The 104,959-nt window shown below is 33.1% G+C and overlaps 1 protein-coding gene across 2 annotated transcripts; it reads left to right on the forward strand.

Moving 5' to 3' along the window:
• The first annotated feature begins 8,679 nt into the window (after positions 1–8,679).
• LOC114331845 (uncharacterized) lies at positions 8,680–74,527 on the forward strand. Of its 2 annotated transcripts, none has more exons than XM_050648347.1 (3): positions 8,680–9,108; positions 42,595–42,825; positions 73,560–74,527. In XM_050648347.1, the coding sequence occupies exons 1-3, from the start codon at positions 8,722–8,724 to the stop codon at positions 74,481–74,483; spliced, it is 1,542 nt and encodes a 513-aa protein (XP_050504304.1). In that variant the 5' UTR covers positions 8,680–8,721; the 3' UTR covers positions 74,484–74,527. The 2 variants fall into 2 exon arrangements, with proteins under 2 accessions (XP_050504304.1, XP_028137322.1); XM_028281521.2 differs by lacking the exon at positions 8,680–9,108 and adding an exon at positions 24,281–24,684 and having other exon boundaries at positions 73,560–74,501.
• Positions 74,528–104,959: the final 30,432 nt, after the last annotated feature.

Genomic DNA, 104,959 nt, shown 5'->3' on the forward strand with positions numbered 1-104,959 from the left:
AAATATCGAATTTTTCCTTAATTTTTTGACATTTTGATTATTTAAACAATGTTCCGGACCTTTTTGAGAGGGAGGATATCTCAAATATTATTATTGATTTATTTTCAAGCAATTTCTGCAAAAAAATTTGAGTCGCCTGTCAACGTCCATCTCAAAACAGATGCGCCCTGGACTATATACTTTGGAGCTTTGATTACTTCGAAGCGGCTTAACCGATTTTAATCACTAAACATGAGTTTGAAACGTATTCACAAGTAGAATCTGATGCATTCAAGGTCAAGTATGATAACTGAAGGTACTACAGGAATTATTGAGCTTGAAAACCCGTTCTTCCCATAGGAAATAGATTTGATCACATTTATGAAGCCTATATAACTTAAAAATTCGAATTTTCCCAGATATGAGGTATACACCGTTAGACGCGTCTAGAGTCCTCCTACAAACGCTCAGTTATTGGCACAATTCGTAGGTTGAAATTTTGAGTAATTATCGAAAAACCAAAATTTTCAAAGTTTCGTTTTTCAGTTTTTTGGCTATACTGAGCCGTGTGTATATCTGATCCCAACCGCTTAGGCACCATTTGAAAGCTTAACTCAACGCTATTGATTTAGTGTATTTGCTGTTTTCCTGCTTCTCCTAGAACCTAAGATATATACCCCCAAAAAGTATCCCGTTTTGTACCTACAAAGTCCTATAGCTGGCTTATGGGTGGTCAAGAGTCACAAACTACACCGTTTCTAAATCGGCCCTGACCCCCTTTTAGTCTAGAGCCGAAAAATCATCTTCATAAGTAATATGGAGTTTGGCATGTGAAAGGTGTCTATTGTATATTGATAATTATGACCCCTTTCAGGCTGACATCTCAGTGGATACAGGAAGTAGCAATAAGTGATAAAAGGGGAAAGTTAGTGTAGTGATTAAAGGATTTCACCTCCTATTTTGTTAAATCTCCATCGATTTGCATGAAAAGTGATAACTAGTTAGAGCATACCTCAAGAAATAAAACTGATTTGGTGCCAACTTGCACTTTTACCCTGGGGGTGGATACCACCCCTTCTCGGGGGTGAAAACTATTTTATTATAAATAACCCCACAAATCGATAGAGGGACAAATTTTAAGTGAAATTTGTTATATCATGTTATAGACCTTGTAAATTGGCATCTGTAAAAATATTAGTACATTTGGACGTTGAGAGGTGACTCAATTTTTTTGCGGAAATTGCTTGAAAATAAATCAAATAATAATATTTGAGTTATCCTCCCTCTCAAAAAGGTCCGAAACATTGTTTAAATAATCAAAATGTCAAAAAATTAAGGAAAAATTCGATTTTTTTCTTGGTTTTTTGATTATAACTTTAAAAGTATTTATTTTAGAGAAAAGTTGTACTGTCATAAAAGTTGCGTAATTAAATTTCCTACAATATAGAATTGGTTAAAAATTTAAAAAATAGTCACCCTTGTTGCAAAATAGCAATAATTCTGAAAAAAAAACATACAAAAACAAGTATTCGCATTTTACGTTTTTCAACCATTTATGCTACACTTAGGACCTTCATATTTCACCCTAAAGACTTTATGATACAGTAAAACAATGTTATAAATTTCATTAAGATCGGTTCAATATATTTTGCAAAATAAATTTTGCAATCCAGCTTTCGTAAAAAAAAAATCATTTTTTCAAAATGTTACAGGACTGAAAATAAAGCAGATAGCAAGTTGAAAGTTTTTTTGCATATAGAAGTGTACTGTACCTTTTATTTGAAATTTTGCAAAATTAAAATCGATTAACATCACGGCGTCAGGAATTTTTTTAAATAAACATTAATTATTGGTGCTACGCGCAGGACAGAGGATAGTTTGCTCTGATTGGGCATTCCAATGACCTTTGATAATAATTGATACATTTTAATTTTTATTACATTTCGATAAAAATAAATAAATTTGTTTATTGCCAAATAAAAACACTTACTCTATCCTTTGAAATAACACTTTTATTAGCAAAAACTTTCTTGGTTCATATATTTTAACTTAAATAATAAAAGTTTATTATTTTTAAACATATGCAATTGTTTAAACAATATTTCACAAGCAATAATAAAATTAGTTTGATTTTTGTGGAATTAAAATATTAAAACACAACAAAATATAGAGTAAGAAAATAATATATTAGATAAAGATTGGAAGAAATTTTGGTGGAAATCAACTTGTGTGAATCGAACACCGCTGTCCTGCGCGTAGCACCAAAAATTATTGTTTATTTCAAAAATTTTCTGACGCCGTGGTAATTAATCGATTTTAATTTTTAAAATTGCAAATGAAAGGTACAGTACAGTTCTATAAGCAAAAAAAAATCAACTTGCTATCTGCTTTATTTTCAGTCCTGTAACATTTTGAAAAAATGAATTTTTTTTGCGAAAGCTGGATTGCAAAATTTATTTTGCAAAATCTAATAAACCGATCTTAATCAAATTTACCGTATTGTTTTACTGTATCATAAAGTTTTTCTGAGTGAAATATAAAGGTCCTAAGTGTAGCATAAATGGTTGAAAAACGTAAAATGCGAATACTTGTTTTTGTATGTTTTTTTCGCAATTATTGCTATTTTGCAACTAGGGTGACTATTTTTAAAATTTTTAACTAATCCTATATTGTAGGAAATTTAATTACTCAACTTTTAAATCACTACAACTTTTCTCAAAAATGAATAGTTTTAATGTTATAATCAAAACACCAATAAAAAAAATCGAATTTTTCCTTAATATTGTATAATTTCCTCTATAATGTATAAAATTAATTACGCAACTTTTATGTCAGTACAAATTTTCTCGGAAATGAATACTTTTAAAGTTATAATCAAAAAACGAAGAAAAAAATCGAATTTTTCCTTAAATTTTTGACATTTTGATTATTTAAACAATGTTCCGGACCTTTTTCAGAGAGAGAATAACTCAAATATTATTATTTAATTTATTTTCAAGCAATTTCTGCAAAAAAATTTGAGTCACCTCTCAACGTCCATCTCAAAACAGATGCGCCCTGGACTATTATTAAAATAAATCAATATTTTTTGAGTTATTATGTTATTAAAGATAAAAGATTTGTCTGTTTAAGAGCACATGCGTAACGTTACGGATGATAAAAAGAACATATTAATTAATTTTATGTTACTAAAATATTATTTTTATATTATTTCGATTTATAAATTTAGCAAAAGTGTATTCGAATATGTAAAATGTACCCATTATTGGACACCCCTAGTTTCTGAACATATTCAGTTTATATTGATAGAAAAAATTCAATTAAATATCGAAAGAATATAAAAATATTATTTTATTAACATACAACTAATTAATATGTTCTTTTTATCATCCGTAACTTCACGCATGGGCTCTTAAATAGACAAGTCTTTGATCTTTAATAACTCAAAAAGTATTGATTTATTTTAATAAAATGATATAGCAAATTTTACTTAGAATTCGTCCCTCTATCGATTTGTGGGGTTATTTTTAATAAATTAGTTTTCAACCCCAGGAAGGGGTGGTATACACCACCAGGGTAAAAGTGCGAGGTGGCACCAAATCAGTTATGTTTCTTGAGATATGCTCTAACTAGTCACCAATTTTCATGCAAATCGATAGAGGTTTAACAAAATAAGAGGTGAAAACCTTTAATGACTGCACTAACTTTCCCCTTTCATCCCTTATTGCTACTTCTTGTATCCACTGAGGTGTCAACCTGAAAGGGGTTATAATTGTCAATATTCAATGAACATATTTCACAGGAAAAACTCCATATTACTTATGACGATGATTTTTCGGCTCTAGCTCTCCGTCTATTTTGAAACACAGAAAAAAAAATTAAATCGGTGAAACTTTTCTACAAACATACACACATACACACATACATACAAACATACATACAAACATCTTCCCCTTTTTGAAATTGAAAAAAATTTCTTAGCTCGGTAACTTTTGAATGGTATAACCGATTTTCAAAATTAAACAGGCGCTGGAAAGGTAATGATCAGTACTATCAGAAGCCGCAAAGGGCTAACTTAAATTTTCGAAATTTTTGTGAGTTTTGGGGACGAGAACGAAAAACAGACCCTAAATGGAAAGGGCTGTAAAATCCAGACCCTTGAACCAAAATGGATGGTTGACATATGGATGGGCGAGTCTATTTATATACTTTAGGATGGGATTTGGTCCAATTTTAAATTCAGTCAGATTTAGAAAATCGAAAATTTCGTGTATATATAGTGCCGCATGTATGGGGGTTGTGCGCCACTGGCGAGAACTGCCGTTCTCTGGAATATCTACTAATAAAGTAAACCTAGCATACCAAAATTACTTCATCCACATAGCCAGAAGAACGGGAACCATGAAACTATTGTTAGTAGGAAAAAAGAAGACAGAAGACCAAGAGGAAGATCTCTAACAGGATGAGCAGACCAAATAAAGACTCTGATGGAAAATCCCTACATGAAGCCCTCCATCTGGCGCGGTAACAAATCCCATGGTGACAGCAAGCTAAGGGTGAAGGAATGAGGAGAACGAGACAGAGAGAGAAAGGGGGCAGAGAGAGAAAGATAGAAAGAGAGATTTAACAATAAATAAATAAATTTTTGTGTGAGATTCTGACAGAAATCTATCTTTGATTAATTATCATTGTAGCTAAAATAGCCCAATTGCCATATCATCGTCATAATAAGTGGCGAGACAATCCGTTGTGGACCTTGGTCTGCTCGCAAAGAAGTTGCCACTTCTGTCGATTCCTGACAACTTTCCTCCATCTTCTGACCCTTAGAAATTTTAGGTCTTCTTCATCATCAGTAAATCTTCTTCGTTCGTGGTCGTCCTCTACTTTTTATGTCTTCTGGTTTTGAAAATGTTAATCTCTTCGTGTATTCATGATCTGACATCCTAGCAATGTGACCAACCCATCTAAGTCTCTGCACTTTAACGAATGTCACAATATCTGGATCGGTGTATAAGTGATGTACAGTATGCTGCAAAATAAACAGTACTGAAATGAATATTGAAATGTTTATGATTATTTATCCACTAAGCACCAAAATTAACGCACCACCTTAAAAATGGGACATTTTTGATGGCTTGTATTTCCTAAACGTGTTGTCCGATTTTAGTGATTTTTTTAATATGTTATAGCTTTATTCTTCAAGAATATCGATGTAATAATATTGTTGCTAAACAGATAAGTGTTATTGTATACCGGGTATAACAATGATAGTGTGTTTTCTCCTCAAAGTTTGGAACACCCTGTGGAATATTCTGGCGTATATAAAATAGTGAAATTAAAACTCAACTGTAGCCTTATGCTTTCTTATCATTATGCTTTTTGATTCATTAGCTTATGTTGGACAATAAAAAGTTAGGTACTTTAACAACTAGCAACGTTCTTCATCAATACAAGGTGTTTCTAAATAAGTGCGATAAACTTTAAGGGGTAATTCTGCATAAAAAATAATGACCATATGACCCGATAAAACAGATGTTAAAGATGCCCTCTGGCCAGTGGCGGATCTACGGGGAGGGAAAATGAGAAAATGTCCACCCTAACAAGGTCCAAAATTAAAGAAAAAAATTGTTCAAACATAAAAATATATTAGATCACATGAAACCGAAACCACAGAAAGACAAATTCAGCCCAATAAACAAGCTAGTTAGGAAAATTAAGGGAACTTAATACCGTTATCATTTACTTATGTCTTTTATGTAATCTCAGTTTATCTTTTTATGTCTTTTGGTTGGTTTTTCATTGGAAGTTCCCCCCTTAAGCAAATTTCCATTCCCAAGGGAAATTTCTAGATCCGCCACTGCCTCTGGCACGAAAAAAATCTTTAATTTTAGTCCTTAATTCCGAAATGGCAAACGGTGACTCCTTCAGCATTCTCCATGTGTACGCATCTAGTGGCATTAGTTCTGGTGAGTGGAAGTTCCAAAAATGATCACACAGGATTCGAAGAGACTCTCTGGCAGTGTGACAGCTTATCTTGTCCTGCTGAAACCACTGTTGATTTTAAGCTTGGACCATTTTCGTGACCGTTTCCGTATGGCCGAAAATAGTACTTCACTATAAAAAATTTTTCTGCAAAACTGACAACCATCCTGGAATATCTAACATTAACATAATATTGACAAACGTTATAACAATGTTAAGAAACCACTCAATACGTTTCGGCACATTACACATACAAATTTGAGGCATACGAATTTCAGTACTGTTTATTTTGCCGCATACCGTAGTTTAAAGTTGTATCTTCGACGCCATAGCTCATTTTCATTTCTTCTTCTTCTTCTTCAGATGCAAATCCACTAATGGGTGTTAGCCATCACATTTTCCATTAACTCTCTGTTTCTTGCAATGTTTATCAGAGATTGTATGTCGTTAATCCCTGTCCATTGCCTTATATTTCGGAGCCAGGACATTTTCTTGCGTCTTATTCCTCTCTTGCCTTTAATTTTACCCTAGATTATAAGTTGAAGAAACTGGTATTTTTCGTTTCGCATGATGTGACCCAAATACTTACCTTTTCCGTTTTTCTTTTCTTGATGTTTTCGAAAAGTTGGCGCTCTTGGTTGAATCTTTTAAGGGCACCTACAATTGTGACTTTCGCCGTCTATGGTATCTTTAGGATACGGCGATAAAGCCACATTTCGAAGGCAATATGTTTATATCCCTCGTTTTGAGTGTCCAGCCCTCTATGCCATATAGTAGCACCGACCACACGTTTCATTACACGTTTAGTAAACCTTAGTCTCAGTGTAAGATCGAACTCTGAACAGGTCAGTACCTTCCTGAATTTTACGAAAGCTCAATTTTCATTTAGGTCCCCAAAAATCTTTCTAAGAATTTTTCTCTCAAAAATACCAAGAAGTCTTTCATTATTTTGAGATAAGGCCCAAGTTTCAGCCCCATATATCAAAACCGATCTTATTAAGTTCTTCTATATACCGAGCTTTACTGCACATTGTATATTTTTATTTTTAAATGTTTGTGGAGACCGTGAACGTGAACAGTTCTGTGTGCTATTGCTATGCATCTTTTTATTTCGAGGCTTATCGTGATTGTATCGTTTACTAGCGATCCAAGATATGTGAATTCATGACTTACCCAAAGAATGGTTGTTAATTTGAATTTTCTATTGGATATTTCGGGAGTTTTTAGAAACCAACATATATTGGGTTTTTTCCTCGTTTACCAAATTCACTTGCCGCGTCCGTAAGCCTTGTAAAACACTGCACCATGTCTCTCATACTTCTGCCACTATAACTATATGGTCAGCGAATGCGATAATTTGCCTCGGTCAGTGAAAAATTTGTTCCATTCTTAATAGTTAATTTTCTGATTGCCTTTTCCAAGGCAATATTAAAGAGGAGGCACGTCAGCGTGTCCCCCCGTCTTAGACCATTATTAATGTCAAAGAACGTAGAGTTTTCTCCTTCAATTCTAACGCACGAGCTTAAAGTTCTAAAGCTAAAAAAAATTTATATATACAGGGTGGAAGAATTGAAAAAGAAACAACATATTATTACATAGAAAACAGTAAAAACACAAATTCTGGTAAATCGATTCTTCCGGTTCAAGACTTCGATATTATTCAACAAAAAAAGAACCTATATACCAAATTTGGTTGAAATCTGACATCTCGTTCAAAAGTTATCGTGTTATTAGTCACATATGTATAGTCGCCATTTTGAATGCCCGCCATTTTTGTAAAAGGAACAAAAACTGAGATGGCCTCGTATCTCAATTTGAACCTCTATATGTGTAGTATATGTGGTCCAAATTATATGCTTCTACAATTAAATGCACAATAATTCTTATAATTATTGCACGAATCTGCCGCATATAGGTACACGTGAAGATACGTTTTGCACTTAATAAATTGTAATTAACATAACTAAAAAGTTAAAAGTATTTCCAACAAAATATTTTTACGCTCTTTTTAATGGCCGTATTAACTATTTGAAAATTAGTAAATACAGGGTGACATAATTGAAAAAAAAAAACAACATATTTTTACATAAAAACCAGGAATAACACAACTTCTGGTAAACCGATTCTTCTGGTTCAAAACCCCGATTTTATAAATTAAAAAAAGAACCTATATACCAAATTTGGTTGAAATCTGAAGTCTCGTTCAAAAGTTATCGTGCTATTAGTCACATATGTATAGTCGCCATTTTGAATCCCCGCCATTTTTGTTAAAGGCAAAATCTGAGATGGCCTCCTATCTAATTTTGAACCTTTATATGTGTAGTATATGTGGTCCAAATTATATGTTTCTATCATTAAATGCACAATTCTTATAATATTTGCACGAAGCTGCCGCACTATATAAAATATTTTATTTTGTAGGAGAACTTGTGTTATATTACCACCAAAAAGGAAAAAATATGGTTAAACAATAATTAATGGTTTATGAGATATTTAATTTGTTTATTAAATGTTACTATCATTTTATTGCAAAAGTGCGGTTTTTGTTTGATTTACATGTATTGTAATTGTATGTGATTGAACTATTATTGGAGAGACAATAATGATATTAAAATTAAAATGATAAATATTTTAGCAGATTAACATTAATTTAATACCTACTTAATCTCAAAATATTGATATAAATACCTTACAGGATTTAAATGTTTCCTATTTTGTACCATTCCTATATTGTGCCTAAAGTGTTTTTGAAATTTTAAAATGGAGAAGTTTAAAGAAGTAGAAAAAATGGAGAAACTTAAAGAAATAGAAAAAATGGAAAGTGGCGAATATGCTCAACCCTTGCTAGGTTCACCAACAGCATTTGATGATGATCTCAAGTCTGATAGTTGTATGGAATTTGTGGATATATTCCTGAGCAACACTTTGATTTGCATTCCAGTAGTTCTATATTGGAGCAGCGCCTGGGACCTTTTTGAGCTTTACGAAAGATATTTCCCAGTATATCCAACTTTCTGTATGGGAATTTTCATCCATCTGGTTTTCGCGTTGTGTCAAAAATTGTTTCATGAACTTCTCGTAGAAACCACATCAAAAAATGTGTTTACCCAATGTTTTAATTGGGTGTGCCACAAAATATACTTCCAGGTGAGTGTAAATACATACTTTATACAGGGTGTGCAATTAAGTCGGCATCATATTTTATTTAATGTGCTATACAGGCCGTGTAGGCCTAGGTTTTTACAATTTTATAACTATAATTTTACAATTTTTAACATATAGTGGAGTCACTGAAGGTTGATATGAGCTATTACCTCCGATTTCGTTGAACCTCCATAGAATTACATGAAAATTGGTGAGTGGTTAGATGATATCTCAATTAACAAAGGTGACATGGTGCCAACTTGCGCTTTTACCTGGGGGTGGATGCCACCCCTTCTCGGGGGTGAAAATTATTTTATTAAAAATTACCTCATAATTCGATAGAGGGACAAATTTCAAGCAAAATTTGTTATATAAAGTTATTAAAATAAATCAAAACTTTTTGAGTTTTTAAAGACCAAAGATTTTAATTTTTCTTGAGAAAAATGAATGTTTTTAACCAATTTTCCATCAATAACTCAAAAAGTGTAAGTTTTTAGAAAAAAGATATTATTATCAAAATTGAAGCCAATAAAAAATTAAATAAACCCCTTACTAGCAAAACCTTTTAATTTTAACTAAAAGTGAGTTATAGGTAATTGAATATATATTTTTTTCGGCGAGTAAAAAACTCTAAGTATTCAAGCTGAAATAACGGGAAATTGATGCATTTTATAACATAAACTTATTAAACATTTGTCAAAGTACTTAAAAATATCTATCAAACGAGCCCCGGACATGTTGATAGCGTTAAAATTTATGCTCCAAATTTTGTTCAAAATTTATCTTTTAAAATTTTTTCCAAAAAATGTTATTGTTTTCTGTTTTAATAACTCCGTTCGTGTTTACGATATCAGGTTTATCTAAAAACTGTTTGAAAGTTAATTCCAAGTGCTTTTAAAGCACGTTGAACGTAATCTTTTAAACCCCTTACTTTTTTTAAAAATAAAAGGTAAAATGACCCCGGTTGCATGGTTCCCACAGCAAAATTTAAGATTTAAACGTTTCTATCTCGGTTATTTTTTACCCTATAGAAGTAGTAAAACAGGTAAAATATTTGGCACAGAGAAAATTAAAATTTGGTTATATGTAATTTTTTACGTATATTGAGTATTTTTGGAGTTATTATCAAAAGAATATGAGAATTAAATAATTTTAAAAGGTATGATTTTTTTAAATCATACCTTTTTTTCAAAAATATGCATTCTAAACTGGTCAAAATTATGGAAAACATTACTTATGCTAATATAAAGAAGTACTTGTAAGGATTACTATAAATTTTAATTTTTGTGGGAATGTCGTATGTTTTATTTTTCACTTTTTCCTATAAAATTCGAAACGGTTCTTTTATTTTCATTATAACTTGCTTAATTTTGACGCTATTACCTTGTTCTGAAGCTCATTTGATAGGTATTATGAGGTACTTTGACAAATGTTTAACAGGAATATTTTATACATTGCATAGTTTTCCCGTTATTTAAGCTTGAATACTTAGATTTGAGTACTCGTCGAAAAAAATACACATTCAATTGCCAATAACTCACTTTGAACTAACATCAGTTTAGTTCTTTATATGAGGAATGTATTAAATGTTATATTATCTTCAATTTCAGTAATAACAACTTTTTTGTAAAAGCTTATAGTTTTTGATTTATACGAGAAAAACCGATTTAAAACATGCATTTTTTTACGAAAAATTAAAATTTTTGGTCTTTAATAACTCAAAAAGTGTTGATTTATTTTAATAACTTTATATAACAAATTTTGCTTATAATTTGTCCCTCTATCGACTTATGGTATTATTTTTAATAAAATAATTTTCACCCCCGAGAAGGGGTGGCATCCACCCCCAGGGTAAAAGCGCAAGTTAGTATCATGTCACCTTTGTTCCTTGAGGTATCCTCTAATTACTCGCCAATTTTCATGAAAATCGATGGAGGTTCAACGAAATCGAAGGTGAAAACCTTCAGTGACTGCACTAATAATGCACATTAGTCCGTTCGCTGACGATAACATATATTGCAAAACCTATAAATTTTCAAAAACCTCTTAAAGATTGACATGCAATTTGGCATTCACATAGCTAATAAGTCAAGGAAAAAAAGTGATATAGTACCGATGTGTGCTTTTGCTAAGGGGGTGAGTTTCACTTCTTCTCGGGGATGAAAAAATACTTTCAAAATAATAATAAACGTCCAGAAATTAATAAACTGACTAATTCTAAGCAACTTTTGCTCTGTGGCATTTTCCCACTAAGTTAATACTTTTCGAGTTATTTACGAGTAAATATGTTTATTTTTCAACAAAAAACACGTTCTTAGACGGGTTTGTGCAAATAACTCTAAAAAATAGGTATTTTATCGAAAAAAATTTAGCCCATAAAAAAGTGAAAAAAATGGTGTATATATGAGATCCCTAGACCCAGTAAATGAAGTGTTGTAGCTAATGAAAAATAGGTTCATACTCTTCAAATTCCAAATCGTATATTTCAACGTGAAATAACCAAAAAGGAAGCACTTTTTGGGGAAAACTCATTAAATCTTTTTTAGAGTGTTTAAAAAAGCTATACTTTTGTTTTTAAAAAAGTTTCTAACATTAACAGAAAGGAAGTTGTGCTTAAAATAAAGTTAGTCCCTTTTTTTGGTAAAAAAGTCGTAAAGATCACCCCTAATTAGCATCCCAAATGAAATTAATCGTTACTACTTTACAAGTTTGTTTTACTCGAGTATTTACTGATTATATGATCTGTAAGTTTCATCGGTTTAAAGTGCTTATTTTTGAAGGGGCTGTAGTTGAAAGGGCTTGAACTAGTCAAATATTCACGAGTGTATGCAAATTATGAACAGCCATATCTTAGCCAATTTTTGCCTTACAGAAAAACAAAAAATCCAAAATATTCAGAATAACAAAATCTACACTTTTTTACTATTTGTGATTTTGGTATCACTAATACATTTGAATTAAAAAAAAAAAACTATTTTTTAAAATTGAAATATTAAAAAAAATATTTTAAAACCATATTTTTTAAAAAATAAGACCTCTGAACCGATGAAACTTAGACATAATATAAATAATACATAATTAAAATAACTTGTGAAACGGTAGCGATTAATTTGTTTTAAGATGCTTATTGGGGAGTGATTTTCCCGAGTTTTTTTGGCCAAAAAATAAGCGACCAACTTTATTTTCTTATACTTCTGATGCTAGAAGCTTATTAAAAAACAAAAATAAATATTTTTTAAACACTTTTAAAAATTTGAACTTTCCTCAAAAAAATGCATCGTTTTTTGATATTTCACGTTGAAATATTCGCTTTGAAATTTGACGGATATGAACCTATTTTTCATTAGCTACAACTTTGTTTCTACTGGGTCTAGAGAGTTCATACATATACCATTTTTTTCACTTTTTTGAAGCTATATTTTGCTAACAATGTTTTTTTCGATAAAATACTTTTACGTTTTGAGTTATTTGCGAAAAAACATCTCAAAACGTGGGCTTTTTGGTAAAATATGAACATATTCATTCGCAAATAACTCGAAAAGTATGTATCAACTTGGTAAAAAAAAACGCAATAAAACAGAAGTTGCTTAGAATTAGTCAGTTTATCCATTTCCGGACTTATTTCGAACGTATATTTTTCCACCCCCGAGAAGGGGTAAAACTCACTCCCAGGGCAAAAGCACAGATCGGTACAATATCACTTTTCTTCTTTAGCAGCTTGTTTCCTATGTGTACCTATGCGAAATTTCATTTCAATCTAAGCGGGTTCTTTAAAATTTGGACCAAAACCGTGATTCAATGTACTACATGCTAGTATATACTAATGTCTTATACATAATTTTATTCAATATCTATAGTCCGTCCGCTATAACTTTTCCAATGCGGTACGATTCATTTTCAATCAAATTAAATCAAAACAGAAAGTGAAACGTACGCCGATGTGTGTAGTATAGAGTATAGAGTATACAAAATGTATATACACATCGACGTTCGTTTCAATTTATGTTTTGACTTAATTTGATTGAAAATGAATCGTACCGCATGGGAAAAGTTATAGCAGACGGACTATTATATATAATAATTGCTATATTTATGGTTCTCCACTGTATACTATTTTTCGCCTTCTCTTTCTAGTCTGTAATTCCCATAGATCCTATATCTTCCTAAAACTTTTCGTGCCATCTTTTTCTTGGTCTACCTCGTATCGAAGGCCCAACTGGTCTTCTCGGTAGTACCTTATTTGGCAAATCCTGCCCTATACATTCTATCGACATAACCTTTACACTTGATTATTTGTGCCTTTGTGTATCTTGTTATATTTGGTTCCTTGTAAAGCATCCTTAATTCTTGATTGGTTCGTCTTTGTCAACCGCCTTCCGGATTATTTCCCCCGAAAATAGCTCTCAGCACCTTCCGTCCCCACCTCTCTATCATTTCATCTTCTGTTTTATTTAGCACCCAGGTCTCACATCCATGGATGACTGTTGCTCTTATTACGGATTTGTATATTCTGGTTTTCGCCTTTCTCGAATAACCTTTGACTTTAATAATTTTCTGAAACTGCCGACCTTTCGGTTACCTTTTGCTATCCTGTGCTTTAGTTCATTTTGCTCGTGTCTTTTTTCGACTATTATGACACCTAGAGATGTACAAACAGTGCTTTATAACTCATACTCTTTTCTATCGAATGCTGGTAACTTTATAATATCTTCAAGTTCCCTTTCTGTGTTTCTTAGCACCATGTATTTCGTTTTTTCTTCATTTATGTCTCGGCCGATATTTTTTTCTCTCTCACTTATCTTCTCATGAATCTATTTAATTGGTTATTCGTATTTACTAGCAGCGCATGGTCGTCAGCATAGGCCAAGTTGTTACGGTAGAGTAGATTGTTTTTTGCGTTTCTATTTTGCTGTTCCTTACAATTATTATTTCCAAAATCAGATTAAATAACATTGTCGGCATCATACGGGAAACCTTTAATTTTTAGTTTTATGAAAAAAAGTTATTCTTTATAAAAAGTTCTGCATGATCTGAAATCTAAGATACAAATACAATCATCAAATATTAAATTTTTTCAGCCATAATACGAGGTGTATTAAAAAATATGTACATGTACATACAATTTTTGGGCTGGTCTTTATTGTTGATGTTCATCAGAAATGTATCCAATGCTTCTGGCCCGTGAGACAAAAATATTGATATTGATAATGATGAGAGCAATTGAGGAGAGTAATAAATCCAGAATAAATAGCATAAGAAAGAATATTTTGAACAATAGAGAACGAACTATATGCTGAAAAGAGAAGGGACGCAAGAAAACATGCAAAATTTAGAACAGAGTGTACCAGAAAGAAAAATTAAATAATATTAAAGAAGATGTTATAAATAACAAAGTTAGGAATTTCTACCAAGAAATAAAAAGGGAACGAAATAAAAAACTAAGTTTTCAATCTAATAGCACATAAAACAACTTCCAAAAATGTTACTCTACATCCTATCAGATTGAAAACAATGGGAACCTTCTCTGGTAATAACTCCGAGGCTTATACAATTTGCAAGCCATAATGGATGCTGAGACTAAGGAAGATGAGGAAATTTTACAATTAATAATTTACGTCCCATCCGCTCAGCGCGGTAAAGTTCCAACGAGAATGGTTCCCTTCCTACTCCAATCAGAGTAAACATGTAAATCAAAAATGTGCCTCCTGTTGAGAGACTAATAAATTTCGAAACCGGTAGAGGTGCTTGCTGCACTCTCTGATTGAACTGGAATAATGATGCGGCTGTAGTTTCGTGTTGCAACGAAATTGAAAATGGTTATTCATTTTTGAAGAACGAAATCAGTGTAAAACCCCACCCAAATATTATAAAGGTAAGGAAGTATATTTAGTAGGAAGAATAGATGAAAAGCTGGGCAGATGGGCAAGCTATTTTAAAAGTGTATGACACTTGTGTATATAAACACCAATGAAAAAAAATACCTTCAATTAGAGCAGCCACTAGAAGAAACAATATACCGGAATAACAATGCTAGGATACCAACAAGAGGCGAAATAATATAATAAATAGTTATCAAAATAATAAAGCACCCGGTGCATCATAGCAGAGTTCCTAAAGGAAGGTGGTTAAAGCCTACAGAAAGGAATCAAAGAGTTGATACGTGAAGTATGGACCAAAGAGCAAATACCAAAACAGTGGAGAGAAGCCCTGTTATGTCCAATATTCAAAAAAGGAAATGTAAATTTACGGAATGTAAAATCTACAGATGTATAGCAGTACAAGACAGAGCATATAAATTTCTAGCTATCTATATATCGATCAGAAACAGAATTAATGCCAAAATTGAAGATAACATTGTAACATATAGATTTTCACTTCGGAAAAAATCAAACAAGATAGAACTTTTTGTAATTTTATTAAGAATTGTTTAATAAACAACATATCAAAAAGTCTACTCCAGAAGTGGGTGCTTCATTTTTTATTAAACAAATGAACTACGAAATTTGATGTTTTTTTAAATAACTCCGAAAATATAAAGTTTAGAACAAAACTGACTTGACCATTGAAAAATTCAGAAAATTTTACAAAAAAAAACCTTATATTAAGAACTTATTAAAATTAAATCTGTATCTTCTATAATTTTTTATTTATAACGCTAAAGTCACCCTTCTCACAAACATTGGCGCACGGTAAACTAGCGTACGGCGAAGTGCACGGTTGAGTTATTTTAATGTAATTCTTTAACTAATGGATCAAATGAAATTTTACAAATTGAACCTAAAAGAAGAATAATTAAGCTTCTTATGGTTATAATAAAAAGAAATGAAATGTATGGGCATAAGTACGGTGGGGGCGGAAATTGAGCCTTACATGAATTTCGTTTAAAAATTATTTAAAAATGTGTACTAAAAAACTAATACAATTTTTCTTATAAAACCCTCAATTTTGCACAACTTACCTTTCAAGCATCGTAATAAATGATGTTTCCTTTAAAAAAAATCTCAAAAATTTAATTCAATTGTATGACGTCTTAAAAATGTAATTTTTGAAATCTTCGTAGTTTTATAGAATTACCACCAATTTAAGACGGTATTACTCAAGTTTGACCAGATCTATTACAGTTATATAAGTGCTTTTTTAAAGCTTGTGATGTAATCTTTAAAATTCACTAAATTATTTTACTTTAGAAATGAAATAGACTATTCCTTTTTGAGAAAATTAAGAAAGATAACAAAAATGTAATACAAACACTGAAAATTACCAGCTAAAGAAATTTTTATATGAAGTGATCAAAACCTTTTTCTGTAAAACTCACCTAAAATATTTTTAATAATAAACTTCAACAATAATAAATGTTCAGCAAAAAAAAATTTTTTAGCTCTTATACAGTGTGTCTGCGTAACTTGGAACCTATTGATAACCTTTCTATTATCAGTTTTAAGAAAAAAAGTTATTCTTTATAAAATACTCTGCATCGTATATAATCTAAGATTCAATCATCAAATATCAAATTTAATGAATTTTATACGAGGTATGTCAAAAAATATGAATTTCACTCAAGAGTAAAGTATCGTTAAATTTCACAATATCGAAAATTGTTATTAAGAAAAGTTGTTTGGGATTAAAAAATTGTTTTAGTGTTCAATTACATCCTTCCAATTAAAATATTGTGAATAATAAACGCACTTAGCCCTTAAGAAAAATTTATATTTTTTACATACCTCGTATAAAATTAAAAAAGTTTAATATCTGATGGTTGTATCTTAGATTTTAGACCAGGGAGAGCATTTTATTTAAAATAACTTTTTTTCGTACAAGTGGTAATAAAATAGTTATCATAATTGTAATAAAATGATGATGAATATCCGTAATTTAAGAAAAAATTGAAAAAAAATTTTCGATAGGAATAATCTAATTGTATATTTAAACATAGTTTTTAATTTCAAACAACTTTTCATAATAGCATTTTTTGATATTCTGAAATATAAAGGTACTTTACTCTTTAACGAAATTCATATTTTTGACATAACTCGTATAAAATTGATAAAATTTGATATCTGATGGTCGAGTTTTAGATTTTTGACTATCCAGAGAATTTTATGAAGAATATCTTTGTTTTTAGTAAAATTGATAATAAAAAAGTTTTCCATGTGGTTCCTAGCTACGCAGACATACTGTATAAGAGCTTCTGTATAAGAATTTTCAAAATGCAATGCCATATTCGGATTCAGTATAATCAAAAACAAAATAGAAACATATTTGTAGTAAAGAAAAGAGAGACGTTCTCACAAACAATTTATTTTACAACTGACGACCGGTTTCGCTGTCTACAATATTCACAGCATCTTCAGGTCACGGTAAAAGTAAAATTAAATGCTACAAATAACAAAAAACCAGAGTTAGTTAAGTGGTCTGGTTGAAATCAAAGGGTAAAGATCAAGCCAATATTAAAGTATATATATTTATGCATAAATATATATACTTTAATATTAGCTTGTTCTTTACCCTTTGATTTCAACCAGACCACTTAACTAACTCTGGTTTTTTGTTATTTGTAGCATTTAATTTTACTTTTACCGTGACCTGAAGATGCTGTGAATATTTTATGCATAAATATATATACTTTAATATTGGCTTGATCTTTACCCTTTGATTTCAACCAGACCACTTAACTTACTCTGGTTTTTTGTTATTTGTAGCATTTAATTTTACTTTTACCGTGACCTGAAGATGCTGTGAATATTGTAGACAGCGAAACCGGTCGTCAGTTGTAAAATAAATTGTTTGTGAGAACGTCTCTCTTTTCTTTACTACAATAGTATGGACTCACACATGCAACCCATTCATTATTAGAAACATATTTGATTAAAGTAAAATGATGAATTTAACGATATTTTTAAAAATTTTTATACAAAACAATTGTTATTGTTTAAACAATTAATAAACAATTAGCGGCCAAATCCGCGAGTAGAACTTTTTACTTTAACATGTATATAAACTAACAAAAAAGTTTTAGAAAAATATGAGCTTGTTTGAATTTTTCCGAAACAATGCATGTTTTCGTTCTAATTGCACTCCCCTATTGGTGAATACCAAGCTGGTTTTAGGGCAAACAGATTTCTTAAAATATTCGAGAGAAAAGAAAGAGTAGGGGCTGGAAGTAAATGAAGAGAGGACATTTAGAAGTTTTTGAAAGTATCTGTCCCAGGTAAGGAATACACCTTTGAGATAGTTGGACAGTTCGATTTTGGGAGTAACGTTAACAAATAGAAATGAAGAGACTCAAGAAATAAAAAAAAATGGCTAAATGTAGTAAAAGTGCCTGAAGTCCAAATAAGATGCTAAAATTATAGACGATATGGAGGGGAGGAAAAAGAAGAATATATACAACCGTTATCGGACCAACAACGGTGCTTTATGTTGGCGGCACTTAGATCTTAAAACTGAAACTAGTTAAATGGGACAGAAAGATACTCAGAAGAATATATGGAGGTATAAAAGATATGCATTTCTGGAGAAGAAGAACAAATAATGAAATAATGCAAATGTATGGACAATGAGAGATTTCAAATATTGCGAAAGTTCAAAGTAGACTAATATGGTTTAGGAACTTAGAAGGATGTAGGAAAAAAGAGTCCCCAAAGAATTAATAAATACTGAAGCTGGCACAAAAAGAAAAGAGGGGGTGACCTCGAAGAAAATGGATCGAATCTGTAAATGATGACATTAACATTTATCTTCTTCGCGTGCCACATCAGAATTATCCGACGTTGGCGATCACCATTACGAAAGCTCCTCGATCTTAGAGCCTATTTTTCTTCAAATCAGGCCCGCGGCACTACACAATTTTCGGGCCCCTAAATATGATTTAATAACAATAATAACTTTTTTAAATGAATTAATTATTTAATAGAAATATAGTTCCACTAGAAATTTAAATTTTTATTAACAATAAATAAAATTTGTATTTAAACAATTAAAAATTGTTTAAATACAGTGTCTCGCATTTAAGATGAAGACAGCTCTATATTTCAGCTATCAAAATAAATACAGGATTTGAAGTTTTGCACAGTCAGACAGGTTGATTTTTCACATTTTTTTAAATACTCAGCAGAAATTTAAATTTTAAACACAGCCTACTGCGACTCCTCAAACAGGGTAAATTTTGGATATGTTGCTTCGCGTTAGAGATATAAAAAAAATTATTTGAAAAAGTTGTTCCAAATAGTACATTCTTTCACGGTTTTTGCTCTAAATTTTAAAGAACCATTCGGATTGAAATGAAATTTGGCATACGCATAGCTCACATCTCCAAGAAAAAAAGTGATATTGTGCCGATGTGTGCTTTTGTCCTGGGGGTGATTTTCACCCCCACTTGGGGGTGAAAAAATATATGTCCAAAATAACTCCGGAAATGGATAAACAGACTAATTTTAAGTAACTTTTGTTCTATAGAGCTTTTTCGCCAAGTCAACACGTTTTAAGTTATTTGCGTGTGAATATGTTCATTTTCAACAAAATAACTACATTTTTAGACGGTTTTTCGCAAATAACTCAAAAAGTAAGTATTTTCTGGAAAAAAAATTCTCAGAAAAAATATATCCTGTAAAATAGTAAAAAAAATGGTGTACGCGTTAGGTCTCTGGATCTCGCAGAACCAGAGTTATAGCCAATGAAAAATAGATTCAGATTCACCAAATTTCAAATAGAATATTTCGAAGTGAAACATCCAAAAAATTAAGCACTCTTTGGGGAAAACCCATTATAACTTTTTAAAAGTGTTTAAAAAATGATTTATTTCTGTTTTTATAAAAAGTTTCTAGCATTAAATTTAAGCAAGTTACGCTCAAAATACAGTTGGTCACTTTTGTTTTGGCAAAAAAAAATCGGGAAGACCACCCACTAATTAGCAACTTAAATGAAATTAATCGTTACCGCTCCACAAATTATTTGATTTATGTTGTGTTTATATGATCTGTAAGTTTCATCGATGCAAAGTGCTTATTTTTGAAAAAATTTGGTTTTAAAGTGAAATTTAAAAAAAAAATTATTTTGAAAAATATACTTTTTTCAAAATAACTTAAAAATTGTTAGAGGTACCAAAAATCTCGAAAAACAAAAAAGTCAGCATTGCTTTTCTGAATATCATGTATTTTTGTTTTTCTGTTAGACAAAAATTGATTAAGATTTGGTGTTTCTAAATTTGCATACATTCGTGATCAGTGACTCGTTCAACCCATTGTAACTACAGCCCTTTCAAAAATAAGGACTTTGAACCGATGAAACTTACAGACTAGTGATGTAACGAATGTCATTTTTTAACATTCGCGAATACGAATGCGAATGCGAATATCTGCTACCGACATTTGCGGATGCGGATGCGAATGCGAATATTCAGTTTTTATTAAATTTGTTTCTATTTTTGTAATGTTTCCTACATTTGTAATGAAAAGTTAATTGATATTTAGTGTAAATCATTCTGAATCTTAAGCGTTATTACATAATACCAAATAATCAAAAAAAGTGAAGGCTGATAATGTGATTATACAAGGCTGAGTTCTATCTATCTATTGCCCTTCATTTGTCCAAAGTTGAACGTAGGTCTCCCCCTTATTTTTCCACTTTTCTCGGTTCAGTGCTAATGCTGTCTGGTCCTGTGTATCTTTTTAGGTTATCCGACCATCTCGTTTGTAGTCTGCCTCTTCCTCTTTTGTAGTCCTAAGGTATTCAGTGAGTTATCGCTTCATTCCATCTTCCGTCTCTTTGTCTGCTGTTGTGTCCTGCATATTTCCATTTGAGAGTATCTGCATGTTTGAGGTTAAGTTACCTTTTCTTAATAAAAAAAGATGAGAAGTGAATATTTTTTGATTTTATTAACCTAATATTATCTTAAAATTATTTTTTTTCTGGTTTTCATATTCGCAAAACATTCGCACAAATTTTGCGAATGCGGATGCGAATGCGAATATGCAAAAACATGCGAATATTCGCGAATGCGAATGTGAATACGAATATTCGTTACATCACTATTACAGACCATATAAACAATACATACACGAGTCAAGAAACTTGTGAAGTCGTAACGATTAAGTTCATTTGAGATACTAATTAGGGGGTGATTTTCCTGATTTTTTTACCAAAGAAAAAGGGACTAACGTTATTTTGAGCGTAATTTGTTTACTTTCGATGCTAGAAATTTTTTTTATAAAACAAGAATGAAGATTTTTTAAACACTTTAAATAAGTTATCATGAGTTTTCCCCGAAATTTGCTTCATTTTTGGTTATTTCACGTTAAAGTATTCCATTTGGAATTTGACGAATATGAACCTATTTTTAATTAGCTATAACTCTGCTTCTATAGGTATAGAGACCTAATGTATACACCACTTTTTTTTAATATTTTACAGGCTATATTGTTGCTAAGAATGTTTTTTCGACAAAATACTTACTATTTGAGTTATTTGCGAAAAACCGTCTAAAAGCGTGGTTATTTTGTTGAAAAAATTAACATATTCACTGGCAAATAACTCGAAAAGTATTGACTCTATGAAAAAACTCTATAGAAAAAAAGTTACTTAAAATTAGTCAGTTTATCCATTTCCGGACTTACTTTGGACGAATATTTTTTCACCCCCAAGAGGGGGTGAAAACAACCCCCGGGACAAAAGTTCATATCGGCACAATATCACTTTTTTTCTTTGACTTGATAGCTATGTGTTTGCCAAATTTCATGTCAATCCAAGCGGTTCTTTAAAATTTAGAGGTTTTGCAATAATTTACCGTTAAAGAATGTACTAAAATATTATCTTACCCCACCCCCACATACCAAATTGTATGACAAAATTCGCTTTTAGTTTTTTCAGTATTTGTAGTCAGGACCCTAAAATTCATCCCAGCTGTCCCGAGATGCATCTCGGGCCAGCCAATTAAAAGTTTTAGCTGACTGCAAATAATGAAAAAACTAAAAGTACGAATTTTGTCATGAAATTTGGTACGTGGGGTTAGAATAATATTTGTAACAACTGTTTCAAATAATTGTTTCCGATGTCTCTAACGCGACGCAAAATATCGAAAATTTACCCTGTTTGAGGAGTCGGAGTAGGCTGCGTTTAAAATTTAAATTTCAGCTGAGTATCTTAAAAAATGTGAACATTCAACCTGTCTAACTATGCAAAACTTCAAATCCTGTATTTATTTTGATAACCAAAATATAGAGCTGTCTTCATCTTAAATGCGTCACACTGTAGGTATAAGGTTTGCTCTAGCATCAGTTTCAAACGGTTTGAAACCATCAGCGAATAGCGGACCAGCGCGAGTAGAGGGGATAGCACTGGTGACTGTATTATGATCTCTCACTGACCAACTGTTTGCTGACGGTTTCTGACTAGTTTGACTGTTTGCTACAACAAACCTATTATGTTATTTCCTTTTGTAAATAATTTTGTTGTCGAACCATAAAATAATGATATGTAGATATTATTTGTTGAAGAACTTTTCTCCAATGTTCCTTTTCTTCTAAATAACTTTTTTCCAATAATGTCACAATTTGTCCTGCTGTAGGTAGGTACTACTTCTCCTGACTAACGTACCAATCGATGAAATATGTTCAAGAGATCGCTCATGCTGAATAATTGTCCTATTGATATTTTCCAGTCATTATACCCATCGAAAGTTAGAAGAACAATAATTTTCGTGGAAATCAGTTTACAAACGTAACAATAAACACGGCTACATTTAGGACTGTACTGTACACTAACCACTCGCGAAGAATTTTTCCCCATTAGCTTTTTCCCTATTCATTTTACGAAAAATCGCATTTTCCAAATGTCTGGTTTTATTATTATCCAGTTGTGTAACACATTCACTAATTTTATCAATATATTGATTCGGTCGAATATTTATAAAATATTGGTGAAATTCCAGATTTAAATGTTTTGGCCAATCCCCTATATCGCTAGGAAAAGAGTTGACATTGTCGTTTTCTATAGGACATAGGAGATGACGGAGATGTACTTGTGACAGGTGAAGTCGCATGAAAAACACGGGAATCATCATTTATTATTTCCTGTTCGTAAAATGAAAGAATTTTGAAAATTTATTTTGTTATTGCAATAAAAAACTCTTTTTCGTGATCTTTCCGGGCCCTATTAAAATGCGGGTCTGAGGCAGGTGCCTCACGGGTCTAGTGGTAAAATAGGCCCTGCTCGATCTTCTGCCACATGGAATACTTGTCCGACATTTGATATACGAGTCTATTCACGAATGGTTTTTAAAGGAGAAACTTGTTTTCTTCCTACAGTTTTACGACCCTCTGTTTTTTCTTGAAGCATCAGTTGTACTATCGATTTCGCCTCACTGTACATTCCACCAAATAAGACAGTTTCCTGTGTTTAAGTCTTTAGCAATTCTCTATCTTTGTTGACCATCCTTTGTACTTCCTCATTCGTTTTTCTTGCTGTCCAATGTATCTTCAGCATCAGGCTATGAATTCACCCTTCCAATTCTTTAATTCGGTTCATAGTTGACACTTTTAGTGTCCACACTTCCGCCCCATACAAAAAGGCAGACCAAACAGAGCACTTAACCATTCTTTGTCTTAGTTCTGAGATGATTATTGCAAAATTTAAAAAAAAAATCTAAACTCAGAAGATTATTGCAAAGAAATGACTTCATTTTTATAAAAGTAGTTTTAGTCATTGCTATTTTGAATTTTGTTTCTATGTCTGGATCTAGTTGTTCCATTATAACAATTCCCAAGTATGTCATTTTGGAAACTTTTTCAACTTGGACTCCATTTAATTGAAGCTCTGGATATGGATTTGAGTTACGACTAAAGACAAAAAATTTGATTTGGTTTGAGTTTATTTTAATGTACCTATTTCTTCCATTTTAGTATTTATACGGCTCTGTTTATTTAAATGACATTGATAAATTATAATGCAGCTTGATATTAGTTGTTTGATGCCGGAAAACTTTTATAATAAGCAAATATTATAAATGTTTTCATTTACTTTATTAAAAGAAGCCAACTATTTCTTCAAATAAACCATTGATACCTATTTATTTATTATGAGAGACAATATTGATATTAAAATTAAAATGATAATATTTGTAGCAGATTAAACATTAATTTAATACTTAATGTCAAGATATCGCTATAAATACCTTAAAGAACTTGAAACTTTCCTTTTTTGCCTACAGTGGTTATGAAATTTAAAATGAAGAAACATAAACAAATAGAAAAAATGGAAAGTGGGGAATACGTACAATCCTTGCTAGATTCACCAATAGCATTTGATGAAGACCTCAAGTCTGATCGTTGTATGGAATTAATAGATATATTCCTGAGCAGCACTGTGATATGTTTTTTTGTGGTTCTATATTGGAACAGTGCGTGGATACTTTTTGCTCTATACGAACGATATTTTCCAGTGTATCAAACTTACTGTTTGGGAATTTTCGTCCATTTGGTTTTCGCGTTGTGTCAAAATTTTTTTCATGAACTTCTCTTAGAAAAGGCGTCAAAAAATGTATTTACCAAATGTTTTAAGTGGGTGTGTCACAAAATATACTTTCAGGTGAGTGCAAATAAATAAAGATGAAGTTAGTTTTCAATCCTAATAGCAAAATTAATAATATTGAAAATATTAAAAATATTACTAAAAGATTTTTAAATTGAAAACTTATTGGTACATTTCCCTGGTGACACCTCCAAGGCTTCTACAATTTGCAAGCCAAATGGATGCTGCAGTGAAGACAAAGGGAAGGAATTCTACACTATGCAATTCACATCCCTCGTCTGCAGCTCGGTAAAGTTCTAACGGAAAATGCACCTGGTTACTCTACGGAGTAAATTGAAAACTTATTGGTACGATGAGGCTCCAATAAGAGCCGAAAATCGCGATTCAGGGGACTGGACTGCGCTCCGTATTCTAATTAAAAAGTAAGATTGTTTTGCCTTCGCATTGCAACTGAGTAAAAATGGTATACATTTTTATTTTATAGTCGTATTACTCCGTAGAGTAAACAGGTGCATTTTCCGTTGGAAATTTACCGAGCTGCAGACGGGGGATGTAAATTGCATAGTGTAGAATTCCTTCCCTTTGTCTTCACTGCAGCATCCATTTGACTTGCAAATTGTAGAAGCCTTGGAGGTGTCACCAGGGAAATATGCCAATAAGTTTTCAATTTAAAAATCTTTTAGTAATATTTTTAATATTTTCAATATTATAAATTTTGCTATTATGATTGAAAACTAACTTCATCTTTCAATTGCCAGATGACGCTAGTCACCTAATACCTTCACTTCGGTTGCAATGGGTGGGAAAACCTCTCGACGCTGGTCAATTGGGGTATGGAGAACAGTGCCTACGTTCTTTCCGATGAGGCTCCAATAAGAGCCGAAAATCGCGATTCAGGGGACTAGACTGCGCTCCGTATTCTAATTGAAAAGTAAGATTGTTTTGCCTTCGCATTGCAACTGAATAAAAATGGTATACATATTTATTTTATAGTCGTATTACTCCGTAGAGTAACCAGGTGCATTTTCCGTTGGAACTTTATCGAGCTGCACACGGGGGATGTGAATTGCATAGTGTAGAATTCCTTCCCTTTGTCTTCACTGCAGCATACATTTGGCTTGCAAATTGTAGAAGCCTTGGAGGTGTTACCAGGGAAATGTACCAATAAGTTTTCAATTTAAAAATCTTTTAGTAATATTTTTAATATTTTCAATACTATTAATTTTGCTATTATGATTGAAAACTAACTTCATCTTTCAATTGCCAGATGACGCTAGTCACCTAATACCTTCACTTCGGTTGCAATGGGTGGGAAAGCCTCTCGACGTTGGTCAATTGGGGTATGGAGAACAGTGCCTACGTTCTTTCCGATGAGGCTCCAATAAGAGCCGAAAATCGCGATTCAGGGGACTGGACTGCGCTCCGTATTCTAATTGAAAAGTAAGATTGTTTTGCCTTCGCATTGCAACTGAATAAAAATGGTATACATTTTTATTTTTGTAAATAAATACTTTATACAGGGTGTCCAATTAAGTCTGCACCAGATGGGAAATTTTTTTTGGTTTTAGGAAAAATATTTTCCGCTTTGTATACTCTCTTTCCCATCTCAAGCTCTGTTTGTTTTATTCTGTTCGTAAGCAATTTGGCACATTGTACTTTGCTGTTGCCGTTGTTTATATTTTTGCAAATACATCGAGACTTCATTACTCTTTCTTATCTTCCGACATCACACTTCTAGCCTTCTTCTATTTTCTTTTTCCATTTTTATGGCTTTTCCAGTCTTCTTGTTGTTCTGAAGATATTTTCTTGTGGCATTTTTGTAATTAACTATTTTTAATGGGAAATAAGCCACAATTTTATTAAAAAAAAAAATTTTATTAACGTTTCTACGTCCAAATCGGATGCCGTTGTCAAAATACAACAAATATTAATGAATTAAACAAAAATGTTGTTGCTTAGTAAAAAATTCTTCTAATAATTTATTTAATCTGACTCATATCGGCAATTCAGACATACAGGGTGCTTGGTAAAGAATGGGCCATAGCTTAACCTTAGATTCCTGAGCTTAAAATAGGTCGATTTAAGCTAACTTACCTTAATATAAAAGTTGATAATATCCTAAATACAGGGTGTCAAAGTTAAACTTTTATTTTATTTATTTTTGAATATTTCCTGACAGGCATGGGACAATAACACGAAATTTGGTAAGTGGTGCTGGTATTGTACAATTTACTAAATTCTGTTAAACAAACGTTTCTGTCTACTACCAGAGGCGTACGACGGGGAACATGAATAGTTGACCCTCCTACGCTACTGGCGGAATTGCTATTTTAGTGCAATTTTTTGAGTCTCCAATACTTTTTATGTAAAAAACATACTCTTCATTCGTAACGATAAAGCCATTAATTTTCGAGATATTTGAAGCTAAAAACGAAGGAGCATAATACATTAATCAAAATAAGTGTGCTTTTCATTTTTAACTTCAAATATCTCGAAAACTCGTGACTTTATCGTTACGAATGAAGAGTATATTATTCGCATAAAAAGTATTGGAGAATGTAAGAATTATGCTAAAATAGCAGTTTCATCAGTGGCGTAGAATGTAGGAAGGGTCAACCATCCACTTTCCCCTGTCGTACGCCTCTGGTATTAACCACAAACGATTATTTAACATAATTTAGTAGGATGTACAGTACCTACACTTTGTGCCAAGTACCATAAGGATATGTCAAATAGTTTTATAGTATCGGGCACACATAGTTCTTAAAGTTTAAAATAAAGAATAAATTATTTAAAAAAAAGAATACTCTAAAATAATTTGATATATCCGTGTGATACTTGGCAGAAAGTGTAGGCACTGTACATCCTACTAAATTATGTTGAGTAATCGTTTCTGGCTACTACCAGAGGCGTACGACAGAGGAAAGTGAATGATTGACTCTTCCCAAATTCTACGCCACTGATGAAACTGCTATTTTAGCATAATTTTTAGATTCTCCAATACTTTCTATGCAAATAATATACTCTTCATTCGTAACGATAAAGTCATGAGTTTTCGAGATATTTGAAGTTAAAAATGAAAAGGTACACTTATTTTGATTAATGTATTATGATCCTTCGTTTTTAGCTTTAAATATCTCGAAAACTAATGGCTTTATCGTTACGAATGAGGAGTATGTTTTTTACATAGAAAGTATTGGAGAATCAAAAAGTTGCACTAAAATATCAATTCCGCCAGTGGCGTAGAATTTGGGAAGGGTCAACCATTCACGTTCCCCAGTCGTACGCCTCTGGTAGTAGCCAGAAACGTTTGTTTAACATAATTTAGTAGATGTTACAATACCAGCACCACTTACCAAATTTCGTGTTGTTGTCCCATGCCTGTCAGGAAATATTCAAAAATAAATAAAATAAAAGTTTAACTTTGACAACCTGTATCTCGGTTATTATCAACTTTTGTACTAAGGTAAGTTAGCTTAAATCGACCTATTTTAAGCTCAGGAATCTAAGGTTAAGCTATGGCCTATTCTTTACCAAACACCCTGTATATTATACATTTTAAAGTAGAAGACTTTAAAATGATATTTATAAATTGCGTTCCTGGGACGACTTTACTGAAAGATAGTTCATTCGATTACATGAAATCAACCCCAACTCAAGAATATCCGTCACAAAAATATCATAGCATGAGATCTTTCTTTAAAAAGACAAGCACATGCAAGGTCACAGTAAAATTCTCGCGTTAGAGATTCAAGGGTAACTTGAAAATCTTAAATAGAAACTCCCAGTTTCTATTGCAGATTTGGATTCCTTGCGTAAAAGAAAGCAACTTTTATTTGAGACTTTTTTCGAATTGTGCTAAGATGGCGCTATAATCGGAAAAAACGATTTATCGTGATAGCATAGGTAAATTATAGAAACGGTCTAATATCTCTAGAAATACACCTACAAATGAAAAACTAAAAAAAATGTGTTCAATATTTTTCAAAAACCTATCGAATAACACCAAAAATGACTTTCCATCCTACCCCCGGAAGGTGGAGCCCCTACTCTAAAATCTTAAATAGGAGCCCCCATTTTTTATTGCAGTTTTGGATTCCTCATGAAAGAATAAATAATATTTATTCGAAACATTTTTAGGAATGTTGATAGATGGCGCTAATAAATCGTATTTTTCCGATTATAGCGCCATCTATCAACAATTTTAAAAAATGTCTCGAATAAATGTTACTTATTTTTTCATGAGAAATCCAAGTCTGTTATTAAAAATGGGGTTCCTATTTAAGTTTTTGGAGTTACCCCCCACTCCACCTCCAGGGAGTCTGGTGGAAAGTCATTTTTGGTGTCATTCGATAGATTTTTGAAAAATATTAAACACATAATTTTTGGTTTTTCAATTTGGAAGTGTATTTCACAAGATATTAGACCGTTTCTATAATTTCCCTATGGTATCACAAAAAATAGTTTTTTCCGATTATAGCGCCATTTATTCACAATTCAAAAAAAATGTCTTAAATAAAAGTTTCTTTGTTTTGCCTAAGGAATCTAAATCTGCAATAAAACTGGGGATTTATATTTAAGATTTTAAAGTTACCCCCACCCCTCCTTTAGGGGGTTCGATAGATTTTTAAAAAATATTGAACAAGTATTTTTCAGTTTTTCGATCCGATGTTCAGTTCGCGAAATATTTGACCGTTCCGTTAGTTTTGGGAAACCCTGTATAAATAATACTAAAATATAAAATATGTACTAACTCGATATGTTATTGACTTACTAATCGTGGTATTTTCTTTCTATTGACATCCTCTTTTAGTATGGGTAACCACATCCTACTGCATTCTACCGAGAAATTTGCGACACAATTGGTTTCATTTAGCATAATTAGAGACGCTTCTTTGATTTTTCTCTTTTTACTATCTGTTTCTTTCAGGACTATACTTGAATATCTCCACTGAACTCTATGTTCATTGTCCCATGCATGTTGAGATATTTGAGATCTATCAAATTCTCTATTTTTAATATAAGATTGATGTTCACTTATTCTAACGTTTAATGGTCTGGACGTTTCACCTAATTTTCACTTTGTGAATGCGAACAATTTTATTTAGGTGAAACATCAAGACCATTAAACGTTAGAATAAGTGAACATCAGTCTTATATTAAAAATAGAGGATTTGATAGATCTCAAATATGTCAACACGCATGGGATAATGAACATAGGGTTCAGTTGAGAGATTCAAGTATAGTCCTGAAAGAAACAGATAGTAAAAAGAGAAAAATCAAAGAAGCGGCTCTAATTATGCTAAATGAAACCAGTTGTGTCGCAAATGCAGTAGGATGTGGTTACCCATACTAAAAGAGGAAGTCAATAGAAAGAAAATACCACGATTAGTAAGTAAATAACATATCGAGTTAGTACATACTTTATATTTTAGTCTTATTTATATATCTATGCATTATTAATAATATTTATAATTCAAAATAACATAATATGTACATATTATTAAGGTCAAAGTTTCGTATTAGTTTTGAGAGTAAAATAAAGTAAGACCTAATACTTACGATGTCGGGATAGTATCACGAGATTCTTTCCTGGTTTTCCCTCGTGATTTACTATGGAATCTCTAACTCGAGAATTTTACTGGCAGCTTGTCTTTTTAAAGACAGATCACATGCTATGATTATTTTGTGACGGATATTCTTGAGTTGGGGTTGATTTCATGTAATCGAATGAACTATCTTTCAGTAAAGTCGTACCAGGAACGCAACTCATAAATATTGGCAATATCATTTTAAAGTCTTCTACTTTAAAATGTATAATATACAGGGTGAGTTTTTAGTGCGGGATCGGTCGATAATTCCATTATGTTATAGAATATCGAAAAAAGTTATTTAGAAAAAATATAGGCAATGATATTCTCCACGCTTGGAAAATATGTCCATTTCTACAGGGTGATCAATAACAGCGTGGCATATCAAACATATAATTTTTTAAATGGGACACCCTATATATTTTTTCATATTTATATTCCCCTCATAATTCTTGTTCATAAAATGTAGGGTTTTGCATTACTATACAGAGTATTTAACAAGTTATGACCATTTTTATTTCGAAATCCCTATGAGATTAACACCCTGTATATAAAGAACTAATTCATAGACCATAATTTGTTTTATGTAGCAAGATAAACAATATACTGTAGTTTTTATATTAAGTCCAATTGAAATCATTGATGAATGTTTGTATACAGGGTGAACTACAAAACCCAATTACGATTTTCTCTATTTTAAATAAATCACCCTATATTTTATTTTTAAAAATATCGTATTTATTATACTCTTTCATTTTTATATAGTGTTCCCTATACTTAAACTTATTACTTTCGGAGATATTTTTAGTTTTCTTCAAATTTCAGGAATACATTCAATTTTTCTAGTAGAAATAAGTTGGTATTGAATGAGAATTAAACAAAATTATTTTTATTCAATAAATAACTAACACAAAATATAAACCACAGCAATATGCAATGAATGTATCAAAAAATGTGATATTAAGGAATTATCATATTTCCCTATATACAAGAATCATACAATTCCTACAAAAAAAATATAGGTATCTTGTGTATAATAAAATTACAAGATTATTTTTATTTAATAAACAACTCACACAAAACATAAATCAAAACAACATACAACTAATTTAATAGTTTTTAGATTATTATATCAACAGCATTCTAAGCCAAGAAGTTTTTAGCAACACATTCCTAATTGCAGATTTTGACCCGCAGTTATTAATAATATAATTTTCATATTAAATTTCATTAATATGCATAAAGAAATCCCTACTTTGATAACACTCAAACTAGATGATCTATAAATGTTTAAGGTGATATAGTTAGAGATTATGTGATTGGTCCACATTTTTTGACGGTTGAGGTTTTTATACGACGGTGCTTCAGTTCTTCCAAAATTGATTTTTTTCAAGTGGGGCTATATAAAAACCTTGTATACCAGAAGCATCCAACAACGCTTCATGATATGAAAAATAGAATTAAAGAAGCTTTTAATAATATTGACTTACAAAGAAATGTGGCTCCGTCATTTGAATATCGGTTACAAAATTGCATAGACGTCGAAAGTGGTCATTTTCAACATTTATTTTAAACTTATATCCTTAACATCACATTAATTGATACATTCATTAAATTTTGTTATGGTTTATTATTTTTTTGTTAGTTATTTATTGAATGAAAATATTTGTTATATTATTACATTATACTTATTTGTTAAGTTATTTATATTTATAAGAATTGAATGTATTCCCGGCAAATGAAGAAAACTAAACATATCTCAGAAACTAATAACTTTAGGTATGGGAGATGCTATATAAAAATGAAAGAGTGTCATAAATACAATATTTATAAAAAATAAAATATAGGGTGATCTATTAAAAAAAATTGAGAAAATCGTAATTTTGTTTTGTAGTTTAAAAGTGCTTATAAAAATGAATGTTCTACTAAAAAATTTTTGGCTTAGAATGCTGTTGATATACCAATCTAACAACTGAAGACATAAGTGGATAAAGGTCATATGTCACATTTTTTGAGAAAATTGTTTTATTAGGTTTTTGTTCTTCTATTATGCTGTTTAACCTTTTAAAATTTTAAAATTACCTATTTTTAGCAAAATAAAAATAACAGGAAGGTATTAAAGCAATATGTCACACGATGATTTTCGAATTGTAGTGGATAAAGGTATTATGTCCAAAATTGCGTTTGGACATAATACTTTTATCCACGTGAAATTTGTAAATTTGAAAAATTTTCTACCATTTACCATTTGGATGAAGGTAATATGTCCACAAAATTTAAATTTGGCTTAATGTAACTTTTTTTAAATTAAATTTAAAGTGAAAAAAAAAGTACCTTCAGATACCTGTTTAAAAAAGTATAGCAATGCAAATTTATAAAACAAATAATTAACTTGAAACAAAAGACACTAAAATGCTCATTACTCAAAAACATAATTTTGTGACATATGACCTTTATCCACTTATGTCTTCAACTGTTACCTCAGTTGTATATTGCTTTAATTTATGTTTCATGTAAGTTATTTATTGAAAAAAAATATCTTGTTATATTATTATATACAACAAAAGTTTTTTTTTTAGGAATTTTACGATTCTTGTATATTGAAGCGTTTTACATGTCTGCTCATATGGGAACAAGGAAAGACTATCTATAGAGATACTGGGGGGTAAGAATGGGGCTAAAGAAGAAGAAGCAGACACATAAAGCCTCGTTGCGGGACGGCAGCTCATTTGTTGTGCGGGAGCTAGGTCGTAGATTCATTAGGGAGGGTGAAGGGGTGTTAAGATGACTACACTACCATAACTAAATACATAAGGGTACTTACTCTGACTAGAGGATCTTTCTACTATTTAACAAAAAGGGACGCCGTTTGAAATAAATCCTCTATTTCACCTATGGGTACTTACTGGATACTTTCTTACTTACGGGTACCAATCGGGGGGACAATCATCATTGATTCCTCTTTGGGGTTACATTGGGACAACATCTTTCCTTATTATTGGCTTCTATGCCATATTCTTTCTTTTCTCCTGAACTAAAACTTTCATACAGTTGCATTAGTTTTCTGTTAAAATTTTTCCAAAGGCTACAGAAATGAGATGATAGATACACTTTCACAAACATTTATTTAAAACTTTACGGTGGTTTTTTTTTTTTAAACAAACAAAAAAACTTTTAACAGGAAATGATTTTACAGGACAAAATATCTACAAATCTTTTACATTACAAAAAAATCTTCAATTTAACATAACAAAAGAATGACAAAAGAACTTGTTGGACAGTGTATGTCAAAACAAAATTTTGACGCAGCTGTCAAAGGTCAAAGTCACTGTCATTTTAATTTACAAGTTGCATCATGAAAGCACAAACAACTATTATTTTTCAAAACTCTTTACCAACAAAAATATTTATCCATTTGGGATCCTTGCAAAATTTAAAAAAATATATCATACCATATTTAAACAAAATCCTTTATCACACGTCACAAACTACACGGAAAGGGGGTTCATCTACAAACAAACAGGGTCATCGACCTGAGGTGGGCTTCATGGCTTCCTTTTTATTTCGGGGCAATCAACTGGATAAACATCACGGGACTGGAACTCAAAATGTCTACATCAGGACATCAATCGGGACTCGGAAGACTTCATTTAAACAGGAACTTGGACAAGATACAGGGACTTCATACCACGCCGGCGTATAGTACTGCGTCACAACTCAAACACAGTGTAAGAGCACCCAACTTCACTACGGGGTAAAAAAAACATCGTGCCCTCACACTAGATCTTCCAGAACGACATACTATACCCTTTACCGGCGGATAACAAAAGGCACCACGCCCTTTTGGGGTGAGTCGGCAAGCGATCTTCACGCTTGAAGAAATCAAACCGGACTGATCTGCGCTTCGGTCTGAAGCCACAGATCGGGGAAAATACGACGGAAGTACCGAGCGATTTTGATCCTTAGGGATGCTTAGTTGACAAAAACTCAACTTTCAGTTCAAGATTTGTTCTAGAAAGTTCATCTACGCATTAGAACTGTACTTTTGTCAACACTTCTTACAAATTCTGTTTTTGCGTCTCAAATAAACAGGAATCTTGTAACACATTGAAATGTTGCTGCAATACTTCATGGCTGTATACAGGGTCGGCTTGGGATCTTATAATGATATTGAACTTCACAAAATAAATTAAAAAAATAGACATTCTTTTTGGGAATTGGGATATTAAATTAATGTTGGAGTTTTTTCAAACGTTACAAAGCCTCCGCGCAAAAGAGAAACCTGGATAAGATTATCCAGTTTTCGATAACAAACAGAAAAAAATCCAACATGGACATCTTAGGTGTGACAGGACAACAATATCAAAATATTTAGATAATGGCTAGTGGGGATTAAACAAAACAAAAAAGTCGTTAGGGATTGGGCTAGCGTGCCATCAATCGCCAGACTCTTTAAAGTCGAGTAGACTTAAATGTTTCTTGACTCTACAAAGAACTGTAGGTGACAAGAGTTTCTGTGCCTTGGGAAAGAAACTAAACTTGTGCCCTGTGTGGACCTCGCTGACATCCACAGCAGTAACACAAGTGACATACCAGGGCAGACACAGCCTTGTCACCTCGTTGCCTAACCGCGAGCGGTTCTCAAAAACTAAAAAAAATCATTTGAGCTCTAGGCTCAGCAGATAGGCATCTGCCTAAACTCCACTAAACGCCTAGCGAGTTTCAGGGAATTTTGTTGGCAACGGTTCAGCAAAAATGAGGATTTAGACAATCCAATCTAAATACCTCAGTGAGACAAAATCTCACCAACAACTTACTTCAACAACTCATTCAAACAAAACAGGGCTAGACAAAAGGGTATATGACAACAACAAGGACTAAAATCAAGACAATATTAACAAGGGGGGAGGGGGGATACGTGTGACAACAACAAAAGACCGAAAAGACTAGTATACTGGGTTCAAACAGGATATCAAACTTTTTAAACAAGACTAAGGGAAATGAACGCAACATATGATATAGAGAACACTACATCATTACGTTTTCAATCAACAGTCCAATCCAGGACATAAGAACCTTTCATGAACGTTCACTAGACAACTCTCTCATTTTCAAATCACAAGCTGGGGAAAGACTTCATTTTCAAAACAGGGCTACACTTCACTTTTTGAAACAGGGGATAGACTTCATTTTTCAAGACAGGGGGGTTGGGCTTTACTTTTCAAAACTGGGGATAGACTTACTTTTCAAAACTGGGGGCATTTCATTTCTCAAGACTGGGGGTGGACTTTATTTTTCAAAACGGGGGGCTACTTTTTCAAAACAGGGGGTGAAAGCAACACGCAAGGGGAAGACCAAAGGGACATTGGAAAGTATGACAGTTCTGACGAACAACCGCTTCCATTTATCGACCGAAAGCAAGCTTCACCTGTACTCAACGCGGCCAGATCCTAACCTCACCAGCCTTGTCACAGCTTCTGCTCTTGGCCTACTTTCAATCAACAAAGAGAAGAGAGGTCAACTAACTATTCGCCAAAAAAAATCAAACCCCAGCACGGACACGGGCTAACAGACAACACGGGCTAATAGACAACACGGGCTAATAGACAACACGGGCTAATAGACAACACGGGCTAATAGACAACACGGGACAACAGACAATGGGCTCTAAAACTTCCAGACAAAACAGGGATAGACAAACAAACAGACAACAACATACTTTTTGACTTCTAGATATACTCAGGGGCTTACAAACACAAACAATATTGAAATTTGGTTCCTATATGAGCTCACACGGGATAAGACATTTCTTGCTCCGACTACTAATGAAAGTGTTCACAGATAGCTGAACAACACTTCCTTCATCACGAGTATTACACTTGTGACATGTCAGATACAAAAAGACATACTTCATTCACGGGGGGACTTCAACTACTTCACTGGGGGGGAGACTTCAACTACTACTTCACGGGCTCTTTTTAACTAACCTCTGGCATCCTTTTGACACCTACAAAGATAGATTAGTCAAAAAAAAAAAAAAAACAAGGGGCAACACAGACAAGGGGGGGGCTTTTTCAGGGGCTAACTTCTACACTTCAAGACAGTTATTCTCAAACAGTGTCGACAGAGAACGCTATCTTCAAATCTAAAAGTGACAGCTTTTCTCCTGGCTGCTTGAAAAAAACACAGAAGTGGGGGGCCTCTCCACGGTTTCCCTCTTCACTTCTTCACGGGGCCACTTCTCAAGGGGATGACTTCTCAATGGGATGACTTCTCCAACTAACCTGTGGCATGACATACACCAACAGAGATAGGCTTCGCTGGAAAAACAAGGGACTACTCTCACACAGACTATACGGGGCTAAGCTCATACACGGACCATACCAACAACATCACACATCTAATCAAATGACCAAATCAATAAATCACAAAAAACGATTATTCTGTAAAAAAACTGTTGATCTATAGGAATACATGCAAAAAATACAACATACTGTTATACTTCATAATTGGATTCAATATTCAAAATATTTAACGTTACTTTTAATCAAAATTTTCAAAAAAATTTTACGTTACTTTTTTATTCAACTGTTTGTCTATATATATTTCATCAATATTTTCAAAAAAATTCAAATCAATGCTTTCATCATGGGTACAATATCAATACAATACAGTTAGTACGCTACAATAACATACAATTCTGTTCTACGATACTTACAATACAATACAATACCAGTATACATATGGGGTTACAAGTTAAATACACTATGATGTATGAAATGGTACATGCCCATACAATCAACAGCACGACCAAATCAACATCACAACAAAATGTGTACATACTTACACCTCTTTGGAAAAATTATTAACTTTTGCAACAAAAACTACAAAAATGGGCTCTTTCATGGGGACTAGCAGACTGAAACAGTTTCGGGGGCACTAACAGACATGAAACAGTTTCTGGGGGCAAGACAAGAGGAATCTGGGCTAAACTACATGGGAAGACTTGGGCGATATTTACTCGGGTCAAACTTCAGGGTGTACGTTACAAATGTAACACTAAGTGGGGGGTGGCTAAAGACATTGGGGACTAGTAGATAGGCTAACTACTAGTTGAACATGTCTACAAGCTAGACTTGTAACAATGGGCATACAAAACATGACACGAGTCGAGCTTCCATGTTATCGGAAACACCTGCACCACAAACTGAGATCGGCTACCCAAGACGGGCACTGCCTAACAGTTGTAGTACAAATGAGACCGAAAGGAGGCTAAAAGGACATGGTAGTGGGAACATGCAAATGGGGTCTGAGGGAGGCCAAAAAAAGTACAGGCCCCACGTTGCCGGGGCCATTTGAAGCATTCAACTGGACAAGACAACTACTGGATACTGAAGGAGGCAGAAAAATGAATCGGCCTCACACGTTGGGCGACATTTGATGCATTTTACATACAACTGGAGCCGGAAGGAGGCCAAAAATGAGTCGAGCCACACACGTTGGGCGCAATTTGATGCGTTTTGCGCCCCACACGTTGGGCGCAATTTGCTGCATTTAACATGTCTGCTCATATGGGAACAAGGAAAGACTATCTATAGAGATACTGGGGGGTAAGAATGGGGCTAAAGAAGAAGAAGCAGACACATAAAGCCTCGTTGCGGGACGGCAGCTCATTTGTTGTGCGGGAGCTAGGTCGTAGATTCATTAGGGAGGGTGAAGGGGTGTTAAGATGACTACACTACCATAACTAAATACATAAGGGTACTTACTCTGACTAGAGGATCTTTCTACTATTTAACAAAAAGGGACGCCGTTTGAAATAAATCCTCTATTTCACCTATGGGTACTTACTGGATACTTTCTTACTTACGGGTACCAATCGGGGGGACAATCATCATTGATTCCTCTTTGGGGTTACATTGGGACAACATCTTTCCTTATTATTGGCTTCTATGCCATATTCTTTCTTTTCTCCTGAACTAAAACTTTCATACAGTTGCATTAGTTTTCTGTTAAAATTTTTCCAAAGGCTACAGAAATGAGATGATAGATACACTTTCACAAACATTTATTTAAAACTTTACGGTGGTTTTTTTTTTTTAAACAAACAAAAAAACTTTTAACAGGAAATGATTTTACAGGACAAAATATCTACAAATCTTTTACATTACAAAAAAATCTTCAATTTAACATAACAAAAGAATGACAAAAGAACTTGTTGGACAGTGTATGTCAAAACAAAATTTTGACGCAGCTGTCAAAGGTCAAAGTCACTGTCATTTTAATTTACAAGTTGCATCATGAAAGCACAAACAACTATTATTTTTCAAAACTCTTTACCAACAAAAATATTTATCCATTTGGGATCCTTGCAAAATTTAAAAAAATATATCATACCATATTTAAACAAAATCCTTTATCACACGTCACAAACTACACGGAAAGGGGGTTCATCTACAAACAAACAGGGTCATCGACCTGAGGTGGGCTTCATGGCTTCCTTTTTATTTCGGGGCAATCAACTGGATAAACATCACGGGACTGGAACTCAAAATGTCTACATCAGGACATCAATCGGGACTCGGAAGACTTCATTTAAACAGGAACTTGGACAAGATACAGGGACTTCATACCACGCCGGCGTATAGTACTGCGTCACAACTCAAACACAGTGTAAGAGCACCCAACTTCACTACGGGGTAAAAAAAACATCGTGCCCTCACACTAGATCTTCCAGAACGACATACTATACCCTTTACCGGCGGATAACAAAAGGCACCACGCCCTTTTGGGGTGAGTCGGCAAGCGATCTTCACGCTTGAAGAAATCAAACCGGACTGATCTGCGCTTCGGTCTGAAGCCACAGATCGGGGAAAATACGACGGAAGTACCGAGCGATTTTGATCCTTAGGGATGCTTAGTTGACAAAAACTCAACTTTCAGTTCAAGATTTGTTCTAGAAAGTTCATCTACGCATTAGAACTGTACTTTTGTCAACACTTCTTACAAATTCTGTTTTTGCGTCTCAAATAAACAGGAATCTTGTAACACATTGAAATGTTGCTGCAATACTTCATGGCTGTATACAGGGTCGGCTTGGGATCTTATAATGATATTGAACTTCACAAAATAAATTAAAAAAATAGACATTCTTTTTGGGAATTGGGATATTAAATTAATGTTGGAGTTTTTTCAAACGTTACAATATTAGGGAAATATGATAATTTCTTAATATCACATTTATTGGTATATTTACTGCATATTGCTATGGTTTATATTTTGTGTTAGTTATTTATCTAATAAAAATAATTTTGTTTAATTATCACTCAATACTAACTTATTTCTACTAGAAAAATTGAATGTATTCCCGAAATTTGAGGAAAACTAAAAATATCTCGGAAAGTAATCAGTTTAGATATAGTGAATGCTATATAAAAATGAAAGAGTATATCAAATACAATAATGTTGAAAAATAAAATATAGGGTGATCTATTTAAAAAAATACAGAAAATCGTAATTTGGTTTTGTAGTTCACCCTGTATACAAATATTCGTCAATGATGTGAATTGGACTTAATTTAAAAACTACAGTATATTGTTTATCTTATTACATAAAAGAAATTATTGTCTACGAATTACTTCTTTATATACTTATATATATATATATATATATATATATATATATATATATATATATATATATATATATATATATATATATATATATATATATATATATATATAGAATCTCATAGTGATTTCGAAATAAAAATGGTCATAACTTGTTAAATACTCTGTAGAGTAATGCAAAACCATATATTATATGAACAAGAATTATGAGGGGAATATAAATATGAAAAAATATATAGGGGGTCCCATTTAAAAAATTATATGTTTGATATACCACGCAGTTACTGATCACCCTGTAGAAATGGATATATTTTCCAAGCGTGGAAAATATCATTGTCTACATTTTTTTTAAATAACTTTTCTCGATATTTTATACCATAATGGAGTTATCGACCGATCCCCCACTAAAAACTCACCCTGTATGTCTGAATTGCCGATATAAATGAGCCAGATTAAAATTATTAGAAGAATTTTTTACTAAGCAACAACATTTTTGTTTAATTCATTAATATTTTTTGTATTTTGAAAACGGCATTCGATTTGGACGTCGAAACGTTAATAAAATATTTTTTTTAATAAAAATGTGACTTATTTCCCATTAATAATAATTAATTCCAGTCTTCTATACTACATTTACAATGATGATGCAGTAGAAATAAACAAACCAAGACACGTTAAATGCTACTAGGAGCACTCCCGAAGTCCCGAATCATAATTTACAATGAATATACATTGTAAATTTCAAATCATGATTTCCAAAGTTTATACATTGTAAATTATTATTCGGGAGTGCTCCTAGTAGCATTTAACGTGTCTTGGTTTGTTTATTTCTATTGCATCTTGATTGTAAATTTAGATTAGTTTCTTTTGATTTATTAATTTCCCAGGTACATGTTTTGATTTGTTGTCTTGTTATCCTTTTTTTTTCTCATCTATTCGACTATTTTTATTACTAGATATATGTATGTTTGTATGATAAGGTTGACCAGCTTTTTGGATAGCATTGGTATTAACCCCATTTTTTGATAAATTATCATTTAAGTCATAGACGTCTAGCTCTGTAGACAAAATTCTGCATCTGCTTATGATAAGGCACCATCACGGTTAACAGTACAAGTCTCTGGCCAAATGTAGGTAGTTTCCTATAGCGGCTTTCACTTCATACATGGATCACATATGGAATTGCAGTATGTTTAGCTGCTTCTGGTACAATACCATATTGATTGACAGCCGAAATCCCTGGCAAAATGTTGTTAACTTCCTGTAGAAGTTTTTGTTTCTTACTGGATGGAGAAGAAATGGTTATCTTAAACTGCCCTCACAGACGAACAGACGAGGAATTATTTTCGTGTGAAATACTGACAAATTCTTGGAAAGCTGTTTGTAATAATAACTTCCGTCTAGAAGACATTCTGAAAAAAATATTGTATAATTATTGAATTATCTTATTTATGATTAACTTTTCGACATAAATGGATAAATGTACATAAACAAAAATAGTAGATTTTATACAATTTTGATTTCTTTTATTTTTTGTGCTACAATCAACATTTAAAGATCTACGCCTATGACAAGACTAACGAGACTGCTAGTTTCTTCGAGACTTCCACACTACTATTTTCTCTTAACTCGGAAATATCGACCGCATGAAAAAAATTGTACCTAAAGCACTAAAGGCAAGAATTATAAACTTTTGGGCAGCTCAAAAACGAGATTCACAATTCAATAATTATGCTCTCCACCGCCCCCCCCCCTCACAAACTATTTTCCTCTTTAACTCGGAAAATATCGATCGCATAAAAGAAATTGTAGGAAATAGGAAATCACATTTGGAACAATTTCAGTTCCTACAATTTTTGTCGAAAGAAAATGGCGGAGATATTGAGCAACAACGGTTCTCCTTTTAAATCAAGATGGCCGCTGAGACAACGGCGGAATTTAGTCGCAATTTTAAATTTACTCTATTTTTGACCCCCTAAAGGTTCAAATAATAAAATTTCGGGCAGCTCGCAATGGTCAAATGCTATCCCGACTGTAATAATTTAAGGAGTGAATTATAACATGCAAATCACTTGCTCTACTTTTGTGATACATGTATTGTCCTGTATTTATATGTACAGTTGAGTCCATGGTTATTTACCCGTGCGTCATTTAAAGCATATGAAATAAGTCGGAAATTTACTTCACTCAACAGCAATGTACAGAAAGTGGCACTGCTCCGACCACGGTTTATATTATAAAATTTGATGTTATCAAAATATTTTCTTTTTGTAATTTTTTCACTTTTGCGGAAACTTAAACAAAACCATTCCAAGTGTGTGAGTGAGGTTAACTTTATATGTATATTAATGGCAAAATAACATACATTTACCATAAAATTTCAAATTTTAATCTAAAATATTAGTTATGAAAACAACTCTTTGTGTAATATAAATAGCTTCTAAATGCAAAAACAGGACAAAAAGAGCAAAAAATCCAACAAACTGATAGCCACAAGCAAACAAACCATAAACGTCACAAATTGTATTTAAATTGAGTCTAGAGCGTTCATAAAAATAACATGCGTCTTACTAAATAACATGCGGTATCTAGTTTGTCTTTAGTGTCATGCGTGGAAGACAATGATGCTAGATAAAACGTATATATTTTATCTCGCCAGGTATTAATGACGCACGGGTAAAGAACCATGGACTTAACTGTACCTACCTGTATTTTTTCAATTTCATAACAAAAGTAATTCATTTCAGGTGTTTTTCTTTGGAAACGTCATGCATTGGGGAGGAGGTTTTATAATTTTTGATAAAATATGTAGAGTAAATGATAAAAACTTTAGCGTACTATTCGTTATACTTTTTTCGTCAATCATGTTTGCTATTCTGTCGGCCACTAGAGCCGTTAAGAATGTATTAGCTTCACCTATGGCTGTAACAGTGGATGAAAAATCTGAAAATTTCGTTTTTAACGCCCAATATTTTAAGGTAAGTGTTCTTTTTATTATGTAATGTTTATTTACGGCTAATTTTTTACAATACTTCATCTTAAAGGGTACCTCATTTGATATGCAAAATGCCCTCTCTCCAAGAATTAAATTTTTTTCATTTTTTTACGTTCTATGTCATTAACAAATAAGACATCGCCATTTTAACCCTCCAACCCCCTTCCCCCACCGCCAAAAAGTAATTTTTTCGTTTATATTTTTTTAGATGAGATGCAATAAATTTAAAAATTAAAAAAATTCACACATACAGGGTGTCCAGAAACTCTACCGACAAACGAAGACAGGAGATTCCTCAGATAATTTTAAGATAATTTAACCCAATTCACCTAGTCCGAAAATGCTTCCTAAGGGAGCTAGAGCTCTTTGAAGCTGGCGTCATATAATTAGTGTTTCTTAAATACCTCCAGAACGCGTCTATTTAGAAAAACGAAAATTGGTACGCTTATTTACTTTCTAGAAATGAATCGATTCCATTCATTGCAAATTTCTAGTACCGGTCATAGGCGTCCGTTTTGGGTACGGCAACGGTTATTTTATCGCCTAACTTTTTTGTCTTTAATTTTTAAGCATTCTTGACTCTGAATTATTAAATTGTGAGGTATTCTAGTACTAAAAGGTACTCTTACTTTAAGTCGATAGGATACACCGTTTTCTAGAAAAATCGATTTGAAAATTTTTCGTTCTTTGAATTTAAAACAAGAGATTAAAAAAAACTTTTAGAAAGATGAAAACTGGTACATTTATTTATATTCCAGAAATTAATCCATTTCATTAATGGCGAATTTCTAGTACCGGTCATAGGCGTCTGTTTTGGGTAGGTCAACAGTTATTTTATAGCATAACTTTATTGTCTTTAATTTTTAAGTATTTTTGACACTAGATTATTCAATTATGAGATATTCGAGTACTAAAAGTTACTCTTGCTTTAAGTTGGTAAAATACATCGTTTTTTTTTTTCAATTTTTTTCAATTTTTTTTTCAAATTCCCAAAACTACAAACTTTCAAATCGATTTTTCTAGAAAACGGTGTGTCCAACCGAAAGTAAGAGTACCTTTTAGTAGTATGTATTTAGAAGACAAAAAAGTTATGCGATAAAATAACCGTTGTCCTACCCAAAACATTGTCCTTCGCTTTCGCTTTTCAGAGTTGGCGATTTAAATATAGATGGTAAAAGTGTTTTTGGTCCCACTAGTGCGGCATATTCGTGCAAATATTATAAGAATTGCACATTTAATGATACAAGCATATAATTCGGTCCACATATACTGCACATATAAAGGTACAAGTTTAGATATGAGGCCATCTCAGATTTTGCCTTTTACAAAAATGGCGGTAATTCAAAATGGGCGACTGTACATATGTGACTAATAGCACGATATCTTTTGAATGAAAAGTCCGATCTCAACCAAATTTGCTACATAGGTTCCTTTTGTGATTTACAAGATCGATATCGTGAACTGGAAGAATCGGTTTACCAGAAGTTATGTTTTATCTGGTTTCTCATGTAAAACTATTTTATATTATGTAAATAATTTATTTTCAATTTTTTCGCCCTGTATATATTAATTTTTCAAAATGATAATACCACCATTAAAAAGAGCGTAAGAATATGTTTTAGGAAATATTTTGAACTTTTTAGTTATGGTAATTACCATTTAATAAATGCATAACGTATCTTCACATGTACCTATGTGTGATAGATTCGTGCAAATATTATAAGAATTATTGTAAATTTAATGGTAGAAGCATATAATTTGGACCACATATACTAGATATACAAAAGTTCAAATTTAGATATGAGGCCATCTCAAATTTTGCCTTTTACAAAAGTGGCGAGCATTAAAAATGGCGGCTGTAGATATGTGTCTAATAGCACGATAACTTTTAAACGAAAAGTCCGATTTCAGCCAAATTTGGCACCAAGGTTCTTTTTTTTGATGAGTAAGGTTTAGGTTTTGAACCGGAAGGATCGGTTTACCAGAAGTTGTGTTTTTACTGTTTTTATTTAAAAATATGTTGTTTTTTTTTTCAATTCTTCCACCCTGTATATATTAATTTTTCAAAAAGGTAAAACCGGCATTGAAAAGAGCGTAAAAATATTTTTTAGGAAAGATTTTGAACTTTTTAGTTATGTTAATTACCTTTTAATAAATGCATAACGTATCTTAACATGTAGCTATCTATGTGCGGTAGATTCAATTTGAATGCCCGCCATTTTTGTAAAAGACAAAATCTGAGATGGCATCATATCGAAATTTGAATCTTTGTATGTGTAGTGTATGTGGTCCAAATTATATGCTTTTGGCATTAAGTGCACAATAATTCTTATATTATTTGCACTAATCTGCCGCACATAGGTTCATAGGTACATGTGAAGATAGGTTATGCATTTATTAATTGTTAATTAACATAACTAAAGAGTCCAAAATATTAGCTACAAAATATTTTTACTCTCTTCTCAACGCCGGTATTACCTTTTTGAAAAATTAATATATACAGGGTGAAAGAACTGGTAAAAAAACATGTTTTTATCTAAAAATTAGGAAAAACACAACTTCTGGTCAATCAATTCTTTCTGTTCAAGACCTTGGTCTTACACATCAAATAAAGAACCTGTATACCAAATTTCGTTGAAATCAGACTTTTCGTTCAAAAGTTATCATGCTATTAGTCACATATGTATAGTCGCCATTTTGAATGCCCGCCATTTTTGTAAAAAGTAAAATCTGAAATGGCCTTATATCTAAATTTGAACCTTGATGTGTGTAGTATATGAGGTCCAAATTATATGATTCTACCATTAAATTCACAATAATTCTTATATTTTCACGAATCTGCCACACATATGTACATGTGAAGATAAGTTATGCATTTATTAAATGGTAATTAACAAAACTAAAAAGTTCAAAATATTTTCTACAAAATATTTTTACGCTCTTTTCAATTGCGGTATTACCTTTTTGAAAAATTAATATATACAGAGGAAAAAAATTGAAAAAAAAAACATATTTTTACATAAACAACCAGTAAAAACACAACTTTTGGTACATCGATTCTTCTGGTTCACCACATCTATCTTGTAAATCAAAAAAAGAGCCTATATACCAAATTTGGTTGAAATCGGACTTTTCGTTCAAGAGTTATGGTAATATTAAACACATATGTATAGTCGTCACTTTGAATGCCCGCCATTTTTGTAAAAGGCAAAATCTGAGATGACCTCATATCTAAATTTGAACCTTTATATGTATAGTATATGTGGTCCAAATTATATGCTTGTATCATTAAATGTGCAATTGTTTCACATATCGGCCGCACTACACCATAAAAGGAAATATTACCTCTCTCCTGAAACTTTTTTTATTCAATTATTCATGTCAAGTCGGAAAACTTTTCTATTTCGAAAAATTTTCAGGAGGGGGCGTTTCGTAAATTCAGAGATTTCTAAATTTTGGTGCGTCCGGTAAAAATTTACCGGACAATATTACCGGTTAATTGTACATATTTTTATGAACCAATCCGACAAATATCATCTGTGAGGGTATACATTTTATGACTCTTTATGATGCGTGCGCCCCGCATAAATGATAATTTTTTTTGCAGGACTGTTTGATAAAAATACTATCGATTAACTGGTAACATTATCCGACAAAATTTGAAGGATACTCCAACTCACGAACACAACAAAGTTTAAAAACCTTTATATTTACGAAACGTCCCCTGCCGAAAATTTTCCGAAATAGAAAAGTTGTTCGATTCGACATAAATTACTGAATAAAAAAAGTCTCATCACAGGGAGGTTATATTTTTTTTAACTGGTGGGCCCAAGGACTAAAACATATTCGATTTAATTTACATTTTTTGAACTGGTTACCCCAGTTACACATCGTAAAATGTTGTATCTCCTTTTGTTATTTGTAAAGGACTCACATAATATATTACTATTAATAGCTACTAAGGCACCATAGATACGAGGCCAGCACTTAACACCACAAAGTGTACGAATACTGGTCCTAGTATTTTAAAAGCGGAAGTAGAGAAAGCCATCAAACAGCAAAAATGGGAAATCTCCAGGCGCTGACCAAATACCATCAGACTGGCTCAAACTTCTGGATGACGACAATGTCTCATAACTAACAAACATTTATAAATACATATACGAGACTGGAATGATGCCACAGAAATGGTTAGAGTCTACATTTATTCCACTCCCAAAAAACCTAATACATATCATGTAAAGACTTTAGACTAATTAGTCCCATGAGCAACTCTCTCAAGCTACTTCTTAAGATAATTCTTAATAGAATCAAGCAGAAATGTGAAGAGACAGTGGGAAACAAACAATTCGGTTTCAGAAAAGGATTGGGAACAAGGGAAGCTTTGTTCTCAATGTTAACATTACTTCAACGATCATGGGAAATATAGAAACCAATTTACATCTGCTTGATAGATTTTGAGAAGGCGTTTGATAGAGTTCAACATGATATGTAGTTTGTTTGAATATCTAGAAATGATTGGAATAGATGATAAAGATCTGAGACTTTTACAACATCTATATTGGAATCAAGAAGCTTCTATTCTGGTAGACGGCAAAGAAACAGACAAAATTTGCATTCAAAGAGGTGTCAGACAGGGTTGTGTGTTATCTCCAACTTTGTTTAACGTATACTCAGAAATAATTTTTAATGAAGCCTTGGAAGGCCAATGTGGAGTTCGAATCGGGGGAGAAATTATTAACAACATCAGATATGCAGACGACACCGCGATCATGGCTGAAAATATCAAAGATATTCAATTCCTTATAGATCGAGTCACTAGAGAATGCTCCAATAACGGACTTAACATAAATGCAACAAAGACAAAGTTACTTGTGGTTAGTAAACAAGACGTCGGCCCTATGCAACTAATTGTCAGTGATGAACCAATAACAAAAGTTAACCATTTTAACCCTTGTCGAGCGGCATAATTTTACACCGTTAAAAGACGGCATAGGTACAATTGTACCTGTTATATATTTTCTTAAAAATTCGTTAATCTAAAGGGAAATATGTGTTAATTTTAAGACGATATTATTTATTACTAGCATAACTGGTAAATAATTGTTGAATATTGCAATAAATAAATAATAATATTCCGTATTTTGTTCTTGAACGGATTTATCAAAAAATATTAGAAGCCGCTATGGCGTGACCGCTCTTATCTATCGTAACTTAATTAAATTACTACAAAAATAAACTTGAAAATAGTGGTCGTAAACAAATTCTACGAAGAGTAGCATTGTATTATATTTTAATTGGAAACCTATATCTCATCCCCATATAGTTGTTTGGTGTTTGTCAATACGTTTATACCTAAAAATTATCGTGAATAATAGTGACTATACATCTAGTCTACCGAAATGGCGACAAAAAGATGTTGATTATGGGGTATCTGCCACTAATTCGTGCAGCAATGTCTTATAATCCTTTCAAGACCACCCTAAGATTTATATGATTTAACAACGAAAATACCCGCGAAGAACGCAAAAAAACCGATAAAGAACTGCACTCATCCGAGATATCTAGACAATAATGCTAAATAAAAATTTGCAACAATGCTCCAAACCATCCTAATCTATAACCACCTACGAACAACTGTTTCCATTTAGAGGCCGTACAAATTTTAGACAATACGTTTTAAACTCGCTTAATATGAGATCAAAGTATTTTTGGCTTGTGATGCATCAAACGCTTATCTCGAACAAGATCAACTTTATATTGGAAAAACAGCATATGGTTCCCGACAAGTTTACGTTGGCGAACAAACAATTTTGGATCTGGTCACGTCTTATAAATGTTATGGGCAGAATTTTACCACAAATAACTTTTTTACCAGTTTTGAATTCGCTAAATTCTAATTTTGAATTCATGGCACATGACGTTAGTAGGGCTAGTAGGCACAGTTAGAAAAAATAAGACATTTCAACCCAAAAATTTGCCAGCAAACAAGGAAAGAGCTGGTTTTTCCACAAATTTTGTATACAATAATGATGCTACTGTATGCTCTTATATGTGCCAAAGAACAAAGCAGTAGTGTTACTCTCACCCATGCATATGACAGAACAAGTAGTGGACAGTGAAGTGTCGAAGCCGGAATAATTCAATATTAAAATAAAATCAAACCGGGATTGATAACGTGGATAAAATGCTGGGTAAGTATTTGACCGTCAGAATTTTATGTCGAACATTGTGTTGGCCCTTTGCCTTTTTTTATAATATGAATAACGTCACTGGCTTAGCATGCTACATTATACATCGAAAGCATAATCCATTACAAAAAACAAAGGACTAACGCAGAAAATTTTTGAAGGATCATTCTAAAGATATGTGGTTGTCTTCATTTTAACCTCAAAGTAAAAACCGGATGATGATGAGAGTCATTTTTTTCGTAATGCTGTAGAAATGGTCCTTGATCGAAACAGAGTATGTATTTGCTGTAGATGCTCCTCCTGTAGGCAGACCGCAGAAGAGGTGGGCAGATGATATCAAACAATTCGCGGGCAAGCAGTGGATGAGAATTGCCAAGAGTAGAAATCGATAGAAGCAATGGAAGAGGCCTATGTCCAGCAGTGGACGAACACAGGTTGAAGAAGAAGAAAACTCCTCCTCAAGTATCTCACAGCATTCGTGAGTCTACTCCAGTAACCGAAAGTTGTCATGTTTGTCAAAACGAACGGAAAAACAACGTAAAACGAGAAATACTTGTGTAGTATGTCTTTTACCTGTGTGTGACGAGCATTCTTTGTCTAAAACGATATGTATGTGGTGCGAAAATCCACACTAATATTCATTTTTGTCTTTTGATTCAAAAAAGCTATCAATTAAATACAAAATGTATTGTTTTTTTAAATTATTTATTAAAAAAATGTACAAGGTACAAATGTACCTATGCCGTCGTTAATGGGGATAGGAAGTATTTAAGCCTCCTTCTTGGAACTGAATAAAGATGTTTTTATTAAATTTGGCTCACATAAGCTACTGCATAAATGTCACAAAATTTCAAGTCTCTACCTCTTTGAAAAAAAAAGTTATCACAATTTGAAAACTCAACAGTTACAATTGTGCCTATGCCGTCCGACGAAGGTTAAATACCTAGGATGTTGGATAAACGAGACACTAAATCCGGATGAAGAAATTAAAACTCGTATAGAAATTGCAAGAGGAGCATTTATGAAACGTAAGATTTATTCTGAGCAACTCTCAGCTAAACTTACAACTAAGAATCAAGTTCCTAAAATGTTATGTGTATCCTGTATTACTATATGGATGTGAAACTTGGATCATGAAGGTTAACATGATGAACAAATTAGAAGCCTTTGAGATATGGTCGTATCGTCGAATGCTCAGAATATCTTGGGTTCAACGCATTTCAAACAGAGAAGTCTTAAACACAGTAGGTCAAGGCGAAGGTGATTTAACCAAGATGATAAAAAAGAGAAAACTTGAATATCTGGGGCATATAATGAGAGGTAGCAGATACAGGATGCTGCAGTTAATACTCAATGGAAAGATCGACGGAAAAAGAGGAATTGGTCGGAAGAAATATTCATGGCTCCGAAACCTTCGTCAATGGACTGGCTTATCAGCAGATCAATTGTTACATGCCGCACAAGATCGAGAACGATATCGGCCAATTGTTATAGAAGCTACCCACGCCTTAAAATTTGGGTACGGTACTTAAAGAAAAAGAAGGCATCATGAGTCGATCTGCCTTTTATAAAACCGCATTGGTTAGGACTTAACACTCGATTTTTTCTGAGAAACCATATTAGTCTTTTATTTAAAATGTTTTCTAGAAGTTTGAATGTTAGATCTTGGGCCCACAATTAAAAAAATAATTACTTCCTTAATTAGAATTGTTTTTTAGTTATTCATTTCGAGTAGGACAACTTTTCTAACACGGAAAATTTTGGGAAGGGGGGCGATTCGTAAATAAAATATTTGGTGCATCTGACAACTGGTGTAACCTTAAAAATTTGCCGGACAATATACCAGTAAAATGTAAGTATTTTTATCAAACAATCCAGTAAAATTTACAAATATTGTAAATACTCCAGGTGTCGACACCTGCGAATACTCCAGGTGTCGGACGCACCAAAATTTAGAAACTTCTATATCTAAACGCCCCCCAGAACATTTTCCGAACTAGAAAAGTTGTCCGACTCGAATGAATAACTGAATAAAAACAGTCTCATAAGGGTGGTAATTTTTTTAAGTGTGGGCTCAAGAGCTATGTATTAATTGTAAGAGAAATTGGTCTATAGGAAAGAGGATCCGTTATTGATCTGTAAGGTTTTAAAATGGGATTAACTGTTGATTCAGACCAGATTAAAGGAAATTTTTTTATTAAGGGACATGTGATTGAAAATGTCTAAGAGAATTAATAAAGTTTTTTATAAATGTGACTGATACGTTATCAGGATCTGATGAAGTGTTTTTTTACCTGCTGAAATTTAATGGATTATCTGTATTTTCTATAAATATTTTTGTCATTTCACATTGATTTTCGAATCAATGTTAATCAACTTTAATCCTGTATTTAATAATGCGGGATTAAAGTTTGCATTGCTCGAATTTTTCTTATATATACATCTGGCAGAATATTACTGATTTCTTGTTTGGAAGATCATGATTTGTATCGAATTATTTATTTTTATTCGACGCGGGGAGACCGACAATTTTTCATTTCGTTCAGAGCAAACCATAGAGTCTCTCCGATGAACCCTAAAGAGGGTGAAACGTACGTAAGAGGATGGTCTCTGAACAAATTGAAATATAAGATGTCTTTCTTTTTCATTTTATATTAGTATTAGGCACTCCTATCTGAGTACGAGGAACCAATACTCGTTGCATTTTTACCTAGACGAATAAACGGGAAGTGAGATGCAATTTTAGATTTCCCCTAGTCTTCTTCTAATTCATAGTTCGTTTGCTTTGCAAATATAAGAAAGCAGGAATACAGGTGTTATCTGAACTGGGTTTCAGTAGAAGCCTTTAGTTGTTTAGAACTAAAGCTTCGAACTGTTTTAAGTAGATGTCGCTACAGCGTCGACATGAAAAGACAGATTATTTTTCATTTCCTTCAGAACAGGCCGTAAAACCTCTCCGACGATACCTAAAGATGGTGAAAAATACGTAAGAGGATGATGGTCATCTCTGAACAAATTGGAATATTTCCAATTTATTTCTGGAAAATTATTTAGATTGCCGCAGAAATTTCTGTATGCGATGCACAAAATTAAACAAGTCCACCACTAAAGCCCTATTGGAACAAAAATTTCCCCATCTAAGATTCTTTTGTACAGTATGTGACTCGCCTAGCTTAAGATATTTAAACGAAAAGATAACCAACTTATCAAAAAATCAAATACCACTAGAGAACTTTGAAGCTTTAACTCAAGTTACTAAGAAACTTACTGATAATTTGCCTATTTTCATTGAGACTTACGATTTGTTGACAAAAAATGAAGACAAACTGGACTATCTTACGAAAAAAATTGATGAGATCCATAAACTAAATAACCTGCTGAATCCTGAAAAGGTTTTAAAATCTGTTAGGCAGATGGAGCATGATATTTTTAATATATCGTCAGTTTTTTTCGGGGGTTCAGATAAGACTATTAAGGTTCAAATCCAAGAATCAAATTCAACTGATATTAAGTTGGGATTAGAGAGGCTCTCTTCAAACATCAATGAAATATCGAATCAAATGAGCAATCTTACCAAAAGTCTATCTACCATACCAACGAAAAAAGAGGTATTGAAGAAAAATACATGTTATGCCACCTCAAGTACCCAGACTGAAGAGCCTCAACATTTCGAAGCAAATGCAGAGCAAAAGTCAAAAATTACAGAAGATAAGTGTCACTTTGTAGTTATTAGTAACTTGAGCCCAATATACACCCCTATACAAGTGGTTCACTATATTAAAGAGAAGCTAGGTATCAAGGAATATATAAGATGTTATGCCCTCCTTAAAGATGCCGACACAACAACTGTTTCTTCATTCAAAATAGGTATAAAATCTAGAACATCTATTAACCTATTATTTAATAAGGGCATTTGGCCACCTGGTGTAAACATTAAATGGTCTATCGAATCTTCATATTCCGAACCAACGCTTTCATCTGAGTCACATAAGAATCCGAAGAATATCAGAAGTCCTATTAGCCTGGAAAATTCAAATAGCAGTTTATGCAACAACAAAGATGAAGTTCAGAGCACAAACATAAAAACAGACAAACAGGCCATCGAAATTTGCAAAACTAAGAATCCGTTCCATACCCATATTAATTTCATTAAGAAAGATACTTTAGAACCATGGAGTAATCTGGATCCATTGACCCCACCAAGAGTTAGATTAACCAATAACTCTAATAGTCGATATCTTTTAGCCAGATTAAGGGAACCGGATATCTTAAAGGCCATTAAACTTTATCTTGCTTATTTACACGACCAACCTGCATCAGTATTTTATGATGGGTATACCAACACAAGTGTTAAATTGTTTTTGGCTTCCGAAGGACTTCCTACAAAGAGTGAAGATCTACGAAAAATTCTTCTAGATTTTAATGATGCTTATGGAATTGGTGCAGATGAGGTAGACGCTGATCTTGCTGCTTTTAGGTCTTTTCTAACTTCGGAAAGAATTATTCACCTACAAAAATCAAGGGAATGCCACCGAAACTACTATTCCGCTGCCTCTCCAAGACGAAATTTTTAAACATCACGACGTGTTCTGAGGGACTAGAATCCTCAAATTATTTTAGTGATAACAACTTTAGCATGGTTCTGATTAATATTCGTTCTATAAGATATAAAACTGATGAATTATTTCTGTTTCTAGAGGAATTAGGGTTTCCACCGATAGTTGCGGTTACTGAGCACTGGCTTGAAGTCAACGAGCCTTTTTTTGTAGAAAAATATTCCACTATTGCTAGGTATGACCGTCCAAGTTCAGCTCATGGAGGCACCCTAATTCTTTCTACAAATAATGATTTTTCTCTAGTAACAAAATATGACTTTCTATTAAGTGAAGCATTCTTTGAGTTTTCCTTAGTTTACAGTAAGAACCTTAATCTTTATATTATTTGCATCTATAGATCACCTGACTCTTCCGTGGAACTATTTTTTCAGAACCTGCTTAATTTGTTAGATGACCTGCCACATAAAAGCAGAAAAATTTTATGCGGGGACTTCAACATTAATTATGCTGCTGCTTGTGCTACACAAATATCCCTGGTCAACATATTTGAATCATATGGTCTATCAATGCACATTGATTCTCCTACAAGGATTTCAAAGACTTCATCTACCATAATTGATTATATTGTCTCAGATTTCTCACCCCTTGATGTCTGCGCTACAACTGTTAATGCGGGACTATCTGATCATGAAGCGGTTTATACGAAGTTTAACATCTTTAGCAAGTCCTCCTCAAAAACTCGACGTTTAGGCAGGATTTTTTCCGGTCGGAACTTTCGTAAATTCCAAAATTTAGGCTTAACCTCTGAGTGGCACTTTCCTTCCTTGGACGTCGATCATAATTTCAGTGATTTTTTGAATAAGCTGGTCTGTATCTTCAATACAGCATTTCCTTTAATCACAATTAAGCAAAAACATCGCAAACCCTGGACCACCAAAGGTGTCCGCATATCAGCCAAAAACATGCGTTCACTACTGTATATCAAGAAATTTACTACCAACGTTTCTGTTATTGAATATATCACCAAGTATAGGGCAATCTATTTAAAACTTATAAAATCGGCTAAAAAATTGTATTATCAAAATCGTCTCAGAAGCTCCAAAAGTGTTGCAAAAGAAACTTGGTCCATAATAAACGATCTTCGAAGTAAAACTCACACAGCTCAAACATTTTCCCTTCCAGACCCAGAAAATCTAAATGAATACTTTGTTAATGTGAGTAAAAATATAACATCAACTATTGTGTCACAACAAGATCCCATTTCCTATCTCCCTAATTCAAGAAAGGTTTCGAATTCATTCTTTATAAGACCGATTGGTAAATCTGAACTGATCCAAACAATCAAGAGTATCAAAAGCAAATCTTCCTGTAGTACCGATGGACTATCCATAAAAATTTTCTCAAATCTACCAGACAATGTGTTGGGAGTCCTCATCTCTCTAATAAATGATTCTTTTGAGAAAGATAAATTTCCAGAGTGCCTAAAGACGGCCATCATTATTCCTCTTCATAAGGGTGGTGAAAAATCTATTGCCTGCAATTATAGACCTATTGCATTACTACCGGTACTCTCCAAAATTATTGAAAGACTCATAAAAGCCCGACTTATGTCCTTTCTCGTTGATAACAAGATTTTATCACAAAATCAGTTCGGCTTTTTAAATAATAAATGTACCACCGATGCCATGTTTTCTGTACTACATGAGGTTTATCAAGCATTAAACAATAATCTCCACACTTCCACTGTTTTTTGTGATTATGCCAAAGCTTTTGATTGTGTAAATCACGACATTTTGATAAAAAAACTAGATTTCTATGGAATTCGAGGTATTTCTTTGAACTGGTTTCAATCTTACTTGGAAAATAGGAAACAACTGGTTAGAGCAAATGATACAGACTCTAGTCTCAGAAATGTTGTATGTGGGGTACCACAAGGTTCAGTATTGGGTCCTTTACTTTTCCTTATCTTTATTAATGACATCACTAGTTTAAAAATCGATGGAAAAGTTTTTCTTTTTGCTGACGATACCAGTATCACTTGGAGCAACTCAAATATCGCAACTCTTCATGCTACTATAACTTCTGATCTACTCACAATAAAATCCTGGTCAGATTCTAATTTACTCTCTTTTAACGTAGATAAAACAGTCGCATTACCCTATAAGGGAACTCTTCAACCCTTACCTCTTCATAACAGCCAGATCAGTATCGTTGATTCTGTAAAGTTTCTTGGTATTTTTTAAGATAGCAACCTTAAATGGTCCCTTCATATCGATGTGTTAAGCAAGAAACTATCCTCAGCTTGCTTTGCAATAAGATCTGTCTCGAAGGAAATGGATTTAGCCTCTTCCAAAATAACATACTTTTCATTGTTCGAGTCCCATCTTCGATATGGTCTGCCTTTTTGGGGTTTTGGTACAGCTGCCCAATCCGATGTTATTTTTAAATTGCAAAAAAGAGAAATCAGATATCTGTTTGGCCTCAGAAGAACAACACATTGCAGAAGCTACTTTAAAGATCACAGAATTCTAACATTACCTTCTTTATATATTTTAGAAACTGTTTGCTTAATTCGTAAACATCTACATGTCTTACCAGAAAGACCTAGACATGACTATTCCACCAGAAATTCTACTTTTGACATCTATTTACCGATCCCGTCCAGTGAGTTAGTAAAGAAATCTATATTATATTCTGCAAAAAAACTATACAACCATCTCCCTCTACAACTTAAATCTGTAACATCTTTCCCCAAGTTCCGTAAAATGACAAAAGCCTATTTATCTGAAAGACCATATTATTCAATAGCAGAGTTTCTTAACCAATAACTAAGAAATTACAGTATTCTTATGTATAAGTAGAATCTTAATCTATATTTGAGTGTCATATGCAGCAGCATAACTTATTAAATCACTTATTAAATTTCTTAAGGTAGATTACGCAATTTGCAATTTTTTTTAAATTTTGCAATAGATCGTTACTGATTTTTATTTGACTTTATTATGTTTTATTTATATTGACGATTTGTATAATTTTAGTAAATTGTATTTGTTATTGTTTTTATTTATGATTCTTGTAAGCTTTGTCTATAAAATTGTTAAATTTTTCATGACAATAAAGCATATTTCTATTCTATTCTAATATAAGATGTCTTTCTTTTTCATTTTCATATTAACTTGTTACTGTGAATTGGACTTTGTTCACCTTTGAGTGAACGTACTTTATAGCCCGATCAAAGAACAATTTGACCCAAAAAAAAAATAAAGGAAGGATGAAAGTTTCGGAAAAGGTAGTTGAAATTGTCTATTATTACGGTGCCGTCCAAAATCCCGACAGCCAAAATCCCGTCAGCCAAAATCCCGACGGCCAAAACACCGACACGCCAGAATCTCGACACGCCAGAATCCCGACAGGCCAAAATCCCGACATGCAACAATCCTCGCATGAGTAAAAATTCCGACTTTTGTTTAATAATTTTAATACAAAATACTTTTGTTTAGTATCAAAAAATAAAGAACAGATGGCCATAAACAAAAAACAAGAAATAAATGTAATTATATGTTAAAAAGAAACTTATCAAACCTGTCGGGATTCTGGCGTGTCGGGATTTTGGCCGTCGGGATTGTGGCTGTCGGGATTTTGGCTGTCGGGATTTTGGGTTAGACCCCTATTATTAAATAAGAAAAAGTTTACAATTCTACATCCCCTCCATTTTTCAAAAATAGAGGGGAATACCCCCCTCTCGAAGGTGAAAAATATACATTCAAAATAATGGAATTGGATAAAATGACTAATTCTAAGCAGCTTTTGTTCTATAGAGTTTTTTTCCTAAGTCAATACTTTTCGAGTTATTTGCAAGTGAATGCAAAAGCATGTTTTTGGAAGGTTTTTCGGAGATAACTCAAAAAGTAAGTATTTCAGCGAAAAAAATATTATTAGCAAAATATAGCTTACAAAAAATTGAAAAAAAAAAATGGTGTATGCTTGAGGTCTGTAGACCCAGTAGAAGCAGAGTTGTAGCTAATCAAAAGTAGGTTCTCCTTCATAAAATTCCAAATCTAATATTTCAATGTGAAATAACCCAAAAACGGAGCACTTTTCGGGGAAATTCATTTCAACTTTTTTAAAGTGTTTAAAAAAAGGATTATTTTTGTTTTAAAAAAACGTGTAGCATTAAAAGTAAGTGAGTTACGCTCAAAATATTGTTGGTCCCTTTTATTTTTTGGTAAAAAAATCGCGAAAATCACCCCCTAATTAGCATCACAAATAAATTGTATCATTACCACTTTACAAGTTATTTTGCTTATGTATTATTTATATGATCTGTAAGTTTCATCGGTTCAAAGTGGTTATTTTTGAAAATGCTGTAGTTAAAATGGCTTGAACGAGTAACTAATCACGAGTTTAGGCAAATTTTGAACAGCCATAGCATAATCAATTTTAGTATAACAAGAAAACAAAAAAGGAAAAATATTCAGAAAAGCAAAACGTACATTTTATTACTCTTTAAGATTTTTGGCATTACTGATAATTTTTAAGTTAATTCCATGAACAAGTCCATTTTTTTTTCAAAATAAAAAAAAATGTTTTATTTTAAACCCATTTTTTTTCAAAACTGAGCACTTTGAACCAATGAAACTTATAGATAATATAAACAATACATAAGTAAAGTAACTTGTGAAGCGGTTACCATTAATTTTATTTGGGAAGCTAATTAGGAGGTGATTTTCGCGATTTTTGTACCAAAAAATAAAAGGGACCGACAATATTTTGAACGTAACTCACTCATTTTTAATGTTATAAATTTTTTTAAAAAACGAAAATAAGCCTTTTTTTAAACACTTTAAAAAAGTTTTAATAAATTTTCCCCGAAATATGCTCTGTTTTTTATATTTTGTTTTTGCCCTTTTTAAAGTTTTTTATTTAAAGGTTTTCTGTTGTTTTATGTCATTTTAAAATATTAAAAGCGTTTTTGCTAGATTCCATAGTATCCTATCTATCTGGAATAAAGTTCGTACGATAATTATTTTTTAGATGTCTATATAAGACCCAATTGGCGGAGCTTAATTTCCATTTTTGGTAAACATGAATATTCCGTTGATTATCCCCAATGCTATTATACAGGTAATCAAGATTGTTCCAAGAGTGATCAGACAAGGATATGCATATCAATGGCAGAAAAAGTACTATTGTGGGAGTTAAGATGAGTGGGTTTACCAGTATTCATTAAAATTAGATTTTGATGTATTAGTTTCTGAAGAAGTCTTCCACATTTTTGTCCGTGTTTGTCCTACCCCATGTGATATTATGGCAATTCAAATCACCAAGTATTAGTTTGGGAGCAGGAATATGATCGATTGAGCTCTGAAAGTCTTTAAGTACATTTTCATTTGGACGAAGGAGGTATGAGGTATTGTATATAAATATCATGTTGTTTATCTTTATACAGTGCGTCCATAAAGTAACGTATAAATTCATTATTTCGTAAACCGGCGACTTTAAGGAAAAATCCCGAAAGAGGTCGATTTTTATTTATAAATTGCTATTTTTTGGCATATATATCATACTAGTGACGTCGTCCATCTAGGCGTGATGACGTCTAGAATAGTGGTTATGTGTTATGTGATAGCTCATTTGAAAGGATATTCAATTCTCTATCCAAAAATATAAACATTAACATAATTATTTATACAGAGTGTTCATAAAAATTTTTAAATTAAATTATTTGAGACAAAAAGAAAAATATATATGTAATTTATTTAATTCAAAATATGTTTTTCTGTTGTCAGAAAACTGAAAAAAAAACATTTATTTGACAAGACAAATAAATATTCTTTTTTACTTAAATTCAATGTTAAAGCTGCCACCCACCTGCCTCATGGCAGTTTGAACATATTCGTTTAAGCGAAAATCAATGTTTATTTTTCAAATAAACAATTTTTTCCAATTTTCTGACAATAAGAAAACGTATTTTGAATTAAATAAATTACATATATTCTTCTTCTTGTCTCAAATAATTTATTTGAATTTTTTTGGATACCCTGTATAAATAATTATGTTAATGTTTATATTTTTGAATAGAGAATTGAATACTCTTTCAAATGAGCTATCACATGATCCCTACTCTTATTTAAAAAATCGTCGATAACGTCATCACGCTCAGATTGATGACTATACTAGTATGATATATATGAAAAAATCGCAATTTAAATAAATTGAGGGCACTCGTGGGAGTGCCGACAGAAGTGAAAACTTCTTAAGAAGCAAGCCCCTTCGGGTGCACACTGTATCCCTCCTCCAACCATTATACCTTCGGTCGAAATTACACGCAATTCAACCTATAGTACAAAAATTTATATCTTGCCGTGTCGATAACAATCGCGAGCTCAGTACTTTTTCTCTATCCAAAGAGAAGTGCTATACCTACATTATAATATAAGCATTGGGTGCGTCTTATACTATTTATATATATTATACATACTGATGTGATCTTGATTATTGATATGAGATAATATTTTTATATGTCATTTAATTTAATCAATGCATTAACAATAATCTAATTAATTTACTAGATCACATACCAATATGTTTTCAATCTCAGGGCTTTTTATAAAATTAATTACTTACATACGTGGCTTCTAAGTATTTCTCAATGGTTCCTAATCGGGATAGGAAAGAACAGAGTAAAATAATAACACATATGGGTTACAATTGTAATCAAAATATTGTTTATTTTATTTAAATGGCAATCACTGCTTAATATTTGCTATATCTTATTATTCTTAAACATAACATTTACACATGGGAATCTTATTTCCTTTTGGTTTCCAATTGAAAGTTTTTATTAACATTTAACTATTATGATTTATTAGCAACAATTCTATTTAAGTTTGATGAAGCTTTTCTGATATTATTGATTATGTTTCTTCAATTTTAAATGTGGTATTTAATACGAAAATCCCATACATTCATGTCCAAACAAATGAGACTGACCTTTTTCTGGTGAACTGAGAATGTCTTCACACAAGACCCGTTTCCTGCTATCCTTGGCTGCAATCAAAACCTCGTCCTGGCTTCCAGTAATGTTCTCCTCTGAAACTAGCTCGTATAGCTCTCGTTTCCTGCTTCTGTCGTGATGCTGTGTTCTACCTTTTTCGAAACTGCAATCAGCTACCGGGAACTCTTGGCTCAAGGAGGTTCTTTTACTCTCAACCTGGCCTACCTCTCGTTCCACGATAGATACTCCACACTCACGGAACTACACCATTGCTTGTTTTGTTTCTCTTTGATTGTCATCCAGTTTTTGTGACTGGAGTTGCATCAGTTGTAATAGTTTATCTATTCCTGATAATTTTTGCTGTTCTGATGCCATGATTGTCGTGTCTAAAATATCTTCTTGGTCTGAATGTTTTTTTTTGTTTTTTGTTGTCTTTGCTTTGGCTTCTTGTCACAGACATTTGTTTTCAAGAAGTACTGTCCCCGCCAAATATGAAATTTTACTAGTATGTTACCAAGACGACTTTTTCTCACCCAAATATTATAAATTGTCAATAAATATATCAAATGTAAATATCGTAAAAATAAAATATTAAATCAGTTATGCAAAATTTGTACCTAAAGAGATCTAAAATTTTATGTTATCAAATGTAAGTATCTCACTTTTTACCACAGGCATATAAATTTTCAAATACCGGCTTTACTCTTTCTATCCTTCAAATTTGCCACTAGAAATACTTTACAATGCTTTCCACGTTGGACGACAGTTGATGTGATCTTGATTATTGATATGAGATAATATTTTTATATGTCATTTAATTTAATCAATGCATTAACAATAATCTAATTAATTTACTAGATCACATACCAATATGTTTTCAATCTCAGGGCTTTTTATAAAATTAATTACTTACATACGTGGCTTCTAAGTATTTCTCAATGGTTCCTAATCGGGATAGGAAAGAAAAGAGTAAAATAATAACACATATGGGTTACAATTGTAATCAAAATATTGTTTATTTTATTTAAATGGCAATCACTGCTTAATATTTGCTATATCTTATTATTCTTAAACATAACATTTACACATGGGAATCTTATTTCCTTTTGGTTTCCAATTGAAAGTTTTTATTAACATTTAACTATTATGATTTATTAGCAACAATTCTATTTAAGTTTGATGAAGCTTTTCTGATATTATTGATTATGTTTCTTCAATTTTAAATGTGGTATTTAATACGAAAAACCCATACATTCATGTCCAAACAAATGAGACTGACCTTTTTCTGGTGAACTGAGAATGTCTTCACACAAGACCCGTTTCCTGCTATCCTTGGCTGCAATCAAAACCTCGTCCTGGCTTCCAGTAATGTTCTTCTCTGAAACTAGCTCGTATAGCTCTCGTTTTCTGCTTCTGTCGTGATGCTGTGTTCTACCTTTTTCGAAACTGCAATCAGCTACCGGGAACTCTTGGCTCAAGGAGGTTCTTTTACTCTCAACCTGGCCTACCTCTCGTTCCACGATAGATACTCCACACTCACGGAACTACACCGGCTTTCTCACTCTCCGTACACTACCGTCTACTACTGGACTTCACTTCTCGACAGCTCAAAACATTCTGCTCTCTATTTGTCATTCATTCCCCTACTTTCTAAATATCCCTTCCAGATTCACAAATCAAACTTCCACCACCAACTCTCATTCGCAGTATTCCTCAAAACCAATTTTTAATCTTTCTAAATATGCTTAATGGATTTCAAAAGAAAAATAGTTAATTCCCATTCTAAAATTACTTTCTACTAATTACAAAATTTAATGATCTATTATCTACTTCAACTGAGTCTTATTTAGCATAAGCTAATGATCGAACCTTCCGCGAACTACGATAATGACCTATTATCGATTTCACTTGAGTTTTATTTAGCATAGGCTAATGATCGAACCTTCCGCGAACAACGATAATGGTACGCCATTCACTTTGTTTATTCTAAGCGCATTTTCCCGAGTTTCGTTTAATCACTTCTTAAAATTAAATATAACAATTTGTTGTATACAGGTTGTTCTAAATTTATATGCCCGTGGTTGAGAAAATTGAAAATATTTTATATTAAATTGAATTTTGTTTATAATTATTAAAATTTAATTTTCATATCAAATAGAAATATAACAGTACATATAATACATAAACGTACAGAATTTATTTCAGTGAAGCGATGACGGTCGCTAATTCAGTACTTTTTCCCCATCCAAAAAGTGCACAACGTCCCTAAAGAAGTTTTCATTTCAAAAATTTATTTCGTCGAAGAGATGACGGTCGCTAATTTAATACTTTTCCCAATCCAAAAGTGCACGTTTTTCAAGAAGTTTTCACTTCAAAAATTTATATCGTTGAAGAGATGACGGTCGCGATGACGGTCGCGAAATCAATCCTTTTTCCCATCCCAAATAGATTTTACATTTATTTTAAATTTAAATACTTCTACACAATTTATATATACATACACATAATAAGTAGGTACATACATAGACGGTCGACGGTCGCGATGAAGGTAGCGAAATAAATCCATTTTCCCCATCCTAAAATAGGTTTTACATTTATTTTAAATTTAAATACCTCTACACAATTTATATATACATACACATAATATAAGTGATGACGGTCGCGATCACGATCGCGAATTTAATGCTTTTTTCCCTATCCAAAAATCGCACAACGTCCCTAAAGAAGTTTTCACTTCAATAAAAATCGACCTCTTTCGGAATTTCTCGTCAAAGTCGCCGATTTACGAAATAATGAATTTATTATTAAGACGCACTGTATTATTTTATTTAAATCTCAACTGAATCTTATAATTGGATCTGGATCGTTGATAATAAGTTTTCCAGGAATAATTATAAAGTAAATTGACCTACTTATTTATTAAACACTATATATCACCATGAGCACTACTATACAGGGAATAATATACATCGTGGGAGAACTCAAAATAACGTACGTCAGCTTTTATTTGTATTATTTCTATTTTCTCCGGGTCTACTTAAATATGTACTTTCTACCTCAATGTCAGGTCGGGATACTTTTTAATAATTTTCTGAATGTACAAGGTTACCGTCGTTGCAGGATAACACACCGTTTATAATGTTTACGAACAGTAGGTAAATACAATTTTTTTATTTATTTTTATACCAAGAAATGACATATGTATATGAATATATTGAATTGATCTATGTATATTGAAATTATGATATAATTTGCTATAATACTGATATAAAAAAGAATGTCTGTGTACTTTGTACGCACGTAAGAAGTTATACTTCTATTATATAATTTCAACGAAGTAAATATACTTAACAGGTCATTTGTATTTTATTTAAATATTAAACTAACTGTCTTATCTACAACTTTCAAAGAATTTTTATTAAAACAACCAAAGATTAAAAAAAATATGAATCGTCCAGGATTGGAACCGGGGACCTTCCGATCTCTGATCCAACACTCTACCAACTAGGCTACCGAGCCTAAGTGACACGTATGTTTCGGATATAATTACACAACACGGTGACAAATAGATCGAGTGGAAAATGTTATACCTACATATTTTATTATCTTACTAAAGAGGAAAACAAATCCATAGACACAAAAATTATAGTAAATAATACATTTACTAAAAACACTAATATATTCTTTTAATGATTTATTTGCGCTGATACAGATACAGATACATACATACCTATCTTGAAAGATTAGCAACACATACTGTCTGTGTGCGCATGCGCGCAGTATTATGAAATTTTACTCTCAATCGCGCCTAAAGAAGTATAACTTCAATAATACTACGGAGGTAAATGTTACATATGTCTGCAGTTGATATTGCATGATATACATACAGCAATGACTTCCAAATTAGTGTATATGTTATAGTCAAAGCCCGAATTTTAGGCATTTCTAGGTTTGACTAGGCAATCCTCAGGTCTGACTGACGGTATTAGTCAAAGCCCGAAATAAATTACAGTTTCGGCCTTTGACTAGTCAAACCTAGGAGAGACTCAGTTGATCAGACTCAGTCGAAATTTAATTCTAACAAAATATTCTAAATTTGGAGGACAAGGATTTATAAAATACCACTGCAATAAGAAATGCTCTTCAAAACCATGTAAGTGTAAAAGGTCAAACGTATTGTGACAAATCATTGTGCAAACTCTAAATGCCATAATGATAATGCCTCAACATGCGAGAATAAACACTAATTTTTTTATTTTAATTACGGCAATATAAAAATAATAAACATTACAATTAAAAAATGATGTTTTATTAAACCGAATCTAACATATTACGACATTAATAGCTGATCGGGGTTTGACTTGTCAAAACCCGATTTCATAAAATTAAATTTCGTCCTTTGCCTGATCAACGTAGTCTCTCCTAGCTTTGACTAGTCAAAGACCGAAACTGTAATTTATTTCGGGCTTTGACTAAGAACGTCAGTCAGACCTGAGGATTGCCTAGTCAAACCTAGGAGTGCCTGAAATTCGGGCTTTGACTATAACTTACTTACTTACTTACTTAAGCCGTCCTCTTGTACCTTACGGTGTCGAGGTAAGTGGAGAAATCAGACGTCTCCTTTGACTATAACATATAGATTAATGTTTCTTGCCTTTGTGCAATTTTTTACAGAAATACTTAGGTAAGCCTCCGCTGGCGTGTTCTGTGTCGCGATTTTTGAGACAACTAGTTTAGTATTTAATATGTTATAAGTTGTTGGATTTTATGTTTCCTATAAACAGATTACTAGAGGAGACAATGCTTAATATTTTCTGAGATTCTATGTTATAATAAAAAAATACAAAAAAGAAATAACATATCCGAAGAAAGTCAATGAACAAGCCATAAAAGAAATGGAGCAACTAAAAAAGTGCTCGCTTTGATAAAATAATGAGAGAAAAAATAGAAAGTGAAAAGTGAGTAGCATATACAGTAGTACAAGGGCTCACAATAAAAATAATGGATAGGAAGGATTGTAAGAGACAATGAAGAAGTTTATCAGGAAAGAAATAGGAGCTGAAATGATAATAGTAATTTCAGCAAAAAAGTTGGAAGATAAAAACTGGTTTGGATGAATTAAAGGCAAGGAAAAAATAATAGTTATGAAAAATAAAGATAAATTGAAGAATACGAAAGAAAATATTTATATTAACAAAAGGATTTATATTATAAAGAACAGCAGGAAACCATGTTAAAATCTGATTTCAAAAGATATTTATCAACAATAAAATATTTAAATGGAATCGAGAAAAATACAGACTGGAAAGAATTGACACAGAAAGTTAAAAAACTAGCAATACAAATCGAATAGAAAGTAACAAAGCAACGGTGATGACAAAGCATGGAAAAGGAAAACCAGAAGAACATAGTGTGGCAAAAAATAAAACAGTAAAGAAAAGGATAAATATGTATACAGGATGTATCAGTAAGAATTTTCGATCTCTGAGTTGTAGATTCTAGACCTCAAAATATTAGGATTTAACCCAAATCACTTAAATAAAGGCCCCTTGCTGAGTTACAGGGTATTTTATATAAAAATATAAAAACTATTTTTACCCAGTACTTTAAAAGTATTTGACGTAACCTTATCATACTTGGCAGAAAGTGTGGCTACTATACACCCTATTAAATTGTGATGAACAAACGTTTCTAGATACTACCAAAGGCGTACGACAGGGGATAGTGAATGGTTGACCCTTCCCAAATTCTACGCCACTGGCGGAGTACCTATTTCAGTGTAACTTTTAGACTCTCAATACTTTTTATGTAAATAATATACTTTTCATTCGCAACAATAAAATCATTAGTTTTCGAGATATTTGAAGTTAAAAATGAAGCGATACAATAAATTAATCAAAATAACTGCCATTTTATCTTCAACTTCAAATATCTCTAAAACTAATGACTTTATCCTTACCAATCAAAAGTATACTATTTACATAGAAAGTATTGAAGAATCTAAAAATGGCGCTAAAATAGTAATTTCCCCAGTGGCGTAGAATTTGGGAAGGTTCACTATTCACTATCCCCTGTCGTTCGCCTCTGGTAGTAGCTAGAAACGTTTGTGTATCACAATTTAATAGAGCGTATAGTAGGCACATTTTCTGAAAAGTATGACAAGGATATGTCAAATAGTTTTAAAGTACTGGGTAAAAATAATTTTTAAGTTTTTAAATAAAACACCCTGTAACTCAGTAAAGAGCCGTTTTAATTTAAGTGATTTTGGTTAAACCTTAATATTTTGAGGTCTAGAATCTACAACTCAAAGATTGGACATTCTTAATGATACACCCTGTACACAGATAGGAACATGGAATATTAGAGGATCGTTTGAGAAAGGAAAAGTAAAACACTTGGCTGCAAAAATAAATAAACACAAATTTTGTATTATACCTAGCCTTAACGGCGTAGGCCCAGAATTTCGCGCCAATGTGTTTTAAATGCATTCATTTTTTTTTCGAATCCTAAGAAAACTTATCACTTTATGCATTTGTTGCATCAATCATTATTGCATTGTTCTGCTAACTTCCTGCATTACAGATAAATCAGTGAAACGTTCCTAAACGAAATGCGTTTTTAATCTTCACTCAGCTTCTTCTTAACTGAAAGCGTAAAATCAACATACACTTATAAGGCACTCACGATAGCGTGATTCTTGCATGAATTATCAATTATAAAAAATGCCAGTTCCAGTTTTGCTTTGTCAATCTCTAATGACTTTACGGTACACAAAGTTTCAAGATCACCATCATTCTAGTTGAAGACACTACGCAAAATGTCGAGGGAGATATTTAAATGAGATCTTATAATGATGAAACGTAATCGCCGGTCATCGGATTTGGGATTGTACAAAGATTTGAAAGCAAATACAAGAAAGTGCATTATTGTTGTTTTCGGATGTGTTTTCGTCGGTATTATTATTATTTTAGCAGTAAGTATAATATATATTTATTATCTATTTTATAGTTATCTTTGATTTTTTTCTTATTGTGCCACCTTTATCATCATCATCATCATCATCATCATCACTTTGCATCATCATCAACCAATTGCATCCACTGCTGGACATAGACCTCCCTCAGTTCTTTCCAGTGTTCTCTACACTGTAGCCAGTCTCCCTATCTGTCTATCTACCTGTCTATCTGCCTATCTGTCTATCTGTCTATCTGTCTATCTAGTCGGTGGTCGTCCTCGGCTTCTTTTATAGTTTCTGGGCCTTTATTCCATGATTCGTCTTGTCCACCGTTCATCTTGTGTTTTAGCTAAGTGCCCTGCCCAGTTCCAATTAAGGGTCGTGATTCTTTCGACGACGTCATGAACTCCTGACCTTTGCCTGATTTGTTAGTTTGTTATGTGGCCTCGAAGGCTCACGTTCAGCATTGCCCATTACATGGTTCGTTGTGTAACTCTGAGTTTATTCAGGGATATTTGCGTCACTGTGAAAGTCTCTGCTCCATAAGTTTGTACAGGCAAAACACATTGGTTATAAACCTTTCGCTTCAGACACATGGGAATTTAACTTGTTAGAAAATTGCTTAGTTCGCCAAATGCTGATCATGTCGAGCCTATTCGGCTGTGTATTTCATGTATGTCTTTTATTGTCTCTGATTATTTTGATCTCGTGCCCCAAATATTTGTAAGTGTCTGTGTGTTGAATGGTATTATTGTCAGTAGTCATATTTCCTTTCATTAGATACGAGATTTGTCAAAGGTTTAGTTTCCTCAAAGTTTATATTTAATTCTGCTCTCTTAGACAGAGTTTTAAGCGAATGTGTCATAGAAACTGTATCTTTTAAGTTCTTCTTCTTCCTCTTTATGAGCAATTCTGCTTGTTCTGGCGAGTGACCTTGTGCGAAAATACACAACGAGAAATACACAATACGAGAAGTTCACCCGCCAGCTATTGCTTGTCAGATTGTACCTCTTTGGAAGGCTGTCACTCCATCTCTTTTGCGCGGTCGGTCGATACTTCTTCTGCCGATTGGTGATTTATCTCCTGGTATTTTGACCACACGTGTCTCTCCCATTCTGGTTATGTGGTTATTCCATTATTTTTTTCTATTTAGTGTCAATTCTTTTATACACTGTACGTTACGTTGTCTTCTAATGTCTTAACTCCTCTTTCGATCTCTCAGGGCATTTCCTCTAATTCTTCTCAGTACTCTCATCTCTGCCGTTTCCAGTAGTCTTTGTGTTGTAGCTGTATCGAGTTTTGTTTCTGATGCATATGACGTTATTGCCTACACTGGCTTTATAAATTCTTGACTTCATCTCAGTGTTAATATATCGGATTCGCCATATAGTGTTATTAAGGCATCCTTCCAGTCTATTTGCTTTTTATACTTTATTTCTCATTTCTTTGTCCAGTTCTCCGTAACTTGACAATGTAATTCCAAGATATTTACTTCCATTACTTGTTCAATACTAATACCATCAATTTCTATTTTATATCTGATTGGTTCTTTACTGATTACTATTGTTTTAGTTTTCTGACATGAAATTGTCCTATTGAATTCTTTTGCTGTTATGTTAAATCTGTGAACTATCTTCATCTTTGCAGCTATGTTCATCTTAGACTATCAATATTGCGTCGTCTGCGTAACAGAGTATTTTTACTTCTTTGTTTCCCATTCTATATCCTCTTCTTTTTTTGACGTTTTTGATGATTTCATCCATAATTAAATTGAAGAGCATAGGACTCAGTGAGTCTCTCCCTGTCTTATTCCGCTGCCTATATCTATAGGTTCTGTAAGTTGTCCATCTATTCTGACTTCATTTTGTTGTTTTGGTAGCTCTTTTTTTGTTTTGCATGTTTTTTTCACAGTTCTTCTCACTTCTCGGTATTCTTATCTGGTACTGTTACTATAGGGCAGTCAATTTGGCTCCGAATTCCATCCTACTACATCGATTTAATTGATATTTTCACAGTAAGTAGGGAGTAGCTCAAGAAACAAAGTCTACCCTATGCCGATGTACGCTTTTATCTTGGGGGTGGTTCCCACCCCTTCTCGGGGATCAAAAATGTTTTGGTTAAAATAGCCACGGAATAGACTAGAGAATCTAATTTTAAGCAAAAACTGTTCTATAATTATTTTTTAAAAACTCAATACTTTTTGAGTTACTCGTGGTTGAAAATTGGCCATTTTCATTGAAAAATAACACCTTTTCGGACGGATTCTTGCAACTGCCTTAAAAACTATGCATCTAACAAAAAAAAAACTATATAAAATATTTCTGTAGGTTATAAAAAAACAAAGAGATTCGTTCCTTCGTAAATCTTCTAGTTAATATACAAAGAGGGATAGGGTAGGTAAGAAGAGTTTTTTTTGCTGCATGCTCAAATCGGTGTATTCAACTTGAAATAACAGAGAAACTGTCGATTTTAGGTGTACAATGATACTAATAACTTTTGTAGTGCTTGAAAAGACCTTGTAAATGATTAATACTAATTGTCGATTACATGCAAACTAAGCGAGATATTCTGCAAAAAAGTTGATGACTAATGTATTTTAAGAAGAAATGAGAGGTATATTTAACCCCTCATCCATCAGAATTTAAATACATCGTTTTCCTTCTACAATACTTTTTATTATAGTGTTATTTCTATGATCAAAAAGTTAAACTGGATGAAAATGAATGGTTTTTGAAAAAAATAAGATCAAATTATATAGGGCATTTTTAAATTTCTCTAACAATAAAACACTGAAAACGTTTGTTTTCTATACTTCCACAAAATTTATTACAACTAAGTGACTACAGCTGTTTCGGCAGAGTGCCTTTCTCAAGTGATATAGTTTACAATGTGTTTGCCTTTTTAAGTCTTTAACTGAAGAGGTTGAGGAGTGGGGAGCTGTTTGTCTCGAGTTGGTCATTCAGAATTATATCTGTATTTTTCAATTTATTAATTTCCATAGATTCCAAAAAAGATAGCTTAAGGCCTTAATTTTGAATATGCAAAATTTGAAACTCTTCATTGAAAGAATGATTATGATCTAGAAGGTGAAGTGCGTATGTAGAAGTGTCTGTTTTTCTATTGTTGAAAGCCCTTTTATGTTCTGCTATCCGTTTGTCAAAGGTTCTGCCAGTTTGACCGATGTAAGTTTTGACCAACAATAGAAAAACAGACACTTCTACATACGCACTTCACCTTCTAGATCATAATCATTCTTTCAATGAAGAGTTTCAAATTCTGCATATCCAAAATAAAGGCCTTAAGCTATTTTTTTTAGAATCTATGGAAATTAATAAATTGAAAAATACAGATATAATTCTGAATGACCAACTCGAGACAAACAGCTCCCCACTCCTCAACCTCTTCAGTTAAAGACTTAAAAAGGCAAACACATTGTAAACTATATCACTTGAGAAAGGCACTCTGCCGAAACAGCTGTAGTCACTTAGTTGTAATAAATTTTGTGGAAGTATAGAAAGCAAACGTTTTCAGTGTTTTATTGTTAGATATAATGAACTTCCATCAAGTAACGGTGGAATCCATCAATTATTTTTAAATTTCTTAAAAATCTTCCTTTTCCTCCATGTAACTCGAAAAAGATAAAATATACAAAAATGTAGGGCTTTTTCAGATGAAAATTTTCTTTTTATTTTTCATTACTGTATCTCTTATCATTTTCAAGTTACATGGAGAAAAAGGAAGATTTTTAAGGACTCTCTAAAATTTGATCTTTTTTTTTTCAAAAACCATTTATTTTAAACCCGTCAAACTTTTTGAACATAGAAATAACATTATAATAAAAGGTATTGTGGAAGGAAAAACGATGCATTTACATTTTGGTGGATGGGGGTTAAAATTATTTCTCATTTTTTCTTAAAATACATTAGTTATCAATTTTGTTTGCAGCATATCTCGCTTAGTTTTAATGTAGGGGACCTTTAATATTGCTCATTTTAAAGGTCTTTTTAAGCACTACAAAAGATATTAGTAGCATTATACAACTAAACTCGACCGTTATTTCAAGTTGAATACACCAATTTGAGAATGTACCAAAAAACAAACTATTTTCACCTACCATATCTCTTTTTGTATTATAACTAGAAGATTTATGAACGCAAGTGTCTCTTTGTTTTTTTTTATAACCTACAAAAATGTTTAATACAGTTTTTTTGGTTAGATGCATAGTTTTTAAGGTATTCGCAAAAAACCGTTCGAAAAGGTATTATGTTTCAATGGAAATAGCCAATTTTTAACCACGAATATCTCAAAAAGTATTGAGTTTTCAAAAAAAAAATTGAACATTATACATGTTGTTAACATTATACACCTAGAATCGACCGTTTGTCTGTTATTTTAAGTTGAATACAACGATTTGAGCATGCACCAAAAAAACAAAGTATTTTCACCTACCATATATTTCTTTTTATATTACAACTAGAAGATTTATGAAAGAACCAGTCTCTTTGGTTTTTTATAAGCTACAAAAATGTTTTATATAGTTTTTTTTTAGTTAGATGCATAGTTTTTAAGATATTTGCAAAAAACCTTTCGAAAAGGTGTTATGTTTCAATGAAAATGGCCAATTTTCAACCACGAATAACTCAAAAAATATTGAGTTTTCAAAAAAATATATAGAACAGTTTTTGCTTAGAATTAAGTTCTCTAGCGAATTCCGTGGTAATTTTAACCAAAAAATTTTCCACCCCTAACAAGGGGTGGGAACCACCCCCAAGATAAAAGCACACATCGGCATAGGGTAGACTTTGAATAAGGAGATAAGTAGAGACTAGGCCCAAAATTTCATTAAAATCCATGCAGTAGGATAGAATTCGGAGGTAATGTCCTATTCTTGCTCCCATTGACTGGCGTACTATTATGTGATAAAATTTTGATTATTATTTTTCTAATTACTTCTGCTAGTTTTTGGCATTCCTCATCATACCATTCTTTTGTTTTTTGTTCTTTATTAGTTTTAACTAACGTTTCTTTATTCTTTTTTAAAACTGCTTCTTTTATGCTTTCCCACTTTTCTTCTGGTACTAATGCTTCTAGTCCTTCGTTTAGTCTGCTCGTTATTCGTTGTTGGTAGTTCTTCTGTGTCGTATTATCTTTTAGTATTCTCGTGTTGAATGCTTTTCTGATTTTATGTTCGTTTTGTTGTCCTTCTTTATATTAGCAATTAGCATTCATTTTATACTCCGCTCTCACCAAAATGAGGTCCGAGTTACTTTCTGCTCCTCTCAGGCATTTTATTATTTTTGTTATATTTCGGGCATATTTCTTCGCTAATAATAGGTATTCTGTTTAAAGTATTATATATCTAGATTTATTGATTCAAATATTCCTCCTCCTAAGTACCTTCTCTCTTGAGTTTGCCGATCAATATGGTTAATTTCTATCTGTTCTGGGCTTGATGAATTAAGTCATTCCCTGTTGTGTGGTCCAATCTCTGATTTTTCGAAGCCAGGATTTTTTCTTTCTTCCTGTACTCCTTTTACCTTAGATTTTGATTTCTAAAATTACTTGAAGCTGCTCAAATTCCCTATGGGGCATTATGTGTCCTAGATATGACATCTTTCTAATTTTGATTGTATGAACCAAATGAAGACGTGTGTTCATTCTTTTCGGTACTTCTTCATTCGTAATTCTGCTGGCCCAGCTTATTCTTGGCATTCGGCAGTACATCTACATTTCGAATGAATTTAGGTTGTCGACGTAATACTGTTTTAATGTCCAGGTATTACAGCCATATAGCAATAGAGACCACACACAACATTTCAGTGTTCTCAATCTTATTGTGACATTTTACGCATGTTTGTAAAACCAGACCTTGTTATTTTAATGCGTCTTCTAATTTCTTTTGAGTGGTCTAGCTAACTAGCTGATTTAAATCTTACTGGACATTTATTTTAATTATTTTTCATTAATAAAACCATCCTCTTAAATAGGTTTATATTCACACGTTAAAATATATTTCAGGTTATTTATTTAGCAGTTGTAGCAGGTGAACAACACAAACACCCGACTAATTCCATAACTTCCAAGGCTCAGACGATTTATATAGATCCCGTAAAAAGACCAGGACGTCCTTTTGAAGTCAAGGTGCTAGGACTACCACCTCAAGAGTTTACTCCTACCACTTCTACGATTACTCCAACTACCAAGAAAAGCACGACACGTATTCCTCAAGTTAATTACTACAAACAACATCAGTACCCGAAGAACATACAAGAGGTTTTAGAATATATAACCAACAGGCCCAATGACATTGTTCATAGCAACGACAATATTGTAGAAACTTTCCAGGTACCTGTGGAAAAAGTACAAGAGACTTCTGGAGATTTTAGACCGACTATATCCAACAGCCAACTGTATTCCTTTAAACCTACTGATATCAGCGAAGTTAATTTATTAGCTACGGGAAATGTGAGGTTTTCTCCACCTGTGTGGAAAAATTTCCAAAAACAACCAATTCCTATACACAGCTTTATTAATTTGTCCAACAGTGAAAATGCAACCAGAGTTCCAAGACAATACAAGAATCCCCTTCCATTGTATCCACCGCTTGGTAATGATCAAAATGCTGATGTTGAAATGAAATTGCCTAGACCATATTTTCCAGTTGCTCCTAATTTTCCTTTTCCACCAAACTATCCTAAGCCGCATCAACCAGAAAATGGAGACGTGGTAGCTACTGTAAGAAAGCCTCTACTGGTAAATATAAATATTGTTCCAATGGATGCTACGAAAAGAAGATATCCAGGAGATATACAAGGTCCTTATGAAGATCGAAAGCAGGATGCAATGAATTTACAGTTAAAAGTTTATCCAGACATGTCATTTTTCAACGAATTTCAAAAAAGTGTAGACTCGAAAAAAACGCACACAAGATACCAAAAATAATATTTAATTATTATATTTATTTATATCCAATAAATATTTTTCATATAACGTGTAAGTAGTTATCTGATTTACACGCACAAATATTCTTCTTCTTCTTTAAGCACTAGTACCTAGGGTAGGTCTTAACTAACTGACCGGCTTCCATCTTTAGCGATCGTCCACGATAGTTGAGTCACTTAAAGCCTCATCCTTCTTAAATCTGACCATTAGGTATCTCTCTATCGTTTTCGAGGACGTCTAAGGGTCTTCTCTCTGTTGGGGCTTCCTACGAGATCAACTTGGTAAGGCGGTTATTAGAGAGTCCATGGACATGGCTAGCTCATCTTAGATGTTGGAATTTAATCTCTTGAACTACGGTGCTAGCTCTATATATATATATATATATATATATATATATATATATATATATATATATATATATATATATATATATATATATATATATATATATATATATATATATATATATATATATATATATGTTTGATTTCGGCATTTGTTCTCATTCGGTATTGCTTAGCATTTGGGTCTAATTTGTGCTGTTCTTATTAATTTGTAAAATGCTCGTCTATTGGACTGTTGTCTATTTCTTCATATTGCTGTTGTTCATAGTTCCTTTCTTTTTCTCTCTAATTAGTTTTATTTTTTTCTCACGTGAAGTTTACTTTCTATTTTTTCTAGTTGAAGCATATTGTTTCGCTTTTTCTGTCTGTGTTGTATTTTTTCTTGGCATTCCTTATCAAACCATTTCATGGGTTTCGTCGGTCGTTGTATTAGATATTATTAGTTCTGTTGTCTCTGTAATTGATTTTTCCATTTATTGTCAGAGCCTTCCGACAGCATGGCTCTGATCCACTATATTTAAATGTTGTTTCATTTCATCATCATCATCACATCTACACTCCTAGCGGAGTGATTGCCACCCTCTTTGAATTTATACATTTAATTTATAAATAACTTTGAAAATCTCCTGATACAAAAATAAAAACCGCTAAAGCCGTAAAAATGAGTGGCGCTTACAATATTCCAGCTACAAAAGAACTGATATGAATATTACGTGGCGTAAAAATGTATTTTCGTTTTGTTGGAAAATAACATTCTAGTTTTATTTTAAAAGATGTTTCCATAATATTTGCTAAATATGAAGTAAAACGCGCCACAAAAGAGCTTCAAAATATAAACTCTATCAAAGTTAATCTTTTGTGACGCGTTTTACTTCAAATTTAGCAAATATTATGGAAACAGGTACCCCGTCAAAATAGCCCCGTCAAAAAAGCTCCGACAAAATAGCCCCGACATAATATCCCGCACACAAAATAGCTCCGACAAAATAGCCTGCAGACAAAATAGCCGCGGAATAATAGACCGCCGACAAAATAGCCCCGACAAAATAGCCCCGAAAAGAAGCTTCCTTCAAAATTCGTCATGAAATAATTCCTTAAAAATACATTGTTTCTTCTTCTTCTTTCTCGAAACTCCTTATGCCCCTCAGGGGCGTCGGAGTACATTTTTTCGGAAATGGTAATTATCCTCTATTCAGATGTTTATCTTAACCATATTAAATAAAAATTGTTTTTTCAGAGAACTCGAGTCCTGTCTTTCCTGCCGCTTGGAAGTTTGAACATTTAAGTTAAGCGAAAATCAATGTTAATTTATGATATAAATATTTTTTTCTGTTTTCGAGCAACAGTAAAATGCATTTTAAATTAAATAAATTAAATACATTCTTCCTTTTTGTAAAATAATTTAAATTAAAAAAAAGTTTTTGGACACCTTGTATAAATAATTATGTAATTGTTTATAAGAGGCTGTTTTAGCCGGGGCTATTTTAGCCGGGGCTGTTTTGACCGGGGCTATTTTGTGTGCGATCTATTTTGTCGGGGCTAATTTGTTTGCGGGCTATTTTGTCGAGGCTATTTTGTGTTCGGGCTATTTTGACGGGGCTTTTTTGACGGGGCTGCTTTGACCGGGCTATTTTGACGGGTCACGATGGAAACATCTTTTAAAATAAAACTAGAATTTTATTTTCCAACAAAATGAAAATACATTTTCACGCCACGTAATATTCATATCAGCTCTTTTGTAGCTCGGTGTTTTTACGGCGTTTATCGGTTTTTTATTCTTGTAAAATAAATACATCGCATAATGCTCTATACCCAAATAACTTGAATGCCTTTGTAATTTATTCTGTAGTCTGTATATAATACCTACGTATGTACCTATAATATTTTCAACCTTTATTAATGTTTCCAGAAACTATTTGGCATTGTAAGTATATTCGATACGCAATAAAAATCAAAATAAAATGGAAAATGCAAATAAAATCGCACAGCAATTATACACAGTCATTGTTTATACCAATAAAAAAAGTTTTTAATACCAAAAAACTGAGAATCAGTGATCGCATAATAGATTAAAGATCGTGTAATTAAACACTGTGATAAAAACTGAATTTTTGTATTGTTATATTAGTAATAAGACCATAAATGTACCTGCGTACTAATTGTGTTATAACAAACAAATCAATTAAATTGTCGCATATTATTTTACTAGGCAATGGCAAATAATTCAATACTAGATGAACTTAAACTAAAAATTGTACTTACCACAACTATCTATAGACGCTTCAGACACAACTGGCTAGTGAATGTAGTAATTATTAACTATTTAGTAATTTTTTTTTCCAATTTTACCAAATTGGCAAAATTACTTAATAAAATCACTAGCCAGTTGTGTCTGAGTTTAGCGAACCGACTATACCAAAATATTCTGAGATATTTTGGCCATATAACTAGAAGAAGGGAAGGCATGGAACGAATGATAGTTGAAGGAAACGTAGCGAATAAAAGATCCAGCAAGATGATCGGACCAAATAAAGGACAGGACTGGTTCCTCATTTTCCGAAGCAAAAAAAACACGCACAGGCGAGAGACAATTAGACAGAAATAGTTATACACATGACATGATCCCACTACATCCTTAGGAAGGAGAAAAGATAGATGAGTAGGAGGAGGTTTTAGTCATTTTTCCATTTACCAATTTGATATTAGTTAGACATTTACGACAATCCTTTATAACTTCGACAGCCGAAAAAATCGTGGTTACAAGGGCCTGGAAAATATCAAGGAAAGTCTTGGAGACTTTAGCGCAAAATAGAACTCGATGGCGCGCTTTCACTGAAGTTCAAGAACCTTTTGTATGTACACGAGTTTAAATGGTCGGGAATATACTTCCTTGTTTCATGCTATCAAAGAAAAAGGTTCTATCCATTTATTATTATGACAGTTAGAGTGGGTAGATAGGTTTCTTCTGAACGTCTGAAAAAGGTCAAGAGAAGTCTTGAAATGAGGTGAAGACCTTAGCGCAAATAGAGCTTAGACCTTAGAGCAAAATATAACTAGATGGTGCGTTTTCCCTATAAAGTTCTATGCTTCTTTTACGAGTTCAAGAACCTTTTGTATGTACAAGGGTCTGAAATGATCCGGGATATACTTACTTGGTTCATGCTCTCCAAAAAAAAAAAGGTTCTATCTATTTATATTTATGAGAGTCAGTGTGGGTGAATACGTGGATAGGTTTCTTTTCATTCGTTACGCGTTTTTTGGTATTGGGTTACGCGTTTTCTTGGTATCATACTTGAGTTATTTTTCCATATTTTTCATACTTATTAGGTATATTTAGTTTATTACAAAATGCAATCCACTTTTTTTGTCTTGGCCGATTCACGTTTGGCAGCTAGGGAGTTTTCAAATCAGCTTTCATTTTTATACCGCTTCATGGCAGTTTTCCTTTCTTGTATGGCGAGTATATTTTTTGCCTGTTTTTTATTTATTTATTACCTTATTTTAATTGAACACACTTTTTTTGCCCTTGGAAGCTATACCCATTTAGCCAGCACCATATCCTAAACTAAAAACTATCTAATCCTAACAAGCACCGAAAAAAGGATGGGAAAAAAGAATACTTTTCACACCCAGGGATCGATCAAGGTGACAAACCACAGAATAGGTAGATCACGGAGGTAATTGATATTATAACCATGAGAAAAACAAAGGTTACTCAAAGCTAATCTAAAGTTTTAATTTTAAAGACTTGAGAAAATCTAAAAGAATATTAAAAATTGATATTTTATTTAGAGTCAGTAAATTCATGAGATAGTAAGGGGAAAAAGTTTTCTTGCATTAGCTGAATGTATAGTTTATTTCTATGTATGTTAAACTTGTTACATGCGAAAAAAATGTGATTTAAATCGCTTGGTATATTACACATTTTACATAAATCAGACTCTATCAAAGTGAGACGGGCAACAGCCATGTCCAAATTTTAGACAGCTTATGGTAACAATATCATACCTCGATAAATCTTGATTTTTGTGCCAGTACTGCGTTGGGATCTCTGGATGTAAAAGCGTGTAACTTGTCGGGTGGTTTTCACAATATTGTTTCCATCTAAATTTCCAGCTATCCTTAAAATTATTTTTACTTATCGATATGCATTCTTGTATCCCAATATCATTTGAAATTTCCTCGCCGTTTAGACTACTGTCTTTCGCTAACTCATCTATTTTTTCGTTATTTTGGAGACCAATGTGCGCTTTAACCCAAGTAAAAATTATATTGAATTGTCTACTCGTTAGGTCAGATATTAGTATTTTTAATTCTACTATAAAGGGGTTACTGCTTACAGAATTTGCATCTAGTTGGCTAGAGAAACTTTTTAGGACTGATAAAGAGTCAGACAGTATATTTATTTTTTTGATAATATCATGGTTGTCGGCGTATTGGCATGCCTTTATAATAGCTATAGTTTCAGCGGAAAATATTAGTGTCATGGGATTAAGTTTGAATTTTTTTTTCAACATTAAGTCTTGGTATATAAAAAGCACAGCCTACTCCATGAGTTTGTTTTGAAACATGAGTGTACACTTGTATATGGTTAGGGTATCTAGCAGTATAATTAATAATTATTAAGAATGCATTTGCTAAGTAGCATATTTTCAGAGTATTGGGACCGTGCAAGTTCGTAAAAGCGACACCTGGTTTCATAGCTCAGCGACATTTTTAGCACTTTTAATTATATTGGCCAATTATATTAGTCCTGGTTGCTGGATGATTGTCAAGGCCATAGCCCAAAAAAATTATAAGAAGAAAAAGTAATATTAAGGTTATGGTATTAGGTAAGTAAGTAAGTAAGGTATGCTTTATTGTCAAAAAAATTTTACAATTTGTGGACAAAGCTTATACAAAATAAAAAATACAATATAAAACAAAAAATAATAAAAACTACAAACAAAATAAAAACAGAATCAGATACCAAATAAATGGCGTGAGTTATACTACTTAAATACAATTTTATAGTTATTAAGTACACATTAAAAAATTTTTAAAATTTTGCAAACAATATGTATACAACGTCAGAACAAAAAGAAGGCGAACGAGGAAAAGGGAAAGGGAAAGTAAATCAAAATACCTATGCCGCTGCAAATATGTACAAAAGTACTCGAAAGTAATAATCCTGCAAGTCAATTTGCTGAATTCAAATCGTTTATAAAAAAGTCATTCACTGTATAAAAAGCTCTCTCAAGCAAATAAGCTTTCAAGGCCTTGCGAAAAGCGGGAAATGCTGCAATAGATTTGATGTTAGATGGCAGGTGATTGTGCATTTTTCTCGAGTTGTATAGTATAGAGCACTTAACCAGCTCAGACCGTGGGGTTGGCAGATAAAGATTATGCTCCACGTTTCTAATGGGATAGTTGTGAGTGGGTCTCTCTGGACCTTCTGATGCATGTTTGCGGATTAAACAAACGGATTCAAAAACAAACAAAGAAGGAAGAGTTAATATTTTAAATTTTTTAAAGAATTCCTGGCAATGAACTCTGCTATTGAATTTCAGGGAGTAACGAAGAGCTCTCTTTTGTAGTTTAAAAATACGCTCAAATTGAGTCGCACAACACGAACCCCAGAATGGAAGGGCGTACCGAAGATGAGACTCAAAAAGGGCATAATAAACGGTCCTAGATGTTGACAAATTCATTTCCGTAGCAACTGATCTTAGCGCAAAACAAGCAGAACTTAATTTTTTGTGTAAGGCATTAATGTGCAAGTTCCATTTTAGAGACTTATCCACAATAAGCCCTAAGAACTTCACCGATTCAACTACCTCTAGACTGTTGTTTTTAAGTACTAAATGTTGCATCATACTGTTGTAAGGTAGGACTTTGGTTTTAGAAACGTTAAATAACAGGAGATTCGAATCGCACCACGATTTAATGGTGACTAGGTCTGTAGCTATGGTATTGAGAAGATCCATAATATCCGTGTTACTCCAAGTAATACTAGTATCATCTGCAAAGAGACATATTTTACCTTTAATGTTCAGACTAGAGATGTCATTTATGTATATCAGAAACAATAAAGGGCCTAGAACTGAACCCTGAGGTACCCCACATTCTAATGGCATGCAAGAAGACGTCTTCGTGTCAACCCTTACAAACTGACTTCTTTTATTAAGATATGATTTAAGCCATTTAAGAGCCTTTCCCCTAAATCCATAGTGCTGTAATTTGTCAGTCAAGATGTTATGGTTTACACAATCGAATGCTTTAGAGAAATCACAGAAAATTGTTGTTGTAGAGTGATGGTTGTTTAGACTGGAGTAAACATGATCGAAAAGGAAGAACATAGCATCATTAGTGCATTTATCACTCAGGAATCCAAATTGATGTGGAGTAAGCAATTTGTATTTCAACAGAAAAGATAAGATTTTTTTTTACCAGACTTTCAATTATCTTCGACAACGTGGGCAGGAGTGCAATAGGGCGATAAGTCGAAGCAAGATCTTTATCGCCTCCTTTGTGTATAGGAATAATTTTATCGCTGTCTTAAGGCAGCTTGGAAAAACTCCAGTTTCGAATGACCTGTTTATCAAGGTAGTAAGATGGTTTAAAGTGCAATCAGGTAGAGCAGAAAACATTTTAAGAATGAGGCCATCAGTCCCAGATGACGATTTGTTTTTAATGTCATTTATTGTAGAGCGTAGTTCACCTAATACTATGGGTGTAAAAAAGAAACTATTTACATTCTTAAGAGAAATATATGAAATCGGATCCTGAGAAAGAGGTATAGTATTTGTTAAAGTTTTTGCCACATTTACAAAGTAATTGTTCAGGGTCTCAGGAGAAGTCGGGATTGTGGTGGGAGAAGAAGTCTTATCTCTCAGTTCATTTACGATAGACCACGTTTCCTTAGCAACATTACCTGATTTAGCCAGTCTTGCATTGTAATAAATTTCCTTGGCGGCCTTTATGGCTTTATGGTAAATTTTCTTGTAAAGCCTAACGTAATCATGCAAGGATATGTTGTCCGAGAGTTTTTTTAGATACGATAATGAGCGCATGTTCTTTGCAGATATACGTAGACCTCTAGTTGTCTAGTTGACCAGGGTTTACGATGTTTAGTTTTGATGGGCCTAAGAGGAAAGGATTCGTATGCCAGACCAGACAATAACTTTATGAATCTAGAAAACTTGATGTCGACATCAACAGAGCGGAAGTCCCAGTCAGTTGTTTGACATAGGTGTTTAAATGTTAGAAAATTTTGTTCTCCAAAGACACGGAACAATTTTCGTTGCGTGTTTTCACCATTATTTTTTGATTTTAACCAAAATGTAGTCAATACTGCTTCATGATCAGAGAAACCTGAGTTGATAACAGTACAGTCAGTAGAATTTGGAGCCAAAGAGTAATTAAAAGGTAAACAATTGTATGTGGGAAATAAAATTAATTATTAAAATGCACTACTACAAGCAAAATACAATTAATTAAATTTACTTTTATATAATAATTGCATATCATATAAATATTGTGGAGCAACATAATTTTTCTTCTTCATTGACAGTAGATATGAAATATACGTCAATTTGACAATGGACCGTGATAGTCGTAACGTCAAATCAATGTTGGCTACTCTGGAAAAGTTTCCAAACAAAGCAAAAATTCACACGTGGTGTTTGTTTTGGTTTTCATAATTGGAATATGTTGCTTGTAAGATGTTTAATTTTTACAAAATGGTAATGTGTTGGGTACCGGTGATTGTAATCAATGCTCATAGTACATTTCCCACCATATTTCCATATAGGACTGGTTAAGAACCTGAAGAAACGCAGTAAGTACTAGGTAGTGTGTAAATCCTTGATTTTGTGTAAGGACATTTATAAAACTAAAAGCAATATGATATATGACTAACAAGGATTTTGTCTTTAGAAAAAATGTGCAGATGACTGTTAAAACAAAATAAAATCAAAAATGATTACACAAATCACGTGTATAAACAATTCACAGACGTCAAACTTTTGCTTTGTTTAGAAACTTTTTTAATATGAATTATTTAATAAAATTGCAAGATTTCTCCGCTATTCGCGCACGATCATTTCTCGTATCCCCTCCAAGTACTTGCACACAGCGAATATCGGAATTTCGATTTTTGAGATCTCTTTACAAGTATTTCAAAAAGCTGTGCATAAAGTGGGAGACGGCTTTTTTGACCAATACTTTATTGTTCGATCGGAAGTGTTTAACATAGAAATTTTATGGTTCAAATTCGGGTCTTTTATATTATGATTTTTGAAGAAACTTTGTGCATGGCCTCCAGCAAACGTTAGTTGGATATGTCCACGGGATTCTAAGCATGCGACGGTAACACCACAACTCGAACGCTTCTAATTTGTTGAGATTCTTCATTTTTGTTGTCTAAGTTTCACTTCCAGAGTTCGAGTCGAGAAGCCGAGGTATTAAGACGTGTGGCCAAGACAGCGGCGATATATAAATTTCGTATACCGGAAAATATCACGTTTGTCGAGGTCAAATAAATTGAATAAATAGTAACAATTATAGTGAGCAACGTAAGTAACAAAATTAACAAGAAAGGACTAAGGTAAGATTTTTAATATAACTTTACAGTTCAGTAAAAGTCTCTGAGACAAGTTTAGGCCTCTGCAGGGTGGACCTGGGAATAAGCTTTTAACTTGGAGACTGCTGAATAAAATAAGTTTCAGAAATGGAGGAAGTAAGGAAAATACTGGAAGATATGAGAAAGGACATAAAAGAAGATATAAAAAAAATAAGACAGGGGCAGGAAGAGTACCTGCAAGTAATTATGGAACTGAAAAGAGAAAACTCAAGCTTAAAGAAAAAAATATTGAAACTGAATGAACACGTCGAACAATTAGAGAAAGATAAAAGGAAAAATAACGTCGTAATCACAGGGATAAGTCTACAAAGCACAAATCAAAAAAACATGAAAACTGAAATAAAGAATTTCATAAGAAATGAACTAGAAGTGGAACCAGAAATAAAAGAAGTTAAGAAAATCAGCGAAAACAAATGCCTAGTGGAATTGTTAGATACAGAAGGAAAAACGAAAGTAATAGAAAATAAACATAAATTAAAGAAAAAGAGAAATCTAGTCTATATTAACAATGATCTCACCGCAAAAGAAAGGGAAGTAGACTACCACATAAGAAAAAGGGCACAAACAGAGAAGAATAAAGGTAAACAAGTACAGATTAAATATCAAAAATTTATAATAGAAAATGAAGAATGGATATGGAATAAAGAAAAAGGAGAACTCGAAGTCAGAAATATGAAAAATTCAAAAAACTGATATAAGAAAATACGACGGAAATAGTGGAGACAAAAAAGGCAGGAATAAGGACAGAGAAAACAAACAACGATAATAAAATAAAAAATATTAAAGTAGAACAGCAAGGGCGTGAACTAATAAATAACGAAACGATAGAAATAGGTATTTGAAACACAAGAAGAATAAATGGTAAAGAAGAGGAAATAGTCGAAGAAATGAAAAAACTGAAAATTGACATATTAGGAGTAACAGAAACAAAGAAAAAAGGAACAGGAATGAAAGAAATAAAAGACGTATACAATATATGGTGGTCAGGAGTGGACCAAAGTAGCACAGCGAAATCAGGAGTAGCAGTAATTGTAACTCCATCCTGCATGAAGAACATCATCGATGTCCAATTTACAAACGAGAGAATTTTAACAGTTCAACTAATGATCAAACAAGAAAAGTATAGTTACATAATAACATATGCACCAACTGATAATACAAACAAGAATGAAAAAAATGAGTATTTTGAAAAACTTCAAGAAGTAATAGACAAGACAGAGAATAGCAATTTAATAATAATGGGCGACATGAATTGAAGAGTGGGAAAACAAAATGCGGGTATAGAAAAATGGCTAGGAAAAGAGGGAGAAGAGACGAGAAACGATAGTGGAACAAGGACTATAAATTTATGCATCGAAAATGATATGATAATATGGAATTCAAAGTTTACACACAAAGACGTCCACAAATACACAAGGGAATAGAGGGGTAGAGGCGAGAGATCAATAATTGATTATTTCCTAATTAACTCCGAGATATGGAAAGCAGTAAAAAATATTAAGGAAAAAAGAAGCGCAGAGATTGGAAGTGACCACTATCTAGTCAAAATGAGCTTTAGAATAATAAAAGACATACAAAATGACAAAAAGAGAAAAATAATAAAAGAAAAAATCAGAAGCTACAAACTGAAAGAAATAGAAGTTAAAAAGAGATACCAGAAATGTCTAGAGGAACATAGGAAAAGAGAAAATAAGTACCAAAATATAGAAAAAAGATGGAAAGATTATAAACATAGTCTATTAGTAGCTGCAAAAGAGAGCTGTGGAGTAAAAAAATAAGTAATAACCCCAAAAAACGCACGGTATGGTGGACAAAAGACTTAGAAAAAATAGTACAAGAAAAGAAACAACTGTGGAAAAAATACTTAACAGACAGAAAGCAAGAAAGCTATGACAAGTACAAAGAGAAAAGAACAGAAGTTAAACAGATGGTTAAAAATAACAAATACAGAACGTGGGCAGAATTTGGAAATAAATTAACAGAAGCATTCGGTGAAAACCAGAAATTGTTCTATAACACACTTAAGAGCATGAGAAAACCAAAACCAAATACATTGAAAAACGTGAAGGATAAGAATGGAACCATACTCACAGAAGAGAATGAGATTATGGAGAGGTGGAGAGAATACTTTGAAGAACTCTTGGAAGTGGAACAAGTAGAAGTAAATAAGTTAGAACAAAACAAAAATCAACACACCCCACAAGAGCAACAGGAACAGATAGAAAATATAACATAAAAAGAATTAACAAATGAAATCAACAAAATCAAGCTGGGAAAAGCACCAGGACATGACGATATAACTGCAGAAATGAAGAAAGACAGCAAGAATTATTAAACATCATGAACCAAGCTAAGAAAGAAAAGAAAGTACCACTAGACTGGCAGATAGGCATTATAACACCATTGTATAAAAAAGGAGATAGCAAAGAATGCTCAAACTATAGAGAAATAACACTAGGAAGCACAGTAGGAAAACTTTATGCTAGTATACTAGAAAACAGGCTAAGAGAAAAACTAGAGAACACCTTTGAGGAGAGCCAGAGTGGTTTCAGAAAAGAAAGAGGGACGAATGATCAGATTTTCATAATCAGACAAATAATAGAAAAAGCTCTTAAAACAGAAAAAGAAATACATGCATGTATCATAGATATGGAAAAAGCTTTCGACAGAATTAAAAGAGAAAATATTTGGAAAATACTAGAGAAAAGAAAAATTGAACAAGGTCTAATAGGATGCATCCAGAGTTTATATGAAAAAACGAAAAGCTATGTAAGGACACGAAATGAAAAATCAAAAGTATTTGAGAGCAACATTGGATTAAAACAGGGTTGTGTCCTGAGTCCACTACTCTTTAACCTAGTACTAGATGACGTAATAAAAAACTGCAAACACAAATGGAGAAAATATAATGTAGGATATTGGAAGTTAAGAATGATACAAATGACAGAACTATGCTACGCAGACGACCTGGTGATCATTGGGGAGTCAGAAAAACAATTACAAGAAAATATAAACATATTGTATGAAGAGCTAAAAATCAGAAACATGAAAATAAACAAAGAAAAATCAAAAACAATGATAATTGGAAGACAAAACGGAAAACACAAAATAGAAGTAGATGGCAAGCAACTTAACAGGTAGACAGATATAAGTATTTGGGGGTAATCATAAGCCGGAATGGAAAATTAGAAGATGAGATAAATGAAAGAATTGGAAAGACTGGTAAGCTGTACAATAGTATTAAGAGTAACTTTTTAAAAAAGAAAGAAATACCTAAGAATATAAAAACCGAAATAGTAAAAAAGATTGTGAAAACCACTCTAACCTATGCCTGTGAATCTTGGGCATTAACAGAAAGGCAAAAGAATAGACTAATAAGCACAGAAATGAGATTTTTGAGAACAATAGAGGGAAAAACAAGGAAAGATAAAATTAGAAATCAAACCTTTAGACAAAATCTGAAAATACACTCAGTTACAACAACAATCGAATAAGGACAACTTAGATGGCTCGGACATGTACTGAGAAGAGGAGAAGAAGAAATAGTAAGACAGATATATGAAGCGAGAGATATGGGAAGAAAGAAGAGAGGACGACCAAGAAAGACGTGGACAGAAGAAGTGAGGGAAGCGGCCGACAAGAGAGGAACAAAATGGGAGGGAACAAAAGCATTGGCCATGGATAGAAGGAAATGGAAGGAAATGTGGAAGAAAACGACGGAGAACCTAACTCCGTAACAACTCACACCGAAAGGTAGACGAGTTCTGGATTAAGTAAAGTAAGTAAGTTTCACATCCATAGAAAAACGGACTAGACATATCACTTCAATACTCTTAGGCCGTCCGCACATGGGGCGACGCTCGAACTACTCGACTCGATTCCAGTCACATAGGTCTCTCCCCGCCAGTAAAGTTCCTTCGTTGTGGCATTGAGCTCCGTACACGGAGCGTTTAGGATTCCAAATCTCTTCGTCTTGACCGACTCTCGTCGCTTGCGATCCGTAGTGCACGAGAAAGTTCGAGTGAGACGCATGTTTATAGTCATATAGGTAGTTTATTTTATCTGTTTCCTTCGTTTTTTGTTGTTTTTTGCGCTGAATGAAATTTTACTTTTATTTAAAGATCGGTGCATGTTATGTTCGTTTATTGTAGCCTACTAACTTTGTGGAAATATATTGTTTGTAATATAAAATTCTGAAAACATTGAACTTCTGTTTCTAGGTGTTTAATATAAAATTCGTTGGGGAAATAGAACCTTCAATTGTATAATGCTCATTGCATACAAATGATAGATACTAAAAATGTAACAATACCGTACTTTCTACAGATCTAAATAGTCGTTTGGGTCGATAAATAAAATGCGTTCTCCTTGGTTGGAAGATGTGAGCAAACTGAATCGACTAGTGTGCGGAGAGCAATCGCTTGTGCCGCAGGGTTCGTACAAGATGAGCAAGACGCGTGAACTTCGAGACGGGTCTTCGATCGACCCATGTGCGGACGGCCTTAGCCGTGTGGTCAATGAGAGACTTCTACTGCACAATACAGAACGCCAGCTAATAAAGCTTTTTCGTGCAAGTTCTGGTCGAATTTCCTCATCACTTTCAACCCTGCAGTCAATCCAGCTACCCAGACATCTAAAGTGTTCTACCCTTTCCAGGATTTTGTTGTCTAATTTTAGTACTGAGTCTTAGATATTAATTTTTCAGACCACCATCCATTTTGTTTTCTTTTCGTTGACTGTTAATACCTTTGCAACACATTCGTTGTTTACAGCGTTCAACAGAGTTTGAAGGTCTTCCAGATTCTCTGCCATTATGGCGGTGTCATCTGCCTATCTGATGTTTTTAAGGATTTCACCACCGATTTGAACACCTTCGCGACGGTTATTTAACGCTTTCTCAAAAATTGGTTCAGTGTAGACATTGAACAATTTCCAACAAGGAGTATTTTTTTACTCGTGGCTTAAACGGTTTGTTTATTGGAATATAATTCTGAGCTGAATGGTTTATTCATTTTAAGAGATATGCATATTTGTCATTAGTATTGACGAAATTAGGTTTATCTTTTTCAAAGAAAGCGTGTATATTTTGTTCACAAGAAATCCAATCAGCATTTTTCCGTTCCATTTTTTTATCAGATCTATTGCCAGTTCCTTATTCTGGTTGTTACTTGTTATTGAATATTCCATTGTGATTGGGAAGTGGTCTCATTTTCTGATTTAAAGACCAAATAGAAGATTAGATAACCCCACAACAGTCTTGTGAGAGGTTTCTGTCTATGACTAAAAAGTGCTGTTAATTGAAATAGGTCTAAATTATTTTTATAATTTTGCAAATAAATTTTTACAATAATGCAGTTTTTATGGAAATACTTTATAAAATGTTTGTAATTTATTTATTTTTTTAATACCTGGCATTTAAATATCTGATAATTTATCCTTAATAGATATCTTATTTATTAATAAGTCAATGCTAATAACCATTTAATTATGTACCTAAATAACCAAGGTCAGTTTTGACTCCAAATTACAATTAAAAATAACTCCAAAGAAAAATATTACCACACAAAAAATTTATGGGAAAAGTTCATAAAATACCAATTTCAATCAACAGTGTGCAACTTCAAACAACCGACACATTTATACTTTTTCTATCTGAACAAGAAAGAAGTAAGTTTGTATAATTTATAAAGTACTCAATGAAGGCAAAGAATTTTATTTGTTGAAACCTCCAAACTTCCAGAAATGCCAAAAGGCCGAAAGTCCCTGAAAACTTCTATAACGTTTATTTTAATAAGTTACAGGGGTGAAAATAAAAGAGAAAATTTAGTGTGATTTTTAATTGCAAATATTTCATTCAAAAGAAACTTTTTATTTATTCTAAGAGACTTTCGGCCCTCGGTAATATAGTCTGAGTAGATTATCGGAGAATAGGCAATTTTTGGGAAAAGTTATTTACCAGCAATTTTATTGCTGGAATCGAATCTTACGATTGTATATAGGTATGCAAAGTCCGCAGATAGTGTGCTACTTTTTTATAAACAAAATGGCGCCCGAAAATCGTGTTTTTCTTAATTTTTGGTCTATAACTCCAAAGATTTTAACTCTATACCAAAAACATCCAAAAAAAATTCACCGTAATTAAATTCTCATAGAGGCATGTTTTCCCGATTTATTTCGACGAGAATTTTCCCCGGAAAATGCGGGTTTTTCCAACAAAATCTTTAAGTTTCAACTAAAATTTCAGATAAGTAATTGTTTATCAATAATTAAATAACTTGGTAATATAAAAGCTCTTTTTGTATAGGTTATAATTACAGAAGCCGCTGGAAACTGAATGAACAGTTTACCAACAATTGGATTGTTGATTAAAAATTTACGGTCGCTGTAATAACCACAAAATTTTTAAACCACGATTTTCGGGCGCCATTTTGTTTATAAAAAAAGTAGCACACTATCTGCGGACCTTGTATACCTATATTATTAATATATACAATCACAAGATTCGATTCCAGCAATAAAATTGATGGTAAATAACTTTTCATTGTATTTTGCTAATTAGCCCAGAGTAATAAAGTAGTCTTTCATTCTGCATTTCAGGAGTCGAAAAAAAAATGAACACATTTAAAACACTTTGAAAATTTTGACATGCGTCAAAATTTTGCATTTTGCTCCGTTCCCCATATAGTGCAGCCGATATGTGAAACAATTGTGCATTTAATGATAGAAGTATATAATTTGGACCACATATACTACACATATAAAGGTTCAAATTTCGATATGAGGCCATCTGAGATTTGACCTTTTACAAAAATGGCGGGCATTCAAAATGGCGACTATACATATGTGACTAATAGCACGATAACTTTTGAACGAGACGTCAGATTTCAACCAAATTTGATATATAGGTTCTTTTTTTTTATGTATAAGTTCGAGGTCTTAAACCGAAAGAATCGGTTTACAGGAAGTTGTGTTTTTCCTGGTTTTTATGTAAAAATATGTTGTTTTCGATGGTCCAAGCTGCGAGTCAAGATCTGAATCAGTATCCGAGATGAATCTTTGTGATATAATGAGAGTTAGAGTTAGCGTCATTGTCGGTAATTCATCTACCACTTCATTTTCTTCAATAATTAATGTTGATATTGTATTGGGATACACTGCATCTCAGTAATCATCTTATTAAGACAAATTCTTTTAATAATTAAATGTCTTTGGTAAAACAAATACGTTTGTTTATAATAAAAACGATTGACCTATATTACCATATCAATGTGTCGATTTTCGATACAAGGTCAGTTTGAAATAACAATTAGTATTCGTTATTTATAATCTAGTCGATTCAGCACTTTTACTAAACACTCTCACTTTTATTTATACCAAATAGTAAACAGGGGAATCCACTTTGAGTTCTACTTTCATGGCGAAAAGATTAGTCATTGGTATTTGATATCCCAACGAGTAAACATCACAGTTACTAAATAATATACCACCAGCTCTTTACCGTAGTTACTTCAACGTACCAATAAATGAATCTACAGTGAGTATTGTTACTTCATCAACCCTTATGGTAGGGGGTAACCACCCCTCAATTATCTGAGATGGTTCAGATAAACAGGAACCATCATATGGCGATCTAAGACCAGGCAAGAACTTATGGGACGAGAATGGGAGGAAAGTCGTCCAAGGATGAAGTCCAGGAGAATGGAGTAGTGAACAGCAACTTCATCGTCAAGAGTAAGGACGTCAAACCCGATACGGAGCTGAAGGTGCTGCTTTACATAATTACGGCAATTCTGATTCTAAGATTGGCGTGGTCACTATGGAAGGCCCACAGAAGGAACCTCAAGAGGAACATTCATCGTGGACTGACGAGATCAACAGCGAACATTGACGTTTAAAGTGGTAAGTCCATATTATCTGTTCTTATAGTATTTCCACGATATAGTCGTAATTAACAATATAATAATAATATAATCGTAATTTAAGATACACATAATCTAAGTTTTACCTATTTTTTATCTACCTATTCTATTCTAATTAGCTTATTGGTATTATAGGGAATTTTTTTCTCAAGTATTATGATTATTTATAGGACGTAATGATACATTTTTATATGATTTTTATACAAGGTGTCCCAAAAGTAGTGGAACGGTCGAATATTTCGCAAACTAAACTTCCGATCGAAAAACTGAAAAATATGTGTTCAATCATTTTCAAAAATATATCCAATGACACCAAACACCAACCCCCACTACACCCCCTGGAGGAGGGGTGGGGGTAACTTTAAAATCTCAAATGGAAACCCCTAGTTTTTCTTGCAGATTTGGATTCGCTACGTAAAAGTAAGCAACTTTTATTCAAAACATTTTTTCGAACTATCGATAGATGGCGCTATAATTGGTAAAAACGATTTATCCTGATACCATAGGTAAATTATAGAAACGGCCAAAAAAAGTTTTTAATATTTTTCGAAAACCTATCGAATAACACCAAACATGACCCTCCAACCCACCCCCTGGAGGTGGGGTGGGGGGTAACTTTAAAATCTTAAATAGCAACCCCCACTTTTAGTACAGATTCGGATTGGTCATGAAAAATTAAGCAACATTTATTCGAAACATTTTTTAGAATTGTTGATAGATGGCGCGTTAATTGGAAATTACGATTTATTAGCGCCATCTATCAGCATTTTTTTAAAATATTTCGAATAAATGTTGCTTAATCTTTCATGGCGAATTCAAATCTGCTATAAAAATCGGGGGTTGCTATTTAAGATTTTAAAGTTACCCCCCACCCCACCTCCAGGGGGTGGGTTGGAGGGTCATGTTTGGTGTTTATCGATAGGTTTTTGAAAAATATTAAAAACCTGTTTTTTGGTTTCTCATTTGGAAGTGTATTTCTCGAGATATTAGACCGTTTCTATAATTTACCTATGGTATCAGGATAAATGGTTTTTCCCAATTATAGCGCCATCTATCCACAGTTCGAAAAAATGTCTTGAATAAAAGTTGCTTACTTTTACGTAACGACTCCAAATCTGCAAGAAAAACTAGGGGTTTCTATTTGAGATTTTAAAGTTACCCCCCACCCCACCTCCAGGGGGTTGTATTGGGAAAAAGGTGACGAAGAAATAGCAGAAAAAACTAACGAGGAAATAGAAGAGGAAAAAGGCGACGTAAAACAAGATATAAAAATATTAAACATGGTTCTGACAATTAACGAATTTTTGAATATTGCAAGCAAGGTATTGCCCAACGAGTTTGATGGAAGCGCCAAAGATGGAAACTACAACCATTTTTAGACGCATTAGAACTACTTGGAAAAATAGCCGAAGGACATGAAGAAACAGCGATAACATTAATAAAGACAAGATTGACCAATAAGGCTAGAAACCTGATAACCACAGAGGATACGATACCATTTATAGCTGCGGCACTGAAGAAAGAATTAAGAGGCGACAATCCGAAAACGATAATAGACAAGTTAGCAAAGAAAAGGCAAGGAAACAAAGATGCAGCAGTGTACGCACCTGAAGTAGAGGAACTAGCGGAACAGTTGAAGGTAGCATACATAGCGGAAGGAATGCCATTGGAATTAGCGAAAAAATTCACAACGGAAACAGTTGTAGCAACAATGAAACGAAATGATAATACGGATGGAGCTAAGTTAATACTGGAGGCAGGTAATTTCACAACACCGCAGGAAGTAGTATCTAAATTTTTATCGATTGATACGACAGAGGAGAACACACAGGGAAGAGTATTCAATTATAGGACGAATTATGAAAATAGGAGAGGACAGCAGCAATACCGAAGAGGATACCATAACAAATACGATAGAGGAAGAAGAAATAACTTCGGACAACGGAACGAAGGAGAAGCAACAGAAAATCAACGGAATTATTCGAACAGAGGATATAGACAATTTAACAACCAAACGTACAGAGGGAACCAGAGAGGAGGACGTAACAGAAACGTAAGGCTACTGGAGTTAGAGGACAGCCAAGAGGAACCAGAAAACCAGCAGTTGGGGTTTTGAATGAACGAAACAAGGAAAGTACACAGGCAGAAGTGGAATATAATATTTACAACTTCGACTTAAACCTAACGAATTTTGTACGAATGAAAACAGGAATCCTAGAACATAATTTATCATAGACACAGGAGCTAATATTTCAATACTGAAATGTTCACAAGATTTTATGAAGGAACATGTGAAACCAAACACAAAGGCGAAAATAAAAGGAGTAACTAAAGGAGAATTACAAACAATGGGAGAAGTTGAAACAACACTAGAAATAAAAGGATCTCGATTTGAGCATATCTTTCAATTAGTTGAACCTAGCTTTCCTATTCCAACCGACGGAATCATTGGGAGAGACTTTATTTCAAACTTTCAATGCATACTAGACTACGCTAACCTTAAAATGCACATTAAAGAGGACAACGATTGTTACATTAGTACGAGCATTTTGGATAATATAGATAATGACACGATAATAATACCGCCTAGATGTGAAATTTACAGAGTCGTAAAAATTTTTCAAACGCTGAAGAACGACAGGATAGTGGAACAACAGGAAATACAACCAGGAATATTCATAGCGAGAGCAATTATTTCAAGTAATAATCCGTACATCAAAATTTTGAACACAACCTACGAAACAGTAAAAGTAGAAACAAACGCAATCAAAACATTAGACATTAAATTATTCAACATATATAGACTAATCAACGACAGCAAGGACAGGAAAAAGGAATTACGGGAATCATTGAAGTTAGACATTCCAGAATACATACGCGATAAGTTAGTATCTTTATGCGAAGATTATTCAGATATATTCGCCCTAAGGCATGACATGCTAACATGTAACAACTTCTACGAGCAGAAACTGAGAGTTAAAGACCAAACTCCGGTATATATTAAAAATTATAGGACACCTCATGCACAAACAGAGGAATTAAACCGACAAGTACAAAAACTGAGAGACCAAGGAATAATAGAACCGTCCACATCAGAATACAACAGCCCAGTAGTGCTGGTACCGAAAAAAGCGATAGATGGAAATAAAGCATGGAGATTATGCATAGATGTTAGACAACTGAACAAGAAAATAGTCACAGACAAATTTCCTTTACCAAGAATAGACTCGATATTAGATCAACTAGGAAAAGCAAAATAGTTTTCAGTTATAGACTTAATGTTAGGTTTTCACCAGATACCATTAGAAAAATCATCAAGAAAATACACATCGTTTAGCACGGAAAATGAAGCATTTCAATTTACCAGATTACCTTTTGGATTTAATGTAAGCCCAAATAGCTTTTCAAGGATGATGTCAACAGCATTTTCAGGATTAACACCGGACAAAGCATTTCTTTACATGGACGATATAGTAGTAATAGGAATATCTGAAAAATATCACCTAGACAACCTGAAAAAGACATTCGAGACATGTCGAAAATTCAATCTGAAACTTAACCCAGGGAAATGTCAATTTTTTAGAACATAAGTAACATATTTAGGTCATGATCTTTCTCAGAAAGGAGTATCACCAGACAAAGCGAAATATGCAACGGTTGCACAATACCCGACACCTAAGACAGCGGAAGAAACAAAAAGGTTCGTAGCATTTTGTAACTATTATAGACGTTTTATTCAAAATGTTGCTGAAATATGCAGACCACTCAACAGATTATCAAGAAAAGGAGTAGAATTTTTTTGGTCAGAAGAATGTGAAAAAGCATTCAATAAGCTTAAATCATATCTGATGAAGCCACCGATCCTAAAATATCCAGATTTCAATAAACAATTCATCCTAACAACAGACGCATCCAACGAGAGTTGTTCAGCAATTTTAAGTCAAGATTATAACGGAACAGATCTACCAATAGCATACGCATCAAGAAGTTTCAATAAAGGAGAATGTAATAAACCTATAATCGTTACGGAATTACTAGCGATTCATTGGGGAATTAATCACTTCAAATGTTATTTATATGGAGCACCAACATTTTTAGTCAAAACGGATCATAAACCACTAACACATTTATTTGCAATGAAAGAACCAACTTCGAAACTTACAAGGATCAGATTAGATTTAGAGGAATACGATTTCGAAATAGAGTATATAACAGGGAAAAATAACTACGCAGACAGCCTTTCAAGAATAAAATTACATCAACTAAAGAACCTATACATAGATAATACCCATATATTAGCTATAACACGAGCTCAAGCAAGAGAAAAGAAGAAGGAAGCAAGGCAAACGAAGGCAGAAAATGAACTCGCACTACAGCCAGAAGCCCCCAGACAGACAGTAAGAAAGGTACTAAATAAGTTAGAGGCGCATAGACTACCAATTTTGCCTTTTGGAGCAGAACTAATCTCACCAAGGCTGAGCATTAGGGTCAAAAACAAAATAAAATGCCGCAAGAGCATATCCACAGGATTCAATCATTTCGATTTAAACCAAATGTTGGCACAGCTTGATAAGCTGGCGGTAGAGAATGCAATACGTAAAGTAAAGATATACGTAAACGATATTATTTTTAAATTGTGCACAATAGATGAATTTATTAAACAAGGAAACAACATATTAAAGAATGTAGAAATATACATATGTGAAGTACCAGAAACAATAGAAGATGACAAAGAAAAACACAGGTTAATAGAAGAATATCATAATCACCCGATGTCTGGAGGACACGTAGGAAATAATAGACTAATAAAGAAGCTAAAAGCAAAATTTAGATGGAAAAATTTGGAAAAAGACGTAAGAAAATACGTTAAACAATGTCATAAATGTCAAATTAACAAACCGAAAAGAACACATGTCGAAGAATTCGTGATATCGGACACTTCTTCCAAACCATGGGACATAGTATACATAGATACGATAGGTCCATTCACTAAAAGTAACGAAGGTATACTACATTCGCTCTCGCGAGATTTTTTTTGACACTGACGTTAGTAATTTCTTTTTTGAAAAATTCAGTTGTCAGAAGTGTCTGGAAATTACTACAAAACCAACGCACCTGCTCATATCCAATATTATTAATAGTAAACAGACATAAAAATAACATAAACCTTACGCCAATCAATATTTATTTATTTAAACCATTATAATGTATTGATAGCAAATGAGAAAATTATTTATTGTACAAAATAAAAATATTTTGTAGAAATAAACTTCACAAAATTTTATGAGATTAGTAGACACTCCCACTATTTCTAATAATTCTTCTTTTTTTAATGAAAGATTAAGTTGATTTGAGTTGATTTTAGCAGTTAATAGTGTGAGGTAGGAATTTTTGTGTTGTAGGTTTCCTATTCCGAATGTCTCAAAAAAAATCTCGCGAGAGCGAATGTAGTATAATAGATACTGTATAACAATGTTATGTGAACTTACTAAATACGCGGTCAGTATACCCGTGTGCAATAAAGAAGCAGAGACAATAGCCCGAGAAATTTTTGATCATTTTATACCAACATGCGGACTCATGAAGCAAATAAGAACAGACCAAGGCACAGAGTATAAGAATGAAGTAATGCAGGAACTAACAAAGCTACTTAAAATAGAGCACAACTTCTCAACGGCATACCATCCACAGTCCATTGGAAGTTGCGAAAAACTGCACAGAACATTAAACGAGTATGTAAGAGCATTCATAGACGAAGACAGAGAAAATTGGGACGTGTTGCAGAATGTTCACATACTGCTACAATACAACCCCTAACGCGTATCATGGTTACACACCGTTTGAACTGTTATATGGCAGGAAGATTAACCTACCAGAAGACCTTACACAGGAGATTCAACCATGTTACAACATAGATGCTTATTACAATGAGTTACGCTACAAACTACAAAACGCACACGAGAGAGCTAGAACCTTCTTACTAAAGCACAAAAAAGAGCGACAAGAAAATAAGAAGCTCAAAGCAACACCACAACACTTTAAAATAGGAGACCTAGTCCTGGTAAAAAGGGAAGAGAATGGTAAGTTTGATAGTTTTTATGTAGGCCCCTTCACAATAACAGAGGTAAACAACGTTAATTGTAAGACCAAAACAGAAAACAATAAAATCAAGGAAATACATAAGAATAGATTATATGCTTACAATCCGAGAACACAGTGAGTGACAAGTGAAACGGGAACAATGTTAATAACGCACATTTTTATTTTTTTTGTATTTAATTATTAGTTTTAGGAAATAAAAACTTAACTTGTATTTGTTAAAACGCAGTAGGCAGTTGGTGGTATTATCAGAAAATTTTCTTCCTTTTCCGTAGTCAGAAAATTTTTGGAGGGAAAGGGAAGATGTATTGGGATACACTGCATCTCAGTAATCATCTTATTAAGACAAATTCTTTTAATAGTTAAATGTCTTTGGTAAAACAAATACGTTTGTTTATAATAAATACGATTGGCCTATATTACCACATCAATGTGTCGATTTTCGATACAAGGTCAGTTTGAAATAACAATTAGTATTCGTTATTTATAATCTAGTCGATTCAGCACTTTTACTAAACACTCTCACTTTTATTTATACGAAATAGTAAACAGGGAAATCCACTTTGAGTTCTACTTTCATGGCGAAAAGATTAGTCATTGGTATTTGAGATCCCAACGAGTAAACATCACAGTTACTGAATAATATACCACCAGCTCTTTACCGTAGTTACTTCAACGTACCAATAAATGAATCTACAGTGAGTATTGTTACTTCATCAACCCTTATGGTAGGGGGTAACCACCCCTCAATTATCTGAGATGGTTCAGATAAACAGGAACCATCATAATATGTCGAATATGTCCACGATGTTGCTGCAACTTTCACCACCACAATAGAGGCACACTGCTGAACATTTGAGGTCTGCTTTTCGGCAACCACATGCATTTCCAGTTTCCATTGCATCTGCTAAAGATTAATTTCATAAGATTGGGGGTACTGGAGGCTTCGAAGTTTGGATTGGTATCCAAAATTTTCCATGATTTTTCCAGCCCCAATTTTTTGGATCACAATGTTTACCGAGCCATGACTGAATGCGGTGATACACTCGGAGTCTGTGGAAACGGGCTGCATCTTGTGTTGGAGGAAGTGAGAAGAGATTAAACGCATTTGTTGTCACTGTTTTAGCGAATCGTTTGTATCTCAAGGTTTCCAGAGAATCGTCTTTATTTCCGCCATATAAAGAGACGGAAAATGTATAAAATTTTCAAAAACCATATCTTGTTTAAAAAATAGTCATACAGCCTTCTACAATAGACCATTTTAAAGGTAATTGGCCTTTCTTCCTACTAAATGTACCATTATATAATATACCTAAAACTGGTAGAAAAAAGTTACAGAACAATGTTTGCGAATTAACAAAGAAAATGGGTCAAAATCGCTGTGAGTAGTGAACTTTTAGTGAAACCAAACACCATTTTAAAGAGGAAGGATGGAGGTTTTTTCTATGAAGCAATGCCTATACCTATCTCTCTCCTGTCGTTTCCCCATTACTGAGGATCGTGATTTCTTCCAATATTGCCAACAATGTTTCTCCATTGGTCTCTATCTTCAGCTGCTCTAAGAGCTTCGCAGAATGAGTTTCCAGCTGAATGCTTTATTTGATCAGACCATCTAGTTGGTGATCGTCCTCTTGATCTTCTCCCCGGAACGTTTCCAGAAACAATTAATCTCTCCAAACTGTCGTCACCTCTGCGAACCACGTGACCAAAGAATTGCAGAATTTGCAGACATATTGTGGACAACCTATATCCCCATGGGAAAAAGTTATGGAGTGTAAAAAACAAAACTGCTATCTTTCGTGTTGTTTTCTTGCTTTTCTTTTGAATATATTTTTGCAAAAAAAAATCTTTGACTTTGAAATGTGATACTTTGATAGTAAATTTAACCTAAAACAATTTTCATGTAGACGTGTTTGTACCAAAAGTGCATAGAACTCACCCTAATTCGCCCTGTGCCTAGGGACTAATTCACCACTTTCTTAAAAACGCACCCCTTTAAATGGTAGCACTCCACGGTTTTTTCATATTTAGAAGTCCATTGACTCTATTAAACAATAAAACCCCGTTAACGTTGTAGTTCCTATATAAAATACATAATCAATAGCCTAATATACATACCTTCCCAATCAAAATATTTCAAGTATACGGATGACTCTAGTAATTATCAAAATAATCAAAATCATCGAGTGTGGCATGGATTATTGGCCCTAAAATCCTCTGCAGAAAGAAAATAAGTTTAATACAGTAATGCAAGAAGAGTCAATCGATAAAAAAAGAGTAACGAAGCATCATGATATCATGAAACATACCAAAACCTCCTCCAATAATATTGTAATAAGTTGGATATATAGGAAAAGTCCATATGAATGAATGTCCATAATGAATATCCTATGCAGAGAGCAGGACCAAAGATGATCAAAATACAGCTCTTAACTATCTACAGTGATGAAATATTAAAACGGGAAGAAAAAGGATATCATACCTATAAACCTAAAAATGAAAAGAGCCTCAGAGTAGTGATAACAGTGATATATCCTTCTTCTTCTGGATGCTTTACAACTCGGGGTGATTCTTCGCCGCATCAAATATAGCCCTCCATCTTCTACGACCTTGCGCTTCCATTTCCCATTGTTGTATCCGTATCCTAGAAAAATCAGCTTCAACATCATCCTTCCATCTTTTTCTCCGACGGATTACTGATTTTCTACTGTCGCGTCGGGTCTCTCAAAAACTACTGTCTTTATGACTCTGTCTTCCTCTGACCTTATCGCATGACCTACCCATCTTATCCGGTTAGCTTTTATTTGTATGACGATGTTTTCAGTCCTCTTCAGTGTTCTCTGTTGGTGCGAGGACTCGAAAGGTGCCAGATTTGTAGGATCTAAATCCTCCTTGTTGTGGAATGACATTTGTCGACATTTTTTTCTATTCTGGCCAGGATGACTGTCTCGTTTAGTTTGAAAATGACAGAAGAGGGAAATAGGCTACTGGAATCTTCTGGGTCTTTTTCAGAATTAAGAGGACTATTTAGGTTTAGATTTAGCATGTCTTGGAGAGTTACAAGATCCATTTTTTTGCTCCTTGGCCTAGATGATTTGTTCACTGCGTATATCATCCAAATGATTTCCCCTGTTTTAACCTTTTTATACCATCGTGATCGTGAAGTTCTTTTAATGTAAAAGGATTTCCTAGGTAGTTTGTCTCCTGACTCAGTCTTCATTTAGTGTTTGGGTCCATATAAAGGTTCTTAGTTCTTCCATTCGTAAGGAGTTAAGTAGCGACTTGGTTGGCTGTAGACTTGCAAGGAAGTTGAAGTTCCTAAGGATCACTAAGTTTTTAACAAAATTCGATCCACTTTTCCTTTCTGCTTTGATTTATCTATTGGAATAGGGCTACTCCGTAGTCAACTGTTTTCTTTGCTAAAAGAGGCAGCTGCATATAATCTAGTCGCACCATAGGGGGCCCCGGGGGCACTTTTAGCTCGCCGCGATTTGATGGTGGTATTTTGGGTCGCTGAATCCAATGGAAGTGGTCTGGAAGCCCAAATGTACTGCGTTTAATTGTTATTAACAAATTATGGTAAATTTAGGTATTTTTCAGGAATTATTAGAAGCCCTGTAAATAAATTGATAGTGTTAAGGTCTTCTCTGGTGTATTTTTGGTCGCTGAATCGAATGTGACTAGTCGCGATTACTCAAAATGTGTTCTTATTTTGTTAATAACAAAATAATTGTTTATTCGCCGAAAATCTCGAAATGCGTTATCTACAGCAAGTTTGAAGTCTTTTTCAAGTATTTTTATACGCTGAATCGACTGTCACTAGTCGTGATAGCTTAAACCACGTTCCGACTTTGTTATTATTAAATTATTGCAAAAATAACGGTTTATAGTACGTTTACTTACGGTTTTTGCTCTAAATTTTAAAAAATCCACTTGAAATGACATGAAATTTGGCATGCACGTAGCTAACATGTCAAACAAAACAAGTGATATTGTGCCGATGTGTGCTTTTACCCTGGGGGTGACTTTCGTCCCGTTTTGGGGGTGAAAAAAGAAGCCTTTAAAATAAGTCCGAAATTGGATAAACTGATTAATTCTAAGCAACTTTTGTTCTATTCGCGGTGTGCAAGTACTTGGAGGGGATACGAGAAACGATCGTGCGAGAATAGCGGAGAAATCTTGCAACTTTCTTAAATAATTCATTGTCAATTGAAATTGTCAAATTGACGTATATTTCATACCTACTGTCATTGAAGAAGAAAAATTATATGTTGCTCACAATATTGATATGATATGCAATTATTATACAGGGTAGCGAGAAAGTATGGAAACGCGGTAATTTCTTGGAAACGATTTTTATAGATTTTGGTGGGTAAGGGTTTTCTAATACGGCCGATATTATAGTGGTAATTACTTTGTTATCAAATTTTCCGTTTTTCTGGAAATCTAATGAACTTTCTTATTTCAAATGGAACACCCTGTATATTTTTTGCGTTTTGATGTCCTTAAGAAATGCTGATTATTTTTCGTGTTATATTCCCTATACCTAAATGCCATAATTTAGGAGTTATTACGACATTTATTAAAAAAAAAATTTAAAAAATTATAAAAACCAAATTTTTCGGCCAGGTTAGACATTATTCTAGATTCCTTGGACCATTGAGAACAAACACATCCTTTGTAATTTTTCTTTAAAGTTAATCGTGTCCGAGTTATAAACAATGTAAAACTAAAAGAAAATCGAAAAATTACGATTTTCATGATTCAAATACACACGTAAAATGTTTTTTTTTAAATTACGAAGTACCTAAATTCAAGCTCAAACCTTCTGTTATCAGCTCCCTATAAGAATTGTTGGCACGTTTTATTCTAAAACATTGTTTTTTTTTAATTGTTAATGAAGCACATAATATAATAATATGAGAGGACGGGCGATCGGGCTGTATTAACAACTAGAAAAGAGTGTTTTAAAATGCAATAAGCCCAAAACTTACTTGTGTTTTTGAGCCTAGAAAATCGTCATTTTTCGATTTTTTTCAGTTTTAGATTGTTTATAACTAGGAAACGATTAACTTTAGACAAAAATTATAAAAGACCTTTTTTGTTTTCAATGATTCAAAGAACCTAAAATAATGTCTATCCGGGCCGAAAAATTTAATTTTTATAATTTTTTTAAAAACATTCTTTTTCAATAAATGTAGCAATAACTCCGAAATTATGGTATATAGGTATAGGGAATATAACATGAAAAATAATCACTAGTTCTTAGGGACGTCAAAACGCAAAAAATATACAGGGTGTTCTATTTGAAATAAGAAAGTTCATTAGATTTCCAGAAAAACTGAAGATTTGACAACAATGTAATTACCACTATAATATTGGCCGTATTAGAAAACCATTACCCAACAAAATCTATAAAAATCGTTTCAGCGGTTTCCGAGAAATTACCGTGTTTCCATACTTTCTCGCTACCGTGTATAAAAGTATATTTAATTAATTGTATTTTGCTTACAGTACTGCATTTTAATAACTAATTTTATTTACTACATACAATTGTTTACCTTTTAATAACATAACCTAAATCTTATATTTCTTCTTATATTTTTTTTTGGGATACGGCCTTGACAATTATCCAGCAACCAGGACCAATATGATTGGCCAATATAATTAAAAGTGCAAAAAAAGTTGCCGAGCTATGAAACCAGGTGTCGCTTTTCCGAACTTGCACGGTCCCAATACAGTTTTTTCACTAAGTCAGTACTTTTTGAGTTATTTGTGGGTGAATTTGTTCATTTTTCAACAAAAAAAACAAGTAACTCGAAAAGTATTGACTTAGCGAAAAAGCTGTATAGAACAAAAGTTGCTTAGAATTAATTAGTTTATCCGCTTTAAGACTTATTTTAAAGGTTTCTTTTTTCACCCCCGAAAAGGGGTGAAACTCATCCCCAGAGTAAAAGCAGACATCGGCACAATATTGCTTGTTTTGTTTGACATATTAGCTACGTGCATGCCAAATTTCATGTCAATTCAAGTGGTTTTTTAAATTTAGAGCAAAAACCGTGAGTGAACGTACTATATCGGTTATTTTTGCAATAATTTATTAATAACAAAGTCTAAACCTGGTTTAAGCTATCACGACTAGCGGCAATCGATTTAGCGTATAAAAATACTATGAAAAAACTACAAACTTGCTGTAATTAGTGCATTTCGAGCTCTTCGGCGAATAAACAACATATTTTGAGTAATCGCGACTAGTCGCATTTAATTTGGCGACCAAAAATACACCAGAGAAGACCTTAACACTATCAATTTATTTACATGGCTTCTAATAATTCTTGAAAAACACCTCATTTTACCATAATTTGTTCATAACAATTAAACGCACCACATTTGGGCTTCCAGACCACTTCCATTGGATTAAGCGACCCAAAAAACCTATAATACCACCATCAAATCGCGGCGGGCTAAAAGTGTCCACGGGATGTTGCGCCTAGACTAATAGACGGTTTCGTATGTTCTCATTAATTCTTTGGATTCGCTAAATATGCAGAGACAATTTTGTTGTCTTTCTAATTCCCTGATGATAACTTTCTTAGGCACATTTTTTATTAGCTCTACAATTTTTTTGTATTTTGGTTCAAGACGTAACAGCTCAAATCTAGCATGTCTGAATTCTTTTCCCAGTTTGACTCTTTGAAGTTAAATCCCCTTCTGAATGGGATAGCTTGTGTTGTGGTGTGACAGTTGGAAAGATATTTTTACCAATTGGTCTATGCTGGGTTTGTGGTATTTTTTATACTGGCTTACGGTATAGCTGCCGAATGATTTCTAATTCACGATGGATAATAGATACCTTTGACCCCCTATTTATCAAAATGAAAAAGTTCCTATGCTCCCGAGACATAAATTAATGTGAAATTGAGAACGAGGATATTAAGGAGCTATGATTTTTCCGTTCTGATGTATGGCATGGAAGCTTGCACACTAAAAAAGATAAACATCAAAAACATTGAGGTATTCGAGATGGGGTGCTACAGGAGAATGTGGAAAATACCATGTACGGAGAGAGTAACAAATCAAGATGTTTTGCTGAAGATGGGGAAGGCATGCGAAGTCATAAAAACCATACAAATGAGAAAACTGGAATATCTATGCTACATAATGAGAGGTGAAAAGTACTCCCTGCTAAGTCTCATAATCCAAGGAAAAATTTCGAGAAAAAGAAATGTGGGACGTAGGAGGATTTCCTGGTTGCGAAATTTAAGAGAGTGGTACGGGTGCAGCTCAACACAATTGTTCAAAGCTGCAGCCAATAAAGTTAAGATTGTTGTGATGGTAGCCAACCTCCGATGGGAGAAGGTACTGCAAGAAGAAAACCCCCTAGCGTTCTGTCAAATATTAAGAAATATATTGTAGTTTTCGTGAACTAACACATTAATAATTTTTATTGTCATTCGTCGTTTTTGACAAATCTAGAAAATCAAAAATTGG

The sequence above is a fragment of the Diabrotica virgifera genome, chromosome 4 (assembly GCF_917563875.1).
Source record: "Diabrotica virgifera virgifera chromosome 4, PGI_DIABVI_V3a".
Lineage (NCBI taxonomy): Eukaryota > Metazoa > Arthropoda > Insecta > Coleoptera > Chrysomelidae > Diabrotica > Diabrotica virgifera.

Coding starts and splice junctions, on each gene's coding strand:
- LOC114331845 (XM_050648347.1), top strand. CDS start 8,722: ATGGAGAAGTTTAAAGAAGTAGAAAAAATGGAGAAACTTAAAGAAATA. Junction 9,109..42,594: donor GCCACAAAATATACTTCCAG/GTGAGTGTAAAT, acceptor AATTCATTTCAG/GTGTTTTTCTTTGGAAACGT. Junction 42,826..73,559: donor TTAACGCCCAATATTTTAAG/GTAAGTGTTCTT, acceptor AATATATTTCAG/GTTATTTATTTAGCAGTTGT.